Source organism: Corythoichthys intestinalis, chromosome 9 (genome assembly GCF_030265065.1).
Source record: "Corythoichthys intestinalis isolate RoL2023-P3 chromosome 9, ASM3026506v1, whole genome shotgun sequence".
Classification (NCBI taxonomy): Eukaryota; Metazoa; Chordata; class Actinopteri; order Syngnathiformes; family Syngnathidae; genus Corythoichthys; species Corythoichthys intestinalis.
In genome coordinates, this window is record NC_080403.1 from 14,723,146 (window position 1) to 14,848,563 (window position 125,418).

Consider the following 125,418-nt stretch of genomic DNA (forward strand, 5'->3'; position numbering starts at 1 on the left):
GTTCTTGTCATTGTTGATTTTGAATAGTATGCTCGCAGTACTCCCGCATCCAAGGGTGCCCTGCGTGCAGTGTCACAGCCTGGAGCATCACAGCTCCAGGCTGTGACGCTACATGTAAAGTAGCAAAAGCGCACTCTACTGCGGTTGCATTCACAAGCAAAGAAGGGTACGCTTAAAGCGGACCGAGACCCACGATTTTTGAGTGGACCAGAGTTCGTTTGTTTGGTCCGAACTAGAGTTAGGATGCGCATCCACGTTTTCAAAACAAAGCAGACAATCTAAGAAAAAGAACTCTGGTCCATTTAAAATGGACCAAACATTGCTAGTGTGAAAGCTCTCTAAAAGACTGCTTATTCATCGCCACAAAAGCTTCGGGAGAAAAGTCTGACAGAACACATGGCATAACGTTACTAAGTAGATAACGTGATAGCTAGGTAGATATTTGGCCTGCTGGGTTTCTCCTTTTTACAATGTATCACAAAAGTGAGTACACCCCTCGCATTTCTGCAGATATTTAAGTACGATATATCTTTTCACGGGACAACACTGAGAAAATTACTGTTTGACACAGTAAAAAGTAGTCTGTGTGCAGCTTATATAATAGAGTTACTTTATTTTCCCCTCAAAATAACTCAAAATATAGCCATTAATATCTAAACCCCTGGCAACAAAAGTGAGTACACACCTTAGAAAAGTACATCCCTAAATGTCCGAATTGAGTACTGCTTGTCATATTCCCTCCAAAATTTCATGTGACTCATTAGTGATACTAGGTCCAGGTGTGCATAGGGAGCACATGTGTTCAAATTTGTAGTGCAGCGCTCACACTCTCTCATACTGGTCACTGACAGTTCCAACATGGCACCACATGGCAAAGAACTCATCTTAAAAGATGTATTGTTGCGCTACATGAAGACGGACAAGGCTACAAGAAGATTGCAACACCCTGAAACTGAGCTGCAGCACAGTGGCTAAGATCCTCCAGCGTTTTAATAGAGCAGGGTTCACTCAGAACAGGCCTCTGATTGGTCGTCTAAAGAAGCTGAGCGCACGTGCTGAGCGTCACATCCAAATGCTTTATTCGAAAGATCGTCGCAGAAGCGCTGTCAGCATTGCTGCAGAGATTAAAGAGGTGGAGGGTCAGCCAGTTAGTGCTCAGACCATACACCGAACTCTACATCAAATTGGTGTGCATAGCTATCATCCCCGGAGGATGCCTCTTCTGAAGACGGTACACAAGAAAACCCACAAACTGTTTGCTGAAGACATGTCAACAAAGCACATGGATTACTGGAACCATGTCCTATGGTCTGATGAGACGAAGATTAATTTGTTTGGTTCCAATGGTCTCAAGCATGTGTGGCCGCGACCAGGTGAGGACTACAAAGACAAGTGTGTCATGCCTACAGTCAAGCACGGTGGTGGGAATGTCATGGTCTGGGGCTGCATGAGTGCTGCAGGTGTTGGAGAGTTACATTCCATTGAGGGAACTCCAACATGTACTATGAAATACAACAGCAGAGCATGATCCCCTCCCTCCAGAAACTGGGTCGCAGGGCAGTGCTCCAGCATGACAATGACCCCAAACACACCTCCAAGATGAACAATGCTTTACTGAAGATGCTGAGGGTAAAGGTGATGGACTGGCCAAGCATGTCTCCAGACTTGAACCCAATAGAACATCTTTGGGGGATCCTCAAGTGGAAGGTGGAGGTGCGCAAAGTCTCAAATATCCAGTAGCTCCGCAATGTCGTCATGGAGGAGTGGAAGAGCATTCCAGTGGCAACCTGTGAAGCTCTGGTCAACTCCATGCCCAGGAGACTAAAGGCAGTTCTGGATAATAGTGGTGGCCATAAAAAAATACTGACAGTTGTATGTTAATTTTGACAGCTTTCACTAAGGGGTGTACTCACTTTTGTTGCCAGGGGTTTAGATATTAATGACTATATTTTGAGTTATTTTGAGGGGAAAATACATTAACGCTATAATATAAGCTGCACACAGACTACTTTTCATTGTGTCAAAGTGTCATTTTGTCAGTGTTGTCCCATGAAAAGATATACTTAAATATCTGCAGAAATGCGAGGGGTCCTCTCTGTAAAGTTTAACACCATGGACATACCGCTCCATTGCATACTGCAACCCTCTGTCTGATTCCAGATGAAATTATTTTTTTCATCAGTAGACCTGTCTTATACATATACATATATATACATATATATATATATATATATACATATATACACACACACACATATATATATATACATATATATATATATACACATATATACATATATATATATACACACACATCTATATACATCTACATACAGGGGTGCACATAAGTCGTAGACCTGGACGTAGACAAACGCACTGTTCCTCAACGGCTTCCATACGCTTTTGCGTACCGATGGCTGACCACTGTATTTGCGGCGTGTTACATGTTTGGCCTCCGTTATTGCCAACAAAGGGTACATAACAAACAAAAATGAACTTTTGGTATTGACCAAATACTTATTTTCCACCATGATTTGCAAATAAATTCTTTAAAAATCAAACAATGTGATTTTCTGGGTTTTTTTTCCACATTCTGTCTCTCATGGTTGAGGTTTTTCCATGTTGACAATTACAGGCCTCTCTAATATTTTCAAGTGGGAGAACTTGCACAATTAGTGGTTGACTAAATACTTATTTGCCCCACTGCATATACATATAATTTTTTTTTTTTTTTTTAAAGACAGGTCTACTGTATTGCCAGCTCTGGTAGTCTAAACGTGTCATATTTTAGTACCTCTGTGCCTGTATTCTTACATTATAAATGGACTGTATGGGAGACATTGATTATTATCACATTGTGCAGGTGTACTTACCGTTGTGGCTGGTAGGAAGGAGTATGCCAAGTCTATCCTGGAAGCAACTGTGTATTTATTGTAGTGACGGGATCTGCCGTTCACTTGAGGAAACGAATCCATTCCAGTTCGTTCAGTAAAAAGACCCGTTTAAACAAATCATTTAACGAATCGTTCGCCCCCCCTCACCCCCCTCCCCGCCCAAATGAATCGTTCGGTTAGTGAACGGAAAGTGACGTTGCCGAACGAATCACCAAAGACCGCTTCGCAGTATAACTGAACGGGAAGTGACATTGCTTGGTCCCTCCCTCTCTTGCACACAGGATCCTCATTGACCGCTCATCGTAGTTTCAGAAATGAGTGACAGACGATATCATTCTGCTTTCCCAGCCTCGTCTCCCTCCCTATGCTGCAAAAACGAGGGAGAACTTCCGCGTCGTCTGTCGTATTTCTATGGGATCTAAGTCATGGCTCGTGCCTGCATTTCGATTTACGACACAGTTAAACATTTTCCTTTTGTGGGGGGAGTGGGGGTTTGGGGTCGGGGCGTACGGACTTTCTTTAGCATGATCTTGATCATGACCAGCCAACGCGGCATGCTTGCTGTCACGAAAATAAAAATAAATCGAAAGTTTAATTTCTAAATATGGAACGAGCAATACATCATATTTATCTCACGCTCTGTTGTGTTTTTGTTTTTATGCTCATCACTATTATTTTTGGTAACTATTGTTAAAACTAAAGTGTAAATAGCTAGTTGTCAAATGTGTTGCTCTGAAATGAAAACAGTACTACATTTTGATATTATACAGTTTCATTGCAAATCACTGGTATTAATACATAAAATAATCCGGTCATCTCCCCTGTCGTCCCCTCATCTGAGATGGTCAAATGCTGACGAGAAATAATTGTTTGCACTTTACGATGTCGCCTTTCTACTCTCATTAGTCTGTTAAGAAAAATGTAGACATATTGCGACATCTCCCGTGCCTGCGTGCGTTGTTTTTGGGCGCTTGAGTAGCAATGAATGAATGGATGGATGGATGGATGGATGGATGGATGGATGGATGGATGGATGGATGGATGGATGGATGGATGGATGGATGGATGGATGGATGGATGGATGGATGGATGGATGGATGGATGGATGGATGGATGGATGGATGGATGGATGGATGGATGGACATAATTTGTCAAACCAACCAACACCCGACGCGCTATGAAACGAAAAAAATAAAACACTCGGAAAAAATGGACATGTATATACAATTTCATTGCAAATCAGTATTATGGTGATCATACTAAATATTCTTTTTTCTGTGCACATGAGGTAAATATCGCTGCCATGAAGCCTCCATACAATGACAGTTCTCTCCCCCCCTGCACTGCCGTCACGCGACCGCAGCTCAGCTTTTGCTTGTCTCATAGCTACCCGCGAAAGTGTTTTAAACTACTGTAAATTTGATAGTATGTCGTCATATGTAGTCCCGAGTCTGTTGAGAAAAGTAGTTAACTAGTTAACCTAGTTGTGTGGTGTTTTTGTCTGTTTGAGCAGCATATGATAAGCTCCACATTAACAAATATGTGACAAAGTCATTTCCTTTCATTTTTTGACTCGTTCAACGCAAGCCGGAGGACCGAGTAAGTGAACGAGAAGTGACATAACTCAGTCTTGCCCCCTGCGTGCACGCTGGCTGCTTATTGGCCACACGTGGAAGTGAGTGACAGACGCCCTGATTCTGTTTCCGCTCCCTTCCCTGCCCGCGATGAGGCTGTCGTCTGATTGGTCGTGTGCGATGTCAGAAGACGCTGCCGCTTGCTTAACGCCCTCCCACGCAGCTAACAAGCCCCAACTTCATAGAACGAATCAGTGCAGAAGGTGATTAGTTGGGTCTCGTTCACCCATACAATACGTTCAAAAAGAACGAATCGTTCACGACCTATACAACACTAATTTATTGTAACGCTTCATGTATGACAAGTAAATATATTTTCAATTGAGTATATTAAAGCCTACACTGTTGCGCAACAAGGAATTGATTACACATCATGGCGAGAAATAAAAAGGAGAATGGATGTTGAACAGCTGCTGCTAGAAAGTGAATTTGGAGAGACACAAGAGTAAAACGAATATTCTTCTCTCCTCTCTGCCTTCTTTTCTATAAGAGGAACGTGAGGAGATAAGACTAAAAGGACTGTCACTCAGGGGAACAAACCTTCCAGTGTCCCCTCTTGCTCCCGCTCTCTCCAATTTCCTCAGATTCCTGCTGAGATAGAAGCGCTGCTCACAGCAGCCGCTTGCTGACATCATCCGCTACATAGTAAGGGTCCACTGCCCCTCCCATTAAAGCTCACAGCCAATACATTACACACGTCATTTTCAGTGTTTGCAGCCAGACTGATGTATGGCTCCATTACAGAGGACATTTAGCAACAATTTCCTTTTAAATAGCATTTAAATCTATTCATATACCTAAGGACAAATGGGAGTGGTTGATCAACCTATCATGCATGTTTTGGGTATGTGAAAAGAAACAGGAGTACCCAGAGAAAACCCACACATACATAAGGGGAACAGCCTAGATTTGAATCACAACCAGTGTTGCTTTTTTTAATGAGAATTGTTTTTGTGTGTGTGTGTGTGTGTGTGTGTGGTGGTGGTGGGGGGGGCTATTTTTCCATTTAAATTTTTCACATTTCTTATTTTAGTTGGCAGTCATGACATTTAACCCTTTCAGGGTCAGTGGTTATCAACATTTTTTTTTAAACAAAACTGAAATATTATTATTATTGCATATATATATATTAGTTATTATTTTAATACCATTTTGTAATATAAACACATTTGTAAATTAATACAATGTTAATAAAAACGAATGATATAAAAAAAAATAAAAAAAAATAAAATAAAAAAACAGGAATACACACTGGTTACGGCCCGAACTCACACTGTAAAGTTGATTTTTTTTTTTCTCATTCATTCCCTTCCACTGACGGCAATTGACATCCAATTCATTTAAAATAGGAGGACTAGCCGTGAATGCATATTTTTGTCCCACTCACAGCGTTAAACGTCCAAACGTCCTTTTTGACTGGGAGATGGCAGAATGGACGTTCGTCCATTCCTCCCTCCCAGTCAAAACAGATTGGAAATCAAACGCCATCAATGGCAGTGGATGAGTTAAAGAGTGGTAGGGTAAAGGTGAGGTTATTGCTCACTCATTGTTGTCTGATGTTCTTAACTGCACAAAGACTGAAGCTTATGAGTTCTTATGTACTTTTAATGCTGATGCACAAATGGAGCACCAATTAATTTTACTCTCTATTTTTTTTCCCTCTCGCTAATTAATTCACTTTATTTTGGAGATTGCATTTACAACACAAAATGATTACTAAAGCACATCACAAATGATGCAAAAATAATGAATGGCAAACAGTTTCTAATAGGGTTTGTTTTATTTGTGTGACTTTTCCATTTAATCTGATATAATTGAGGGTTTAAGCCCTGCCACTGTTACAAGAAATTTATGCCAAAAAGAAAATTACTGCATGATTAATCATTGACCCCACTGAAACAGAAAGAGAAAAGATAAGAACATGATTGCTTTATAACATGATTTTTTTTTTTCATCTTTAGCTGGTTTAAAATGGCATTACTAGATCTGCACAGAAACAAAATCTATTATTTGCAAATCAGAATTGAAAATCCGTACCATTTTTTTTACCAGGAGTGAGAATTGAGTGCATCTCAGCAAACTAGGAATAAACTTTTTTTCCCCAGCGGTTGCATCTATATCATTTTGCATCATTTACCGGCAATTAAAGAATTTTTCACTCATATAAAATAAAAGTCAGCGTGTCCTGCTCCAAGGACAAAGAGTCTTGTTTAATGTTCAGATGACCATCGGTGCTCACAACTGAACCATCTTCTTGTGGGGGTCAAATATATAGCGTTTGAAATCCAAGTGAATGTAAACATGATGAGCGTCCACTTTGGGCTCCTCTTCATTTGAGGTTCCTTCGTCTTTGCTGCCTCCCTTCCCCTTTTTCTTGGAAGTAGTTGAGGACAGCAACTGCTTGGTTTCTGGCCGAAGACCCTCTGAAGAGAAGATCCGCACACACATTTAAAATAAATAAATAAATAAATAAATAAATAAATAAATAAAACGATTGAGCTTCATGCCATGAGGATCTCTAAAGGACAGAGGCTCCAGCCTACTGTATAACCTACGGTCATTGGACACTATCAGACAAACCTGAAAAATCTAGAGCGATCCATTACCAGCCAATGCATTTGGTATCTAGCCCTGAGTCCTAACATTATTTTCCTCTTATTACCTTTACATTTTTAAAGTTTCATCCTTCTATTTAAAAAAAAACAACCTTATTTCAAAATAGGAGTCCTGAAAAAGCAGTATTTTTTCAAAAGGATTCGGTAAACTTTTTTTTCCCCAGTAGTACCTTGAGATACTTCGTCTTACAAAAAAATTATTCCGCATAAGAAAGATACGCACTGTAATAGATAGTTCCCACGCGCAGAAAATTTGAAAAGTCATGCCTTAAGATCCTGCTGCCCTATTTGTCAGAAGCTTTCCCATCATTCATGCTCAATACCATGATCCTTTTCTCCTATTGGCCTGAAAGTGACCGGAAAATAGGAGAAGGAATAATCTGATGAAAATTAGAAAATGAAAAAAGTAAATGTGTTAAGTAAGTGTTTAGTAAAGTGTTCATGTTTCCTGTCATTTTCTGCCGTTCGCCATCCTCCTCTGCCGCCACTTTTGCTTTCAGACATCGCGTCACTAAAAAGATAAGGTTCTACATTTCTAGGTTCTACGAGGGATTTTTTTTTTTTTTTTGCACAATGTACAGGTGGTCCCGCGGTTACGAACAAGTTCTGTTCCTACGCTGGCGACGTATCCCCGAATTTCCACTTAAATCGGAATTAACCCTTTAAGTACCTTTAGATCTCAAGATAGCTATCCAAAATGTCCAAAAGTATTGTATTTTGTTTAATGATGGAGGATACATTGCCCTCTAGTGGCAGCGCTGTGTCTGGCTGGACTGTTGCCTTGTATGACTGAGAAGCAGACTCAGACGTCTGACATGGATAAAGGATAGCTGCGCTTTGGTTTGGCCCACATAAGGCTGTATGTTTTTTCAGCTAATACAGTATATGTTTGTGTATGCATTTGTAAATAATTTTACAGCTACAGTTTGAGGAGTTACGTGTGAGCGACTTTCTCTGAGAATAGTAAATAGGTTAGCATCCGAAGCATTTAGCTAGCTGACTTTTGTTAGGCTAAATAGGCTAATTTGATCTACGTACTATATTTGCATATTGATTAAACTAGATGGACGTTTGAACGCCAATTGTTTTATGTTAAGTGTTTTATTGTTAAATTGCATGTCATTTTGAACATAAGTGTACGTGTGTGTTACAGCTTTACAAATTTTCCAAAGTGAAGGAAGCAAAAAGTTTCAAAAAAAGCACAATTGCCTTGTTTGCTGTCTGTAAAGCTGAACTACTTTACATTTAGTGAGGACAGAAAACGTCATATTAATAAAGTAAAAAATAAGATACCGTGAGGTACAATAAGGTACTGTTTATGCGACTTAAAAAAACCAACAACAAAAAAAGTACTGGAGACAAAATGGCAGCTGAGATTCGGGCGTCATAAAGGCAAAATTGCGAGTAGGTCTTAACCCGGGGAGTCCCTGTACTTCATTACAGGTATTAACAGTTAGGTTAGTTTTATTGAATGATTCAAATTTATTTATACGAAGAAAAAAAAAATGAAACGAAAGTCACTCCGGAACGAATTAATTTAGGATCTTGAGGTACCACTATCCTTTTATGAAGGACTGAAGAAATCTGATATTCAGTGTTGGGTGGGTTGAAATCAGATAATTTGGAGAAATATAAGTTAAATAGTATCTCTATATAGTGATTGTTTATAAAATATCTGTTGTATAATTTGGTAATCGATTAGCTGCTGTTTAATGAATCAACAGTTTTGCCTCCAATCAAGTCATAATTATACAAACCGAAACCATTTTTTAAAAAAGTTACGATAACATATAAAACAGTTCAAAATTAATCTATCAACAAAAAGAAAGACATTTGAATAAAATATATCAGTCACAAGAGACACTATTATAACATGTATTTATGTGGCCAGATCCCATGTTTTGCATGACTCGCTATGACCAGCCAATCAGAGCAAAGAAAAATGCTGAAATTGTTACAGCCAACAGGCCAACGAGAATTTGAAATGTTACTGGTTAAAGAAACTTCACCATAACAAACAAAATTCAAGATTCATTGGCCAGCAATTTTGACCATATTGACATGGTAGCACCATTTAAAACTGACTGGCAAAGAACTGATTGGGCAAAATATCCAACATCTACATACTCATTAGTTTTAACAAATGCTCGGCCAAAAAGTCACTACTGATTAGCCCAAATTGACAAGCGCTGTATCAAATCGGCTACAACCACAAATCATTATTATTTATTTTTTGAACAACTCGAACTGAACTGGGCAGTTTGCATTTTTTTTTTTTTTTCCTAAGTTTAAGAAATTCCCTGAAACTCATCCTTGCTTTCACATGCCCAAAGCCTTCATTCATCAGATTTAACATCTAAAATAGGATACAAAAACAGGATTCTGTTCCTCAACAAGACGTCTGGACCATCCCAACATTTATGCTAATACTGTGTGGCCATCTGCTATGTGCCTTGACCTTAATTCACTGAGAACTATGAGTGACTCTGTCATGCTTCTCATGCTGAGTCACATTTCTGCTCCTCTGTGTTTCTATTTGTGCCCTTGCTTCAAATTGTCTGCTAATTTCACCCGCGATTGAGGATACGGAAGGTCAGAAATGTTCTGGTTTCAATGCTGAACATGTTGTCTGTCTGGCCTAATGTATAATGGCGCCAGCATTCTTGTTGTTATCGTTATGCCAATGTAAGGGTTGTTATGCCAGTGCCAGCACAGAGGAGATATCTGTGTGAGTTGTGGCTACACCAGCGTGAACAGACTTGAATGAACTCGTGCTCACATGCAGACGCGTACTGTGGAGTTCTTTTCTCTGTCAATTAAAAGCAATCGTTTGTGCTCGATGGCCAGTTATGAATTTGAAAACCAACATTAGGGTCAGGTCATTCCTAGATTTGGTTTAAAAAATTCTAACGTGATTAATAAACAGTGTTGTGCTTTCTACTTCACTGCATTTCTACATAATACATGTTTCCTACCACAAGTTTCATCAAGTAAAATTTAAGACATTTTAAGAGCACCTCGAACATAATTTAATACCAATATGGGAGCACATTTCACAGTAAAATTCCCAAAGAATCAATAACTCTTAAATTGTCCGAAATATTTTTTTGAAGCATCTTCATGCAGTGCAGCACAACCTAAATTTAATAAATATGAGAACTATCAGATTAAATTAAATGCCGTTTGAGAACACTTTATCAAGATAAGTAAATTTACGACCCTGCGGGAACCCAGATAATACAGTATTTCTAAGAATTTCGTTTTCAAAGCTCAGTTTTACTTGACATGTCAATGTCAGAGCCGGCAAATAGTCTGGCTTGCGCGCTTTTTTAAAACACTGGGCTCAATGAGTAGCCTCATGTTTCCCCTTGTTCACTGAGGTAATGAAAGTCCAAGTTGGCATTGGCCTATAAGCAGAGGGCACTGGGTGAGCAGACAGCACCAGCTCCTCTAAACTGTGATTTTTTTGAAAGTTGGACATTGAATTATTGTTACTGGAGATCCTTTTGATGACGTTATTTAAAACACCATAAACATATCTGTTTTCTGTAAATTGTGAAAAAAATAACGGCGCGAATAACGGTGTCTATGAAATGAGATAATTACATTTACTGGTTTAAAAAAAATAGGAAGAGAAAAGTAAGCTGCTTATGTACAATATTTGGGAAAGGAATGGTTTGTTCAAGTGGATGACGCACACAAGAACTAAATGGCGTTTATTAGTGTAATGGTTATTTTTCGAGAAAACAGTAAATGGCACTATCACATCGTGCTTACGCAGTAATATAATAAAGCGGAAACACATTTAACAGAATAAATGCAGGCTGGTCAAACAGCATCCTTGGTCAGCTTCATTCTACGATTAGCGAGCCTTTTTCCAAGATTTATACCATTAAAGTTTTGTGAGAATGCACACATCAGGATGACGTCAAAATATACTCTCTTTCTGTGGTTTCTAAAGTGACCTCAACAAACTTCACTGTGTCTGCACTATACACAAGCTACGTACGAGTTCCATCCGGAACTGATCTACATTTTGTATTAGTCAGTCATATTCAATTTGACATAGAAAATCCCATTTGACATATCGAATCTCATTAGTTCAGGTTGTAATTGATGGATTTTACTGCATTTTGCAGAACAAATAATCCTCCGTTATGGAAGCTGTTTACTTATTCCTTTCACAGGTGGAAAAGGTTTAAGTACTGGCTTAGGCCTGCATTCTCCGATCTCAATCACAATTAGGCTTTAACACGCAAATAACAATGCAGAGCTTACAGCTTACCCAACTATTAATGCCTTTTCTGACATCAATGAGATGCTAACAGAATAATTTAAACTTTCACATGAAATACCTCATTCAGTGCAAGGGCAGTGATGGAGCATACCTGTATATGATTGAAGTTAACAGTAGTTTTCTAACAACCCACTTGAGGAGAAAATGGCAGGGACCTCAGATTCAACTTTTGTCGCGTATGTGTTGAGTATGTGCTTTGGTAATTAGCAAAAGTATGCGTCATAAATCTGACCGACGTAACTGTATAAAAGTTGGACATACAGTACAGATGTAGATCACCTAATAGTTACATGTGAGGAGGAAGTAAAATTAGGTGACTACATCATGTATGGAGTGTATTTTCTTCTAAATTAATTAATATTTTGGTATTTATGCCATTTCCTAATGTAGTTTTTGCTACTTTATTTTTTTAACCTGTCCTGCTCAGTTGCTACGACACTGAGAATAGGAATCTGAGTGTCCTTATGGTCTGAAAAGTTTTAATGTATCACCTGGGGGTTTTATATACTCCTATGGTAGTTGTTAATTTTGTTATACAGTGGTACCTTGACATACGATCGCATCGACATCCGACATAAAATTTGACTTGTCATTTGTCTCGACATATGACGGCGTGGTCCAAACACAACGATTTATACATCGCAATTTCACTGTTTTCCAACAAGACGGACGCACGGCGGATTTTCTTGTGAAATCCACATGGGTCTCAAGGAGGTTAGGCAGGTGGTGAAAAAGGAAAAAGGTGAAACTGAGCTTTTAAATTAAAGACGGAAAAGATAGAAAAATATGAGCGTGGTGTGCGCGTCAGTGAACTGGCTCGACAATACGACCGAAATATGTCTAACGATCTCGACAGTCCTCCACCAACCTCCTTTCACCAGTCTTTATAAGTTAAAGTGCATGTGACACGAAAAAGCATGTTTATTTCGTAATACACGCGGTATTTTATGCTCCTGAATGATATGGACCGCTTGGATGTGTGTGGAAGCGATCGCTATATTTATTTAGTTTTTTGAATCCCGCGCCATGAAAATGAGTGACTTCCGGCTTCGGTCTTGCATTGAGGAGGAGGGCGCTGTGACGTGTACGGTAGAAGGCTTCACTATACAGCATACTGTTGTGTATGAGGACGAAGGATTCAGCTGATTTTGCGCATTAATACATTTATTTTTCGCATCACGCCAGCCAAACGGCTGCAGAAAAATCATTCTGTATCAGGAAGAGGCGTATGCGCCTTTTTGGAGTTTCAAAAGGTTCCCATTCACAGTGGATATTGGCCAAAACAAGCCCGACGACTTCTGTGGGACCACTGGACTTACGAGGAAGTGAGTAAACATCTTGTTTAGTATTATGTCAAATATTAATACAGCTATTACAAAGTAAACACTACAAACTTTCTTTAAATAAAGGACGACTTACGTTTGATCATTGATAGGCATGTAAAAAGCTCTCCTCACGCACATTAGCAGCACGTTAGCTGCACAACAACTGCAGCCACCCTTCTCCTGGATCGAACTGTAAATTGCTCTCCGCCGGGCGGTTTGCCTATCCGCAAAGACAATCGACAACGCAGTAGTCATGTCAAATAATCCAGGCTAGTTATGTGTGATTTTCCGCTTCGAAGACTTTGAAACATCACTCGGTTCGGGTTAGCATGTCAGCTAGCTGTCACGCCTTTTGGTTTGTTACATTCTCCGAAGCCGGGGAAGGGAAATGACATATGTCCGATTTAGGTGTCATAAAATATCGTTCAGGAGGTGCGACAGTAAAGGTGAAGTCGACAGTTTTGACCATTATGGAGTAATTTTGCCATGTCGTCCTGAATAAGTGCATTTTTATTATTTCATATTGTATTTAGCACAAGACTTATTTGTCATGACCATGCCATTTATTTAGCAATTGGGGAAAATACTTGGATAAAAAGAATATTCTGTAAAAATATTGAAGAGACAGAAACAATGACATTTTGCAGCTCTCTTCGTCGCGTTTTCCTTGTTGTGAATAGTTCCCCCTCGACGGGCTGACTGGTTCTTCTCAAGCCATTTATATAGCTATTGGGGAAAAATACTTGGATAAAAAGAATATCCTGTAAAAATATTGGAGTAGAGAGACTGAAACAATGACATTTTGTGGCTCTCTTCGTCGCGTTTTCCTCGTTCTGAATAATTCCCCCTCAATGGGCTGAATAGTAAAACCGATGAGCCCAGTCTACCTCTGACGTCATCCACCTGTTGGGGACGCTAAAGCCCTATAATGGTAGGCGTGGCTAACCAGCAGATTAAAAGACTAATTTCTCATCATCTGCGCTTTGCTGTATTGTTGTATATAGTCGAATTGTCTCAAAATATGATTCTAATTCACATAATAATGCCATTTAAGACTTTTTTTCCCATGTCGTATGCTCTTTAAGGTGAAAATTATTATTGTTGTAATATCAGCAAGGAAGATGCCAGCTTCGTCAGGTTTTTAGTCACTTATTTAAGAACTTGTGCAACATACAAAGGTGGGTAGTAACCCGTTACATGTACTCCGTTACATTTACTTGTGTAACTTTTTGAGAAAACTGTACTTCTAAGAGTAGTTTTAGTAAGCCATACTTTTTACTTTTACTTGAGTAGATTTGTGAAGAAAAAATGCTACTCTTACTCCGCCACTTTGGGCTACACAAGAGTTGTTACATTTTTCCTCTTTATTCTACATATTATATTTTTTTGTTGTTTTTGCTAGCGATGGTATTGCCAAGAGTTGCACTACTAATTTTACCAATGATCACGCAAGCCTGTTCAATCACGCGTATTATCTGACCAAAGCACACGGTCCCAGTTGAAGCCTGGGACCGTGTGTATTTTTGTGTGAGACCAAGATTGAGCTTTTTGGCAACAAACACTCTAAGTGGGTCTGGTGTGCCACGAAAGATGCACATGCTGAAAAGCACCTCATACCCACTGTGAAGTATGGGGGTGGGTCAGTGATGCTGTGGGGCTGTTTCGCTTCCAAAGGCCCTGGGAACCTTGCAAGGGTACATGGTATCATGAATGCTTTGAAATACCAGGACATTTTAAATCAAAATCTGTTGCCCACCTCTGGCAACATAACACTGATAATGTCCGCCGTAGCAGACGCCAACAACAGAACATGAAAAGTGAAAGTAAAACCTCTAATGCACCATTCCCACTCTGTCGTCAGTCACACGGTTCATTCGGGAACAGCATGCAAAACACAACTACCACATTAGAACCAGATGTGTAACGTAACAAATATCTTATATATACATATATATATATATATATATATACATATATATATATATTTTTTTTTTTCTTAAATAAGATCTAAAGGTTTTTGGAGTGAAAGCAGTGAATTAGTCTTTTTTTACTCTAGTTACATCTGAGATGCAATTGTTGGCTGTTTTCAACAATATACATCGAAAATAAAGACATTGATTGACTGAAAATGGTTCAAGATTAGATGAAATGTCTTGTTTTCTCCTGTATATTTATAATTGCTCTTCACCTAAAAATATATTTGTTTTATCCGATTACTCGATTAATCGATAGAATTTTCAGTCGATTACTCGATTACTAAAATATTCGATAGCAGCAGCCCTAATCATTATTCTGAATTTTATGTATAATTTATTTGATTTTTAATTGTACCAGCAGTATTAAGGATATAGCATAGGTGTTTGGGCTGTGGAACGAATTAATTGAACTATAATGTATTCTTATGGGAAAATCCCACTCGACATACGACTATTTCGACTTACAAACCAGGTCCTGGAACGAATTTAATTCATATGTAGAGGTATCACTGTATATACAGTATGTGTTATATTTATTAGGAGAGCATTTCAGCTGCTTTATAGAATGAAATCACTGCTTGTTTGTTGGAGGTGTCACAAAAGCAAAATCAAAAATAAAAAAATCGCAACAAAATCACTGTTCTGCTTTATATGATTTGTTTCACAAAAAACTAATTTTCTCAATTTTGAGGAGTAGGGCCAACCTTTCTACTACTGTTCTACTGCTGATGTCTAAGAATTGAAAAATGTAGACTGATTTTTTTTTTTTTTTTTTTTTAATTTGCTAGATTTGGTGTATTGTATATGCATACGATACAATGTAGTAGTCTAATATAATAATTGAATACAATATTGAAAAGCCGTAAAAATCCTCTTAAGCGGTTGCCGTTTTAAGGGTTACCCATTTTAAAAATGGATGGTACTGACTGAGTTTGCGGCACATTTTCCCCAAGACTGTGTATTCGTGTGTGTTTCAGTAAGAGGATGTAGGTGAGGCTCTCTTTTTGATATGTTTTTGTTTTCTCTCCCCTCCCAGTGTGGAGCAGTGGGTTTGGAGCAACAGAAAGTAAAATAAATACAGAACAGATTTCCCCCGGAACACAGGCCATCCCCAGAGGAATCCTGGGAATGTGACTGGAGATGTCAGCCCTACCACTCTTACCACATCCTGAAAATAATCTGCCGGGCCCCCCCAAAAAGTGTTTGGTGCGTTTACAAAAGAAGAAGACAACTTTTGTCCAACTAAGCAAACTAGCTAAGCCATATTTGGTCCTTACCTTGTACTCGAATTTTGAACTTCCCGCTTTGTCCAAACCCGCCCTCGATGATGCCGGTTTCACCTGTTGACAGAGTGACCTTCAGCCCCACAAAGATCTGCAAGTTGGTTTCCTTCTTGAACAGGTTTCGACCAATCACAGTGTAGTCGTCCGTCACCTGCGTGTGACGCAAGGAGGAAGAACGTGAAGAGCTGAAATGGAGGGTGGGGTGTGTTTGGAAGCGCTTGATGAATGGTGCACAAACTAATCTTATTACAGCGGGGAAAATGGCAGCCATGATGGCAAGCTGAGGACAGCTCACCCTGTGTCATGCGCCCTCATCAAGCCCACTACCGGTGCATTCTTGTAGTTTTGCCGCCTGGCTGTCTCTGATTCCTCGTTCCTGCACATTTTATGCTATTTGTTTGTGTTCCTTGCTTATCATCCATCACTAATCTGATAACAGGAGGGCACCGCTCTGTCTCTGAGCCTTCTCCAGCACAACCACTAGCTCGTCTTTTCTCCTGCCATACCCTCATTCACTCTTGAACGTTTGAACCGCAAGCGTGACTGATGCGCTGATAAAAAGAAACATACAGTGGCTATAGATGTCCGACAGACCGTATGAATAGTCATATCTCAACAATGACAGCAACGTGTCCAGCACAATAAAAATGAACTAAAGTTTGCAGGCTGGCAAAGGGCACATGACCACCAGTCTGACCTCCCGCATGCATCGTTTCACTTGAGAGTTGAGGAGTGAAGCAGTCAACACCTTGAGGTGCAAACACAAGGAGACTCCTTTGCACACTTGACCCATGACCTGAATTTCACCCCAACACGAGGGGTCGACACGCAAATGGAAATCAACTACATGTGCGGCTTCTTTCTAATTATGTGTGAACTATGGAACATATTTGGACTAACTATATAAAAGAGTATTACAGTATAATTTAACAATCTTACTGTTCACTTCAGTTTTGTTTTTCTGCCAATTCCTAAACCATCCATGATAGGTTTATAGAATACTTTTTAACTATTTATAGTAGGCCTGAACGATATTGGAAAAAACTATTGTTGCAATTTTTGGGGGGTTTGCGATATATTGCAATATTATATTGCGATATTAAAAAAAATGTATATATATTTTTTTAAAGAAATTTTCACCAGATGACTTGAATAGCTTGGAAAGACTGGATGACTCACCATCACCACAGTGTACAGTGACCCCTCGTTGTTCGTGGTTAATGGGGACCACAATCCGCCGCGATAAGTGAAAAACCGCGAAGTAGCGCACCCCCCAATTTGTTTTTTTTTTTGTGTGTGTGTGTTTTTTGTGCTCAATGTATTATTCAGCTTTAGCATTGGAAATAGATACATATAAGACATGTGTTTTTTCTCACTTTTCCCCCGAAAGTGATTTAAAAAAGGTATATAAATAAATGGTTTTTTAGCACTTCAAATGTCATAATTATGATCAGTTTTAAACATAACTGTCCAACCAAATCATTTTTTAACAAGAATAAAGTACTGTAGTAGATAAATGCTTGGCTTTATTAAATGCTTCTGTTTATCTACCTTAGCTGTGACGTTGGAGTGACATGTAGAAATTTCAAACTCCTCATGATCACTTCTGGCATTTAGGGGCAGTTTACATAGTGACTCTCTGAGAATACGAAACAATTTCAAATTTGCATTTGCGTCTCCATTTGAACAATGTCGAAATTCAGCATGAAAACGATGTAGTATTCATGCCAAGCCCTAGGGGGCAGTGCAGATTTACCGGGCGACATAGAATGATGCACTTTGACCCCACCAAGCTTCCTCAGCCCGGAAAAAAATATGCCCGCCCATTCGAAGCGATGTCATTTTTCTTTTGTTCAAAAAGGCACAAAAATTGAAACGTTCAACATATTTAATTTAAAAATATTATTAAAACAGTAAATTAAAGCTGACATTCCGCCATATTTGCTGTTTTTAATGTTTAGTAGCAGCTCTGCGCACGCCCAATGTCACGTGTCCAAGTGCTGACGTCAACAGCGCGGTCTCGCGCGGCAGGAGCCTTTGATATGCATGCCGAGGAAGGCCCCCTCAACCCCCCGCAATCGGATTCTTTCACTTTGGAGGCAGGATTCAGAATTTTTCGTTTTCGCCTTCCGTCTTCGCCGGCACCATATGCACGCGAGGCAAGCCCGCATTCAGTCATTGCGTCTTTGTGTCGCAGAATCGCCATGTAAACTGCCCCTTATATGTCTCCAACATCTCCACACACACACGCATTCATTCCAGCGCGGCTTCCTTGCAGAAACTGTTTAACAAGTAAAACGATGATTGACAGATGCCCGTATGAAGTCTTTGGCCAGATCAAAGCCATCGTTAACTTTAATAAGCAAGTGCCGCAGTGACTGAAAGGAACAAAGGGTTGGGAAAGGGAGGGTGTGAGGCTGTGCGCAGAGCAGAAAGCAAGGTGTATGTGGATTAAAAAAAATAAAAACTATCGCACGTGCTTGCGATGGGACTATCGCGGACCCGCACATCGCGATGGCAATGTTTAAACGATATATCGTTCAGGCTTAATTTATAGATGTAACGTGGGGATGAATGGCTGTTTGTCTATACATGCTAGAGATGCCGATCGATCGGGTCCGGTCACGTCATTTTCAAAGTATCGGAATTGGCAAAAAAATATCGGCCATGCCTTTTTTTAATATATATTTATATATTTTAATTCAATCGTTTTCTAATTGTATTTAACGTTACAGACATAATATGTTACACTCATCCGAAGTCTTTAGTTATGGCTTAAGGTAGGGTTATCAAAAATATCCCGATATCAGCGGCAATTAATTTATTAAAAAATGTGTCACGTTAAATTATTTAATGCAGTTAATGTATGCGCTGCACAACCCTCTCACTCATTGTCGCGCTCAATCTGTAATGGCGCTGTTTTACCTCTATAGAGAGATACTAGGCAGCGCAAACTGAGTGGTAGAGTGAAATTTGGCAGCCTTTGGAGCCTTTTTTTAATTGGCTAAAGCCTTACAAACCCTTACCCTATGATTAGACATATAATGGGAAGCAATGTGGGGAAGCAAGGTAGCAATTGATCTTTTTCCTTATCACCTTAAGTTATTTCTCAACGCAGAGAAGACATAGCAATTGGTAGCACGACGCACAGTCATGGTTTCACTTCCCATGGTTCCACTTCCCATCATGCATTTGGGATGGCCACAGTATCATTTACTGACAGCTCAACAAATACACTAGATGGCAATATTTAGTCACAATACACAAAGTCACAAGTCTTTCTATCCATGGATCCCTCTCACAGAAAGAATGTTAATAATGTAAATGCCATCTTGAGGATTTATTGTCATAATAAACAAATACAGTACTTATGTACTGTATGTTGAATGTATATATTCGTCCGAGTTTTATTCATTTTTTTCTTAATGCATTGCCAAAATGTATATGATCGGGAAAAATTATCGGGAATGATTGGAATTGAATCGGGAGCAAAAAAAAAAGCAATCGGATCGGGAAATATCGGGATCGGCAGATACTCAAACTAAAACGATCGGGATCGGATCGGGAGCAAAAAAACATGATCGGAACAATCCTAATACATGCCTATGATTGGCTGACATTAACAACCAGTCCAGGGTGTACCCCACCTCAGCTGGAACAGGGCAAAACTTACTCAAATAAGGAAAAGTCTTACTTTAAAAAGACAACAACAAAAAAACTAATGGACTCAATGGATGTATGTACAGATGGGAGATGATGAATCGCACAAATAATTCAATGACATCAATTGTTTAAAAAAAAAATGAGGATGCTAGTCAAACAAAATATGCACTAAGCAGACAAATTTGAAAAGGTGTACGTAAAATTAAAAAAAAAGACTTCAACACATTACAGTTAAAACGATATGCACTAAAACTGATCATGAGCCATTGTTTTAAAAGCAACAAAAACTTTCTGTTGTAGGGTTCATTGTTTGAAAGTGATCCTATTCTGTACAGTAACCATTCCAGCATAGTTTAATTACTTTAAAGTAGGTTTAAATTTTAAACAAAGTCAGAAAAGCTGTATGCATTTTTAACAGGAATGACACATTTAACTTCAATCATTAATGAATTATGTTAATATTTTTGTAAACCAGTTGATTTTAAAATTAATAATAATACATTCCTATTAAACATTAAAACTATAATAACTATACGAAAGATTCTTCATACTGCTGGTGTATTAACCATTACGAAAAAAAAGTACCAGCTTAACAGCTAGAAGCATTTTCTTGAAGTTTGTTAGATTTGTTGTTTTAACAAAGTCACGATGACAAACTAACGAGAATGTCGAAGTGGTGCAAAGAATAAACTGTTAACAAAAGTGAAATTTAAATTCTCTCTTTGTTAGTCAGTAGACTGCTTCCTGGAGATGGTGCAATTACGTTTGTGACTCAAACTGAAAATGAATTCCAGACCAATGATACATTCTTCACCAAAGTTTATTTTTTTAAACTGCCACCTTTGATGGTTTTACCATGTACAATGATAAAGTTAAAAATATATTGTAGTCTACTTTGAAAAGTAGAGCGGGAACCGATTAACCCACAGTGTCATGTGAACACGGAGGGGTGTGGGTATTCCTGTGCTACTCAGGTGTGTCCAAACAGCGCCAGTGTCTGACAGCTAGACGGCGCGAGTGGCGTCAGGCGGCCACCCTCATGCACGTCTGTGTCAGAAGTATGCGCACCCACACGTCTCAAACACCGCTCAGCAGGACTGCTGATGCGCGCTTGTTTGTGTGTACGTGTCTGTTTATGAACACACAATGCGGGCTTTGTCGGCGAGCCATGCTTCAGTGCCACCAGCAATGAGAAACATTCAAAGCACCGGGAGCAGCAGGAGGACTGCAGGGTGAGCGAGAGGGCACAGAGGCAAAGTACAGTAATTCACCCGAATAGTTACAGTACACTATTCAAAGTCACAATTTTTCAATGGCACCTGCAAACATTTCATTGCTGAAAAATTCATCTAATTCTGCATTGTTTTCTGCTCTTTCTGACATACGATAAGATGCCACCAATGCCTTGTCTATATAAGAAAGTACTACATCATTTTGTGTCATAAAAGCATATTAAAGTGATTCTTTTTACGTTATCAAGAGTACTAAAACCCTTTTAAACATGAGTCTGACAACTAAGTAAGGAGGCTAAATGACTTTAAACTTTAACACATGCTCAGATAGGCCGGTATCAGTATCGGCCAATATCGGTATCGGATCGGAAGTGCAAAACAATATCGGTATCGGATCGGAAGTGCAAAAACCTGGATCGGGACATCCCTAATCCAAACTGTAAAAATACACTCAAGGTACATTTTTTTGACCATCTGATACTGGAAAAATAAAATTTGATAAAATCAATAAATAATAATAAATTCTAATTGATTAGCAAAATTAGCTCATGAGGACAATATGCCAAACAATTTGACCAAAAAAACAAAATGATTCGAACAAAAATGACAGTGTCATTGGACAGAGGGACTGTTTTTATTTTTGCTGCAGGTTATTTTGCATTGACCATGCTAACAGTGCTCGCTGGGTTACTGATGTAACACTGATAAAGCGGGACGATTATCGGCAATATTCAGCACTTTTTTCAACGAAAAACAATCAAGCGGCTTATCAATGTGACTGGGGTCTAATGTCTTTAAGTGACGTCTTAATTGATTTGGCTTCTTGCGGTCCGCTGCAAACATTTTTAGAAAAGTAAACAAACTTTCTTTCCTCATCTCCCACTGAATTAAAAGTCAAAGCCAAAAGTCAAACGCTACATACGCTTCGTCATATTTCCTCGTCTTAGCTCTTCATATCTCCAGAGCTCTTTGCTGTATGCTCTTGTTTGGTTCAAAAATACTGCGCACACTCTGAAAACAAGAGCGCCACTGTCACCCACTGAGTGGATGTGCCATTACATTTAATTCGTGTACGGCAAAAAAAAGTGTGTTCCCATAAGTCATATGCACCATCTCCAGCATCGTTCTGCGCCCCCCTGGGGGGGCACGCCCCACTATTTGAGAAGTACTGGTGTAGTTAGAGGAGGAGGAACCGGGGAGCCGTGTTGTCTAACCAGTTTACAGACGAGCACACCAAGCTCATATTTATTTTATCATTTCCTTCTTAATTTGAGTGGTAAACGTCACCTTTTTCACCACCTGCACTATCCTTCTTGGGACCCATGTTGATTTCTCTCACAAGCCACGCAGCCATCTTGCGGGAAAACAATGAAATTGCGATGCTGTTATAAATCATGGTATTTCGAGCATGTCGTCATATGTCGAAACATATAACGAGTCAAATTTTACATCAGATGTCGAAAGGATCGTATGTCTATACGTTCGTATGTCGAGGTACCACTGTATAGTCGTCCGCTACACTGGCAAACATATATTTGCGTATATGGGGGACAGATGCCACCAAAACTTAGTTTTGCATTATCAACGGTCTAGACCAGGGGTCCCCAAACTATTCCACAAAGAGCCGCGGTGGGTGCAGGATTTAATTCCGACCAAACAAGACGACACCTTTTCAACAGTCTGGTGTCTTACAAGTGTAATCAGTTGTTCGCAATCAAGTGCTGCTTGTTTTAGCAGAAACCTCATTGGTTAAACTGTCTGTGCCGGATCGGTTGGAACAAAAACCAGGTTTGGAGACCCAAAGTTTAGCGTCATCAAGATTTCAATCCTGAAAGTTTTAAGATTTTTGAGGTTTTAGCCCTCCCAAACCCCGTCTCAGTTTAAACGATATGGGCATCTGGCAAAGCATTTTTTGTGTTTCCCCTTGTAAATGTTGTCGTGTAAAGAGTAGTTTCATGTAGATTTTGTTGTAAATAGTTTCCCATTGGTCATACTATCGATTAAATTTAGCGACAATTTTTGACCATTTTTACAGCTACATGCTCACTCTTTCCTCGCCTGTGGAAACAGGGAGCCGTTGTAATTTTCTGCAATTTATTGAACTCCAAGAGAAACGTAAAGCACAACATTATTGAACTCCGGGAGAAACATAAGGTACAACAAGCAGAAGTTGCTATTGTCCACAGCACACTAACACGTCACCCCACCAGGCCTCATTTTTTCCAGTGTTTCCTACACATTTAGTTTTTATTGTGTTCAAATACCTTAGCAATGTGCTTAAGATGTGTGTTAATTTGTGTGGGTGAAGTACAAAAAAGTAATATCTGGTCACTCTAGGTTTTGCCTATTGTAGGAGGATCTAGTAAGTTACCCCTGTAACCCCTGTAATAAACATGGATTCACTGCATACGCAGTTATAAATGACTTTATTACTTTGCTGAAGATTGCAGGGTTCGAATAGCGGGGACTAACATTTTACACCCCCAAAACAAGATTTAAATAGATCACTCACCCTCTCCACTTGCCCCTCCTTGTGTTTGGTCTTGTAGATGAGCAGGCGATGCAGGCCGGTCTCGGCATAGGCTTTATCTTCAAACCCGTGCAGCAGACGCCCATGGAAGGCCAAGCGGCATGCATTAGCGTGAATGTCCGTGTCCAGCTTGGAGCCAATCACCAGGCAGAGTAAAGGGCACGTGACGGGCCGCTCAAACTCCAACAAGGCCCACTGCTCAGGGTCGGTTCCAGAATTGGACTCTCCCTGACCGGTGACGTAGTCTTCCTGGTAGACGTACTCCCTGTTGAAGGCGAAAGTCGTTTCCGGCGAGTGGTGCTGCGGTTGTGACGTGTCTGGCGGCAGCCCAAAAAAGGTGACCCTCGCCATGACGGTCTCGTGTCCCACCGTGATGTGAAGCTTGGCCCGCGTGCTGAGGGGGCCCTTGAAGTAGCCAATCTTCTTGACAGAGATGACGGCGGCGAAGACGGTGCGCAGGGAGCCCGGGGTGCACACGAGTCCCCGCTCCAACAACTTTGGGTCAAACTGTGTCACACACACACCCACGCGGTCTCCCTGCATGGCCCCCGACACTGGCTTCCGAAACATCTGTATTGACTTTACCTTCTTAGTCACCTGACAGGAGACATGAGAGAGAATACAACATCTTAAGTCTAAACACATTGTAATGCAATATAAATAAAATAATTCTTTCAAAGGGACATTTCAGTGTTATATTTTTTACTCGGGTTTTTTTGATAGAACACTTTAGAAAAACAACAGTAGCTGAAACAAAGTGCTTTACACAAACTAAAAAAGCTATTTAAAAAAAAAATACCAACAAGACAATAAGATTAAATAAACAAAATAACAAAATAAACTGTTTAGTTTTAAATAAAATACAAATATGGGGACATTAGGTTAAATATCATTCATAATTAGAAATAACACTTAGAAATACATGTAGCAGGTTTTTTTACTTAAATATGTATTTTCATTATGGGCTAAATATTATTCATTGTAAGAAATACACTTACAAATACATTTAGTATGTTTTTAATTAAATATGTATGATTATAATGTATTATTTGTGGATTTTTGTTATTGTGTTCGTTTAGCAAATCAACTTATATTTTAAAGTAGTTGATTTGTTTCAAATCAGAAAAATTCGGAAAATGAATAATCAAAAACATTTGCAGAAATGAGATTATAACTGCATATTCGTGTTTGACAGCTTTTTATATTCTAAACTTTCTAAACATTGTAATATTGTTTACTTACATATTTATTTGGTTTTGATCCATGTCTACCACATTTAACTTTAAACAAACACCACCATGGATCTATTTGAGCTTAAACGAAGAAGCATTTGTTAAGTTAATGAATTCAAAAAGAAAAGACAAAACATGGAATGGTATTTGGTGATATGGTAAACATCTGTCGCCACTGCGAGGTGGAAATGAGAACTACAGTCAAACGACATGGTTCACATTTGAGATTGCGCTTCAGCCTATTGTACTCTCTATACAGTAAGGCCTTTGTTTAATAATATACCGCAGTCCTGTGTCAGCACTGATTTTTTTTTTTTTTTAAATCTAATAGTTCTATTGAGACGCAGTAATGTAGTATGTAAGTAGTAGTAGTAAGTAGTCATGTAGGAAGAAGGCGGATTTGACTGAACCACTATTTCACTAGGTGAAGCCTATTGAACCTTTAGTGCTGGGATTTCCACGGTGTCATTGACGGTCAGTGACCCCTGCAGTATAGTCCCAGTCATGACAGTTCCCTGGCCCCGGATAGAAAAGCAGTGGTCCACAGCCATCAGCAGGTCGCCTCCTGGATCTCTCGAGGGCAGATAAGTCTGTTTTTTTAATAGCTGGAAAAAGAGAGAGATGATTCCTATACTACTGCACATTTTTTAAATTTGACATTAACCGGGATAGTTACGAGGAACAAGAAACAGACACCTCTCATGATGTTTTAATTTTTAAATGTAGATATGATCCAGGTTTCTTGTTAATGATGTCAATCAACGGATTTTAACAGACCAATTATAGGAAAAAACAGCTACCGTGCCTTGCAAAAGTATTCGGCCCCCTTGAACCTTGCAACCTTTCGCCACATTTCAGGCTTCAAACATAAAGATATGAAATTTAATTTTTTTGTCAAGAATCAACAACGAGTGGGACACAATCGTGAAGTGGAACAACATTTATTGGATAATTTAAACTTTTTTAACAAATAAAAAACTGAAAAGTGGGGCGTGCAATATTATTCGGCCCCTTTACTTTCAGTGCAGCAAACTCACTCCAGAAGTTCAGTGAGGATCTCTGAATGATCCAATGTTGTCCTAAATGACCGATGATGATAAATAGAATCCACCTGTGTGTAATCAAGTCTCCGTATAAATGCACCTGCTCTGTGATAGTCTCAGGGTTCTGTTTAAAGTGCAGAGAGCATTATGAAAACCAAGGAACACACCAGGCAGGTCCGAGATACTGTTGTGGAGAAGTTTAAAGCCGGATTTGGATACAAAAAGATTTCCCAAGCTTTAAACATCTAAAGGAGCACTGTGCAAGCCATCATATTGAAATGGAAGGAGCATCAGACAACTGCAAATCTACCAAGACCCGGCCGTCCTTCCAAACTTTCTTCTCAAACAAGGAGAACACTGATCAGAGATGCAGCCAAGAGGCCCATGATCACTCTGGATGAACTGCAGAGATCTACAGCTGAGGTGGGAGAGTCTGTCCATAGGACAACAATCAGTCGTACACTGCACAAATCTGGCCTTTATGGAAGAGTGGCAAGAAGAAAGCCATTTCTCAAAGATATCCATAAAAAGTCTCGTTTAAAATTTGCCACAAGCCACCTGGGAGACACATCAAACATGTGGAAGAAGGTGCTCTGGTCAGATGAAACCAAAATGGAACTTTTTGGCCACAATGCAAAACGATATGTTTGGCGTAAAAGCAACACAGCTCATCACCCTGAACACACCATCCCCACTGTCAAACATGGTGGTGGCAGCATCATGGTTTGGGCCTGCCTTTCTTCAGCAGGGACAGGGAAGATGGTTAAAATTGACGGGAAGATGGATCCAGCCAAATAACCTTCTGGAAGAAAACCTGTTGGTATCTGCACAAGACCTGAGACTGGGACGGAGATTTATCTTCCAACAGGACAATGATCCAAAACATAAAGCCAAATCTACAATGGAATGGTTAAAAAATAAACGTATCCAGGTGTTAGAATGGCCAAGTCAAAGTCCAGACCTGAATCCAATCAAGAATCTGTGGAAATAGCTGAAGACTGCTGTTCACAAACACTCTCCATCCAACCTCACTGAGCTCGAGCTGTTTTGCAAAGAAGAATGGGCAAGAATGTCAGTCTCTCGATGTGCAAAACTGATAGAAACATACCCCAAGCGACTTGCAGCTGTAATTGGAGCAAAAGGTGGCGCTACAAAGTATTAACGCAAGGGGGCCGAATAATATTGCACGCCCCACTTTTCAGTTTTTTATTTGTTAAAAAAGTTTAAATTATCCAATAAATGTTGTTCCACTTCACGATTGTGTCCCACTTGTTGTTGATTCTTGACAAAAAAATTACATTTCATATCTTTATGTTTGAAGCCTGAAATGTGGCGAAAGGTTGCAAGATTCAAGGGGGCCGAATACTTTTGCAAGGCACTGTATATTTGCGCAAAAACTCTTATAGTTGTAGCAAGGGCGTAGGTTTGGTCTCAATATTGGTAGGGACGATATAACAGCACAAACTGCATATACACTTTTTGCTGGGGACGGGACATTAATAAGACCCAACAGACTGGGTCAACGGCAGTCAGAGCTACATTTTTCTCCAACGAGAACCTAAATAATTGATAGTCTAAATGATTAATGCAAAATAAATTGGTATTGACTTATACTAACTTTGACACTGCAAATTTACATTATAACGTCTTAAGCTGATAATTTTTCTTAAATCTAGTCGAATAATTTTTCTTCATTTTGTTTTGAGTTTTAAAGGCTAGTTAACAGATTAATGTGTCAGATTCTTCCAATTACTTACGTTAATATTACCATTTGTTCTTATTAAGCCCAAAAATCCAAAAGTTGGCCATTTTTCACCAAATCAAGAAAAATGCTTTCAAATTATGTTTTGAACAATATGTATTATGGAATTAAGAACATTTCTGACAAAAAAGTTTTGTTTAAGATTAAATATAAAAGCTTTTTGCTTAAAATAAGTCTGTATTTTTTTTCAGCAAGGTATTTTTCTTATTTCAAGAAATCTGAGCAAAATTGACTTGAAGCAACGGCAAATAATTTCAATTATTTCTAGTAGATTTACACTGAAAACAAGGGAATTTAAGTTTGTCTTTTTTTTTCCAGTTTTAAGGAGATTGGTTTTTGCAGTGCATACGTATAGGTTCAGGTGATACACAGTTCGATTCAAACCTTTGTTTTCAAAAACTACTAAAGAAACATTTTGAAAACTTCCAGAATAAATGTCTGGATTGGCTAATTTAAATTGCAATATTTGAACACAAATGTGTGTATTAATATACAAAAAATACAAAATTGTTCATCATCTCTTCTTTCCAGGAAATGCAAAAAAACTAAACATTTGTCTTTATACCACTCAAAATTGTCTGTCTAAATAAATTAAATATAACAAAAAAAATGTCTTAGTCAAGGAATAACAAAAATAAATAAAAATGGAGCCTTCCTTCAGAAAAAACACTACTTGTCCACAAGCACAGCCAAACTCAACAAAAAAATGAAAGCTCCTTTGGGCTGCTTTAAGATCACATAAGCAAAATAAAAATGAAAACTGGGAACAAGGGAGTAAACCTTGGTTCACTACATTTCGTTTACTATATTTCTCAGTTTAACGTTAACATACAGGAGGACACTTCTTCTGAAGTAGCTTCCTACTCAGGTTTGCAAGTTCACACACTTTAATGTAATGGTAATGCTAAACTGTGATGCAGGTCAGACTTTCAGAAGCAAAATTAGTGGTGCCCACCATTTTCCACCTTCACAACAATGACTGTTCACATTACATACAGTGGTTGCTGGCCGAAAAAAAAAAAAAAAAAACTTCCAATATCCCTCCTCTTCGAAGCGGCATGTGGACATGTAATGTACTTCTGTACTGCAAGAGTATGCGTGGAGGGGTTCAAGTCATCAGTTTGAGGAAAAAAAACATGGACTGGCTCATTCAGCAAGTGGTAAGGGGGTAAATGTGAGTCTGAAAATAATTCACTTAATAATGGCAGGGTCAATTCTATCGTTACAACATATAGGAAGACAATCTAAATGACCCATATAACGGAACACATTATATAATGCAAAGGTTGCTTAAAAGTTGGTGGGGACAATTTGAGCATCCTGAAAAGTTGGTAGTGTTTTGTCCCTACCGTCCCTATGCAAACCTACGCCCTTGATTTATACCAGGGGTGTCCAAACTTTTTGCAAAGGGGGCCAGATTTGGTGTGGTAAAAATGTGGGGGGCCGACCTTGGCTGACGTCCTCCACGTAGAACAATATATTTAAGCAAATTTTAGCAAGTCTTCTGTGTGTCACATTTGCTTTATTAATATTTTTTTAAATTAATAATTTCAACAATCTCGCAACTAGCCTTTGTGGCGTTTGACTCGCGGTATCTTGCTGCTGTGAAATTAAACTAGCTTCAAGTTGCTTCAATTTCCCGCTGCGTATTTTCCCTGTAATCTTGTCGTACAGGTCAGCGTGTCTTGTTTGGTAATATCGCCTCACATTGAACTCTTTAAAAACAGCGACTGTCTCTTTGCAAATGAGGCAGAGACAGCTGTGGGTGTTTTAGGGAAGAAATAGTCCAATTTCCACCTATCCTTGGAGCGTCGGCTGTCGCAGTCAACTTTTTTTGTTGTTGATTGTTGCCATTTTAGAAAATTCGAAGTCAAGTGTCACACGGGGTAAGATTGCTTAGAGTGCTGCTGCCTTTTAGTGGGTAAATGAGGAGCAGCATTTAATGTGTAAGCTACTTCATATGCTGGTAGCAGTACTGCTGACCAATTAAGTCTGTGTGCGGGCCAGACACTATTGATCTTATGACAGAGGCTGGGGGCCGGATGAAATTTGACCACGGGCCGCATTTGGCCCCCGGGCCGCACTTTGGACATGTCTGATTTATACTAACTTTCACACTGCAAATTTATAACATCTTAATCTGTTAATTTTTCTTAAATCTAGTGGAATAATTTTTTCCATCTTGTGTTGGGTGATAAAGGCTGGTTGACAGAGTAATGTGTCAGATTCTTCCACTTACTTTAAGTAAATATTACTATTTGTACTTGCTAAGCCCATATATCTAAAAGTTGGTCATTTTTTACCTAAATCAAGAAAAAAAAATGGTTTCTACAGCGCTGTGTTTCTACAGATTAAATAAAGCCTGTATGTAAGACACGTTAGCTACACATCAACAGTAGTCATAATTAATAGAAATCTAGCCTTCCCTAGGGCTAACGTTACGTTAGCAAGGTACAGTAACGTTAATCTTATTTATTAGCGCTGAGAAGTCTACTGGTTTACGATGGTGGTTGTCTACTAACGCCGGCGAGTCTGTCATTTCGCATCAAGATCTATATACATGTGCTAACGCCGCCGAGTCTGTCATTTCACATCTACTAGTAGTTCTATATACATGTAATATCTGATACGCATCAGACAGATCAAGTCATCAGCCAATTAAACGTGCGTTTGAGGGAAAAAAATGGACTGGCACATTTAGCAAGTGAAAAGGGGTCAATGTAAGTCTGAACATAATTAAAGTACTGTAATTCAGTTCATAATGGTAGGGTCAGTTCTATCCTAACAACATATGGGAAGACAATCTAAATTACCAATATAACTGAAGTCATTATATAATGCAAATATGGTTGCCAAAAAGTTGGTGGGGACAATTTGAGCATCCTGAAAAGTTGGTAGTGTTATGTCCCTACTGTCCCTATGCAAACCTATGCCCTTGGGATGTAGTGAGTTTGATACCACAGTAAACTACAGTAACAATGATAAAGATATTTTTAAGTAATTTAATTAATATTTGTCTAGCCAAGTAAGGCAATTGAGAATAAATTTTATTTACATGCTAACGCAGCCGCAGACAGCTGACTAAAAAATAACAATAAAAAGTGAATGCCGCAAAACAAAAACAAAAAAAAAAACAGCTTTATAACAAAACATGCAAAATGGAAAGTTAAAAAAAAAACAGGGCATCATAGCAGGTTGTGTTTATTTCCTGCCAATTTTACTTCATGAGGGAAAAAGTGTCTAAAAAGAATAGAAGCTATCAGTGTGCAGGTTTTCACCTCGATTAACTCAGACACCCCTTGCGGTTCCTCTGTGTCGGCAGCCTCGGGGCCTCCGGGTTTGGCTGCCACTGCAATCACTGGACAGTTTTTGAATCTACAGGATACAAGTTGAAAATACACGTGTTAACTTTAAAAATGATTTCCTGACTTATTCTTCTCTCAAATGTAATGCCACTGAAGAACTACAGAATAATAGGCTGAATTTCTCATGTGCTTCCAGCAACATTTGCTCTGATGCAGACCTTGTGTTCTCCAACGTTTTGTGCAATCTTTTGGTCATTTTTTCGATCGCACTCTGCCTCTTGTCGGCCGGCAGAAGGTCAGTTTTGTTGAGCACAACCACCATGCGAGGGCAGGTCAGCTCTCCAATGAGAAGACATTCTGCTGTTTGAGTCTGAACCCCTTTTACCACGTCCACCACCAGCATCATCAGGTCGATGATTTGTGCCCCTATGAGACGCGCAAACATACAAAATCTGTGTTATGTTTATCTGCAATTAGCTGTAAGTACAAGATAGGCTTTTGTCTATTTGTTCACATATAAATGTGTGATGGTGACTGGAGAAGTCGACAACAGCAAAACAAACAGTAAAAGACAAGTAGACAAACATCGATGGGAGGGGTACAAAAGGTTGTAAAAGGGTTACAGGGTTGAAACAAGAGCTGCTGCACGCTTGCTTGTCTTTCTTTTCCTGTGCTCAACTCATTTCTATGCTTCCACTTGGCTCCATATATTTCCGGTGATTTCCCCACTTGGGACAAGGGAGTAAGGAAGCTTGATATCTACGACATATTATATATGATATTTACGACATTAAATAATTCAAATGTAAATTTTATTTTCTCACACCAGTGGGGAAATGTAGCGTCTCCAATAAACCTTTGGAAGCATGTTTTTCAAAATGGGATAAGAAATTGGAGTACTTGGATAAAAGGCTCGCAAGCACTAGGACAACAAACTCCAAATTTAAGAATCTAGACCCCAAACACAAAACTGATGCAGACGTGCAAAACAGTAAGTCCACCATGCGACCCCCCCCACCCCCAAATGCACCAGAAGTATTATTTTGTATAGTTGGCGCCTCCTGTTGGAATTTTTAAAAATGAGTTGGATAAATATGGTGATGTATTGCGACACGTATTTTGTATCCCAATGCATTATTTTCCACTGCACAAATGTCTGTTAAGAAAGACACAGTAATGTTGCAATAATATAGTGCTGCTATATTTATCAGTTCAGGAACAGGGGGCACTACAGTAAACGGCTATTCAAAAATTGACACTCAAGACAACCCTTTACACGGCAAGTAAATATTTTTGGTCATTTAAAGAGATGTAAAATATTCGCCTAAATTATTATATTTTATTGAAATAATAATCATTGTATTTTTATTACAGATGTCCCCAATCCAATCACATGATCAGATTTTTTTTTTTTTTTTACTTTTTAGCCCTTAAAAATACAAAAAAAATTAATAATAATACTATTCCAGAAATACAATGGCATAGCCAAAAGAAACTAAAATATATGTTTTATTACGGAGCCCCTAAAGGGGCATCGACAGAAATATAGTATGTGATGTGCACTAGAAACAATCTGGTGCGCACCAGATAGTATTGACTGGGAGGGGACGAATGAACGAACGAATGAAAATGCATTGGAAATCTTGTGCCGTCAATGGCACTCAAACATGAGCATTCACCACACAACCTGTTGTCCCAATTTAAATGATTTGGACATCTATCACCATCAATGGCATGCATTAAGTTAAACGTTATGAGCAAAAAAAACAAACAAATGTTAAGTGCGTTAATTGGGGCTGTAATCAGTGTGTATTTCTGCTTTTATTCATTGTAATTTCATTAGTTTTTATTGACATTGTAGTATTTTAAAAATGTATTCATGATTATAAAAATTAGGGATGTCCTAATTGCATATTTTTGTACCCGAGTCAAGAGTTTGAGAATCTGTCGCGATCCGATATCGAGAAGGAAAAAAAAGTCTTTTTTAAAAAGTTCATTACAGTCAAGGAATTAAATGAAATGCCCTGTAAGTTTTTTTTTTTTTTTTTAAAATAAAAATCATGATTTGTGCATGAAAGGGAAACAGAAATGTTGTGCTGAAATATGCTAAAGTGTAAATGACAAATATGAACATTTTTTAAAATAGATTGCTATTATTGTGAGATAAGACATCGTGAGCCTTATATCTCAAATCGTACAATGAGGAAAGCAACCCAAACAGCAGACTGACGTTAAATAAACGTTGATTTTCCATCAAAATCATCAGTATGGTTGACATTGAAATTTTCGACCATGAACAATGTTCAATCAACGTTGCAAATACCGATGACACCTGACTGTGACGTGTAAACAATGTTGTCCTATGGTATGTCAGGCCATGGTTGGGTTAACATTGTTTTATAGTTGATGAACTAATCTTGACAAGCAGTTGATTTTGGATTGACGGGGAAATATGATTGAATGATGGATGAGCGGGAGTTATTGTCAAAAAATAGCTGTGTTCATGGTTGACCAGGAAGACAGCGAATCACCTCGAACGAACTCCACTGAAAACGCCGTATTTACAGGTAAGCCTTTTGCTCTTCTTCAGAGCCTTTATCAGCAATGATGTCTAGATGTGTACAATGAAGTGCGTTTGTCATCAAAGTTGTATATAAAACAGTTTGACTGCAAATAATCACTGCCAGCCCTGATAACTGAATGCCAGTCCTCCCAACAGTGTACTGCACGAATGCTATTAGTAGACCACAAGGCTGCGTGACGTCACCATCGTAAACCAGAAGGGGATCAACATATAAGCGCGCTTGCATACAACCAATGCTATTACTGGTTGTTTTCTGCCGGTAAGCTTTCAAAAAAGAACATGCCGATTAAACACTGCTGTTATGGAACTTGTAGGAACAACTCTAGACATTACGACTGTCCACATATGAAGGATGTTTCCTTCATATGTTTCCCAAAGCCAAAACACTCGGAGGGAAAAACTGTGAACAACGCAATAACTGGTGCAGACGTCCAAAAGACGAGTTTAACACCAGCAAGGTGAAGCCACTCACCTTCATATGCAGTAAACATTTTGTTGGGGGCCATGGTCCTACAGATCCTGCCCCGAAAGGTAAGCCATTTGGATATTTTTACTTATTTTTTAGCGTGGCATTTTGCCGTGCGGCTTCTGTCTGACAATGAATGACCTGAAAAAAATTAAAATTCTATTTATATATCACAGTCATATAGGCCTATTTTTCTAAAATATGCATGTTTAAATAAATTAGCCATGTTTGCCTTGGTCTTTTTGTATAGTAAGCCTGCAGGTAGGCTCTAGATTTAACAGATTTACCTTTTCTGTTGTACAGAAATAACCTTAGTAAGTTGGAAGTGGAAATAAATTAATAGAATTAAGATTTGTTATTAATGAAAAAATTAAACGCGTTTGTTGGCTGTCACTAAGTGGCATTTCTGATCGCTACACAAAAATAGCAATATAAATGACCCCCAAGAACAGTCAGAGACGTAAGACAAACAGAGGATATAATGTATAAGAACGACAGGGCATATGGTGGTAAAGGATAGCTTGTTGAAACAGGAGAATGCCTTTGTCAGTGGCGTAAGGCAATGCACACAAGAAAAAGGTGTCGATATAAAAAGCTACCTCATGATCAGGTCGGCTCTTTTTCCCCGTCTTTTTCAGCCCTCGACACTCAAGCCATCTCTTTAACTGAACATTTGTATGTTCTTCCACATCTTTACCAGTGAATTTGGCACCAGGGACCTCATTTTCGGACAGAATTGGTAGGTTTAGCTCTGTAAACATCTCGTTCGTACACTATTTACATGCATCTAGCATGAGGGACAAACGTGAGCTTGACCCCCCTAGCAACAGTTGCTAACGTCATGAATATTAATGAGCAAATGTAACGTGTTACGTGCAGTACTGACAATGAGTTAATTAGAGGTGTGCAAAATTTCCGATTCTTAGATTATTCGCGATTCGGCCGTGGAAGATTCGAGAACGATTCACAAACATCCAAATTCCGATTATTGAAATATGCCAAGTAAAGCAGAAGTACGACACACTCAGCGCGCCGCGCGGTCTTCGGTACGCAATTAGGGACGGAGCGAGAGTAGTTAAACATCATGCTTCTCATTACCCGGCCCCTCGGGTAACGCCAATGCTCAACTCACGGCTCTAGCTCAACTCATGCCACGAGATAAAAAAAAAAAACAACAACAACAACGTACCTGACTGCTGCCGAAAAGCTGCTACAAGCCACATTATGTTACGGTAGATATCATTTATATAGGACTAGATGCATTATAGCTTCGGTATCGTTACCAGCACATCTACAAAAAACTAGATGCGGGCGTTAGTAACGGCCGCCATCTTAAAGCAGTACACTTCCCTGCAAGGCTGTTGTTGCGAACCTTCCAAGCGAACCTAATTAACTTTTTATCTAAAATACTCCTAAATCGGTAAAATATTGACTTGAATCTATCTTTAAAATAGTTTTAAAACTTTCACATGTTGAAAGTAGACAAAAGAGAAATTATGGAATAACAGGAGCAATTTTAACAACTTTAACGGTTGATTCACAACATTAAATTAATTGAAAGTAGTTTAAAGCTGCTGATATAGAATGGGGACTGGAGTTTTTTTATTTACTGTTATTTTTGTATATTTGTTTACTGCTATATGTTAACTTGATACTGAAATAGTAGTTTGGTTTAGTCTGAGAGGATTTTTGAACAATTTTGGAACTAATGTACAAAACAAATTTAAAAAAAAACAAAAAAAATAAAATAAAAAAATAAAAGGAGTGGGGTGCATCAATAATCGTTTTATAATCGAATCGGAGCCTCTGAATCGTAATCGTAATCGAATCGTTAGGTGCCCAAAGATTCCCAGCTCTAGAGTTAATGCATGTCGGCGCTTCTGACAGTGCTCTTTAGGACATCAGACATTTCTGTCTCACCTCCAATAATGGTCCGAATGAGAGAAGCATGTCCAGGGCAGTCTACCAGGGTGAACTGTAGATTTTCATACTGCTGTTGGTGGTCTCCACTCTCCCGCAGCTGACCTGGGATTTCCACGCTGAAGGAAGAGAAGCCGAGGTCCAGGGTGATGCCTCTCTCTCTAGACTGAGGGTTCTTGTCGAAAGCAGCCGTGGACGCGGTGCTGCTCAATGCCCGAGCCAGCGAAGTCTTGCCGCTGTCCACATGTCCGAGGACTCCAATGTTGAAATTCAGAGTTGAAGTTCTGTTGTCAGCCATGTTGACGAGCTGTCACGTGAAGTAATCGAGTCTGGCAGTATCTCTTCGGACCATGGAACCAGGTCCTCAGAAGCAGGAAGCGATCTGGCACTGCCAGACACTACTAGAAACAGAAATACACCTAATTTCTTATCATTTCATCATTCCAACACATACGAAGCATCTTTAAGCATTACTTTTACGTGTAGTCAATGTTTAGTTGGATACCTTAGTTGTTTTCAAAAGCTAGCAAAAACGTTTTGTCCCTTCGTTGGTATAAAAGGGAGCCCGAAGATCCGCTAAATTATTTTTACGATATTCCCCGTATACAAACAGTTGTTTGCAAGATGTTAAACTCACATGCATAAGACTCTAGTAGTTTCCACTTCCTCAACTTCAACACAAGCGGAAATGAAAACTATAAGGGTCGGATTTCCTGCTATAGCAACGATTGAACGGAGGTACAGCCAACTACAATTCTACTTGCACTATTTCTATCCAATTGCCTTGCTTAAAAAACAAATCAGGCGGGGCTTCGAGGTAACACTTCCGCTATTTTCCATAGTAACCTCACATGGAAACCATTCCTCCTGTGTTTTGAGTTTCGGCGGCGACTGGGCGCGCTACCGAGTTCATCGAAACACAAGTGACTACTTCTGCACCTTTGGTTGAAGTTACGGTTTCGCGACACACCTACATAAAGAACCATGAAGATCGAAGAGGTGAAGAGCACCACGAAAACTCAGCGGATCGCCTCGCACAGTCACGTTAAAGGACTAGGCTTGGACGAGGCCGGGAACGCCAAACAAGCAGCATGCGGGTTAGTCGGCCAAGAAGCCGCCAGAGAGGTAAATGTTGTCGAGATGATATTCTTTTACTATGTGAATAATCACTTTGACGAAAACATTCACAAAACGACGGACATGTGTGTTTGAATGTCCTTTGTGTACTTTTAAGCTAAACGTGCTAGCCCGTGGAGTCGCTGTTTCACACTTTTTACGTGTAGTCAGCTATAGTATAGTACACAGTAAGATATGATGTGGTAGAATGATATAAATAGATGACCGAAGATACATTATTTGTACATCATAAATATTATTTTAAGCTCAATCAACCTTTTCAGGAACGTTGGTCAGTACAGTGGACAGCTACTGTAAAGTTATCATTAGTGTAACTCATTCACTGCCAGCCAAGCCAAGTGACAGTATGTGTTGTGGTAGTTAGTAAAAGAATGACATTGATATCGAAAACACCAATTGACGACAATAGATGTGCAATCTATTTTAACTGGGAAACGCTGGAAGCGATCGAATGCCCAATCCTTTTCAACTGGGAGGGATTGCTTCCAGCCCTTCCCAGTTAAAATTAGATTGGACGTCTATTGCCGTCAGAGGTGGGTAGTAAAGCGTTACATTTACTCCGTTACATTTACTTGAGTAACTTTGTGTAAAAATGTACTTCTAAGTAGGGGTGTAACAAAATATCGAAATGGTGATATATCGTGATACTTTGTATCCCAAAAGGTTATCGATACGCTCCTGTCAAGAATCGAGATACTGTTTTTAAAAGGTGTCAATTAAAAAGAAAAAGGCTGCCATAGACGGTGCTCGACGCCCAATCCATTTAGACTGGGAACGAGAGCAGAGCATTCACAGTAATTTGGTCCGATTTTCGGGGCATTTACAGGACACTTGCTTTTCATTTTAGGGCATTTACAGGTCATTTCCTGTTGAGTTTGAGTCACTGCTTATTCATTTGGGTGATTCCCAGGTCACTTTCTGTTCTGTAACGCAAACAAAAACAGCAAGTGGCCTATAAAATACCCCAAAATCAACAGGAAGTAACTGAAAATCAACAGGTAGATGACCTTAAATGGCCAAAAATTACTCATTGCCTGGCAATGGCTGCCACTGACGGCCATAGACGTTCAATCCGTCAGCATGAATGAACATTCGTTTATTCACTGCCATCCCTCCCACTTCAAATGGATTGGACGTTTACAAGTGATAAACTCATTCCAATTCATAGCAGAAGCTTCTTTTTCTGTTTATTAGTTTTTTTTGTAGAATATCCTAGAAGGATTTCCTGACCAATGTATCGAAAATCGTTGTATCGCTATATCGTCAGATCATCCTTATCGTGAGCTTTGTATCGCAAATCGTATCGTATAGTGATGTACCAAGAGGTTCCCACTCCTAAGAGTAGTTTTACTAAGCCCCACTTTTTAATTTTACTTGAGTAGATTTGTGAAGAAAAAAAACGCTACTCTTACTCCACTACTTTGGGCCGCACAAGATTCGTTACATTTTTCCTCTTTATTCTACATATTAGATTTAATTATTTTTTTATTGCCAGCGATGCCAAGAGTAGCTCTACCAATTTCATCAATGAGACATCGCAACAATAATTTCATGACTCCATTATACCAATCAGACACAAGCTTGCCGTTCTATGATCACGCCAGCTTGTTCATTCACGTGGCGTCTCTAAAGCACCGTAAAAAATGAAGCATTTAATACAAAGCGCCGCCCTCAACATGACTCGAAAGCGCGGATTTTAACCTCTCTCCATGTTTTTATTCGGTACGGATTCACCACGGAAAACTGGAGATATGATTCTTTTAATTTCATAGGAACTGTATTACAACTGGAAACTATTTTCCGCACTAGAGGGCACTCATGCTCTTTGGACGAATAATGCTTCATTTCTGTCATTTTTTTTTTTTTCTTTCACCGAAATTCAAATTTTTTTTTTTTTTGTATTTCTTTGGCTTAATATTGTTATGAAATGGGTTATTGTACAGTATCATTATAACAACAGTTCATATAGATAACGTTGTAATTGGAAAAAATACCATTGTTTAAAAAAATAATAAAATAAAAAATGTAAGCAGTTACTCACAGTGTTACTCATTACTTGAGTATTCATTTCACCAAGTACTTTTTTGCTTGTAATTGAGTGCATTTTTTGGATGACTAGTTATACTTTGACTTGAGTAATACTATTCTGAAGTAACGCTACTCTTACTTAAGTAAAATTTTTGGCTACTCTACACACCTCTGATTGCCCTCAATGGCAGCCAAAACGTTATGTGAGGCCACAATTGATTCATAAAAAAAAAAAAAAAAAAAGAAAACAAAACTATATTTTATATATATATATATATATATATACATATACACATACATACACTCACCGGCCACTTTATTAGGTACACCATGCTAGTAACGGGTTGGACCCCTTTTTGCCTTCAGAACTGCCTCAATTCTTCGTGGCATAGATTCAACAAGGTGCTGGAAGCATTCCTCAGAGAGTTTGGTCCATATTGACATGATGGCATCACACCGTTGGTGCAGATTTGTCGGCTGCTTATCCATGATGCGAATCTCTCGTTCCACCACATCCCAAAGATGCTCTATTGGATTGAGATCTGGTGACTGTGGAGGCCATTTGAGTACAGTGAACTCATTGTCATGTTCAAGAAACCAGTCTAAGATGATTCCAGCTTTATGACATGGCGCATTATCCTGCTGAAAGTAGCCATCAGAAGTTGGGTACATTGTGGTCATAAAGGGATGGACATGGTCAGCAACAATACTCAGGTAGGCTGTGGAGGTAGGCTGTGGCATTCCAACGATGCTCAATTGGTACCAAGGGGCCCAAAGAGTGCCAAGAAAATATTCCCCTACACCATTACATCACCACCACCAGCCTGAACCGTTGATACAAGGCAGGATGGATCCATGCTTTCATGTTGTTGACGCCAAATACTGACGCTACCATCCGAATGTTGCAGCAGAAATCAAGACTCATCACAGCAGGCAACATTTTTCCAATCTTCTATTGTCCAATTTCGATGAGCTTGTGCAAATTGTAGCCTCAGTTTCCTGTTCTTAGCTGAAAGGAGTGGCACCCGGCGTGGTTTTCTGCTGCTGTAGCCCATCTGCCTCAAAGTTTGACATACTGTGTGTTCAGAGATGCTCTTCTGCCTACCTTGGTTGTAACAGGTGGTTATTTGAGTCACTGTTGCCTTTCTATCAGCTCGAACCAGTCTGGCCATTCTTCTCTGACCTCTGGCATCAACAAAGGCATTTCCGCCCACAGAACTGCCGCTCACTGGATATTTTTTCTTTTTCGGACCATTCTCTGTAAACCCTAGAGATGATTGTGCGTGAAAATCCCAACACATCAGCAGTTTCTGAAATACTCAGAGCAGCCCTTTTGGCACCAACAACCGCGCCACATTCAAAGTCACTCAAATCATATTCTTCCCCATACTGATGCTCGGTTTGAACTGCAGCAGATTGTCTTAAACCATGTCTACATGCCTAAATGGACTGAGTTGCCGCCATGTGATTGGCTGATTAGAAATTAAATGTTAACGACCAGTTGGACAGGTGTACCTAATAAAGTGGCCGGTGAGTGTATAAATATATATATATACATATATATATAAATATATATAAATTTCTCTCAAAATACACACGGGCCACACTTATTTGAATTAATGTCTTCTCCAATTCATTACAATTTGTTTTCATTTATTTTATAATATAATAATAATGTTATCAATTAGTGGTGTTATTAATCATTATTTTTATTTTATTTTTATTTTATTTAGAATTGCTTATATTATTACAAAATGGATCCTTCAGGTAATTTACTCATTTGAAATCATTATATACTGTATATATATTTTTTTATTACCCATCGCAAAATACGTTCAGGTGACACTAATACTGTACTACAATTGGATGTCAAATGGGGGTGTAAAATATTGGGCCGCAGATTTGTGACCCCTTTTCCTATGTGAACGTCAAAATAAAAAAATTATTAAAAAAAAAAAAAAAAAAAAAAAACGTGCAAGAAAGGGTTAAAGGGAAATTGCAACTGTTAGGACACCCAGGCTGTCTAATACCTAATCAGGGAACATCATGATCCAATGTCTCGATTTGAATTCACGTGTTTCTTTTATTTCCTTTCAGGCATGTGGCATCATTGTAGAGCTCATCCGTTCCAAGAAGATGGCAGGAAGGGCAGTTTTGCTCGCCGGGCCACCTGGTACTGGAAAGGTAGCGTCCAGTCTTGTGTCAGTCTCCTGCTTTTTTTTTTTTTTTTTTTTATTCCTCAGTCTCACATGTTGGGGTTTCCACTTGCAGACGGCCCTAGCTTTAGCCATAGCACAGGAGCTGGGCAACAAGGTGCCTTTCTGCCCAATGGTGGGCAGTGAGGTCTACTCGTCAGAGATTAAAAAGACAGAAGTCCTGATGGAGAACTTCAGGAGGGCAATTGGTGAGAGGAGCTCTTTATTTGTTATATCCATCGCTGACATGGCAAACACAAAATCAACAGGAGAAAACACATATGCACATGATAAGATTAGGAAAAAAATGAAGATCAGCAGTGAGGTCTTTCATGTACAATACTATGCAAAAGTGTTTCACTATATTGTTTTTGTTAACATTTTCAGAAGTAATTTTGACATCATAAACTACTAAATTGAATATGTAGTTGGATTATACAAAAACGCAGACATCATTATATAGTTAAATGGACTTACACTTACTTATATAGCGCCTTTCCACCTTCAAACCGCTTTGACACTATCCATATTATTGTCATTTACCTACTGATGACGCAGTATCAGGGGCAACGTGGGGTTCAGAATCTTGCTCAAGGATACTTGGACAAGGTCACTGGGGCGGGGAATGGAACCTACAACTTCTGCTGATGGCACCTGTCATAGGGAAGGAAATAGGCCTTTTGTAGATGGAGAGCACCGCTGCTCCTTCACTCGAACCTGATCTGAGATTCTTTGAAACTTGTCACCACCATGCTAATTAGAGCGCCCCGACGCACAGTCCGTGTCTCATGCTCTCTGATCTGAACCATAGAGCGTCAGACACCTGTGAGTTCCCCGTCATGCTGCATTAATGCAGAACAGGGGTTACTCAGGATTCAGGAATGATTGCCAGGAATGTTCATGTGCATGTGCACGTAGCAATATCTGAGGGGACCCAGCCGAATGGTTTCCTTTAGAAGACAAAGACCCGATTTACTGTATTGTGCTCAACGTGTATGATTTTGGCGTCAACTCACCTTTTAGGGCTGCGCATCAAAGAGACAAAAGAGGTCTACGAGGGCGAGGTGACCGAGCTGACGCCCTGCGAGACAGAAAACCCGATGGGGGGGTACGGAAAGACCATCAGCCACGTCATCATTGGTCTGAGGACGGGCAAGGGTACTAAACAACTCAAGGTCTGACACGAAAGATTTTATTTATGTGGAACAAACCTCATTTTTGTAGTGTGTGGTATTGCGAATAGGGAAAGTCACATTTTTATGTCAATGATTCCGTATCAAAAGTGTGTGTGGTATTGCGAATAGGGAAAGTCACATTTTTATGTCAATGATACCGTATCAAAAGTGTGTGTGGTATTGCGAATAGGGAAAGTCACATTTTTATGTCAATGATACCGTATCAAAAGTCTGGTGGCCTGAAAATTGACAGTAAACACTATAATCCAGTGTGCCTAATGTATAAATTCTGGTTGCGCAATGACCTCAGAAATATTTTGTTTGAGTTTTATGGCTACAGGACTCGGATGATTAATTTTACTGCAGTTTATAGAGTTACTGATGGCAATTGTGAAACTCATGGATGGACTGCAGACATAGACATGAAGTTAACTAACTTATCTAATGGAATAGCTATACTTAAACATTATAGCAAAGAGTAATCCTAGAATCTAATTCGAGAATCTAATCTAATTTAGAATATCCTGAAAATATAATATTCAATAACAGTAACTACAATTTTGATATCCAGTTTTGTGAATGTTCTTGCCTCTACGTGCAAGTTAGGCAAGACAGCTCCCTAGTTAATCTCCATCGTTATCTTAATTCGACTTTAAGAGAACACGTCTGTATGCTTACTTTGGACACATTTAGCTAGGGGTATCCCCCTACGTCCGGATTGTTTATCCATTGGATCCTGTTGTTTTTTTTTGGGGGGGGGGAGAAAGAACTTGTTTCTCACGGATTTACTCCTGGGGTACCTTGTGCCCAATCCGAATTCCATAGGCGCATCGCTTCACCATTTTGGACATCTGGAGGATGTTGATCCCTTTCGTTTTTCGTAAAGTTTTATGGCAGTTCGCGATCTCTGAACCACCAAATCAGTCAATTAGAAAATGAGGCTCCGAGGCTTTGTTGGAGCATGCTCCCTTAACAACAGTCTCTAGGACGTATGATTGGTCGATGGCCATCTAAGAGGCAGAGTTTGAGAAAGGTCACTTACAAAAAAGTACAGTTATACTTAGAGCTTTTAAATACCTCATCTAGAACAAATGAACTAGTCCGGGGGTCGGCAACCCATGTTTTGAGAGCCCCATGTGGCTCTTTAGCGCTGCCCTAGTGGCTCCCTGGAGCATTTTCAAAAATGTTTGAAAATGGAAAAAAATGGTTGAGGGAAATATATTTTTTGTTTTGATATGGTTTCTGTAGAAGTACAACAATGACTCAAACATTCTTTATGTTTTCCAATGCTGTAAAAATGTATAGAATAAATATTAAATGTCAACATTTCTGTCAACGAAGATTTGCATCATAGCCTGCGACACACGCTTCACTGTGCTTGACAGTGACGCAAGTGACGTCCCGTTATTCTCCCTATATGATTGGGCGAAGAGTCGAAATGCTCTCCCATAAAATGCATGTTTAAAAATGAAACGGCGGTCACAACAATGCTTGCACGAACTGCTGGGTTCTATTTTTCTATAACCATGGACGATTTATATGAGGAAATTTTCCACTACTTAAAGGCAGGAGAATGCAGCATCAGGACTTTCTCCTCAAAATGTCCCAAGGGCTGAAAAGCCCACATTCGAGAAAGACAGATGTGTGCACACAGGTTTGCTCTTTTATATAACTTTAACAGTTGTTAACAATACTCTCTGTGTGCGATATCATCAATTGTTTTACATACGCATTTTTAAATAGGCATTCAAGAGCAACCGGACCATTATTAAACAGGCATTTTATTGGAGAGCTTTTCGACTCTTCGGCCAATCATATAGCGAGAATAACAAAACGTCACTGTCAAGCGCAGGCTACCTGAGGGGATAATGAGGGTGAGTGATAGTGTACCTACACCGGGAGATAATAAAGCGTGGAAAACCGTTCAGAGATGGTGAGTACATGAAGGAGACGTTCATCAACATATCAGAACACCTATTTGCAGACTTCAAAAACAAAACCAAGATGATAAAAAAAAAAAAAAAATTAAATCAAAGACATGCCCAGATAAGGGGCATATTATGCACGTTCCATTTTGAAGTTTTTCGAAACCTCAAAATATTTTTCTAAATATTTCTTTATTGCATTTCTATAATTTCATAAAAGCAATGAAGCAAGTCATTAATATTGTAATGAAGTTAAACTTGAGGTGGCATCATACAACAGAGTAGTCACGTGCGTTGGATGCACTGCAGGGAAAAAAACATTACCGGTAAATGATGAAGGCTCATATGTATTTTTAGCCAACTTAGTCATTTTGATAGTAGGCTAACATAGCTAATACAGATACATACAGAATATGTTGCCTTCATTATTAGGCTTACTTAAGGCTTTTAATTTTTTGCGGCTCCAAACATTTTTGTTTTTTGGTCCAATATGGCTTTCAACATTTTGGATTGCCGACCCCTGACCTAGTCCATATTTCCATTTTAAAGATAAAATGTGGCCCAGGAGAACAAAGATTTTGTCAACCCCGGTTGTTCCAATCCACATTATTATTATTTGTGTTCCATAGTTGGACCCCAGCATTTACGAGAGTCTGCAGAAGGAGCGCGTGGAGGTGGGAGACGTCATCTACATTGAAGCCAACAGTGGTGCTGTCAAGGTATCACACGTTGTGTGTCAACCTGTTCAATACAATAGATTCATTCATTTCATTGAAGAGCTTTTGTCTAGCCTTTCATCCTTCTCCACTCAGCATGACAATCTCTGCTTCCCTTCTGAGTGTTCAGAAAAGCTTTTTCTTCCTGCTATCTCGCCATCATCCGAAATGCCTCCGTTCCTGCAGTGACTTTTGCGGCCTCTGTTGAAAGATGGCGATGATGGTTCCTTTAATCGGTGCAGGTGGCCTTGTGGCCAAATAAGGGGAGGGGGGTGCCACACATGTTACTTGTTGACAGGCCTCTCTCAAAGCACTTGCTCTGTCTGCCAATCACCTGGCCCACCTGCTCTACTATTGATTTTTTTTTCATTAATACACAGGACTCATTATGCACCTTGTGTCTTCTTAGAGACAAGGTCGCTGTGACACCTTTGCCACAGAGTTTGACCTGGAGGCTGAGGAGTATGTGCCGCTGCCGAAGGGAGATGTGCACAAAAAGAAGGAGATCGTCCAAGATGTCACGCTGCATGACCTCGACGTGGCAAATGCCAGACCGCAGGTAAAAAAAAAATATACATTTCATAAAGCTGTCCTTGTTGGCTGCTGTTGACGGTGTTAGACGTCCAATCCATTTTTACTAAGAGAAGGTGGCATTGAATGATCACTGCTAAGTGGATTGGACATTTACCGACGTCAATGTCAATGAAATATGAGCATTCATAATAGAGGTGCAACAGGTAATCGATTAATCCTTCATTCATTTTCCATGCCGCTTTCTCCTCACGAGGGTCGCAGAGGTGCTGAGCCTATCCCTGCTAACTACGGGCAGTTAATTGATCGACAACTATTTTTATAACCAATTAATCGTTTAGAAGCTTCTTTACCTTAAAGTTGTCTAAATTTTTGAAATATATTGATTTTATAACTTCTTAGTTGTAAATATGATCAGATTTCTTCATTACATTTTTGTTAAGTCAAAGTAGGACATGAACAGTAATTTGCTTTAACTTTGGAAAATAACAATTCACATTTTTGCCAATTTTCGGACATCTTGCTGTCTTAACTAGCTTCTTAATAAGGCTGCAAAACTAATCAATTAAATTGATTAATAGATTAGTTTCCAACAAATTTGATAGTTGACACATTTGTAGACTACAGTTAAGTCATGAAGCTGTAATAAGATAATTTTTTTGAGGGAAATAGTCATCCATTTTGTCTTCATTGTTACTTACAACATGCCTAAAACAAATTCAAGGTAAATTGTGAAGGTAATAGAAAAAAACTGACCTCATTGTCAGATTAATTGATTATGAAAATAATTGTTAGTTGCAGCCCTAATTCATAACCAGTCGTCCCTGTTTAAATGAATTGGATGTCCAACATTGAAAAATTGCAAGCAATGAGTTTAAAAAAAAAAAGTTTTTTCCTGCCTTTAAATTTTGTTTCAATTACGTTTTTTAAATTGATAATTTTATTTATTCATTAGAAATTTACTAACATATTTTTTTTAATAAATACCGTACATTAAATCATTAACAATTACAAATTAGGGTTGTTCCGATCATGTTTTTTTGCTCCCGATCAGATCCCGATCGTTTTAGTTTGAGTATCTGCCGATCCCGATATTTCCCAATCCGATTGCTTTTTTTTTTGCTCCCGATTCAATTCCAATCATTCCCGATAATTTTTCCCGATCATATGTATTTTGGCAATGCATTAAGAAAAAAATGAATAAAACTCGGGACGATTATATACATTCAACATACAGTACATAAGTACTGTATTTGTTTATTATGACAATAAATCCTCAAGATGGCATTTACATTATTAACATTCTTTCTGTGAGAGGGATCCACGGATAGAAAGACTTGTGACTTTTTATATTGTGACTAAATATTGCCATCTAGTGTATTTGTTGAGCTTTCAGTAAATGATACTGCAGCCATTCAACCCAAATGCATGATGGGAAGTGGAACCATGACTGTGCGTTGTGCTACCAATTGATATATCTTCTCTGCGTTGGGAAATAACATAAGGGGTTAAGAAAAAGATCAATTGCTGCCTTGCTTCCCCACATTGCTTCCCATGATATTTCTAATCGTAGGGAGAGGGATTGTAAGGCTTTAGCCTATTATAAAGGATCCAAAGGCTGTCAAAATTTACTCATTTTACCCTGCCATTTACAGCGCCTTGCAAAAGTATTAGGCCCCCTTGAATCTTGCAACCTTTAGCCACATTTCAGGTTTCAAACATAAAGATATGAAATTTAATTTTTTTTGTCAAGAATCAACAACAAGTGGGACACAATCGTGAAGTGGAACAACATTTATTGGATAATTTAAACTTTTTTAACAAATAAAAAACTGAAAAGTGGGGCGTGCAATATTATTCGGCCCCTTTACTTTCAGTGCAGCAAACTCACTCCAGAAGTTCAGTGAGGATCTCTGAATGATCCAATGTTGTCCTAAATGACCGATGATGATAAATAGAATCCACCTGTGTGTAATCAAGTCTCCGTATAAATGCACCTGCTCTGTGATAGTTTCAGGGTTCTGTTTAAAGTGCAGAGAGCATTATGAAAATCAAGGAACACACCAGGCAGGTCCGAGATACTGTTGTGGAGAAGTTTAAAGCCGGATTTGGATACAAAAAGATTTCCCAAGCTTTAAACATCTCAAGGAGCACATCATATTGAAATGGAAGGAGCATCAGACCACTGCAAATCTACCAAGACCCGGCCGTCCTTCTAAACATTCTTCTCAAACAAGGAGAAAACTGATCAGAGATGCAGCCAAGAGGCCCATGATCACTCTGGATGAACTGCAGAGATCTACAGCTGAGGTGGGAGAGTCTGTCCATAGGACAACAATCAGTCGTACACTGCACAAATCTGGCCTTTATGGAAGAGTGGCAAGAAGAAAGCCATTCCTCAAAGATATCCATAAAAAGTCTCGTTTAAAGTTTGCCACAAGCCACCTGGGAGACACACCAAACATGTGGAAGAAGGTGCTCTGGTCAGATGAAACCAAAATTGAACTTTTTGGCCACAATGCAAAACGATATGTTTGGCGTAAAAGCAGCACAGCTCATCACCCTGAACACACCATCCCCACTGTCAAACATGGTGGTGGCAGCATCATGGTTTGGGCCTGCTTTTCTTCAGCAGGGACAGGGAAGATGGTTAAAATTGACGGGAAGATGGATGCAGCCAAATACAGGAACATTCTGGAAGAAAACCTGTTGGTATCTGCACAAGACCTGAGACTGGGACGGAGATTTATCTTCCAACAGGACAATGATCCAAAACAAAGCCAAATCTACAATGGAATGGTTCAAAAATAAACGTATCCAGGTGTTGGAATGGCCAAGTCAAAGTCCAGACCTGAATCCAATCGAGAATCTGTGGAAAGAGCTGAAGACTGCTGTCACAAACTCTCCATCCAACCTCACTGAGCTCGAGCTGTTTTGCAAGGAAGAATGGGCAAGAATGTCAGTCTCTCGATGCGCAAAACTGATAGAAACATACCCCAAGCGACTTGCAGCTGTAATTGGAGCAAAAGGTGGCACTACAAAGTATTAACGCAAGGGGGCCGAATAATATTGCACGCCCCACTTTTCAGTTTTTTATTTGTTAAAAAAGTTTAAATTATCCAATAAATTTTGTTCCATTTCACGATTGTGTCCCACTTGTTGTTGATTCTTGACAAAAAATTAAAATTTTATATCTTTATGTTTGAAGCCTGAAATGTGGCGAAAGGTTGCAAGGTTCAAGGGGGCCGAATACTTTTGCAAGGCACTGTATCTCTCTAAATGGGTAAAACAGCGGCATTACAGATTGAGCGTGACAATGTGTGAGTGGGTTGTGCAACGCATGCATTAATTGCGTGAAATATTTAACGTGATAGATTTTTTTAAAATTAATCACCGCCATTATTGGTACCATAAGCCTAAACTAAAAATTCTGGCTGAGTGTAACATATTATGTCTGTAACGTTAAATACATTTAGAAAACGATTTAATTAAAAAATATATATATATTAAAAAAGGGCATGGCCGATATTTTTTTGCCGATTCTGATACTTTGAAAATGATGTGATCGGACATCTCTATTACAAATCATTGAGCTTTTACATCCACATATGTGAACATCACATTTTGCATTATGTAGGCCACACTTGTTTACAAAACTTTAATAGTGTGGCCTACGTGACCCATGTTGATGTTCATGTATGTAAACGCCAAGTCTTTATGAATTTTTTCTTTTTTTAAGTCACCAAAAATAGTTATTTGCCTTATAAAGTCTTAAAGAAAGCAACGCTGTTTGCATAGTTTTGTTTCTTACTGTTACAGGGAGGCCAGGACATTCTTTCAATGATGGGACAGCTGATGAAGCCCAAAAAGACAGAAATCACAGGTTGCCACAGCGCTGTCAACTCTTGTGTCTGCATCTACATTTTTAGTTGTGTTGACACACCATCCTTTCATGTCTTTTCTTCCCCTAGATAAACTCAGAGCGGAGATCAACAAGGTGGTGAACCGCTACATTGACCAGGGCGTGGCCGAGCTGGTGCCTGGCGTATTGTTTGTGGATGAGGTCCACATGCTGGACATCGAGTGCTTCACATACCTCCACCGTGCGCTAGAGAGCACCATCGCCCCCATTGTTGTGTTTGCCTCCAACAGGGGAAACTGTCTCATCAGGTTGAACATTTCGTCAAGTTGTAACTAGAAAGCTTTCAGTGAATAGCTTAGAATAGGTTCCAGAGAAAACTAAAAATGAAGGTAAATTTGTTAGCGGTATACCACTGTACTGTGCCGTGAAAGAAAGGGCAAAGTAGAAGCTTTTTGTTTGTTTTTGTTTTTTTTTTCAACATTCTTTGTCTTGCGTTTGGTTTTCAGGGGAACTGAAGACATCAGCTCACCACATGGGATTCCGCTGGACCTACTGGATAGAGTCATGATAATTCGCACCATGTTGTACACGCCACAGGAAATGAAACAGGTCAGAGGCAACGGTGGCCCGTCTATCTGGGTTTTGGCACTAATAAGGATCTTTTTCCTTCGCAGATCATCAAGATCCGCGCTCAGACCGAGGGGCTAGCTATCAGTGAGGAAGCACTTACACACCTAGCAGAAATTGGTTCCAAGACCACCCTCAGGTATGATAATTAGGCTATATAGACAAAAATCTGGGATGCGTTCACTCTTTTGGAACGACTTTCTACAATACTTGTTAAAGTCAGATTGGTCAGTTCTCAAATCCTTCCACACCAGACGCAATTAAGCCATGATTGTTCCCAAAATGTACTGTAGGCAACATAAAATAGTCCAAAATTGCCTGATTAGAATGAAATACATAAGTAACAATCTGGGTAAACCAATAGGCAGACATGAAAATCACCTGGCTTTCGACCAAATTCGCCGTTTTGAAGTAAAAAAGGGTGACCTACGTGAATTGTGTAGATCCGAAGAGAACATTTTTAAGGGGCGAGGGGCCGTAATTTCATCTAACTAACTAACGACATGTTTTATTGAAGTTGCTAAGCCTGTCGCGATATGCAATGAGTCCATTTGTCGCAAGGTAAATAAAAACGAGGGCGATAATCTTCACAGCTGCGTTTTATCACCGTGCGTGCATGCATACATTTGTGCGTGCGTGTAGATGACATATGAGACTCCAGTTCATTTCACAGATGTTTATTGCTAATCAACACACCTTAGAATTACAGTTCAGACATACAAAATAAGGAAACACATGTATATTAAACACTGTAAACGTTAGCATTGCTACATTGAGACTAATGAGGGGAAAAAAGACAACCTACCTTAGCCTGCTATAAAACATTGGCAGTCTTCTCCAAAACGCAAACTTGTGGTTAAAAGGTGACTCTTCAAACATTAAAAATCGCTGGTTAACAGCATTTGCAAACGAAAAAATGGGGGGGGGAATCTATGAGTGACACCACAAGCAATGACGAAAAGTGCTTTTTTGCGGAGTGTGTTAGCAGTTTAGGGAACGTACTTCCGGTGAACATTTCAAAATAAAAGCACGTCACGTTCATATAAATCACGATTTCTGGAGTTAATCCGCCAAACTTCAGAATTAATACTATAAGATGTAAATACTATAATACTACAGAATTTAGATTCTACACTAAGAATAGCTTTTTGAAAAATATGATTGGCAATGAATATTATAATTATTATAATACTATTATATATAGTAGTATACTATAATAATAATGCTTTTTTTTTTTTTTTAAGAATTTTTTTTTTATGTTGAAAAGGCGATTATGTGTGATTAATTAGTGTTATTTACATATTTATTTGTACTTTAGCAAAGAATTTAGGTGTTCCAAAATGTGTTCCAAAAATTTGTGAATTAATAAGCATCAACCAAAATTTCATTGCTAAATTAGTAAAAAAAAAAAATTAAATAATAATATTTTTTTTATTTTTTTTTTTATTATTATCATTAGTCGACAAATCGTAAAAATAGTCGGCTGACTAATCAGGAGAAAATTAGTTGTTTGGGACAGCCCTGCCGAAACATATTTCCTCAACACCCTTCTCCCCTTTTAAACCCCTGACCCATTTTCATGCCTGAATAGGTCTCAACTAACATATTTGATAAATAGATAATAAATAGTGCTGTCAAATGTATCGCGTTAACGGGCGGTAATTTTTTAAATCTCGTTAAAATATTTGACGCATTTAACACATGCGCCCGCTCATGCATTGCCTCAAACAGATTACAATGACGCCTTTTTTTGCACATTGAGAGCTGAGAAAGGCAGTGGACACAGGCGTTTATTGGCATAAGCTTCGGCAACTCCTTCACAACAAACATAAGTATCATTTAGTGAAAGCACAACAAAAATAATATTCCTATCTCTCAAAAAAAATAATGTACACAAATCAAAATAGCTATGCAGAATACACATAAAACTTACTCAGACTTTGGTCAAACTCTATTCAAATATTTCGTTTAGCTCAACAAATACACTGGATGGCAATATTTAGTCACAATATACAAACTGTCAGTGGTCTCATACGTTGTGAAGCCAGCACTCAAATGAACGTGAATCACAATAGACCCAGTCCAAAAAAAAAAAATGGGGGCGCTACGGCGTCAGTCGAGGGACAAAACACACTCATTGGCTTGATTTCTAAGTGACTTAAAACTCGCCATTGACACCTTGTGGTGTATTTCAATCACTACCTTACGTAGTTATAGACACTGTGGAAGAACGGCTGTGATGTCACCGCTCGACGATGTCAACAATGGCGAGCTACTAGTTTCTTTTTGATTGAAAATTTTACAAATTTTATTAAAACAAAAACATTAAGAGGGGTTATAATGTAAAATTACTATAACTTGTACTAACATTTATCTTTTAAGAACTTCAAGTCTTTCTATCCATGGATCGCTTTAACAGAATGGTAATAATGTTAATGCCATCTTGTTGATTTATTGTTATAATAAACAAATACAGTCCCTATGTACCGTATGTTGAATGTATATATCCATCTTGTCTTATCTTTCCATTCCAACAATAATTTACAGAAAAATATGGCATATTTTATAGATGGTTTGAATTGTGATTAATTACGATTAATTGATTTTTAAGCTGTAATTAACTCAAATAAAAATTTCAATCGTTTGACAGCCCTAATATATATATATATATATATATATATATACTATAATTTAAAGAATGCATAATAAATTTTGTCAAGGAAAATTGAACAGTTCTCTAATTGCTGGCTCCATAAACCTAACAGGAGAAAGTCAATATTGAGGCAAAATGACCGAATGCCCCATTTGTCACCAGGTATGCTGTTCAGCTGCTGACGCCAGCCAGCCTGCTTGGTCGCGTTCAAGGCAAAGAAACAGTTGAGAGGGAGCAGGTAGAGGAGATCAACGAGCTCTTTTATGATGCCAAGTCCTCTGCCAAAATCCTTCAAGATCAGCATCACAAATACATGAAATGAAAAGTTCTACTGCTGGCAAGATGACAGACTGTTCCTTTCAATACTGAATATTTTTTAGTTTCATTTCCATCCTGATCTTGATATTTTCTCCAGTAGGAGGTGGAGTACAATGTGCTTTTATTGATTCTTTTTGACCTAGAACTTTTGAATAAAAAAAAAAAATCTGATCTGATACTTCCCAGAAATTTGGCATTTTTTATTTTTACAGTGTTTTGGCATGCACAGTCATTCCTCTTAAGAAATAGTCCTGGAACAAACTGACATTAATAACATATAAAATAAAATTCAAACATGGCATGATGACAACTTTGCTTTTTCAATGTTTGGATTAATATTTGTACTTTTCAGTTCTACAATTTATACGAGGAAAACAACACTTTTCTGAATTGAAAAATTAATCACTTTTATATGAATCCATTTTTTTTGTTTGTTTAATTGGGGAGGATTTAGAGAACTAAAGTACTGTAATTATGCGTACATGTGTATTCCTTTGTCAATGGATGTAGTGGCAAGGCAAAAGTATGAGGTACTGTGTGAATAGATGTACTGTATGTGACAAGGCAAAATGTATGAGGTAAATTATACGATTCAATGCATTAGCTGTAACAGCTGCAAATGCCTTCCTTATAAAGCTTAACTCTATAAGGCAAGTGACTAATTTTATTAAATGATTAACTACTGTTGCATATTTTATTAATTCTTAGAAATTATAAAATTAAAATGAGTAAAAACTAATTTTTTCCAATAATACTAAAGGTTTTTTTTTAATCAGCATTATATAAAGGGTTAAAGGAGCCAAATGTAAAAACACCCAACATTTGACTTTTTGATGCAGGTCTTGTTTTGGTGCATTATTGCATGTATAAAAATGTTAAATCATGCTTCAGGCGTGCTGTGAGGTGGTTTCAGTCTACTTCTTGGCGGGTCGAGTTGAGCGTGTGTTCAAAACCGTCTCACCTCCTGACCTCAGACCACTGAACACGGATGGGGCCGTTTTACCCATTTTCTCTGTGAAGAGCAGAACAAGTGCATCAATAACTATTTAGAAAATATTTATTATGTCTATTGTCTACTAGAGGTGTAACGTACAGAAAAATCTCGGTTCGGTACGTACCTCGGTTTTGAGGTCACGGTTCGGTTCATTTTTGGTACAGTAAGAAAACAAAATGCAATATATAAATGTGATAGTTGTTTATTACACACATTTGTGCTTTCAACAATAGGAACATAAGCCTATACAAAGCTAGAATTCTGCTCAAAAAGTAGCGGGTATTTAAAGATAATCCAACAACAATTTGCCTTTCAAACCCCGCGTATTGGTCAGCTTTCTTTCTGAAAGAAAGAAGAAAAAAGAAGTCCTGTGCTAAAGAAAAAAGCAATCCCAATGACAAAGATTTTAACATGTATTTTACAAATGAAATGCCTCAATGATTTTTTTTTTCTTATGAACGGTTTTCAAAAGCTTTAAGTTAAAGTCAAGTTAAAGCGCCACACGGAAATTAATAAATTTAATTTATTTATTTTATTACCGGTATGTGTTTATATTTTACAAATGTGATGTAGTATTCATTTATATTGTATATTTTATGTTTTATAACTTTAGTTCCTATGTGAATATTAGGTCCTTCTTGTTTTGTCGTGGTAGGAGGGTTTTGTATTGAACACGGGGCCGTGTTGGTTATTGTTATAGCAGAGAAGACAGCAGTAAATCAACAAAGACAAGTCAACTGTGCCCCGATCTACCACTGAAGAGATCTGATAGACTCAAAAAGTGGGTTACGATTGCATATTAGTTTGAAAATCGACCGGATCCACCGTATTTTTACACGAATGACATCTGGTCTGCCCGATCATAGCTACCGCCGGTAGTAGTATTGACGCTGGAGGGTTGCGTCAAATAATAAACTCTGCCATTCTTTTCGCGTGCGTCGTGTTGAGACGCTTCTGGGACGCGCACTGCGACTGGTGTGCATTTGCTGACTGACTTTAACGCCCGCGTTTTATTGTGTTCTCACGGCGGCCACGTTGTCACGCCATTGACGTTTCTGGGTTATACTGTCCTACCGTGTTGTTCCTCATAGTTGAGAAGACGGAGTAAATATAATCTACACAAAGAAACTGTAACCCGATCGACTCACAGCCTCGAAAAGTAAGGGTTACATTACGTCAGAAACTCGTTCGGTACGCCTCTGTTCCGAACCGAGTACCACATACCGAAACGGTTCAATACAATTAACACGTACCGTTACACCCTTAATGTCTACTGTAGAATTCGAGATATGTTAATACCCCCCAAATAATTGTCAAATACCTTACTAGTATGAAAAGACAATAAAACACTGTGACATCTTCTAAATAAAAATGACAATATAATTTTTAGAGAAAAGTACAGCAAAATTATGTTATTTGGCTGTCATTATTACTTTACATCCAATAATATACTTACTTAGACAATTACCTAGTTGGGACTGCAATAACGGCATCCTGGTATATGAATGTGTGTGTGTGAGTGGGTGAATGTGATGAGTATTGAGCAAGGAGCAAAGGATATTTAAGTATTCTTCAAAGCCAACAACAAAAACATTGTTGGAGGGAGGGATACTAAAATTTAAAACAAAATGTGTTTGTATGTGCTGTGTGTTTTACAATAATAATACATGGTTTCATTAGATAAAATCTTCAGGTATTTTAATGGTTTTCCTAAATAAATGGATACATACGCACATTCAAAGGCACACTTAATTCCACGGGGAAAACAGTTGGTCTTCTATCATTACAGCATTCCTTCTCACGCAACCCTACATGGAGTGGAAATTTTTATCCTATGCTAACTGCGAATGTTACCTTAAACCAATGTTAACTGACTTCATTTCAACATACAGCAAAACTGGAAATACTGTATGGACATGAACTCACCACATTCTTCCATAACTTCAAAGGTCTTGCTCTTCACCGGTCCACTGCCACCAAGTCTATTCTTTGTCTCAGAAAGCTCCTCCTGGCTCACAGTAGGACGCTGTACTTCTTCTTGTGGCTGATAAGAAAAACAAATGAGCAACATTCAAACATTTGGACAGCACACATTCAGTACAAAGTTCTCTTACTTGGGACATGTTGACGATATCAGATGTTCTCTCCTCGGTGCAGGCTGTTTATGTATGGCCTGACTCTCAAGGGGGCAATAAATGTGTTTCTCAACATTAACAAATGATGTCATGAGTGTAAAAGCTCCTCCTTAGTTCATGTGTGTGTGTAATTGAATCCCAACTTCCAACAGGAAACACATTTAATATGATTTTTTTTTTTTAAATGTATTGGGGTTAAACTCCTCAATGAACCCACATGAAGAACGGAATGTTGCTTTTGAGACTTCCTGCTCATTTTCCATAATGACATCACTATCAGGCCATGAAAGATGTTCCATTCAGTTGTGGTATACTCAAAGAACAACTACAGTTCAGCAATTTGTTGTACTATGAAATACACACCAAAAAAAACAATAGGGAGGCATATCATTGGTTCGTTATAACGGGGGTAAAACACAAAACAAAAAAAGTAGAAATGGGCACAAACCAAAACAGATTAGATGTGCAGAAATATTTAGGATAAAAGCCACATGGATAAGTCTGCACACCCCTGTTCTAATACACAGTTGGGCCTTCTTATTATGTCAGTTGCCAATAAACAATGTTTCCCATTGTGTTGCACAATTTGTCTTGGGAAAATATATTAGCAGGTTTACTTCAAATCATTTTTCTAATCACAGAACTCTGGCTTTTAAACAAAGGTGTGTAGACTTTTCATAATCACTGTACACTTCTTGTGCTCTCTGCTGATATAGAGAACACATTCTGAATGGTTTGAAAACCTGAAACAAAGGGGTATTTAACATTGTTAACATATTAAGGAGGTCATGGTGTGTCGGGACAGAAGTCACGGGCATTTTGAGTGTGTTGCAGACAGGTGTGAAAATATTACATGGGGGGTTTCAGTTTAGAATAAACGTGGAACATTTCAAGGTTGGAGATGATGGTGCAAAAATTTCACGAGGCCTTTTGGTCCTCATCCTTCAATACTACTATGTATTTATTTTTGTACTATCCAAAAAGAAGCGATTAGTGCCAATATATTTAATTTTGTGCATACAGGTATTATGTTCTTCTGTCATCCAGCTTTTTAGTTCTTTGAAAGGCACTGTTTTAAGAAGTAAACATTTAAAATGACCATATTCTACATACAGTACGGGCGGCACAGTAGATGACTGGTTGCTTAGTGCGACGTCTCACAGTTCTGAGATCAAAGGTTCAAGCCCAGGCTCTAGCCTTCCTGGTGCTATACAAAGTCTGGTGCTACCAATTTACACTCTATCAGAGGATAATGTGACCCATGAAAACGAGTGAGATCTCCTCATCGACAATGAACAAGAGAGATGGGAACGCCAACTCATTCATCCAAAAGTGGTTGGGGCTCACACGTTGCCTCTCTGAAGATGGCCTCTTTGGGAAAAAAAACACGCTGTAGCTACCACTGAGGTCACTCCAGCTGGGCTACATGCAAGAGAAGGCCATGGTGGTCCTTGAGCTTAGCGTGTCCACAGACAAGTCAGTACGGAATGCTAATGCCAAGGTTCTGACTGGCCGCAAGTGGAATGCCCAGGCCGAGGTCGACCAAGCCTTCAGCCGATTACAACACCAGAAGATCATGGGCAGAGTCCAGACAGGGAGAGTAGGCTTAGGATGGGGAGATACACCATGTTTTTTGTCCAAGGCCAACCGCAAGGAAAGGAAGGAGAGAGTGGTAGCGGAGGTGACGAGAATGGAGGAAGACCGCTATAAAATGAAAGCTATGTCGCAGGGTCGGTAGGGAAGCTGGACAACCTGGGAGGGTATCACACACAGGAACATCAGTTGGTCAGACGTGTGGAAGATCCCACCAGCAAGACTCCGCTTCCTCATCCGCTCAACATATAACGCTCTTCCCTGCCCTCGGAACCTCCACCAGTGGATCAAGAGGGAGAATGGTGTGCACTCTGCAATGCTCCCAACGTAAGTCTCCAGCACATCTTGTCAGGCTGTAAGATCGCGCTCTTCCAGGGCCGCTAGGGACAAGTCCTGAGGAAGCTAGCCGAAGTGCTGGAGAACTGTCGACAGGGTAGGAAATTATCACCACATGCAGAGGACTCTACTAACTTTGTCGCAGAAGGAGGGGTCAGGAGAAGCATCGGGCCAAGGACAACTCCAAGGCCCCTTTCCCCTGATCAGGAGTGGAGTATGAGGGCCGACCTTGGCAGGAAGCTGCAGTTCCCCATGGAGATCACCAGCACCTCTCTCCGGCCAGATATAGTCATGTGGTCAGCCAAGGCAAAAGCAGTGTTCCTTATCGAGCTCACAGTACCCATGGAAGAGGGGATTGAGGTCGCCTGTGAAAGCAAGAAGGCCAAGTACTTTGAGCAGGTTGCTGAGTGCCGAAAGGCTGGCTGGAAGACTACCATCTACCCAGTGGAGATCGGATGCCGAGGCGGGTAGAGATCGGATGCCGAGGCTTCATGGGGATGTCAACAACATGCCTCCTGAAGCACGTGGGACTCACAGAAGACTCAAGAAGGCAATAAAAGACCTGGCAGAAGAGGCTGAAAAAGGGAGTTTTTGGCTCTGGCTCAGGAGGAAGGACAAAACTTGGGGGAAGAACACCTAACCCCCATACAACAGCCGCAGGGGAAACACCCATCAGCTGCAGGGGTCCCTGTCACTGCTCCGCCATCAGGAGATGAACCAGAATTAAAGGAGCGAAACTTTGAATAGTGGTTTCTGGCTGATGACCCTGCAGCTGACCAATGAGCACCAGAGGAGGTGCGACAGGCAGTAGTGCCCAGCAGGAACTACCATCTTTCTGTATAATCATGTGGAAATTCTCCCTGTACCTGCATGGGTTTGCTCCCACATCACAGAAATGCATACATGCTAGTTCAGAGGTGGGAAAACTATTCCACAAAGGTCTGCAGTGGGTGAGGGTTTTTCTTTGCAACCCATTAAAAGACACCTTATCACCAATCTGGTGTCTTACGGGTGCAATCAGTTGTTTGCAGTCAGGGGCTTCTTGTTTCCCTGGACCCCTTATTAGTTAAACTGCCTGTGCTGGATCAATTGTAACAAAAAGCCCTGTGCTAGTTTCACTTGAAACTCCCCATATCCCCAAATTCCCCATAGGTGTGATAATGTGCATGAAAGATATTTGTCTCTATATGCCCGGCGATTGGCTGGCAACCAGTTCAGGGTGTTCCCCCACCTCCTACTCATAGTTTGCTAGGATAGGCTCTAGCCTGCCCCAATTCTTGTAACAGAACACTACAAAAGATGTACTACATGTTTTTAAAGTGTTTTTTTTTTGTTTTTGTTTTTTTGTTAGACAACAGTTGTTTTTGTACTTTTACTAAAAGATGACTTGGCAACAATAGGCTCAATAAAGTTGAGAAACAATGACATCAATGACAATCAAATGAAATACATCCCATCAGCTACAAAATTTGAGGTACTCTCTGTATAAGGCAGCATTATTTTTTACTCCACACAACACAGTTGTGTACATTCAAAGGTCCTCTTTCAATGAGCAATATTTGGAAATATATATATACTGTATCTGTATATAAAAATAATAACAGTAAAATAAATGGTTTAATTTTTGCCCATATTCAGTCGTGGAAATTCAGCCAAAGTTACAGTCATATCAGGCTGCTTAAAACCAATACACCAATAGTTGCACATAATTAGCAGTCAGTAATGTCTCAAATCACATTCCAGTGGTCGACTTTGCCAAAAACACTGGATACATCCCACTAAACGATACCCATGCTGACCTAGTCATGTACATAATGATTTTTATGCTTCTTCAAGTAACCTCATCCGTAAAAATAGTTCATTTGTGACACGCACAAATAAATAGTTCCAATGAGTGTGTTTCTTCACATTTAAAAATACAGGAATTACTCAGTAATAATCACACGTTTAATTTAGGGCTGTCAAAATTATCGCGTTAATGGGCGTTAATTTTTTTTTTTTTAATTAATCACGTTAAAATATTTGACGCATTTAATGCACATGCCCCGCTCAAACAGATTAGAATGACAGCAAAGTGTCATTTCCACTTGTTACTTGTGTTTTTTTGGTGTTTTGCCGCCCTCTGCTGGCGCTTGGGTGCTACTGATTTTATGGGGTTCAGCACCATAATTATTATTGACATCAACAATGGCGAGTTACTAGTTTATTTTTTGATTGAAAATTTTACAAACTTTATTAAAACGAAAACATTAAGAGGGGTTTTAATATAACATTTCTTTAACTTGTACTAACATTTATCTTTTAAGAACTACGTCTTTCTATCCATGGATCACTTTAACAGAACGTTAATAATGTTAATGCCATCTTGTTGATTTATTGTTATAATAAACAAATACAGTCCTTATGTACAGTATGTTGAATGTATATACCCGTCTTGTGTCTTATCTTTCCATTCCAACAATAATTTACAGAACAATATGGCATATTTTATAGATGATTTGAATTGCGATTAATTACGATTAATTAATTTTTAAGCTGTGATTAATTCGATTAAAAATTTTGTTTGACAGCCCTAATTTAATTACGACATCTGAATGAATTAAAATATTGTGGAAAGTTGAAAAGTACATTTTATGTATTGGGTTTTAATTCACACAGATATATTCCATGGTTTAATTTCTTACGGTGCTGATTTCAACTTGCAGCTTTACCCAAATTCATCTCAAGGAATTGAAATTTTAATTTAAGAAGGAATCAAAATTATTTTTAATATAGGAATCAGGTAGGAATTGGTCTTCTGACAAGTATATTCCCATGTTTACTTAATTTATTAAATGGAGATTAAAAAAGAATGCAAAATCAGGACTTAGTGGTACCACCACACCCAGCAAATATCGATGACATGAAAGTTTTTACATTTGCATTTTCTGCTGTGAATTGGAATGATTTGATCACAAATCCATTTGAACTGGGAGGGTGGCAGCGAATGAACATTCGTTCATTCGCTGCCATCCCTCCCACTTCAAACGGATTAAACGTCTATGGCCGTTAGTAGCAGCCAATGCCAGGCAATGAGGTAATTTTGGGCCATTTAAGGTCATTTACCTGTTGATTTTCAGTTACTTCTTGTTGATTTTCGGGTATTTTATGGGTCACTTCCTGTTCATTTTGTGTTACAGAACAGGAAGTGACCTTGGAATCACCCAAATGAATAGGCAGTGACTCAAACTCAACAGGAAATGACCTGGAAATGCTCTAAAATGAACAGCAAGTGACCTATAAATGCCCTGAAAATCTGACAGAATGACTGAGAATGCTCTGGTTTCCAATGAACGAATGTTCCCAGTCTAAATTGATTGGGTGTCGAGCACCGTCAAGGCAGCCTTAGAGTTAACTGAGACACTATTATGGTGGAAGATTTTGGTAGCAACTTGTTGGTTCCTTTTTTTTTTTTTTAAAGACCGACACCTTTTTAAAATGATATTTCGATTCTTGCAGGAGCATATAGATAACCTTATGGGATACAAAGTATCACGATATATCACCATTTCAATATTTTGTCACACCCCTAATAGTGAGTGTGCGGATTTTGGTGCATTCTTTTTGAATCACCCAGTATATTAGCTATACAGTGGGGCAAATAAGTATTTAGTCAACCACCAATTGTGCAAGTTCTCCTACTTGAAAAGATTAGAGAGGCCTGTAATTGTCAACATGGGTAAACCTCAAACATGAGTGACAGAATGTGGAGAAAAAAAAACAGAAAATCACATTGTTTGATTTTTAAAGAATTTATTTCCAAATTAGTGTGGAAAATAAGTATTTGGTCACTTACAAACAAGCAAGACTTCTGGTTGTCTTAGAGGTCTGACTTCTTCTAACGAGGTCTAACGAGGCTCCACTCGTTACCTATATTAATGGCACCTGTTTTAACTCATTATCGGTATAAAAGACACCTGTCCACAACCTCAGTCAGTCACACTCCAAACTCCACTATCGCCGAGACCAAAGAGCTGTCGAAGGACATCAAAGACAGAATTGTAGACCTGCACCAGGCTCGGAAGACTGAATCTGCAATAAGTAAAATGCTTGGTGTAAAGAAATCAACTGTGGGAGCAAATATTAGAAAATGGAAGACATACAAGACCACTGATAATCTCTCTCGATCTGGGGCTCCATGCAAGATCTCACCCCGTGGCGTCAAAATGATAACAAGAACGGTGAGCAAAAATCCCAGGACCACACAGGGGGACCTAGTGAATGACCTACAGAGAGCTGGGACCACAGTAACAAAGGCTACTATCAGTAACACAATGCGCCGCCAGGGACTCAAATCCTGCGCTGCCAGACGTGTCCCCCTGCTGAAGAAAGTACATGTCCAAGACGTCTGTGGTTCGCTAGAGAGCATTTGGATGATCCAGAAAAGGACTGGGAGAATGTGTGTCAGATGAAAGCAAAATACAACTATTTACATACAACTAGAAACACAGGTTCTCATGTTTGGAGGAGAAAGAATACAGAATTGCATCCAAAGAACACCATACCCACTGTGAAGCATGGAGGTGGAAACATCATGCTTTGGGGCTGTTTTTCTGCAAAGGGACCAAGACGACTGATCTGTGTAAAGGATAGAATGAATGGGGCCAGCAACAGTGTGTGAAAAGCTTGTGAAGAGTTACAGAAAACGTTTGACCTCCGTTATTGCCAACAACACATACATAACAAAGTATTGAGATGAACTTTTGGTATTGACCAAATACTTATTTTCCACCATGGTTTGCAAATAAATTCTTTAAAAATCAAACAATTTTATTTTCTGGGGGGGTTTCCACATTCTGTCTCTCATGGTTGAGGTTTACCCATGTTGACAATTACAGGCCTCTCTAATATTTTCAAGTGGGAGAATTTGCACAATTAGTGGTTGACTAAATACTTATTTGCCCCACTGTACTTTTCCAAATTAAACTACTGAAATAAAATGCACTCTCCACGATAGTCCTATGATGGCCACTAGCACTGACATTAACCATTCAAGGTTCATTTAAAGGATAAACAAAGAAAAAGTCCACTGCTGTCCTTCAAGTTAAGTACGTTTTTTCCTGTACTGGGGCAAAAGTTGAGTCCTCACAAATACTATAAGTTGAGTTTCTGTGAGCATAACGGCTCCGAGAACAAAAAGTAGACATAGCGCTCCCACGCTGACATGGACCAACCGGAGGAACCAGCCACTGTCACAGCAGAAAACAGCCTGCAATATGTAACACAATCTTTCAATACAAACTGTATAAGGACCCTGACGTCATGTCAGTTTTAGTGAAGCATGTGAAGATACCTCACTGATAGCTGTAATCACAGCACTGACAATGAGTGCCAGGCACAACAGCGGTGAGGGCAGTAGGCCTTGAAGAGGTTTCCACGGACTGGACGAAAAGTAGCGCCGAATGTATAGGACGCTATGCGTGATGCGCAGGGCCATGTTCAGACAGTTGGCCAAGATGAAGCCCACACCGCCTGCCCACCAAGTCAGCATGTAGGACAGGAAAAGGAACGATGCGGACACAGCTAGCATCACCAAGTTGTACCTAGATGAACATGAGTTTGCAAGTCAAAAGTTAAAAAAAAAAATAAAGATGAGAAGAAAAAAAAAAGGACCAAATCACAAAAACCCCAAATCTATGCTTATTGCATAAATTGGTTTTGTGCTTACTTGTCAACCTCCTCTTGGCTCATGGCTGCAAACACAAAACACTCGGTCACGCCATTTATAGCTAGCAGGAGGACGTAGCAGCTGTAGCATTGCAGCAGGGCTGGACCTTGAACAACAAATAAAAAGAGAGCAGTGAATTGAAAATTATTGTACAGTGGTACCTCTACTTACAAATGCCTCGATATACAGAAATTCAGGTTACGACACATCCTAAACAGTAAAATACTGCCTCTTGTTACAAAAGAAATGTCAGGATACGGAGGCCAAAATACAATATGGGCTGCTACTCAGAATTTACTAAATGTAACATACTTATAGGTGCTTTGCTATTAGCTATTGCCTAGCATCTTCCTAGCATCCAGTTGGCTAAGAGGGACCTCTACTGTGTGTGTATGTTTGTATCCCAGCATCCTCTTCATTCGCCCCTCAGGCCATGAGGTGTTCTAACAGCTTTATGTGAGTGTATGAACTTTTATTCTTTATTCTTTGTTTTTACATTATGCGCAACTCTCATGTATGTTTATTGTGCAATAATCTAATTGTAACGTATTTGTTACATGTTTTGATGGATTTTTATGCTTTATAAAAGATTGACAGTGCTGACCAAAAGTATTGGCACCCCTGCAATTTTTTCAGGTAATGCTCAATTTCTCCCAGAAAATGAATGCAACTACAAATGCTTTGGTATTAATACCTTCATTGATTTTGCTTGCAATGAAAAAACACAAAAGAGAATGAACAAAAAAAATTAATCATTATCATTTTACACAAACCTCCAAAAATGGGCCGGACAAAAGTATTGGCAACCTTTCAAAAATCATGTGATGCTTCTCTAATTTGTGTAATTAACAGCACCTGTTACTTACCTGTGGCACATAACAGGTGGTGGCAATAACTAAATCACACTTGCAGCCAGTTAAAATGGATAAAGTTGACTCAACATTTGTCCTGTGTCCTTGTGTGTACCACATTAAGCATGGAGAAAAGAAAGAAGACCAAAGAAGTGTTTGAGGACTTTAGAAGCAAAATTGTGAGGAAGCATGGGCCGCCTCAAGGCTACAAGTCCATCTCAAAAGACATGTATGAGTTCCTTTGTCTACCGTGCAGACTGTCATCAATAAGTGTAAAGCACATGGCACTGTGGCTAAACTCCCTAGATGTGGACGGAAAAGAAAAATTGATGAAAGATTTCAACGAAAGATTGTGCAGATGGTGGATAAAGAACCTCGACTAACATCCAAACAAGTTCAAGCTGTCCTGCAGTCCAAAAGTACAACAGTGTCAACCCGTTCTATCCGTCGGCGTCTGAATGACAACAACTTTGTGGTAGGATACTCAGAAAGACCCAACTTCTGAACCAGAGACATAGAAAAAGCCAGGCTGGAGTTTGGCAAAACTTAACTGAGAAAGCCAATAACGTTTTGGAAGAATGTTCTCTGGTCAGATGAGACAAAAGTACAGCTTTGTACAACACAGAAAAAGCATCAACATAGAGTTTACAGGAAAAAAAACGAGGCCTTCAAAGAAAAGAACACATTCCCCACAGTCAATCATGGCAGAGGTTCCCTGATGTTTTGGGGTTGCTTTGCTACCTTTGGCACTGGACTGCTTGACCGTGTGCATGGCATTATGACCAACAAACCAGACGACCAACAAATTTTGCACTTTAATGTAGGGCCCAGTGTGAGAAAGCTGAGTCTCCCTCAGAGGTCACGAGTCTTCCAGCAGGACAATGACCCAAAACACTCTTCAAACAGCACTAGAAAATGGTTTGAGAGAAAGCACTGGAGACTTCTAAAGTGGCCAGCAAAGAGTCTATACCTGAATCCCATAGAACACCCGTGGAGAGATCTGAAAATGGCAGTTTGGAGAAGGCACCCTTCAAATCTCAGAGACCTGTGGCAGTCGGCCAAAGAAGAATGGTCTAAAATACCAGCAGAGCATTGTAAGAAACTCATTGATGGATACCGGAAGCGGTTGTTTGCATTTATTTTTGTCTACAGGTTGTGCTACCAAGTATTAGGCTGAGGGTGCCAATACTTTTGCCTGGCCCATTTTTGGAGTTTTCTGTAAAATGATGATTTTTTTTTTCCCCATTCTCTTTTGTGTTTTTTCATTGCAAGCAAAATAAAGGAAGATATTACTAACACAGCGTTTGTAATTGCAAACATTTTCTGGGAGAAATTGAGCGTTATCTGACAGAATTGCAGGGGTGCCGATACTTTTGGCCAGCACTGTATGTCTGAATTTTCATGGGCTTTGAAAAGATTTGGGCATTTACATGGAAAACACGTCTCTACTTACAGGATTTTCAGTTGAGGGAAACCACTTCCAGAACCAATTAATTTCATGAATAGAAGTACCACAGTATAAACACCAGTCATCCCAGATACACTCAATGAAGGAATAAAGGAATTTTAGTCCTTACATAAAATATTTGTTTGCCAATCCATCCATTTTGTATGAACCTTGGCCTAATTAACTCCAATTACGGCAATAGATGCACTGTCTGTGAGTGTGTATGAATTACAACTGCACGACCACTACCGGAATATTCTATGCAGCTGCTGTCTGCTGGCAACATAATGTTCCGAGCATACTCAATATTTTAATTGCCCTATGACTCATAGGGCAATTAAAATATGCTACTCAATACCTCATAGGCTATGAGTTATTCTTTAGCATCCTCGAGCCATCAATTTGACAATGCATTTATATAAATCTAAGTAATTATTCTTAGCATTATCTATATTACCTTCCCCACTGCTCAGTAGAGATCCACCATAAATATCCAAAGCTAGTCTCGAGTAGGCATACCCAAAGACTGCAATGATGAGTCCAATAACCAGCACCAGTTTGAGCAGGCATTGTAGCACATCAGCAGCAACACCAACGTCTTCCTGAAAACAACAATCATAGTATGAGCATCAGTAATTAATCAATATAACACCTGTGCACACCTGTTTTTGGCTTTTCACATCGCGGCCTCGCTCCAGCACTTTGGCGAAAAAAATGTAGAAACTCTCCTCAATCGGCAGGAAGATAAAGCGTGCCACCATGGAGCCTAGATTGTTGACGATGTCATAAACACCTTGGTCGCCAAAGCTGAGGACGTTGAGGAATGTCATAACGTAGCGTTCGCCCTCAGTCAAGATTTGCTTGAGGAACGACTGCTTAAAGAAGCTCCAGGTGAGCCGAGCCACAGTCCAATCCAACAGAGGCTAGAAACGGATAAAATAATTTTAAATGTGTTTCCAGTCCATAAAATTTATAACACCGCTGTCTCTTAATAAGTTAAATACTGCATTCTCTAAAACAGCTGATATCATCGAAACTCGAATAACTCAGTGCCATTGACGATGAAAAATTTCCAATCATTTAGCTCTTTTCATCCTTCAGCTGTGAATTTAAATTTTGTCACTAGTAGATGTCCAATCCATTTGAATGGGGATGGCAGGAAGCGAATGAAAAATTGTTTATTCGTTCCCAGCCCATACCCGTTCAAATGGATTGGACATCTATCGCCATCAATGGTTACCAATGAGTTAACCAGCTCTGCTTGCAGTGGAGTGTCATTTTTCACTATAACTTTTTGTAAGAACTACAGTGTTAATAAAAAGTATCTGAACCTTTTGGAATTTCTTACATTTATGCATAAAATCACCATCAAATGTGATCTGATCTTTGTCAAAATCACACAGATGAAAAAACAGTGTTTGCTTTAACTAAACTACCCAAACATATATAGGTTTTCATATTTTATTTTATTTTATTTTATTTTTATTTTTTTTTTAAACCTGTCCTGTTCAGCTGTTTGACACAGAGAATGGAAGTCTAAGTGCCCAGATTCTGAACAGTTTTAATGTTTCACATTGAGAGTCTGACATACTCCCATTGTGATCATTCAAAATACCTTTTTATTATGACAAAGCAGCGAACAGGAAGGGATTATGGGGGGACAGAAGAAAAGAAATACAAGAGAAGAAGGAAAAGAAACACATACACAAACAACAACTAGATATACATTGAACATCTAAACTAGTTACTAATATGCTGGTGCTATCGTCAGCGAGATGTATTTCCGGTTTACACCATGTGGGGGCCTATTGGCCAGTGAAAGAGGAGAATGGGGGTGGGGGTGTCTATAAGCCTATAAGCTAAGTGATTGAAAGGGGTAGAGTGTGCACAAATCAGTTCTGTGATCTAGAACCCAGTAATCGTGTGAATCTCTTACGAGTAAGCCCGTTGGCGACCAACCCTACGCCGCCGCATCGCCAATCCCGGCACCGGGACCCCCGACCCGAGAATGCCCTACCACATCCAGCAGCACGCAGGCCCCACCGGGCGCGCGACAGCCACGCAGACGGGCGGAGAAGCCGCGCGGGCGCCAACCCAGGGCCACAGCCCCCACCCAGCCAGCCCGGGGAGGGAGGGAGGGCGGGCGCGGGGGCGGGGGGCCATGCGCAGCCCATCCCTCCTCCCGCAGCCCAGCAAAGGAGCCATCGCCCCCCCCCCCGGGACCCAGGGTGGTCCCCCGGGCCACCCGCGCACCCATCAACCGGCCTTCAGGGATGGCAGGAGGGGACGCACCACCAACCCCACGCCTACACCCACTCCCGCCCGCCCACCCGGGCCACGAGCCACAGCCCCCCAACCGGCACGGCACGCCACGGGACCCCCAGCGGCCCACCAAGCCCCAGGCAAGGCAGGGTCCCCCGCCGGTGCAGGCGACACCCCGCTGATACACCGGCGCCCAGTCAGCGACCCGCGACGGAGCGCAGGGCGGATGCCCAGCCAGAGAAGAGAGGGGAAGGCGGAGGCAGGAGAACGCCCAGGAACTGCCACGGGGCGATGCAAGATCGGGGACCCGACCCCCCAACCTACTCCCGCGGCCGGCAGCCGAGGCAGAGGGGAGGCCACACCCCAGGAGCCACGCCATATAAAAAAGTGTGGGACCCACCTACCACCCTATTACTGTGGCTGCCAGGTTCCCGACTGGCAGCCATCACCCAGCACCGTGATGGGGGTGTGAGGGGAGGGTAGTGCAATGTATGCATTAAAATAGGAGAGCTTGGCTTGGGGCAGTGGGACCGCAGCATGGAGCTTCTGCCCAGCCGCCCGTCCCACCGCCCTTTGCCAGAGCTCTCCTGTGGAGTATGATGTGTGGTGCATTTAAAAAAGGTGCAGAGATGGCGGGGCCTGTGGTGAGGAGGCAGCCGTGAGGTACCCCCACCCCCAACAGGTCCCAACCATCCCACAACCTTGGTGTGTGGTGCATTAAAAACAGGGGGGAGCCGGGCCGGGACTGTAAAGCCCCGTCCCAACTCTCCCCGGAGAAATGTATGAGCATGTAAGTGCCAAGGTGAAAAATATTTACAGTGCCGAAGAGAGAAGTGAGAAGTGCGTGAGTTAAGAGGCAGGCTCCCGCGGGCGTGGCCCCGTCCACCAGAACCACCGGCCGCAGGGCAGAAGAGGCGTCAGGGCCCCGATCAATCCCCGCCCCAGACCACCCACGGCGCCTCCGCGACCGCCCCCCCCCCCCCACCACCACCGAGCACCCACCCCGCACCCCGAGCAGGCGCCACACCAAGCGCCGGCGACCAGGGGACGTCCACCCCACCGGCAAGGGACAGCAAGCCTCACCCAAGGCCCCGCGGGCCCCAAGAGGCCCCGCCAACGACTCCGCCGGCCGGGGGGCAGCAGCGGCCGCCGCGGCCCAGGGAGGCGGACAGGGCCGGAAGCAGACCAAGGGGACGGAAGCGCGCCCCCCACAACCCACCCCCGGGCCAGGAGGGGCGCGCGGCATGACACCAGAGGGCACCTCCCCGGCACCCGGTACAGGGAGACGCGGCTCCGGCCGGGCGGACCTGGGAGGGAACCATGGCTTCCGCAGTGACCCCCCCTCCCTCACCCCAACTCCACCCCACCCCACCCCGGCCGGCCGGGGAAGGGCCGCGGCCCCGGACCGGCACCCGCGCGGCCCCCCCACCCGCCCACGACACCAGCGCGCGCCCGACGGGACCCCCGCACAGCCAGACGCAACCAGACAAGCCCCGGCCGAAAATCCCGGGGGCCAAGACCGGCGACGGGACGGCCCAGGGCAGGACGCCAACAAACTCCACCTGCAAAGCTGACAGAAGAAGAGGTTTATCAAACACCATTAGATGTATGCCAAGGACCGGTGAAGTGTATTATTTACGCATAGTTCCTTAATTGTTCCAAGTCTGATAATATATAGGGTGTTCCAAAAAAAAGTTGCATATGTTCCCCAGCAGCTGGAAACCAAATTGTCTATGAGTATCCTTGTAAAATAAGCCCATTGACCGACTAAACTGTGAAGGAAGAAAGTGTATTTATTACATGCTGTTGGGAGTGTACAAAACAGTTTGGATTTAAACATGTCCTGTTTCCAGCTGCAGAAGGATGCATACAACTTCCCTGGACACCCCGCATACATCAATTTATGTGTACATTTTTATTATTTTTGTGGCATTCCTTCGCAGGTGAGAGAGAATCCTTATTCTATGTTCATCATTCTTGCGACCGTTTCCCACTGTTGTTCGTATTTGTCCATTTTATTTGTCTGTTTGGCAGATATTTTCTCTAATGTTATATATTCAATGATTAGATTTAGCCATTGGTTAATGTTAATGTTTTGTTTGTTTTTCCAATTCAACAATATTGTTTTTTTGGCTATCGTTAGACTTGCTAGTAGTGGACGGGTTTGATGGATAGAGATATTCACTGTATTCAGATCGCCAAGCAGACAAAGAGTTGGAGACAATGGAATCCTGCAGTTCAATAGGAAAGAGAGTTTCTTCGTTACCTGTGCCCAGAAATCTTGTATTGGTTTACATTGCCAAAGAGCATGAATGTATGTATCTGAAGTATCTTCGTTGCAGTTTGTACATTTATCGGATTGGGAGAACCCCATTTTGTGCATTTTAGATTGAGTAATATGCCATCTGTGCAGTATTTTAAACTGTATAAGCTGAAGGTTCTTATTCTTTGTCATTATAAATGTATTTTTACAGATGTTGGACCAATAGTTATTATCTAATGTTACCGAAAGTTCGTTATTCCATTTTTCGATTGGTAGGCAAGTAGAGTTGTTACATGAGAGGGCTTTATATACTTTTGAAAGTATTTTTTTTTGTTGAGGATGTATATTTATTATTTTATTTACGAAAGGTGGTGGGTCTAACGTACCCGTTAGTGATGGAAATTTGCTTCTGATGGCTGCCCTGATTTTATTGTATTGCAGGAAATTGACCCCTTTGATCTGGAAATCTTGCATTATTTTTTCATATGACATGAATGTATTATCTTTAAACAAATGCTGTAACTGGTTTATTCCCGTATCATCCCATGCGCTGAAATAAATAGGAATTTTATTAATTAATTTACACGGGGCTTGTTGTGATTGCGTAATTTCCATACCTCTCCACCAGGCTTTCAAGGTACATGCTATCATTGGGTTTTTGAAGCAGCTATGGTGCTTAATACTAGAGCTAATAAAGGGGAGGTTTGCCAATTGTATTTGGTTGCAGTCTGTTTGCTCTAATTCTAGCCATGACTGTTGTTCAGTGTTAAGATATAACCACCTAATAAGATATTGTATTTGATTTGCTATATAATAGTGTTGGAAATTAGGGGCCTCTAGACCCCCCTCTGGTTTATTTCTTTGCAATTTGGCAAGGCTAATTCTGTTTTTCTTGTTTTTAAAGTAGAATTTTGTGACGGCTGAGTCTAGGTCTTGAAACCATTTTTGAGTGGGTTTAAAGGGGATCATTGAGAACAAATAGTTTATTTGTGGTAATACTTTCATTTTGACTGTTGCTATCCGGCCCAAAAGTGAGATGGGTAGATTATTCCAGTGTGTCAAATCTTCACATATTTTTGCTAAGAGAGATGTATGGTTTAGTTTAGTTAATTCTGTAAGTTTTGGTGAAATGTTGATTCCAAGATACTTTATATTCCCTATTGGAATATTGTGATTTTGATTTGCAGGATTCCATGAGTTTGTTGATAAGGTTTTCATATTTTAATGAGGTTAGCATGCAAGCAATGACAGAAAGGGGAAAATACGTAAGTGAAACCTCTGCCTAAGGATACTTAAAGAGCAATTGAAACCAATCTTCACCAAAACAATTTAAGTCAGGTGTGTGCCCAATCACTGATGAGTGGTTTAAACCTGCCTTGCCCACTATAAAACAATGTGCATCATGGCTAGGTCAAAAGAGCTGTCTGAAGACCTGCGATCAAGGATTGTTGATTTGGATAAAGCTGAGAAAGTATACAAAACCATCTCTAAAAGTCTGGATGTTCATCAATCGACAGTCAGAGAAGTTGTCTACAAATGGAGAGAGTTTGGCACTGTTGCTTCTCTCCCAAGGAGTGGCCGTCCACCAAAGATGATGCCAAGAGTTCAGCGCAGAATACTCAGAGAGGTAAAAAAAGAACCCTAGAGTGTCTGCTAAAGCCTTACAGAAATCACTGGCACAGTCCAATATCTATGTGCACACATCAACTATATGTAAAACTATGGCCAAGAATGGTGTTCATGGAAGGACTCCATGGAGGAAGCCACTGCTAATGTTGATTAATGTTTGTAAAAAGGCACTTGGACAATCCACAGAAGTTTTGGCAAAATATTTTGTGGACTGATGAAACCAAAGTTGAATTGTTTGGGAGTAACACACGTCATGTGTGGAGGAAAAATGGAACAGCTCACCAACATCAACACCACATCCCCACCGTGAAGCATAATGGAGAGAGCATCATGATTTCGGGCTGTTTTGTTACTTCATGGCCTGGACAACTTGCAATCATTAATGGAACAATGAATTCAAAAATTTCAGGATGTTTTGCAGGAAAACCTGAGGCCGTCTGTCAGGCAGTTGAAGCTAAAAAGAGGATGGATGCTTCAATAAGACAATGATCCAAAACACACAAGTGACTCAACTTCAGAATGGTTTCAGAAGAACAAATGCACGTTTTGGAACGGCCAAGTCAAAGTCCAGACTTGAACCCCATTGAGATGATGTGGCGTGACCTACAGACAGAGATTCATGTCAGAGATCCCAGGAATCTGACTGCTGTTTTGTATAGAAGAATGGGCCAAGATTAGTCCTGATCGATGTGCCAGACTGATCTGCAGCTAGAGCTACAAAATTTGAAAACCTAAAAATGTTTGGCTGATTTTAGTTAGAGCAGACACTATTTTTTCATCTGTGTCATTTTGACAAAGATCAGATCACATTTGATGGTGATTTTAACCATTTAAACCACTGTACAAGAATTGAAACAAAACAATGATTTCCTTTCCTACTACAAAATAACGTAGGTCGGCAATTCTGTGGGTGTTTGTTTTACAAACCGGATTCCAAAAAAACTGAGACGCCATACAAATTGTAAATAAAAACTGAGTGCAATGATGTAGATATGCGTAAAAACCAATATTTTATTCCAAATAGAACATAGATGATTGGTCATAAGTTTAATCTGAGAAAATATTTTTATCCCTTTTAAAGGAAAAGTATGCTGGTGTGAAATTTCAACATCATTGAATTTAAAACCATACATTTTCCCAGTTTAAATGTTTGACCTGTCATTTAAGTACTATTCTGAATAAAATATGGAAATTTAGCTTTTATTCACAATTGGTGTTCCAGCTTTTTGGAATCCAGTTTGTCTAATAATTGTTTCTCTATGTATTTAAGCACATCTGATTTCTCAGTAAAACCTTGGGCTTTTGCGTAAATTAGAAACAGGGAAAACCCTGTGCTCAGCTTGTAAAAAAAAATTATAAAAATCACACTACCTCTCCATTAGCTGTGTGAGGCATCAGATCTCTAATCTTACGCAGGGGGAAATTGCTCTCAGCTGCCTCTTTGGATGGCAAGTAACGAAGAAAGTAAAGTGCATAACACAGTACCAGGACTCCTGTGTAAACCAGCTAAAACCAAGAGATTCAATTCAGTCAGCATTAATTCACTAATAACGGATAGGATTTAGAGCAGATACTTACATGAGCCACAGAAAAGATGTAAAGGCCCCACTCACGGGCAAACACCACCAGCATCACCGTCATACTGCACTTAGCCAACATGGCTAAGCTCTCTGCAACCACTTTTAGCCTCACAAACATGTGAGCCTGGGCCAGCACCCACAGCGGCTCAGCCAAGAGCTCCTGCACCCCGGCGAGAGTAAACATCAACACGGCAGGGCCGTAGAAAGGAACCACTTGAGGATCTGGCACCTCCAGTAGCCACAGCCACACAGTGGCCAACAGGACTCCCCATAGTACACCTAAAGGCAACCTGAAGAGAACAATACTGCTTGAGAGAGACAAGAAAACAAAAACAAAAAAAGTGATCATTGTTGCTGGTAGTGCTTACGTCAGCCATAGCAGGTTGATAAGCCTCCTCCAGTTGTGCTTAGTGCCAGCAGAGCCACTCAAACAGGCTCTTCGAAAGGCCTCTCTGGACAAAAATACTAATGTGGAGTAAAGTAATGTAAGCCTGCAAAGACGAAGACAAGCATTACTACAGTATTGGAAATAAACTGTGTTGAACCACTCTTCAGCTTTCTGACCCTACTGAAAGGTGATGTGTCTCAAGACTTTTGACTGCGCGTGCACTGCAAAAACACACCTCCTTAAAACTAGCTAAATATCTTAGTTTTTAGTGTAAATCTACAAGAAATAAGTGAGCTTATTAGCCAGTGCTTCATGTATATTTTATTCATTTAAGATTTCTTGAAATAAGAAAAATGGCTAGCTGAAAATAGGTTTAACAGACTTATTTTAAGCAATAAATTAGTCTTTTTAATCTTTTAAAAAAAAAAACTTTGGAATGTCAGAAATCTTATTAATTGAAGAATAGATATTGTTCAAGACATCTGAAAGCTTTTTTTTTTTTTTTTTTTTTTTTTTTTAATTAAGTGAAAAATGACCAAATTTTAGATGTATGGGCTTATTAATAAGAACAAATGGTGATATTTACTTAAAGTAAATGGAATAATCTGACGCATTAAACTGTTAACTAGTCTTTAAGACTAAAAACAAGATGGAGAAAACTATTTGACTCGATAGAAGAAAAAACAATATGATTAAGACGTTTTAAATTTGCAGTGTGTAAAGTGACAATGTATGTTTTGGCTCGGTACAAATTGGGGAAACACCTGTCTTCTTACCTGACGTTCACCACTCCAATTAGCTCCTTTGATACAAAGCGTAGCGTGAAAGCGTTCAATAAAAAGGTGAGCACACGGAACATCACCTGGCACGACACATTAATATTGTAAAGACGCATTTCAGATATTAACATACGCAGGTTAGCATTAAAATACCTGTAGCAGCACATTGTACGACGCGAGAGTGGACGCGTTCTTCAGTACGTCCTGCGAAGTCATCGTGGAACTTTTTTCGTCCTGTTTGAACGTCTCTTTTGATCTTATGAATTTTCTATATTAAATACCGACTTTATTTTTTAAACCGCATTAAGAGAAAGAACCAGTTAGATCACACATGACGGGAATTTCGCAGATTTTCTACTTCCGTACACATTGTAGTGACGTAGACAACGTCATGACGGCAATGTTACGCAGGACGTGCCATGGATATCACATACCTATGAGCTAGATGTGGATTGTACTGTGAGCCAACATCGACGGCCGTCATCGCTTGTCGGCCATGTTGTGTCAGTAAATTCGCTAAACATAACATTATTATCAATTGAGTTCTACTTTAAAATATGTAGAAATGACTTGATTTTCGGTTTGGTTTTCCATGAACTTCAGAGAAGCATTAAATTAACTGCACTTAGAAATGACTACACACATATACATCAAAACTTTACATGGATAAATAATTCACACACACAAACAGAAAAAAACATGGTTTGGAGGTTTTGATATTTTAATTAATGTAAAAGATGTAGACTATTACAAAAAATCCACAGCGTACCAATATACATGTTACACCAATGTACATTATCTATATACACAATTTCAACTACTTTCATTCATTTAAGTTTAGAGATAATCAACAATAACTTTAAGCTTATGTAGATACAAAAGAATTGGATTGGAAAAGATTAAACAAATGTTTATCATCATATATTTAGATCATTATGGGCACAACAATTTTTAAATAACAACTCATCTGGATTATTTTTTTATTTTAGGATATCGGTTCACAGTCCAGATCAAACAAGCAAGAAAATGACAATACGCTATAGGTTCCTTACCCGCAAGACATCTAAACACAAGGTCAACGGGATTGATGTCACACATTCACCTTCAACATTTATTAAATTGTATGATTCAAGTCATTACAATGAGGTTGGTTTCAGGAAAAAAAGTACATTTAATCCTGAATCATTTGCTGGTTCTGAACTGATTATTACAAATTTTTATTACACACACACAAACAAGTTGGTAGTGCTGACATTAAATGGAATGTAAGAGTTTTCAGCCTACCACCTATTATCATATTATTATTTATTACAGGCTACTCAATGAGTGGATGCATGCAGAAAAACACAAGGGCTTTAATATTTACAGTACCTACAAACGCTCTACAGTATCTACTTTTAAACAAGAAAAGTAATGTGCCAAAAACAAGGTCAAACAAATACTGCTGGTGGACCAGCGAATTGGCCAGTAACCATGTGACACAGGTGAACTGTACCTAAAATTGGGTTTGTCAATGCAGACTCACTGTTTATTCAAACATTATTTTTCTAAGAGAGGCTCCATCTTGGGGTTCATGAATGAAAATCCCGCAAACGCCGACTGGTCCATGGAGTCAATCAAATTCTTGTCGCTGTGGGATAGGCGGGGTTTCTCGCTCAGGAACTCTCTATCAAAGTTACTGCAATCATTGGGTGCTCTCTGTAAGCAACAGCAAATATCTCCCATGAACCAAATAAATAATTAGAAATAAAAAAATTACACAATTGAGCAGTGTGAAGGTTTTCTCAAACTGTATGTTTGTCCGTGTGTGCCATACCACTTTGGGCTTGAAGGGTGGCTCTACCTCCCTGTTCTCCAAGGCTTGCCAGTCAATGGACTTAAAGAAGGAGTGTAAACGGATATTACCGATGATCCCGAGCCTGCGCGTGGGATCTCTTTCAAATAACTAAAGAGAGAAAAATGAAAAAAAGAAAACATTGAAACTGAGTAGATCACATAAACACCTATTAATTACATTGATATTGATCATCGGCATTCAAATCACACGTCTCAAAAGGTTGAAAGGCTCGTCTGGAATGAACTATAATAGTTTTTTGTACATACCCGCTCTAGCAGCTCCTTAGCGTCCTTGTTGATCCAGCGCGGATAGTGAGGGGTGTCCATTCGGATGGACTCAAAAAGCTCATCCTCATCATCTCCATGGAACGGCGATTGTCCGACTAGCATTTCGTATAGCAACACGCCAAATGACCACCAGTCAACCGAGAAAGAGTATTTCTGGCCCAGTAAGATCTATAAACAAACAAAATGTGTTTAACATCCTCACAGGAAAAATTATCGTCATTTTCGGACAATACATGCCATCCCCCCAAACCCACTTTTGAGCCTTGCGGCTTATAGTTTAGTGAGACCTATGTGTGGATTTTTACATGCTAGTAAACTGCATATTTTTGGGTTAAAATGACCCAGAATAAAATGTGGACACCAGTTGCAGAAAGTCACAGAAAGCCTTTTAGTCCAAAAAATATGGTAGATTAATCAAATGTATTTCATTTATAATGCCCCCAATGATTGGCTAGCGACCAGTCCAGAGTGTACCAAGCCTAATGACCCAAGTCACACGAGCTCACTTGTAATTTTGAAAAATTTGAATGCTCTGCATACTGTACATTTATCATGTTACATGTGCCAATGCTTCTTTATGGCGTAAAGCCATTTGGGAAATTATCTACATCTTTGCAGTTCCTGTATCTGACTTCCTGCCTTGTGCAACTGCTGCAGCAAGAAGGATTTTTTAAAAACTTAAACGCCCAATGGTTACAATGTCAAATGCAGCAAATTTAGTTGCAGTATTGTACGGCATCAAGAGCAAAGTACCTCAGGAGCTATGTAGTCAGGTGTACCACAGAAAGTCGTGGCACGGTTCTCTCCAAAGACATTTTCCTTGCACATACCAAAGTCCGCTATTTTAATGTGTCCCTCTTGAGTCAGCATCACATTATCTAACTTTAGATCTCTGCATGAACAAAAAGAAACAGCATTAAAACCAAAAACAAGTGTTTTGGGAGATTTTTTTCACACAAAACACGATCCAAACATCCTATTAATAGCTCTTATGTTAATTAAGCAAACATTGCTGATAAAGTATGTACTTACTGCAACACAGTTAACATACAGTATGTCAAAATTATTTCAGCGTTGTTAATTTTCACATTCCGCTTACAACATGTTTTTCATAAAATAATTAATGTACTTCCAATTGAAACACTTATCTAGTTTTCTGACCTGTAGATGATTCCTTTGCTATGCAAGAACTGAAGGCCACAAATAATTTCAGAAGAGTAAAACCTGTAATGACAAAGTTGGCAGAGATTGACAGATGTCTGCGACATGCCACCCATGGCAAGCCCGAAGCTGGAATCGATGTGTGGCTTCTTTCAGCGCGGATGTGAATAATTGAGGAGGACATTTGTAAGGCGTACTAGGCAGGCAAATAATGCTACTATCATATGAAAGGCGAGAGTTGCAGTGAGCTGGAAAGAATCAGATGTCTCAAGTGACCCTCGTTTGTCATCTGTGTAAGGGCGAACTAGTGAGTGCAATGAGGGAAAAAATAACAACTACCATAAGAGTAGTCCATAAGAGGGTTTTTTCCCCTAAATTTGGAGTTCAAACCAAATTTCCAAGGAAAAATATGCCAAAGGAATTTCTTTTTTTAATAAATCATGCCACCACAGAGGACTACCACACATGGCAAATATTTTAATGATAATTATAGAAATGGTGGTAGTTTGGATGGCAATTTAGGAAAAGGTTTGGCTGCTTAGAACATACATGAGCAATATGAACAACACATTTGAGAGTAAATTAGTTGCCTTGTCTCAAAGTAAATCAAGTCCTTAAGTTTAAAGTTGAAGTTCACTGATTTTGTAAGTGTTTTATGTGTGCATACTTTACAACAATCTGAAGTGAAGTCCAAATGTTGTTTATGTAAAGCCAGTGTAAATCTGTTTAAATGGACACAGCTGTGTGAGTTGCTTGGCCAACACATTAAATGGGCCCTTTGGTTAGAATGGTGCGTCTGCCGAGAACCACTCGACACTCAGCAAGCAGTTCAGTCATGGCCTCGGGAGAAATATTGCAAAAGGAGCCAATATATTCCAATGTGCTGTGACGGTTGAGCTTGATACATATGTCCGTATTATAACTGCATATGATCGAATGAAATTATGCATGCATACTTCTCAAACTTCAGTTGACTGGCTCAGTTTTGGACTCTTTCTACAGTATCTGGTCACCATTGTGCCATTGCTTTTGATATATTGCTGGACTCATGGGAATGCAGAAGTAAGGATAGATGTGGGTGGTAGTAACTGATAGCTCCTTCTACAAACAATACACAAGCACTCAAGCAAGCTTAGTCCTTACAAGGACATTGTGCTCATGAGCACCAAAGGATAGACGCCCTCCGAGACATCAGGCCCATCAGGATACAGTGAAGTAAGAAGGGGGGGGGGGGGGGGGGGTCCAATAATGTGAGGGAAACAAAAAAAGGTACACATACAGATTCAACAGTAGATCAACTTGACTTGAGTCTGCTTTGCATTTGCTCTTTTATTATGTGCATGTGCTAACTAATGAATAAGGAGTTTGGTTTAGTTTTGGTTTGCCGTGTTATTAATCTTACGTGGCTCTGACGAGATCAAAACGTCCTTTTTCCTGAATATGAAACATGAGGTCTCCTCCATTCAAATACTCCATCACAAAGAACAGATGTTCCTGCATTCATAAGTTTCTTTTAGTAAACTTCATTTGTTAAGGAAAACAAAGTTTAAATATGGACTGAAGGCAGTCCTGAGAGACACCTACTTTTGTCTGGAAGGTTGAATAAAGGTGTGTGAGGAAAGGGTTATCCCAGGCTAAAGCTAAGACTCTTTTCTCCACCATCGTGCACTCCACGTCATCATCCATCAACACAACATCTTTCTTCAGGGCCTTCACAGCAAAGTACTCCTCTCGCCCTTTCAGTTCTGCCAAGAGGACCTAGCACAACGGCAATACTTATCTATTCGAGTCCAATTTTACAAAGTCCAATTTTACAGAGTAAAGTTACAATAAATTGTTGTTGAATTGTTAAAGTATTGAAAAACACTGCTGAAGTTTACCTTCCCAAAGCTGCCTTTCCCTAGGACCTTGTGGAAAACAAAGTTGTCCACATTGATGCGGGTAAGGTGCGTAAGACGAGTCGGAGGCCTCGGGGTCGAGCCATCCCATATTCTGCTATATTGGCTTGCATCTAACAAACAATGGCCACACACTTGTATTATAACATACTGTATTAATAAAGCATCATTGAGAACAGAACATTATACAGGTAGTCCCCGGGTTACAAATTAGTTCCGTTCCTACACTGGCAACGTGACCCGAATTTCCGCGTTGGTTGGAATTAACCCTTTAAGTAGCCCTAAAAAAAACTAAATCTATAAATAACTATCCAAAAACATGAGTTATACGTCATATTAATATAATAAAAAATAAGATATTGTGAGGTACGTTGTGTTAAATGCCATTACAGTGCTGCTGAAAAGTTTGTGAACCCCACAGCGATGGTCAGATTTTTTGTAAAAAAAACTAAAATAACCTTATTAAATGTTAAGTTATACCCAAATCCACAATACTGACATTCCAAATAATGGACTGAAACAAAAGAAATAGTTATATTGTCATTCTTTATTTAACAAAAGTGGTTGATTTAAGAAAAACTCAGATATCATGTGTGCAAAAGTATGTGAACCCCTTCAGTTAATAGGATATTGCGCCTCCTTTAGCAGAGATTACCTCAACCAAACGGTTTCTGTAGTGACTAATCAGCCTCTCACATCTACTTTGGGGGATTTTTGCCCATTCTTCCTTGCAGAACGCAGTCAGTTGAGAGAGGTTTGATGGGCGTCTGGCATGAACTGCTCGCTTCAGGTCCCGCCACAGCATTTCAATGGGATTTAGGTCAGGACTTTGACTGGGCCAGTCCAGAACACAAATCTTCTTCTTTTTCAGCCATTCCTTGGTTGTATTGCTGGAATGCTTTGGATCATTATCATGTTGCATGATCCACCTTCTGCCAAGCTTTAACTTCAAAACAGATGGCGTCAGGTTATGTTCTAGGATTTGACAATATTCCTCAGAATTCATGATTCCCTGGACTATGTGGAGTTGTCCAGGTCCTGAGGATGAAAAGCAAGCCCAGATCTTGACATTCCCACCTCCATGCTTCACTGTTGGGAGAAGGTTCTTTTGGTGGTATGCAGTGTTGACTTTTCGCCAGACATGGCGGTTTTGGTTGTGACCAAACAGTTCAATTTTGCACCTACATCAGTTGATGAAAACTCTTTTTAATTTAGTCTCGACAACACAACTGTTAAAAAAACAAAAAAAAACTACTGAATTGATTGATTAGGAAATCAGGTTGAAATAATAGAAAATTCCAAAATGTTGAGGGGGTTCACAAACTTTTGAGCAGCACTGTATATTCCATGACTATTCGGGCTTTACTCGCGAATGAGTCATCTTACCGAGAGAAGGGGGATAACATGGCTACTCAGTTCGCCAGCGTCGCCTTTCTCAAAGTGAGCCCGCCATTCAAAATCAAAAAGCCAGATAGGGACTCGTAAGAGGAATCGGTGCCGGGGAGAACCAACAGCATGAGAACAAGGAAGCGGCAGACTCGGGGAAGAAAGGATCTGCAGGACGGCGGCAACGCAGCTGGCGAAGGAGGGGATCCTGACATGAAGAGCGACAACGGGAACTCGGTACTGTTTACGCGACTAAAAAAAAACAAAACAAAACAAAAAAAACACTGGAGACAAAATTGCGAGGAGTTTCCGGCATCGTAAAGTCAGACTCACGCAAGTCAGGTACGTCGTAGCCTGGGGACTACCTGTACCATGCATGCAAACAATCACTGACCATTGATATCCAGTTCAGATAGCTTATTAACCTCATCATAGATTCCAATATCAGATAGGTTTGGGTCAAGGTTTGGATCAGAGCGGCGAGTGAAGGATTTCTGATACACAAAAAGAAGTGAGAAGTTCAAATAACTCATTTGCAATACAAACATAAAAAAGCTACACTTAATTGTGCCATTTTTTTGGTCCTTACAAAGCAGCAGGCCACTGAGCATGGCAAAGCTCTGAACAATCCCAAAGTGCACATAACATTTAGATAAATGAAGGACCTATACCTTTAAAATTAAGGCACTGTTAAATGCAAAGTAAACTGAATATTCTGAGTGTGTGATAAATTGCAGAGGCATGAGCTGTCTGGATTCTAATACATTTCAGTGCATGTACAGGACTTAAAGCTAAGTAGTCTGTCACATTTGGGGGGTGAGCGGGGGGGGACTGTGTACTGCATTGGCTGTGGTTGTATTTTTTAGCATGTCAACTTTAGCAGTAGTGTAAAAGATTATATGAAAAAAGTGACTTCAAAGAGTCCTGTGTCATATAACGTGTTATGACATCGAAGATGAACTGAAAATGCAACGATTCAAAGCATTAAGTGTAGCTCCACAGGAACTCACCTGGCTGACTTGTGTAAGTGCTTCAGCTAAAAGTTTCTGGTTAATACCGCAAAGGTTGGCCACTTTATCCTGACACTTGTGATGAACGTTCATGGAACAATCTTCAAACACAACAAAGTTGCTTAGGAAAAACAGCAGATGAAATATTATCGTGTGTGTGTTTACCTTCACATTTTAAGCCCTGTTTGACAAGACCCCATAGCATACTTCCACAGTGGTCACAGAAGGTTGGACTCATGTAGTTGTGGCTCTTGAAACGATGTGCTATGTCGATGTTGAAGCGCTCCTTCTGGAACTGTGGGAAAAAATAAAATTCATGCTCTCCATTAATGAGCCGGGACAAAGGAATCCTTAGGAGTGGTTTGACAGCTTTGTAAATCTGCTTCATCATTTTAGCTCCTTCCTGAACTCCCTTATAGTTCCAAAATTCTTGTTTCTTCCCAAATCTGCTATCCAAGTAGTCTGCCATAGTACCTAACTCCATCCTCCACACTCTACTGTGTGCATATGTGTGTGCTTTACCATTTCAATCTAGCTTCTTATCTCAGTTGGTCTTTGAACATCTTTATCCTTCAGCATTGATTACCTTACAAGTCGTGGACCCTCCTTTATCCTAAACTCCGACCTGACAACCCACATCATTCAATAAAACCAAACTTGTTCATTCTCTCAGATATTTACTCAGCCAACAACAGAATGGGGGAACGAAGATTCAGCGACATTGTAATATTTACCCCAGAGAGGCGTTTTACGTACCACAGTATCTCGACTGTTTGCGGCAGTGCCGGTGCATCTGCCAATGATTTTGTCTATGCATTTCTTGTGGATGGCTGCATTGCATTCTGATAAAAAAGGAATTTAGAGTCAGAGTCATCAGGGTCACAAAACAGAGTGACAAAGTGTACATTTACATATTATATAATCGTCATATATTTTCTTAAACTGTCTGGTATGCCCCCCATCCCCTCAGGGCAAGTGTGTGGGGGGGATTACAGGAATGTAAAAGATTTTTTTCCCCTCCGCTAACACTAGGCATTCACTCGTGGGTGGTGCATTTTGTGCCTGAGCCTTCATTAGAAACTTGATACCAATGTGTAACCCACATGAGCAAAAGTGCACAATAAAAAAAAAAAAAATGTGTTGGTAATTGTATCAAATTTTGCTAAATATATTATTTCACATTTAATTAGAATTTATTTTTTAATCAACGTAATGATAAATAAATAAAACGATTGCAAGCAATAATTCAGCCTATTAGTTGCTCATATGGCAGGAAGTCCCGCCCTCGTATGTTTCAGTTGGTAGCACGATAGGTGGCAGAACACAATTGAGCGGCAACGCAGACAGACAGAACTGCCTAACTGGCGAGTGAACACACAACCTGGAAAGCTTATCTACAGAAAAGAAAAACAGCAAGACCAACGCGTGGAGCGACAAAACGCGGCCCAACTGTGTTCAAAACACGGTGTGAGAGATCGGTCAGGTTTTTTTTTTTCCCCTTAGACCTTGTTTCAACTGGTCTTTGTGTCAGATTGGATATTGGACCAACTGTTCTGGATTTTGATGGCGAGCTAACCACTTGGATCTAGATTGAGATAACCTGGATACCTCTTTGCTGCATTCTCTTGGTGTGGTAGGACAAAAAACAAACAAACTTGGAGCTAATACCTCACCATTCAGCATTACACTGTGCCTTACATCGACAGGACTTTGACATTTTTTTTATGGACTTCTTTTGATTAATATCCCGGGAACTGTGAACTGAATATCTTTTTGTTAGGACAATTTTGACTGAACAATTGCACATGTGTAATTTTGCATAAGGATTTGAAACAATTTCCCATGCTGAAGAAAAAAAAGTATTAGAAGTTTGATTGTGCCACTATTTTTGGGGCAATAGATTGAAAATCAGAAATTCCAGTTAGACTAAAAGGTACTGCCTAAATATTCTAACTTTGGAAGGGTGCACCCAAACCAACCCAAAATTGAAAATATTGAATTATTTATTGGCCAAATATAGGTTATAAATGTGTATATGTGTTAAATGTGGGTTTTTTTGTTGTTTTTGCATATGTATAAAGTTTGTGTTTTTTTTTTCCACTAAAGCTGGCAATATAAAACTCTCTTGTAGTCTGTCTCAACTTAATCACTCCACTAAGCTCGAGTAGACGAACCTAGTTGTCCACAATTATTTTATAATTTGGTACAAAAACAAAAGCCTGTGTTACATTTGGCGAGCTAGCCAGGAGCTCAGTTGAGTGTTTAAGTGAGACTCTTACTGACTTATTTTGTCAGTATTTATAGAGAAAATTCTAAACTTGGTGAATTTTTCATTTAAATCCAATCCCTTCAAAGTAAAATGGAAATTGTAATGCGGGAATCAGTTACGATTCCTTACTCAGTTATTGTCAGTGGATTAACAGAAACGGAACATGATGATGAGGTGGCAACGTACCTTCAAAAATTTGGCGGCATAAATCGCTTTTTGCGCATCGATGAGCCTAATTCAGATTATCACAAACACATGATAATTGAATTTAAACAAAGCACCGCTATGCAGGCTTTAGAAACTCGGTTGCCCATAAAAATTGAAAGTTCGACGCAGGTCGGCGTTACATATGAAATAAAGACCTTGGCAAGTGTTTATACACTTGAAGCTCGTAACAGAGCTACAAGGGTCTATATGGAAAAACTTTCAGAACTCTCAAAAATTTGTGGAAATTCAGTGCAGCAGATGTTGAAAGAAGAATTAGAAGCGCTCAACGTGCCCACATCTGCAGCCACAGTGGTTTCTTCTGAATCCGAATTTCCCCCTGAACATGGCCGGTTCTCATCAACCGAATCCTTCAAGCAGAAAATGGATATCGCTCTTCAGGATCCTTCCCTTCCAAAACCTCCTGAGCATTTTAACCTGAAATCTCCCAACAAAAACCTGACTGATCTCAACTCTTTGCAAACTCATCAGATTGGAACAAATGCTGATACTCAGCCCAAAATTGACATAAATCCACCTCATATCCAACGAGTTGTGGTTGAACACATGGTGCGAAACAGCGAAAACACCCCTCATTTTAATACAGCTACGCGACTCCGAGTATTTTCAGGACGGATTCCACGACCTAATAATGAAACTGATTATGACACATGGCGAACCAGTGTTGAAGTCCTCATGCAAGATCCCTCAATTTCTGATGTACATTGTACTCACCGCATTCTTGACAGTCTTCTTCCACCTGCCGCTGAGATTATTAAGCATGTAGGTCCCCATGCTGAACCCACGGTTTATTTGGAACTTCTAGACTCTGCTTATGGTACTGTGGAAGATGGTGATGAGCTTTATGCAAAATTCATGAACACACTTCAGAATGATGGAGAAAAACCATCCGCTTATCTGCAAAGATTGCATGTTGCACTGAGCACCACAATGAGACGTGGTGGTGTTCCATCCCAAGATTTTGACCAACAACTCTTAAAGCAGTTTTGCCGAGGTTGCTGGGAAAGCTCCATGCTTATTGATCTTCAGCTGGAGCAAAGAAAGGGAAATCCACCACCTTTTGCAGAGCTGTTGCTTCTTTTGAGGACAGAAGAGGAAAAACAGGCTTCAAAGTTCAGTCGTATGAGGCAACATTTGGGCACTACCAAATCTGCTTATAGTGCAAGTAAACAGCGTGTCATGTCCCATGTGCATACGGTAACAACCTCAAATGAAGTAGCACAAAGTACTGATTTTGAGACCCTGAAGAAACAGTTAGCTGACATCAGTGCCCAGCTAAACAGCATCACATCAACTGGTAATCAGAAACCAACAACCTCCAAACTACAAAAAGTGAAGTCTCCTGTTTCTAATGCTAGAGATGAAGCACATCTGGTGAAGAAAGTGATGACACGCAATAAAAGCCCTCTGGAAAAATCTAGCAGTAAACCACGCCCTTGGTATTGTTTTCAGTGTGGTGAAGATGGCCACATTGTGTCTGCTTGTGATAATGAGCCAAATCCATCCCTTGTGGCGGCTAAGAAAAAACAACTGAGAGAACGGCAAGCGGCCTGGGAAACTGCTAACGCTCAATCCGATAAAGCACATTTAAACTAATTTCTTCTCCTATAGAGGGGCATATGGGAGAATCATCGAAAACCTACAGTCCCAAATCTCGGAAATGCACTGTAAATAGCTCTAACATTAACAAACGATTTACGCTTCCTAAGGGTCTTGTAGGAACCAAAACTACGGGTCAAGTAACTATTGCTGGAAAAGACACTAGTTGCCTTTTAGATTCTGGTTCACAGGTCACTACTATACCGCAGTCCTTTTATGAACAGCATCTTGCTAATTTAACAATCCATCCATTAGGTGATTTACTCGATGTTGAAGGTGCCAATGGTCAGCCAGTACCATATTTAGGATACATTGGGCTTCCTGTTACTTTCCCCAAAGACTTTGTTGGGACAGATATAGAAGTTCATACATTGGCTCTTGTTATACCTCATCTTCACACTGCAACCCATGAACAGGTACTCATCGGTACAAACACTCTAGATGTTCTTTATGCAGAATTTCAAGCTGACCCAAAGTCCTCCACCTTTAAACCATCATCACATGGTTATGGAACTCTTCTCAAAATTCTTGAAGTTCGTCAAAGGTGCTTCGACAAAGGAAATCTTGATTGTGTGAAGATGATCGGAAAACGGCCTGAAGTTGTTCCTGCTGGGAAGACAGTCGTCCTTGAAGGCTTGGCCAACATATCCCATGCTCAAATTGAAAAGGATGTCCTCATCGAACAACCATCCAATTCTTTATTGCCTCGTGGTCTGCTTGTCTCAGCATGTTTGGTCAGTCTGCCAGGAAAACAGCCTTGTCGCTTACCTGTCGTGCTGAAGAATGAGACGGATCATGATATTGTCATACCAACAAAGACTGTATTGGCTGATGTTAATATTGTGGCATTAGTGCTAAAGAAAGAGAAGGTTACAAAAGAACAACACCATTCTGATAAACAAGAAACGTCCCCTAAGTCTTCAAAACTAAGTTTCAATTTTGGAAATTCACCTTTACCTACTGAATGGAGAGAACGCGTGACAAACATGTTGAACTCCATGTCAGATGTCTTTTCCCATCATGATCTGGATTTCGGACACACAGACAAGATCACACATCACATAAAGCTCTGTGACGAGACACCATTTAAGCATCGAGCCCGTCCCATACATCCTCAAGATGTGGATGCTGTGAGAAAACATCTCCAAGAATTACTCGATGCTGATGTCATAAGAGAATCTGAATCACCGTTTGCTTCCCCAATAGTAGTTGTGAGAAAGAAGAATGGCTCTGTTCGTCTTTGCATTGATTACCGGAAGTTAAATCTGCAAACTGTGAAGGATGCCTATGCACTCCCAAAACTTGAAGAGTCATTTTCTGCTTTAGCTGGATCAAAGTGGTTCTCCGTTCTCGACCTCAAATCAGGCTACTATCAAGTAGAAATGGAAGAATCTGACAAGCAAAAGACAGCATTTGTTTGCCCACTGGGATTCTGGGAATTTAATAGGATGCCCCAAGGAATTACAAATGCCCCGTCGACTTTCCAACGGCTAATGGAGAAATGTGTTGGTGATATGAATCTAAAAGAAGTCTTAGTGTTCATTGACGATTTGATCATCTTTTCGCCCTCATTGGAAGAACATGAGCGACGGTTGGAACGTGTTTTAAAAAGACTTCGAGAATACGGATTGAAGTTGGCACCGGAAAAATGCAAGTTTTTCCAAACTTCAGTAAAATACCTCGGCCATGTTGTATCAGAAAAGGGTGTGGAAACAGACCCAGAGAAAATAAAAGCATTAACAACTTGGCCTGTCCCCACAAAGCTAAAAGAACTTCGGTCCTTTTTGGGTTTTGCTGGGTATTACAGAAGATTCATTAAGGATTATTCTCTCATCGTCAAACCCCTTACCGAATTGACCTCTGGTTACCCACCAGTCCGCAGAGGAAACAGAAGATCCCTAAAATCCAAAATTAAAGAATATTTCAACCCTGCAGATGCTTTTAATGAAAGATGGACACCTCAGTGTCAAGAAGCATTTCAACAAATAATCACAAAGTTGACAACAGCACCAGTATTGGGCTTTGCAGATCCTCAGCTACCTTATATTCTCCATACAGACGCTAGTACTAGCGGTGTGGGATCTGCGTTGTACCAGATTCAGGATGAACAACCAAAAGTAATTGCCTTTGCAAGTCGTGGTCTCTCAAGAAGTGAACAGAAGTACCCAGCTCATAAGCTTGAATTCTTGGCGCTTAAATGGGCAGTCACGGAAAAATTCTCTGACTATTTATATGGCACAGAATTCACAGTAGTAACTGATAGTAATCCTCTTACTTACCTCTTAACTTCAGCAAAACTTGATGCCACTGGTTATCGATGGTTATCCAGTCTTTCCACCTACTCCTTCCAACTCCAGTACAGGGCTGGTAAACAAAATCTGGATGCAGACGCACTATCACGTCGCTGCCATGATCCGCCAGAAGACGATCATTTGTCAAAAAAGGAAAGTGAGAGAATTAAGCAATTTGCCCTTTATCACCTGAGTGATACAAAAACTCCACAAACTATTTCCCAGGAAGTGATTAAAGCTATTTGTGATCGTCATGCGGTCTTTCTTGATAGTAGTGATGCAACCGAAGTCCCTTGTACTGGCTTCGCTTTAGTAGAATCCCTTGCTCAGACTGTGGCAGCTGTCCCTGACTGCTTCCAGGAAAATCAAAGTGGGTCACCTCTTATTCCTGTATTTTCCAAGGAAGAACTCAAGCAACAACAGAAGTCCGATCCTACAATCAGTGCAGTGATCGCCCAACTTGAAACTGGTCACAGTCCTCCTCCTACCCTAAAAGCAGAATTACCTGAGCTTCCTCTACTTTTACGTGAGCTCAATCGACTAGAGTTAAGGGATGGAATACTGTACCGGCGCAGACAAGTAGGACCTAATGTCACATATCAGTTAGTGCTGCCTGAAGATTTGAGAGCAATAGCACTTCAAAGCCTTCACCATGACATGGGTCATATGGGAATAGAGAGAACAGTAGATTTAGTGAGAGCAAGATTTTACTGGCCAAAAATGTATATGACCATCGAGAATATGATCAAGACCTGTGAGCGATGTGTTCGTCGGAAGACACTTCCTGAAAAAGCTGCTCCAATGAACAGCATAAAGACTTACAGACCCCTGGAACTTTTGTGTATGGATTTCCTGTCTCTGGAGCCAGATCAGTCAAACACTAACAACATCTTGGTAATGACAGACCATTTCACGAAATATGCAATTGCAATTCCAACCCCCAACCAAAAGGCCAAAACCGTTGCCAAATGCTTGTGGGAGAGTTTCATCGTCCATTATGGCTTCCCAGAGAGACTGCATAGTGACCAAGGTCCTGACTTTGAGTCAAAGCTCATAAAAGAACTCTGTGAGATTGCTGGTATTAGGAAAGTGCATACTACGCCGTACCACCCAAGAGGAAATCCAGTCGAAAGGTTTAACCGAACCATTCTTCAAATGCTCGGAACATTGAGTCCATCAAATAAACTGCACTGGAAGGACTTTGTAAAGCCCCTTGTTCATGCGTACAATTGCACTAAAAATGAAGTGACTGGATTTTCTCCATATGAATTGATGTTTGGAAGGCAACCAAGACTTCCAATTGATCTGGCCTTTGGATTGTCAACCAATACCCATCAACAAAATCATTCCCAATACGTCACCGAGTTAAAATCCCGCCTCCGAGAGAGCTACGAGATGGCTACCGCCTCTGCAGAAAAGAATGCTGCCCGCAACAAGACCCGGTTTGACAGAAGAGTTGTGGACTCAACTCTGGAAGCTGGAGATCGAGTACTCGTTCGAAATGTCAAACTGCGAGGTAAACATAAATTGGCAGACAAGTGGGAGAGTGATATTTATGTGGTCTTGAAACAAGTTGGCGAGATACCAGTTTACACAGTCAAGCCCGAAACTAAAGATGGACCGGTGCGAACCTTGCATCGTGACCTGCTACTTCCGTGTGGGTTTCTCCCTGTAACAACAGAGTCATCTGAAAAGGTTTCCTTCAAGAGACCCAGGACAAGACAGTTTCCTGTTGTTCAGGATGAAGAGGAAGATGACTCTGAGTCTGAAGTGATTCCTACTTGGACAGTAATCCCAACTCACACCCCAGAACCTAATGTGTTCATAACATTACAAGAGAATCCAAATTTGGAACATCCTCCAGTAGGACTTAGACAATCTAATGACTCTGAGAATTCCTCTCTCCCAGTTCAGTTGCATCCCTCTACAATTGATCTTCCAGTAAACACTGATGCTACTACACAAGGTGTTACAGACCCAGAAGTACTACGTATGTGTGACTCACCTGAAGGTGCCCCTTCTGGCAACAATATTCACGTGCCTGAGGACCCTTCAACCAGGGATGATGAAGTTTGTCCAGTGTTGGCAGATGTATCTGATCAGGAAAGAGCACCTTGTGAAGACACAACTGTCACTGTTCAGCCTAAATCAAGGTGGAAACAGAACGATGACCAAGGAAATGCTGAATCCAGCCTTCGACGGTCTTCCAGGCAAAGTAGTCAACCTGATCGCTTACAGTATTCAAAGTTAGGAAATCCTTTGATGATGATGATAAACACTTTCTTCCATGGCCTTAGCGAAGCCTTCGCAAAGTCCTTGCATAGCATTGAAAGTTTAGACCAGGCTAGTCTCTACCAACCAGATGCCCCGGGACGGGCATACTGTCAGGAGGGGAAAGTGTAACCCACATGAGCAAAAGTGCACAATAAAAAAAAAAAAAATGTGTTGGTAATTGTATCAAATTTTGCTAAATATATTATTTCACATTTAATTAGAATTTATTTTTTAATCAACGTAATGATAAATAAATAAAACGATTGCAAGCAATAATTCAGCCTATTAGTTGCTCATATGGCAGGAAGTCCCGCCCTCGTATGTTTCAGTTGGTAGCACGATAGGTGGCAGAACACAATTGAGCGGCAACGCAGACAGACAGAACTGCCTAACTGGCGAGTGAACACACAACCTGGAAAGCTTATCTACAGAAAAGAAAAACAGCAAGACCAACGCGTGGAGCGACAAAACGCGGCCCAACTGTGTTCAAAACACGGTGTGAGAGATCGGTCAGGTTTTTTTTTTTCCCCTTAGACCTTGTTTCAACTGGTCTTTGTGTCAGATTGGATATTGGACCAACTGTTCTGGATTTTGATGGCGAGCTAACCACTTGGATCTAGATTGAGATAACCTGGATACCTCTTTGCTGCATTCTCTTGGTGTGGTAGGACAAAAAACAAACAAACTTGGAGCTAATACCTCACCATTCAGCATTACACTGTGCCTTACATCGACAGGACTTTGACATTTTTTTTATGGACTTCTTTTGATTAATATCCCGGGAACTGTGAACTGAATATCTTTTTGTTAGGACAATTTTGACTGAACAATTGCACATGTGTAATTTTGCATAAGGATTTGAAACAATTTCCCATGCTGAAGAAAAAAAAGTATTAGAAGTTTGATTGTGCCACTATTTTTGGGGCAATAGATTGAAAATCAGAAATTCCAGTTAGACTAAAAGGTACTGCCTAAATATTCTAACTTTGGAAGGGTGCACCCAAACCAACCCAAAATTGAAAATATTGAATTATTTATTGGCCAAATATAGGTTATAAATGTGTATATGTGTTAAATGTGGGTTTTTTTGTTGTTTTTGCATATGTATAAAGTTTGTGTTTTTTTTTTCCACTAAAGCTGGCAATATAAAACTCTCTTGTAGTCTGTCTCAACTTAATCACTCCACTAAGCTCGAGTAGACGAACCTAGTTGTCCACAATTATTTTATAATTTGGTACAAAAACAAAAGCCTGTGTTACATTTGGCGAGCTAGCCAGGAGCTCAGTTGAGTGTTTAAGTGAGACTCTTACTGACTTATTTTGTCAGTATTTATAGAGAAAATTCTAAACTTGGTGAATTTTTCATTTAAATCCAATCCCTTCAAAGTAAAATGGAAATTGTAATGCGGGAATCAGTTACGATTCCTTACTCAGTTATTGTCAGTGGATTAACAGAAACGGAACATGATGATGAGGTGGCAACGTACCTTCAAAAATTTGGCGGCATAAATCGCTTTTTGCGCATCGATGAGCCTAATTCAGATTATCACAAACACATGATAATTGAATTTAAACAAAGCACCGCTATGCAGGCTTTAGAAACTCGGTTGCCCATAAAAATTGAAAGTTCGACGCAGGTCGGCGTTACATATGAAATAAAGACCTTGGCAAGTGTTTATACACTTGAAGCTCGTAACAGAGCTACAAGGGTCTATATGGAAAAACTTTCAGAACTCTCAAAAATTTGTGGAAATTCAGTGCAGCAGATGTTGAAAGAAGAATTAGAAGCGCTCAACGTGCCCACATCTGCAGCCACAGTGGTTTCTTCTGAATCCGAATTTCCCCCTGAACATGGCCGGTTCTCATCAACCGAATCCTTCAAGCAGAAAATGGATATCGCTCTTCAGGATCCTTCCCTTCCAAAACCTCCTGAGCATTTTAACCTGAACTCCACTAAGCTCGAGTAGACGAACCTAGTTGTCCACAATTATTTTATAATTTGGTACAAAAACAAAAGCCTGTGTTACAAATGCTAGAGTAGTGCAATATAACGGTAAATACCAATGATTCATTGCTTAAAGAGAGTTCAGTTATACAATATTTAACTTTGAAGTGAAAAAAAATCTTTATTGATCATTTGAAAAGAGTTTGTATTTGAACATGTAACAAGGCACATTTTTTAATCTTTTTTTTGTGAGTAATACATTTTAATTGAATTATTTGTGTGTATGTACTGTATATGTACACCTATATAATTATTGGGAAATAAAATTTACTTGTTCATATTCAAACAAACCAGAGGAGCACTCTATGAGCATAGCATTCAGCCAAAGCAGCCTTATATTAAACACCAGATTTATATAATCACCATATTTCTCCCCTCTGTGACCCTTTACCTTCTCAGTCTATCATGTACATTTAGTTATATCGGCTAGTACAATATCTAATTAAAGTACAAATTATTTTCTGACCTCTGTGACCTTTGACCTTATTACCCCAAAATTGATCTAGCTCTTCCGTTTTACATTACAAGTATATCGTGCAGCTTTAATAGTAATACCTACAGTATATCTTTTCTTGAGTAATCTTGAACACAAACCTTCAAACAAACATATGGAACTGAATACATAACCTCCACCTTCAGTGGTTTTCACCCCTGAGTGCAGGTAATAAATAGGTAAGTAATTAACATCCTCACACAGTGCCGGAAACAGATGAGTCATAAATTAAAAATGAATAAAATTTCATTTTCCAAATTTCAGATTGTAAATGTAGTTCAGCAGCGCTTTTAATGATATTTAGGCCATCAGAGAAGGATTCACTGGCTTCAATTGACCCACTACTGTACCGGACACCTGAAATCTAGTGTTTGTCTTAATTAAATCCCTTCCCCACCTGTTAATAATGCTATCTGTCACAATTCATAATAAAAATACTGTAAACAGAATAACTTTTAACCCTTTAAGGTCTGGGCCTATTTTGTCTGATTTTGCATGCCTTTGAAGTTGCTTTTATATTTCAAAGAATTGTTTACGATGGCCTGGTTTGGTCCCTTTTTTTGTGACACCTTGAACTTCATGTCCAAACTGTTGTTTCCTTCACTGACCAATTATAAATCATCATTTTGGGCCCAAAAAGACCAAAAATTCCAAAATCGTTTTGTGAAAATTTTTAATATTGATGTCCAATTGACAACCAAACATGCGTAACGAACCGTTTTGAAACTTTATAATATTTATTCAACATGTTAGGATGAACATTCAACCAAAAAAAATTAGAATAAATAGTCTTATATTTGACAATTCAACATAAACAACAGGTATAGCCATAGGCGTTTTTTGCTTTTATACATGCTCTAGTCAAAACAGGTTATGTACAGCAGACCAAACAGTGAAGAACAGTGAAAAAATATATACCATCTAACACAAAAAGTGTTTAGAGGCCATCTCTTTATGAGTTTAGGTATTGCGGCCCATCACCTGATGAAAACTATGTACACACAATCAAGCTTCTTGAACACACATTTATATACACAAATTGAGAAGACTGATTGTGGGGAAAAATATATATATATATAACATTGGGAAAAAAAGTATTTTCAAAAATATTTACAATAAACAAGTTAAATTTTTTTCAGGCATGCCACTCCGAAAAGCAGTTTCGTCCTGGAATTCCTTGCCTTCCAATAATCTTGCACAGTTGGAAGTGAAACCAAAGACATGTACAAGAGGAGTCCAATAATTTTTTCAAGCTCCTCCACTGTAGTGTCTGTCCACACAAACTTTTTCCCAATCTCTTTTCGGACTCTGCCATACTGGTTTGTGTGTTTGCACATATTCATCATTGTCGATGAGGTGAAGAACAGGTCAAAAAGTTCTTTTGGGGTGTATGCATGGTCACGATTCACCTGAGGTCCTGGTGGTCTCCGGGGTGTGAACCGGCTGCACTGTGGGGCAGTGTCTGTGTCTTGTTCTGTGCTCCATGGCACAGGTGCAGGCTGAGCCAGTGGTGATTGGCTTCTGCCGCGCTGACTTCTCCAGCCTCTCCTCCGTTCACATCACATCGCTCTTCCGTGATGACCCCTTCTCCCTCGTCCTCTTTCCATTCGGGCAGTGAATGTAGATTTTTCATTGTCACTATAAATGTACATGAAAAAAAAGTCAGTATTTATGAAAATAATAAAGTATAAAATAAAAATATATACAGCAATAAATAATAATGGAAATCTATATGTATGACAATAGAAAGAATACCATAGCTGATGAATATGTGCTACATCCCTAATCTTCATATAGAAAGAAGAACACCACAAATGATAAATTCCTGCCTGGGATACACACAGTGCACGTACGACTTTGATCTGATATGCACATTTTATTATTATATACACAAACACACACTTATATTGCATCAAAATTAACTTTGTCTTGCAATATCAAAAAAAAAACTTTCAAAAGAAACTTTTTCCAGCATGAAAAAAAAAAAAGTGAGTTGGCTTACCTCTGCTCGTCAATGGCGTCACCCACGTTTTCAAATCCGTCACTATCTTCACTCGAGGACTCTTCCAATGAAGACGATGATGACGAATTTAGACCATCCTCTTCCTCAAGTTGATCAAAAAGCACAATTGCTTGCGCTAAATTTAGTTTTCCGTTCATTCTCAAAGTCACACAAAGTCGCTGCTTGATCCAAACGGCCGTCGCTCGCCACCTCGCTGCTTCAGAACACTCCTCCCTCTCGTTCGGTGGAACCTCGCACGGCAGTGTTATTTATAAAAATAAATAAAAAAACGCATTTTGTGCTTCCACTGTGACTTCGAAAGGGTTCATTTGATTTGTGGTTTTTTTCATGGAGCTTCCGTTTTGAAAAAGGACAAGAAATGATCGAAATATAGACATAAACAAATGATCCATGCAGCGTTTTAATGTTTTTTTGAGAGGACAATAAAACTATAAAACTTAAATGACAATATCTCACGTTTTAGTTGGTCGATTGACTTCAAATAATAACGAGAGTAAGCCGCAACTTCCGCACTTTAAAACGAGACCAACCAACCGCATGTGGGTGACGTAATTAAAACGTGAGGGCGCTTCAAAGACGACGTGCGCTGAGGACGCCCCGGCGCGTCCTTCGACTCTCAAGGGTTAAAAAGTCACAGTCTAAGCACATGATAGGTTCGCACACCCGGATGTACATGCATACTTTCAATGTAGACATGGGCGTGTCTTAATTAATATGATCGCTCCTCACACCTTGATGACTGTCACCTTGTACAATAGAAGTATAAAATAAATGCGACAAAATGACACACATTTCACCGAGCTGCAGCAAAATATTGCAAATTGAAGTTGTGTAAAATGGGTCAAAGCGCAAAATGTTGAAGAGCTGAGAGTGCAGCCCACCAGAGAACAAGAGGGAAAGGAAAACGAGGCCACGTATGGCAAGGTTAAAGTGGCCTAGAGTGACACTCACTTAGAAAAACATTTGTTCATAGAACAAATGAGTGCCAAAAATGATTTAGAAAGATGATACACAGATCCCTCACTAATTCGCGCTTTGAAATTTGCGGTTTCAGTTATTCACAGATTTTTGAGGTGCTATATTAGGCTCCCTTGACACCGGTGCATTGTGTCATCATCTTCATCGAAGTGCACTGGTAAATGGTAATGGTAAATGGTGTTACACTTATATAGCGCTTTTCCACCTTTCAAGGCACTCAAAGCGCTTGTGTTTCTTCATCATCATTCATCACCATCACTGTCAGTCGAGAAAGTAGCTGCTGTGTGGAGTCTAATGTGTTACCGGTATTTTATTTTAAAATGTAAAAAATATACAGTGGGGCAAATAAGTATTTAGTCAACCACTAATTGTGCAAGTTCTCCCCCCCACTTGAAAATATTAGAGTGGCCTGTAATTGTCAACATGGGTAAACCTCAACCATGAGAGACAGAATGTGGGGGAAAAAACCCAAAATCACATTGTTTGATTTTTAAAGAATTTATTTGCAACTCATGGTGGTAAATAAGTATTTGGTCTATACCAAAAGTTCATCTCAATACTTTGTTATGTACCCTTTGTTGGGAATAACTGAGGCCAAACATTTTCTGTAACTCTTCACAAGCTTTTCACACACTGTTGCTGGTGTTTTGGCCCATTCCTCCATGCAGATCTCCTCTAGAGCAGTGATGTTTTGGGGCAGTCGTTGGGCAACACGGACTTTCAACTCCCCCCTCACCCTGTGGCGTCAAAATGATAACAAGAACGGGGAGCAAAAATCCCTGAACCACACGGGGACACCTATTGAATGACCTACAGAGAGCTGGGACCACAGTAACAAAGGCTACTATCAGTAACATAATGCGCCGCCAGGGACTCAAATGCTGCACTGCCAGACGTGTCCCCTGCTGAAGAAAGTACACGTCCAGGCTCGTCTGCGGTTTGCTAGAGAGCATTTGGATGATCCAGAAGAGGACTGGGAGAATGTGTTATGGTCAGATGAAACCAAAATAGAACTTTTTGGTAGAAACACTGGTTCTCTTGTTTGGAAGAAAAAGAATACTGAATTGCACCATACCCACTGTGAAGCATGGGGGTGGAAACATCATGCTTTGGGGCTGTTTTTCTGCAAAGGGACCAGGACGACTGATCTGTGTAAAGGAAAGAATGAATGGGGCCATGTATCGAGAGATTTTCAGTGAAAATCTCTTTCCATCAGCAAGGGCATTAAAGATGAGACGGGGCTGGGTCTTTCAGCATGACAATGATCCCAAACACACAGCCAGGGCAACAAAGGAGTGGCTTAGTAAGAAGCATTTCAAGGTCCTGGAGTCGCCTAGTCAGTCTCCAGGTCTCAACCCCATAGAAAATCTGTGGAGGGTGTTGAAAGTCCGTGTTGCCCAACGACAGCCCCAAAACATCACTGCTTTAGAGGAGATCTGCATGGAGGAATGGGCCAAAATACCAGCAACACTGTGTGAAAAGCTTGTAAAGAGTTACAGAAAACGTTTGGCCTCCGTTATTGCCAGCAAAGGGTACATAACAAAGTATTGAGATGAACTTTTGGTATTGACCTAATACTTATTTTCCACCGTGATTTGCAAATAAATTATTTAAAAATCAAATAATGTGATTTTCTGTTTTTTTTGCCACATTCTGTCTCTCATGGTTGAGGTTTAACCATGTTGACAATCACAGGCCTCTCTAATATTTTCAAGCGGGAGAACAATTATTGGTTGACTAAATACTTATTTGCCCCACTGTATGCATGTACAAATCATTGTTTTGGTTAGGGTTAGGGTTAGGGTTTTGTTGCTATGCTTTACCCGCTTTTTTTCCAACACTTTTTGCTTGTTTGGGAAATTGGGATGCAGGGGCACTTTCTCCAAAAGTGGTCATGTCACAAAAAAAAACACTTCTTTTCAGGTCACTGCAAATATCAACAAACTACAGTATAAAAAGACTGTTCACTTACGTCTGCATTTGTAGCCTTGCTTGTTGAGTCCCCTGTGAGAGGGGAGAAAAACAACTGGATTAATCAGTATTTTATTCATAATCACACCAATTTAATAATTTGGTGACTGGACCACCATTTGTTATAAGCAACTTTAGTAACTCCATGATCATTTGTGCAGTTGTGTTTCCATTTCGCCACAACCTTTTTCAAAGTCAGATCAAAAAGAGTTTGAAAATAGCTTAGTGGCTCGTTTCTATCAACGGGCTGAGAGGCCCAATCAAATTGGTAATTTTGAAGTTTCCATTAATTCCCCAGAAGGTTTGTTTAATAGCACCAGAAAGTAGGCTACACTAACCAGACAAAATCTCGGCACACTGAGCAGAATGTAGGCTGCCTGAAAAAGGTGGCGATGAACTCGTGGTTCTTAATGAAGTGGATCTTTGCCTGCTTGATGGCACCTCGTCTACGGTTGAGGGTGGGTGCCTCTTCTTCTTTTGCAGCCTGCTTGCTCTCTGTCATGCACAGAGGAAGAAACAAAGGTTTTTTTTCCACAAACTAGATGAGTTGATCATAATCCACTCAACTATATTTATTTGAAGTCTTTTTATCATCATGTTGATATCATTTTCCAATGAGCTGCACTACAGATAAAAGCTATACAAACATGGCATTTGATGAATGCTTAAGATAGAAGGAGGTAAGGAAACCCATTTTTCTCTCTTGCTCTGAAAACCTATTTTCTCAATCAGTCACTTACAAAGTCCAGTGGGGTCTCTCGCGAACACACACTCACCATATTATTTGAGAGATTTTTTATCTTCTGTTCGTAACACGCTGTATTCCTCATAGAGGAATAACTACATTTTTGACACAATTTGAGAAAGGAAAATAAAAGCAACATTACACCTTGAAAGAGAAAAAGCTTGATTTAAAAAACAAAGTGCTGTATCCATGTAACCAAAATGCAGTAAATTCTAAATATACAAGCGTGTCATAGCACTTCAACACTTTTTTCAGAGGGTGATGGCCTGGTGGTGTAGTTTGGCCAGAGTGTAGTTTGCCATTTGCCTGAAGTTAGCTGTAAAAGCCTTCAGCTACCCATAACCCAAAACAGGATAAGCACTATAGAAAATAAAGTGCTAGGTGCAAAAACAATGCTTATAGGAAAATTAACTTCAGGAAGGTCCATTTTAAGTAGGCCTCAGTAACAATTTTTGTAACATTTCATTATCCATTTACCGGTACAAACTGAAAGCAAAGCAAACAAAAGGAAACAAAATGAGTAAAACAATAGGTTCCTTTTCAGGCCAACTTACAGCCATTTAATGTGTAAATCTAGTATGTAAACAAACAAATGAAACAATCAAGGAACCCAACCATTATCTGTACAGCTGATTCTGGAGCCTAACCCAGCTGATTATCAGCAGGAGGCACAGTGAACCCTGAAACAGTTCCCAGCCCATTCACATTCTCACCACTAGAAAATCTGGAGTGTTCAATTAACCCATCATGCAGGTTTTTGTGATGTGTTTTTGGAAACCATGGACTCCAGGCATGGCTCCACTCCATGGCAGACATGCTAAGTCCAAACTTAAACTGTTCTTTTGGGAATGAATGCACTGTAAAGTAAGTGTTAGGGCATCTGATGCAGTGCTGTAGATAATCAATGAATATGAAAGCTGTATTTTTTCCCCCCACCTGAATCCACTCCCTCCAGAAAGTACTGCACTGCCATCATCACTTTCCCCGAAGGATGGAGATCCACCTAAATACACAAACATACACATAAGAACAAAGCTGTTCTGCAGCAGAATCAACTCTAGTGCCCTACCCAGAATTCAGCACGCCCGTTGGCTTTCTTGCAGCGTTCAGCAAGCACTGACACGCCTACTGTGACCTCAGCCAGCGGCTCTTCTGCCGTCTTCATCAGCAGAACCTCGAGCACCCGGCCCTCGTAGATGTGTGCATCAAAACTGGCCTTCCAGGCAGGGTACATGGTGGGTTTCCGTTGAACAAGAGTCTTACCTCTTTCTGGGAAAACGGCGGAAAGGCACTAAAAATAGCTTTGATGGTGGTGGTGGTGGTGGTGGCAGGTGACTGGAGTGGTGCTCAACAGTTTATGTAAAGCACAGTAACTTCAAGTTACTGATTCTCTCACCTGTTGTCAAGGCCTCCTTCATTTTGATTGCACAAAAAGGGGCGTCGGCCGGAGGGGGCAGAGTACCCAGGTCGAAAGAGTTGAAAGCAATCCTCAAGAAAGGAGGCATGTTGATGAGTCCCGGGAGTCAGCTGCAGCCAAAAAAAGACAAAGAAGGAAGTGTTTCCCAGGGGGACAATCTCAGATGACACCTTAGCTATGTGTGAATCAATCAGTAATTTGGAGACTATGATTTCCAACCACGGGGAAACGTGGCACCCAACTGTGTCATGAAGGATAACCAGCAGTGTCGCGGAAAATAGCCATTTTCTATTGGTCATTAACATCACTGTCGTCATTTGCAATCAATGGGTCACCATCATTGGTAGTGTAAGTGTTACTTTATGTAACTCTAGATATTGATTATTAGCAACAAGCAGACACAAGAATGCATTCAATTTTGGGAATTAATCTTTCTAATTCATCCTGATATGATGTTGTTTTTTTTAGATTTGAATTCAAATAAATTGATAGACTATTTATTTTGCAACAGTGAAAATAATTAGGCCCAATGCATTTCATATTGCCCCTCAAGGCTTACAGCTATAGAAGTAAAATACCTATTTTAATTGGTAGGGCTGGCAGTGGTTAAGGAATAAAACCTCAGCCTTGTTTTTTTTTTTTTCTAATGAATACCTAGGCCTACTACATTACTGTATAATGTTCAGATACCCATACAGCTTTAGTCTCAAACTCTCATGAAATTTCATGCATCCTATAGATTGACTTTGAGAAATAATTTGCTTCGACGTTACACCACTTTTAGAGTATTTGTCTTTGGAGGGTGAATTGTCAATGTTAAGGCTGGTGCTAGACATAACAGTCAATTGTGATTAATAAGTAAAAATAAATATTAAATAATAATGAAAACCAAATGCAGGGATAAGCCGACAGTGAAAAAGACTAGCCAACACGCATTCAGTCAGTGTATACATGCATGGTTCATCATCACAGACCTAAGTTTGTAAAGCATGAGTCATTGCCGTTGTTCTAAGCAATGCATCATAGGTTTTGTCTACCACTCTAATGTCAAATGCATCATCATTCTTGACCACTGCTACTTTAGTTAACATTCTGGTGTTTTGTTCAGCGTGAAAGGGAGCAGCAGCAAATATAGAGGACATGCCTGCCGCAACATAGCAAGCCTCAACATGTCCTGATTCCAAAACAAGCACACGGCACGCCACAGGAAGCTTGGCAATTCTTAAACCTGTACCCACCCACACTGGGACCAGCAAAATACAGCAAAGAACAGTGGGGTGGGAAGAAAAATCAACAGTAAGAAAGAAAAGCAGGAGACGGGAATCCGCAAAATCACAGTGACTAGTGTTTTGGAGTATAATCAATACACTGTGTTGTGTGAATGAGGACAGTCCACATTGATTTGTCCAGCATGTACAGTTTTGATTTGTCCCCTGTGCTAAATTTAAAATTTGTGTGCCTTTCTCCGAATTCCGCAACTTCCCCTCAGTCAGCGGCTCCTTCCAATAATGTCTTAATTGAATGACACAAATGTGCGGTTGCCGGCAAGGACGGTTTCTTCATCATTGCACTAGCAATGTTAGCTAACAGGTTTTACTATTACAGCAAAAGAACAGTTCTACAAATCAAAAGAACTGTACAAATATGTGTATTAGTCGGCCATTGTTCAAGGGAGTGATTGTTAAACTTTTAACAGCAATAGCCTCCGAAAAAAATAGTAGCTCAAATAGCTCTAAATTTTACCGTCATGACCAATTACGATTAAGTATTGCAGATTAAATATTAATTTAAAAGGAGACCGAAATGTAATTCTTAAAAGTACATTTGCTATTATATAATTGTAAGCCACTGTAACATGTGTGGATGCAAGTTTATCTCTTGATGTTTAAATGTAAAATCTGATTAAGATTCAAGTTAAATATAAACTGAAGTGTACGTACTACTCTGTCCGTGATTCTTTCGTGTACTACAATTGGCAACAGGAGCACACCTTGAGAATGAATTTAATGTGCTAATATAAAAGTAGTACGCAAACACTTGAGCTCAAGGACCATGGTCAATTTGTGAAACAGACACATGGGCCCAGTAATTTGCAGAAAGAGTAAAAAAAAAAAAAAAATTATCCATGTTTTATATGAATTTAATACATTTGCTATTTATACTTTCAATTAAAAAAAACAACCAATTATATTGCAATATGAACTTTAAACAATATAACCTATAAAACTGTTTATTTGAACTTTAAACAATATAACCTATAAAACTGTTTATTTGATCATTTTCATTTGGCTATTTTCAGTGAGTACATTATTAATAGGGGTGTAACGGTACACAAAAATCTCGGTTCGGTACGTACCTCGGTTTTTAGGTCACGGTTCGGTTCATTTTCGGTACAGTAAGAAAAAAAAAAGCAAACTATAAATGTGCTAGTTGTTTATTACACACCTTTGTGCTTTCAACAATAGGAACATTAGCCTATACAAAGCTAGAATTCTGCTCAAAAAGTAGCGGGTATTTAAAGATAATCCAACAACAATTTGCCTTTCAGACACCGCATATTGGTCAGCTTTCTTTCTGAATGAAAGAAGAAAAAAGAAGTCCTGTGCTAAAGAGAAAAGCAATCCCAATTACAAAGATTTTAACATGTATTTTACAAATGAAATGACTCTGTGAATCTTTTTTTTTTTTTTTTTTTTTTTTTTTAAAAGAACGGTTTTCAAAAGCTTTATTGGTGGATTTTTTCAAGGTAAAGTGCCACACAGAAATTAATAAATGTAATTGTGTAAGCAGGATGTGTGTATTATTCTTATTATTTAAATACATGTGTTTTAGCTCATTTCAATTTATTTTATTTAAATGGGCTATTATTTATTTTATTTTGTGTTTATATTTTACAAATGTGATGTAGTATTCATTTATATTGTATATTTTATGTTTTATAACTTTAGTTCCTATGTGAATATTAGTTCCCACTTGTTTTGTTGTGGTAGGAGGGTTTTGTATTGAACACGGGGCCGTGTTGGTTATTATTATAGCAGAGAAGACAGCAGTAAATCAACAAAGACAAGTCAACTGTGCCCCGATCTACCACTCAAGAGATCTGATGGACTCAAAAAGTGGGTTACAATTGCTATTAGTTTGAAAATCGACCGGATCCACCGTATTTTTACACGAGTGACTTCCGGTCTGCCCGATCCTAGCTACCGGTAGTAGTATTGACGCGTCAAATAATAAACTCTGCCGTTCTTTTTGCGTGCGTCGTGTTGAGCCGCTTCTGGGACGCGTCTACCACGCGGCCGCACTGCGACTGGTGTGCATTGGCTGATTGACTTTAACGCCCGCCTTTCACTGAAATCTCGCGGCGGCCACGTTGTCGTGCCGTTGACGTTTCTGGGTTATATACTGTCCTACCGTGTTGGTTCTCATAGTAGAGAAGACGGAGTAAATATAATCTACACAAAGAAACTGTAACCCGATCAACTCACAGCCTCGAAAAGTAAGGGTTACATTACGTCAGAAATTCGTTCGGTACGCCTCCGTTCCGAACCGAGCACCACGTACTGAAACGGTTCAATACAAATACATGTACCGTTACACCCTTAATTATTAATGAATTGAATGATATGAGTTTTATTTAAAAGCACCTAATTAAATTAAAGTTTAATTAACCAATTTTAGAATTAAAAAAAATATTACAAATACTACAGGCCTCTTGATAAAGTAAATTTTAAGTAAAAAAAAAATCAAAAGTAGAGGAAGGCATATATGTTGGCTTGTCCAAACACAACATTGAACTGCTTTGTCTGCATTAAGCAGTGTGTGGACATTCAGAAAGTAAGGCTGTCGTTAAATTATGTGTCTATTTTAACAACGAAAAACACACAATAACATGAACCCTAATTTCTTGAACTCAGACAACAACAGAAGAGAGGACTCGAGATATAAGGACAAAACAGAGTGGGCGGACTGTTTGCGTGCTTGGATGGGAGACAGGTTGGTCTTGAGTTCCAGTATATGGCAAAAAAAGAAGTTCTTTAATTTGAATTACAACAGATTTGCACAAATATGTACAAGGATCTTACACCGCACAACAAATATTCACTCATTCAATTTGGTTAGTTTTTGTACTGGGTGGTGCAAAAGTAGTTTTACAGTAGAAGTGTAACTTGTTTTCAAATTTTTATCTTTTTTTTTTTGCAATGATTATCGTGCAGGTTTTTTTTAAATTTTATTTAGTTATTATAACCAGTTACTTTGCACACCGTGTATAATGTGCTAACAAACTAACTGAATGTGTGCTGAGAAGACTCTTAAAGTAAAATTTAAAAATGTGGGTCAAAAGCTAAAATTTCAACACTTGAGAACTACATCTGGCATACAGAGCATCTTTGAAAACACCTGCATTGTGTTAACATTTTACACTGGTGGGTCGTCGCAGCGTGGGGGACATTTTCATGCACAGTTTGAGAGCAGACTCAAGTGATCGGCATGATTATCAACAAACTTTGGTACAACTGCAAAATTTTCCAGAACAGTCTATCTATGTACTGTATCTTTTAAAGATGATTTGTAGTCTCAGGTAACACACCTATTAGAGCACCCTAAAACAAAGGTTTGTGAAGTGGAAGAAGGTTAATAAATGGGAGGCAGGCAAAATCTGCTGCAACTGCAACATACAAGTCAAAACCCCCAAAGATGTACAATTTGGCGTATAAGCGAGTCAAGTGTTTGCGCAACCAATTTCCGCATTGGGCAAAACAGGTGAAAACACTTCCTCCCAGTGCAGGCAAGTGGTGGTACCCTACAGTAAAAGACCAAGACAAATCACCTATAGGAACTTTAAACATCTTGATTGCACTAACTCCATCCCCGGATGCATTCATACGATCACATTTTTAATCTCGCTCATCCAATCACATTAAGATACATTCATGGCCTCACAGCCGGTCTGACCTTTCAGTTACTCAGATGGTGCATTCATACCTGACATTTTTCACAAAGAAATTTGCCAGTGACTACTGCTCTATAATCTGTCTACATGTGTTGCCCCACTCTTTCTGTTGCTTAAAGGGATATACTATCTCACCCTTAGATGCAGATTGCTAGCCCATCCATTATTTTGGTCATTCCCACAGCAAAGTTGTTTAGTTGCTTTACATACACAATTTATAAAACATCATGTTCTCAGTTTAGTTCTCACGTCCAACAAAACAGCTGCCAAAATATGGCTTGTATCTTGAAAAACTTTACAGCGCATTTTATTTTTTTTAATGACAGGAGGAGGGAATGCTTTGCAAAAATGTATTGTCCCAAACCTGCAGTTGCGTTACGTGGAATTATGTCAACTCTGTCTGTGAGACCATGAAGGTGTCTGACTGTGACTTGTGATTGGATAGGTGAGTCATGAGTTGGTGTTTCTGAAAGGAGGAAGAAGATCTTGCTATATGCCTGTGGAATGAACATGAGATATTATTGATATTAACCGTTCATTCGCTGCCTGCCCTCCCAGTCAAGTGGATTAGACGTCTTTCGTCAATGGCAGCCAATGAGTTAACAACTGTGTGTACCTATAGGCTGAGTTTGACTTTCGGGCAGGGGGAGCACAACATGTTGATGACCCTGAAAGGAAGTGTCAGAAATGAACTTACATGAAATTTTTAATAATAAGTTGAAAATGAGCATTTTTTTCCCCATCATTCTTGAGGGGAATTCTAAATCAGGCTTCTTAGGACAGCTATACTTTTCGCCAAGATCGTCATCAGTTGAATATGGTACGCCATATGCCTGCTAGTTTCATGCCAATGTAGTTAGTAACTACAATTTGTATACAAAAATTGTATCCCCTGGATGGAGCCATTACGCTGCACTGATTTGCTTGATTTCCGTGTTTTGGTGATGTTGTTATCTTTGAGGTTTTAAAACATGGCCTATCCGTCCAAAAATTAATTTATTTTTTTCCTGTTGTATAATGTAACATACGTACTGAACGTTAAAAAAAGGCATTGTCTTACTGTTTTACTCGTAGGATTACCTATAAACTGTTATTACTGTAATTCAAGTCCTATATGCAGTTTCTCCAGTTTAATAAACATCAACGTCCAAAATACATAACTGTGATTCTTTTCTAGCTTCAATTAATTGTTAAGTCGACATAACTCATAACTAATGTGTGTGTATGTGTGTGTGTGTGTGTGAGTGTGCGGCCAGGGAATACAATTTTTGACGGGGGTAACAACATTGACACCGGTGGTGGCTCTGTTGTACAATTAGCGTCTTTAGTGGGGCAAATTGAAACTCATCTCAGCATTATGGCAGTGCTCTCTGGCGTTTTATGGTCCACATTTTCAATCCTTGGATCTTGCTCAGTAGTTGTTGTTGCTTTTGAAAGCTCAGGTTTGGAAAAAAAAATACGTATGTATATCTATCTTGCCTCTTCGGTTCTCAGGTGGTTTTGGCCAAGCAAACCATATGGCCGTCTAAGGTGCTAGTCACATGATCTGTTCGAAAAATAATTTTGACCCATTGTAAAAAAAATCCTTTTTTTGTTCATTTCATTCAGTTTCATAGTTTGCTTTATTGCGTTACAACTTTTATAGACAATATTTTACCGGAAAACTCTTAATTTTAAAATCATATATAGGACATGTGTGTACCGTATTCAATCTATCATCTGAGCAGACCCTACAGTGTATTTTTTGTCTTTACACAGTTAAAGGAGGGAATTTGGCAAATTTTCCATCTGATATACATACAGTGGGGAGAACAAGTATTTGATACACTGCCAATGGGTTCTCCCCACTGTATATGGAGTTTATAATGTATAAGTACAGTACGATTTTATGTCATTTTCCTGCACTAACTGAGTCATGAACATTTTTTGGAAACACTGTTTTGTTGATTTTTGTGAAAATGAACAATCTGGATTCACTTTTGTTAAAGCCCACGCACATCCCTCCCTTTTACATAGACGCGTAAAGGGCGTTGGTTTGGTCTCAATAATGGTAGGGACGACATAACAGCATAACCTGCATGTACACTTTTTGCTGGGGACGGGACATTAATAAGACCAAATATATTTGGTGAACGGGGGTCAGGGCTAAACTTCTCACCAATATGAACCTAATTAATTGATAAGCAAAATTATTAATGCAAAATAAATCTGTATTGACCTATACCAACTTTCACGCTGCAAATTTATTACGTCTTAATCTGATACTTTTTTGATAAAACAAGTCAAATAATTTTCTCTCATCTTGTTTTGAATGTTAAATGCTAGTTAACAGATTAAAGCGTCAGATTCTTCCACTTACTTTAAGTAAATATTACTATTTATTTGTATTGAGCCCATACATCTAAAAGTTGGTCATTTTTTTACCTAAATCAAGAAAAAATTGCTTTCAAATAATGTTTTGAACAATATTCTTGCATTAAGAACATTTCTCACAAACAAGTTTTTCTTTTAAGATTAAATATGCAAACTTTTTGTTTAAAATAAGTCTGTTAATCTTATTTTCAGCAAACGGTTTTTATTATGTCAAGAAATCTAAGTGCGTAAAATTGACTTGAAGCACTTCAGCAGATGCAAAATTAGTGGCGTGTTCCCCATCTCCACAACACTGACGTCTTTTTACATTACTTAAAGTGGCTGCTGCTGGCGGGGAAAAAAACTTTGAATATCCCTCGTCTTCGAACGGGGCAGGGGAGGCGGCATGCTGTATTTCTGTCGGGCTGTGAATGTGTGTGTTGGTGAACTCATGAGCCAATCAAACGTGCGTGTGAGGGGGGGAAAAATGGACTGGCACATTCAGCGAGTGAAAAGGGGCCAATGTAAGTCTGAACATAATGAAAGTACTGTAATTCACTTAATAATGGTAGGATCAATTCTTTCCTCACAACATATTGGAAGACAATCTAAATGACCAATATAACTGAAGTTATAATGCAAATAAGGTTGCTTAAAAGTTGGTGGGGATAATTTCAGCATCCTGAAAAGATGGTAGTGTTTTGTCCCCACTGTCCCTATACAAACTTACGCCCTTGTGTACTATAACCATGTTATTCCTACTACTTCATAATAAATTGCCACGAGCGGGACGCAAAGCAACACAATTGCATATAGCTCATAAAATCAGTACAGTGCACCATAATTAGAACGATAACACGGTTATGCTTGAAGGCACCAATAGCAAAAGTTGGCAGAGCTCATTTTTTTCCGTAGTCGACACGGTTGAGGGAATGACGGTGTGACAGCTCACTTATTCCATCGTATCCACGCAGCTTTATTTACTTTGCAAATACTTTTATTTATAGAAGCAGCCCAAGCATCGATGCATCGTCGTCGCCCTCGTTCGTTTGCGAAGCTAGCTACCATCGCAACAGACGCTGAAATAAGTGACAAATGAAGAGGTGCCTTAAAAAGTCTACATGGGGGACGATTTCCACAAACACGAACACGCCCGAACTCGTTGGAAAGCTCGGCCAACAGACTCAGGCAGTCAAAGACATGCTCACCTCGTCCAGAGAAGAATCCGTTGTTCGTCACCGCCGCGAGGACCGAACTTATTCTTTCTTTCTTGTCGCCTTTTTTTCACTCAATGAGTCTCTCGATTGAGGAAGTGTGGCGCGGCGCGGGCGCGCTCCCGACGCCCTCCCGGCACATTGCGACTGTGAATGTGACGTCTACCTGACACACACATTAGCGAGGACGCGCGCTCCACTGTTTGCGCATGCAGTTTTTCTTCTTTCTTTTTAAGTTTTAGGTACTTATTTAATTAAAAAAATAAATGTTGTTATAACATTGAACATATTATACTGCAGATGTTTTGTTTGTAGTCATGTTATGTTTCTTGGTTTGCATTTCGTATTGTCTTGCTGGATTTAATCCAGGGGTGTACAATTTATCACAAAAGTGAGTACACCCCTCGCGTTTCTGCAGATATTTAAGTATATATTTTCATTAGGGTTGGGAATCTCTGGCATGAAGCCGATTCGATATGTATCTAGATACAGACCCGTCGGCTAGGGCGGGCATTAGGGGGCCGGGCCCACCCTGAGAGACTGCCCGTCCCAGCTCGATTAGACTGTACTGTGTATTTATTTATTTATTTATTCATTTATTTTTAATCTTCCACAAAAACACACACACGGAGATGACGAACCCTCTATTCATACTATCTTGATCTGTCATCATTCAATTCAACCAATTTGAGCAGCGAATGAAGGCAATTTCTAGCCAATCACAGATAAGGGGGGTGGGCCGAGTAGCTGGCCATTGGGTGCTCATGTTTATCGGTGCATATATTATGTTTACGCTGAAGCACTTTAGTGAAATAAATGCACACAAAACTGCACCATTGTTTTTCGTATACGCCTCAAGTTGTACGGTTTCGGCGTAATGTGTACAAGTGAGCACTGATTTTTAAATGTGTACGTCATACGTTCAAAATCTGTATGTTTTTCTTTCTCCGTTCGGATTTTGTCACCGTTACGGCAACGAAACAATGTGCGTTACGATGCATTACTACGTTGGTTGAATGACACGAGAAAAGTCAGAGACACTGAAGACAGTAAACGCGATGTTTCATATCAAATGCTTATAGAACTACATGCGAAATGACAGGCAGCCGCCATTTTGAAGCAGTAGACTTCTCAGAAAGGCTCTGTTGTATTGAAACTTCCTAGCGAACTTAACTAACTTTTTATCTAAAATACTCCTAAATCGGAAAAATCTTGACTTGAATCTATCTTTAAATGATGAAACAGTTTTGAAACTTTAACATGTTGAAGTAGAGAGAAGGGAACGGATGCAAAAACAGTGGCAATTTTAACAACTTTAACAGTTGATTAACAACATTAAACGATTTCCAAACATAGCAAAGGTTACTATGCTTTATTTATTTATTTTTTTTAATGAAAAAAAAAAAACATGAAAGGTAACACCAGTTACTTTGCCAAGTAACTAATTACTCTTACCTTCAGGAAACGGAGTTACTAACTCAATTACTTTTTGGGAGAAGTAATTTGTTAACTAATTAATTACTTTTTAAATTTAAGATTAACAACACTGGTCATAAAGATGAGGTCTGCAGAATGAAAAGTGACGAAAGCCGAGATTTCATTCTGCCAATTAATTTGTTTCCGAACACAATTTGCCTGCAACTATTGCTGATCACTTCTCAGAATTAACCCAAGAAATGTTCCCTGACTCAAAGATTGCATCGGTAAGTCTAACTACCTTCAAGTCAAACTGAATTGCGAGCTGAAGTGCCATGAAGTGCAGCCATCAGGACATGATAGAAATTGCCAAAAGTGCTACATACAATTATAACAAACCTGCTAGTGTTATCATAAATAAATAATAAATTATGCTTTACCACTGGTATAACTGGGGGAATAAAAACATGGCATTTTAGACAGACAGGTCTATAATCATTACTTTAACCTTATACACAGCAAAGTCATTCACTTATACTTGTGCTTCCACATTTTTTTATTCCTCATCACTGTCTATATCTTTTTTGAAGGGCAGATTTTTCTTGAGGAAGATCAACTGATCGACATGTTCATGTTTAAGTAGACTGTGTTTCGTGGAAACAATATGCCGCCCTTTCCACCATTGTAGTGGGTTAATTTTCAGGGTTAAAAACTCAAGAAACTCATCTCTGAACCGCTTCACACTTCACACTAGCTCGTCACTTCAAAGTCCAACTTTTGTTTTCCTGGGTGCATTGAAAATCAATAGCTGCATGTCGCTGGCGTGGTGCGCAAACTGTCCATTGTTTTAGCATGTTACTTCGTTTCCACTACTAGTTTCGTTTTGGGCTGTGAAGAAAACGCTACGGAGCATGCGTTACAGTGGTTTTGTTAGCTCCCGCGTTGTTATGACACGCCCGTGACGATCGGGTAATGACGGCGACTACTAGCGGTTCTGCCTAAATGAATGGGAAGTTGAGGCAACCACGACGGCGGTCACAATCTAAGTGCGCTGTGTGGTGAATGAAATAAGCGCAGTATGTAAGGTAAAAGCTAAATTATCATATTAAGCAATGCATTGAACTAAGCATTAGAAGCCGATTCTTGTGCTCGCGATAGCCGGATTCTATCTCTACTATCGGTTCATTGAATATTGAATGGCTAATTACTGTCAAATGGTAACTTTACTATCGATACAGCTGTATTTCTCACCTGTAAAACCGGATATCCGGTCGTATCGGTTTATCATTCTCAAGCTTACTTTTCATGGGACAACACTGACAAAATGACACTTTAACACAATGAAAAGTAGTCTGTGTGAAGCTTATATAATAGAGTTAATTTATTTTCCCCTCAAAATAACTCAAAATATAGTCATTAATATCTAAACCACCGGCAACAAACGTGAGTACACCGCATAGAAACTACGGACATCCCTAAATGTCCAAATTGAGTACTGCTTGTCATTTTCCCTCCGAAATGTCATGTGACTTATTACATAAGTGCTGTCAGTGTTGCTGCAGAGATTGAAGAGGTGGGGGGTCAGCCTTTTAGTGCTCAGACCATACGCCGCACTCCACATCAAATTGTTGTGCCTGGCTGTCACCCCAGGAGGAACCCTCTTCTGAAGACGGTACCCAAGAAAGCCACGGGGTGAGGAGGGAGTTGAAATTCCATGTTGCCCAATGACAATCCCAAAACATCACTGCTCTAGAGGAGATCTGCATGGAGGAATGGGCTAAAATACCAGTAACAGTGTGTGAAAAGCTTGTGAAGAGTTACAGAAAACGTTTGGCCTCCGTTACTGCTGACAAAGGGTACATAACAAAGTATTGAGATGAACTTTTGATATTGACCAAATACCTATTTTCCACCATGATTTGCAAATAAATTATTTAAAAATCAAACAATGTGATTTTCTGGGAGGGGGGGGGTTCACATTCTGTCTCTCATGGGTGAGGTTTAACCATGTTGATAACTACAGGCCTCTCTAATATTTCCAAGTGGGAGAACTTGCACAATTAGTGGTTGACTAAATACTTATTTGCCCCACTGTATAAATATATATATATATATATATATATATATATATATATATATATATATATATATATATATATATATATATATATATATATATATATATATATATATATATATATATAAAATACAAAAATTATATTAAAAATGCAATATTGATTAATACTGCAATTTTAATATACATATAATTACAATTGCTAATATCTAAGTTTTTAAATGATCAAAAAAGTCCATTGCCCTCTAAAGGGCTAAATGATTTAAGTGTCCAAAAAAGTTATTTAATTTATTTGAATGTCCAAAAATAGTCATTTTCCCTCTAAAGGGTTAAAGGTCATAAGTGTCAACTTTTTGAATAGCTCTCCGCTGCAGTGACCACTGTCCCTGAAAAGGTTAAACCAAACTAGAATTAGTTTAAGCGTTAAATAAGTGCAAGCATTACTGTGAGTGAGAGGAGAATGGGGTTCTTTGCCCCACGGTTTTGCACTCACACTTGCCATAACTCCACCACCAGAGGGCATTGTTGCACAAAATCAGTATTGAAATTGTCAAAATTGTACCTAGAATAAAAATCTATTCTTTTTGCACTATAGTCACACACAATTTTGAGGTTAAAGGCAATTCATTTTTTTAGGTTCATTTTAAAAGTTTTTAGGTCTTCATTACTCTTTTTATGGGGTTTTATGCAATAGATTTACCATTGCCATTTACCATTAAACAGTATGAGGACAAAGCTACAGTTGTGAATCATGTTCCTTAGTAAGCAATTTGCTTGCTGGCTGGTAGTTTAATTTTATCTAAAAAGTTGGATGTGGTTGTCACATTTGATGGGGATGGGATGGGGAAGGCTGTTACCTCATCAACAGTTCAAGAGATTCAAATGATTTTTGTTGTCATTTACATTGGCACAGTGAAATGGTTCTCAAGCAGCTCTCAGTTGTGTACATTATATGAATAGAATAAAAAAGACCTAGGAAACTGCTATTTTACCATAAAGTCCCCCATCACATTTTTTTAACACTAATTAAATGATTGAATCTTGTCAAAGAGTATTCGAAAATCAATTATCAAGTCTCACTCAGATCCCTAACTATTAAAAAATGTGCAGTTAAAATAATTTTTGTTACTCTTTGCCTCTGCATAGTAGAAACAAATGACTTGGTCAAAGGTAAGGATTCCGGCAGAGTGCATATGAACCAATGGAAAACAGCAGTTGAGACTCGCTGACTTTATTGTGTGACGGGTTGGAATATGAAATTGAAAGTGAGTCAGAGGAGGAAGTCCTGTAGAACATGATTCCAGGGAGATTTTACGATACAAGTTTAAACTGGAGGCAGAAATTCCCCATAACACTCCGTGAGTGTGCGAGCGAGCGGACGAGTGGGATGGAGAGAGAGAGAGAGAGAGAGAGAGAGCACCTGTCAAGTCAGCAAATTTAACTGCCATTAACATTGGATCTTGGGCGCTTGAATGGTAAATATTCTAGATTTGGGCCTTTCGACTCTACACAACAGCATGGATAGCGATTGGAAATCAAATAATTTATCTGAAAATATTCAAACTGACATTTTTTTACTGGTACACTTTTAGCGACGCCAAGGCTACATGTACCTTCAACATTGTTGTCATTATCATAAAAACAGTTGTTGTCATTATCATAAAAACGGTTGCAAACCAGGAATAGCTTTTGTCCGTTCCAGGCATCCCACCTCCTGCCCATAGTAATCTTGGAAACGCTCCAACACCCTGGTAACTCAAGTTTTGTATAGATGATGATGATGATAACGATAGTGAAGAAAATAAGTATTTCAACACCCTACTATTTTGCAAGTTCTCCCACTTAGAAATCATGAAGGAGTCTGAAATTTTCATCGTAGGTGCATGACCACTGTGAGAGATTATCTGAAAAGAAAAATCCAGAAATCACAATGCATGATTTTTTTAACAATTTATTTGTGTGATACAGCTGCAAATAAGTATTTGAACACCTGTCTATCAGCTAGAATTCTGACCCTGAAAGACCTGTTAGTCCGCCGATTAAAAGTCCATGTCCACTCCATTATCCTGAATCAGATGCACTTGTTTGAGGTCGATAGCTGCATAAAGACACCTGTCCACCCCATGCAATCAGTAAGACTCAAACTTGTAACATGGTCAAGACCAAAGAGCTGTCCAAAGACATTAGAGACAAAATTGTTCACCTCCACAAGGCTGCAAAGGGCTATGGAGCAATTGCCAAGCAGATTGGTGAGAAAAGGTCCACTGTTGGAGCAATCATTAGAAAATGGAAGAAGCTAAACATGACGGTCAATCTTAACCGGAGTGGAGCCCCATGTAAGATATCATCTAGTGGGGTCTCAATGATCCTAAGAAAGGTGAGGAATCCTCTCAGCACTACACGGCAGGAGTTGGTCAATGACCTTAAAAGAGCTGGGACCAGTTTCCAAGGTTACTGTTGGTAATACACAAAGATGTCATGGTTTGAAATCATGCAGGGCACGAAAGGTTCCCCTGCTTAAACCAGCACATGTCAAGGCCCGTCTTAAGTCTGCCTTTGACCATTTGGATGATGCAGAGGAGTCATGGGAGCAAGATTTGTGGTTAGATGAGAGAAAAATGGAGCTTTTTGGTCGTAATTCTACTAACCGTGTTTGGATGAAGAAGAGTAATGAGTACTATCCCAAGAACACCATCCCTACTGTGTAGCATGGGGTTAGTAGCATCATGCTTTGGGGGTGTTTTTCTGCGCGTGGACAGGACGAGTGCACTGGATTAAAGAGAGGATGACTGGGTCCTGTATTGTAAGATTTTGGGGAGCAACCTCCTTCCCTCAGTCAGAGCATTGAAGCTGGGTCGTGGCTTGGTCTTCCAACATGACAATAGCCCAAAGCACACAGCCAGGAAAACTAAGGAGTGGCTTCTTAAGACATATATCAAGGTTCTAGCATGGCCTAGCCAGTCTCCAGACCTAGACCCAAAAGAAATCCTTTGTAGGGAGCTGTCTCAGCGACAGCCCAGAAACCTGACTGATCTAGAGACGATCTGTGTGGAGGAGTGGGCCAAGATCCCTCCTGCAGTGTGTGCAAACCTGGTGAAAAACTAAAGGAAACGTTTGACCTCTGTATTTGCAAACAAAGGCTACTGTACCAAATATTAACATTCGTTTTCTCAGGTGTTTGAATACTTATTTGCAGTTGTATCACACATATAAATTCTAAAAAAAAAAATCATACATTGTGATTTCTGAATTTTTCTTTGTAGATAATCTCTCACAGTTGACATGCACCTACGATGAAATTTTCAAACCACTCCATGATTTCTAAGTGAGACAACTTGCAAAATAGGGTGTTCAAATACTTACTTTCTTCTCTGTATATGAAAAGAATTTTACTGTACTGTTTTGTGCCATCTCACATATCATCTCTAAATTTCTTAAATACTGATCTAATATCATTTTATAGTCATCTTTGTTTCTGATTCTTGCGATGCCTTTTAGCCTATTTTACTATATTTGTGATATTATGCACATTTATTGTTACAAATTTGATTGATATATAATCCAAAAGATTATTTAAAAAATGTACACAGCTATTTCATTTTGGTTTTGGTAGTAACCGTTGCCACACCACAAAACACAAACGGATAAACACATAACACAGTTGCTTTGCCCTAATGAGGAAGCGACAGACTTGGCTCCTGTTTTTAGAGGATCTTTTCTTGTCTATAAATAAAATGTCCTCGCACTATCATGTATTTTATGCCTTCACAGCACATACACCAATGAAGCATGCCAGCTATTACTTCTATAGCACAAACACGTAAACAATAATTTTATAGATCCGAACATTTTTGGAAGACCAACAGATCAATACGAAAGATGCTAAGTTAGGGCAATTGCACTGGTTTCTGTGTGGAGGAGTGGGGGCACATCTTCATTAAAAGACCGTATAGTGGAAAATATCCAAAAACAGTACTAACAGGCGTATAGTCTTTATCCTCTGAGAAAAATGACTTATAATCACATAGTATTCAGAAGTCAGCAGAGTAGCGAATTTTCCAGGACAGTAAATCCATACATATTTTGCACATACACAATGAGTATTGTTTGACAAGTTTGACAAAAATATTTTAATTTAAAAAAAAAAACTGTATTTATTATATACCCATAGGTAAAAAATTTGGGTCACTGGCAGGATGGACAGATTAATATTAGCATTTCATCCCCACAAAAATAAATAAGTAAAATGTATGTTTCATTAAAACTACTCTCACAATTACAATTTAGTCCACAAATGTATACCTTTCATGCACGAATTATGACTTTTTTTTTTTTTTAATTGATACACAGTACTCATTGATGGCGCAAAATATCCAATCTATTTTAACTGGATAGGAGTGGATGTTGGACATCTAACTTTGTCAATGGCACTGAAACATTAGCATTCACGGACAGTCTTCCCACTTTAAATTAATTGGATGTCTATTAATGGCATGAAAATAGTCAAATGCCATTAAATAAAATCAACTTTAGAGTGTTGGTTGGGGCCATAAGTAGTGTGTTTTTCTAAGTGTTTTTAAATGAATTTTAACTCCATTATTAAGCTTTTATTACCCATTGTATTAATTGATACATTGGTAACACTTTATAATAACTATCCGTTTTACTAGTTAATAGATCATTAGTAAACTGTTGATAAATGATTTATTGTCGATTTGTGAAGTATTTGTTAACAGTTTGTTAAGTATTCACAGGGTGTTCTTAACCTGAAACACAGTTTGTGTAGAAACGTTTCAAGTTTTCGTGTGTAACGTTTGCAATTTCTATCTTTTCAGGTTAAGAAATGCCGCTCACTTCAAAAGAAAAGGCATTTTGCAGGCAGCGCTCATGTTGCACATTTACGAAAATCTGCCATATAACCAACAAATATTTGTACTTTTCTTTGTATATTTAACCAATAAAACCTATGACCTTCAACATAAAGTGTATATAGTTTTATTAAGATCCATCAACTAGCATGGGCATTTAGAATGGGGTCAACCATATTGGAACACACTGTAAATGCTTAACAAACTGTTAACAAATACTTCACAAATCAACACTAAATCATTTATCAACAGTTTACTAATGATCTATTAACTAGTAAAACGGGTAGTTGTTATAAAGTGTTACCGATACATTTATTTATATAATTATGAAAAAACATAAGTATACAAACATGATTAAAACATCAATAGACAATAATAATAATAATAATAAAATAATTACCAAAAACAGTATTTTTAATGACTAAAAATAGTCATTTGCTGTATAGATGGTTAAAGGTGTTAAGGGCCAGCTTTTGAATTGCTGTGCACGCCAGTGACCACTGACCCTGGTTAAGTAATGGAATGAATGTACTGTGGCTTGATAATCACCTCTGGTGTGGTGTTAGTTTTTTTTCACATAGGGATAAATAGTGGGCCCGGCTTGCATAGTTTATTTTGCGTCAAACACCCCCTCATATGTGCTATTATAAGGCTTTCCTTAAAATATGTTGATTTGAGCTTGATTGCCTGTCTGCTAGTGTTGTTCTAGTGGGAGATTACAGAACGGTGACACCAAAAAAATGTAGTGCTTGGAGAATGAGCAGACGGCAGCGTGGGTTTTCCTCTCCGTGTCTTATGGATGGAAGGACAGAGCTTTATTTAAAGATTCCAGGGTGGTGGAAGAGGTGTAGCGCCTTGGCAGTGTGGGCTACAATCCATTTGGAAAGTGGGACGCATTTGTGCAACACTTTACTTTTGACTTCACTGTCTCTTGTTTACACCATCTGGAAGGTGATGAGAAGCACAAGATTAAGTGCAAACCCAGAAATAAAGGAAAGACATCAAGTTGACACAGTTGTTTCTTATTCCTCCGCAAATATTATGTAATGTAATCTTGTTAGTCTCCCTTGAGGATGTGCTACCCACACACCCCATCAATGTAAGATGAAAAGCAATGTGGTTAATGCAAGGGCGTAGGTTTGGTTTCAACATTGGTAGGGACGATATACAGTCACAGCATAACCTGCTCGTACACTTTTTGCTGGGGCATTAATAAGACCAAACACATTGGGTAAATGGGGGTCAGGGCTACATTTCTCACAAATATGAACCTAATTAATTGATAGGCTAAGTGATCAATGCAAATTAAATCTGTATTGATTTACACTAACTTTCATGTATACTGATTCAAGTGAGAAACCCTTCGTTTCCGACCTTTGTTTTGAAAAACTACTCAAGAAACATTTTTAAAACTTCCAGGATAAATGTCTGGATTTTATTAACAAATTTAAATTGCAATATTTGAACGTAATTTAAATTATAATAATAATCTTAACTATCCAGGAATGAAAAAAAAATAATTTGTATTAAAAATCACTCAGCATTGTCTGTCTAAATGAATATATTAAATATAACTGAAAAAACATCTTCGTCAGGGATTAGCAAAAAAAATAAAAATGGAGCCTTCATTCAGGTAAAACACTACTGCTTTTGTCCACAAGCATCTCTAAAGTGCATCAGCGGGATGAATTCAACTTTTTACCTCAATTATGATCGATGTATGATTATCTGAAAAAATGTTTGCATAGGCTGCAAATAAAAATAATTTTAAATAAATAATTTACAAAATAAATACATACATTTTAATTAATAAATGAAATGCACTAATATGTATTTGGTTTCAAAAGTGTCAAGTCCCAACATGCTCTAGCCTTCTTTCCTTCTAAACCAGGCCGTTTACAAGAAGAAAAGCATCAGCATGTTTTTTTTTTGTTTTTTGGTTTTTTTTTTTTTGCTTTTTTCTTTGACTGTCAACAATTTCCTGTGAAACACAGACTGCGTCCTGGAACTTCTCTCTCTAAGCAGCTTCGTGCTCTCGTTTTTCTGGTTCGAAAATTTCTGGCAGAGTTCACATTTCTCACAGTTTAATTAACGATAACAGTAGAAAACACATACAGAAGGACACTTCTCGCTAAGCAGCTTCATACTCGAGTTTTGCAGTTTAGCAGGTTCACACAGTTTAATGTAATGCTAACTCTGATGCAGGTCGGACTTTCAGTAGCTAAATCAGTGGTGTGCTTCCCACCTCCACAACATTGACGTCTTTTACAGTACTTACAGTGGCTAGAGCTGGCCGAAACAAAACTTCTATTATCCTTCTCTTTGAAAGGGGCGGAAGAGATGACATGTTGTTTTCTAAGTTGGGGCTGGCTGCATGTGCATGTGGTTGTGGGGGGTCAAGTCATCAGCCAATCAAACGTGCGCTTGAGAGGAAAAAAATTCAGCAAGTGAAAGGGGGTAAAAATAAATCATTTCATAATGGTAGGATGAATTCTATTTTTACAATATATGGGAAGACAATCTAAATGACCTATATACAGTAACTCAACTCATTACATAATGCAAATAAAGTTGTTTAAAAGTTGGTGGGGACAATTTAAGCATCCTGAAAAGTCGTTAGTGTTATGTCCCTCCTGTCCCTATGCAAACCTACGCCCTGGGGTTTAAGCCTTTTCTTAGTCTGGAACAGAGAAAATCTAGACAAATATTCAGTGGCAAAAACTAAAAAAAAAAAAACACACACAATGAATTAATTATATTTTTGGACGATTTACATTTTATTTTAGCATCTTAACTTTACTTGAGGGTTTATTTTTCTATTTTTTAAAATTGAGCTCCTGCATGTAACTTTAATTATTTACATTGTCAACATGCTCATTACTTTTCTCAACGTATAAGAATGTCGGAAATACCCAAAAAAGATCCAAATAGAGATTATAAAACTCAAGTGAAGAGGAGTTTCATAAAAAGCAGGGGAAACTGACTACACTGAACAACACCCATTCTGTCTTGGATTACTTGTTTTTTTTCACATGCTAGGTGGTTTCTTGAACATAAAGGGGCTGAATATAAGATCATATCATCATATACTATTGTCAAGATATAATGTCCGTTATAGCAAAGTGGGTGAGTTTTTTTCTTCTTCTACAAACTCCCTCTTTTAGTAAAAAAGTTCAATACTTCTGCATTTAGCTCATTAATTATCTTAAGACATATAAACAATGTTGCCTATGATGTTCTGCAGGTAATAACTAAAGAACAAAATAAGACCAGAAACAAACTTTTTTATTATGATGATGAAAGATGGGAATCTTCTTGTTTTTGTAAGTTCTGTGTAGCCATGGAACACAATATTCTGTGGAGCTTGAAAGGGGGTGTCTTGTGACATGATGTTTCGTAGTGTATGGGTTAACAGCCTTTTTTTTTTATATATACAAATATTTGTATTTCTGCTTAAGTAGACCTTATGTACCATACATTAGCCACCTCTGCAACTTTCACCTTCTACCACTCACAAAAACCACACATAATTTAACTTTTTTTTGTTTGTTTTTGTTTTTTTTTTCTTCAGTCATTAATGATTTTAGAGCTGAGCAAGTTACACATTAGGAATGTGTGTGTGTCCAGTGATATTGAGTAGACAATGCAAGCGCGTGTCGAGTGGTAATTGATTGTTTCTCTCTACATTGTGTCTCCCTGCGGCAACATAGAAGTGAGTTTGGACGATCACACATGCTGATGCAGCATTGGGAAAGAAAATGCTTCTGTGTCCACATAGTTACTAACCCAATGCAGGCCAATTAAATGTCAGGCTAGCCATTTCACAAAGGATTTCAGCAGCTAGTTTTGTGCAAACCTTTCTCCTATGCTCTTGGTTAAAGCTGGTTAGATATTTATATACCACACAGTATTCATTTTGACACCTTAACACCATCCCTGCTTTTACTTCGACAGAAGTAAGCCAACGTAACAAGTTTTGAGCATGATAAGTCTTTATGGACACATAACCAAATAGGCCAACAATTAATGTTCAGTTTTGATAACAAAGAGAATGAATACTAGTATATTTGGTTACACTTTATTTGAACTCGGTGTCATAATACTGTCATAATGATGACTTGAGACCTGTCATGAATATGAATGAGGGATTATGACCGATGTCATTGAGTGTCACGTAGTAAATTATGTCACTTTTATTCCAATATTGAGATTTTTTTCGAACGTCTTTAGGTTAGGATTAGAGTTTAGGGACTGTGTTAGGGTTAGGACACTTACTGACATATGTCATATGTAGAGATGACCCGATCGATCAGGATGCCAATCAATCGGGTCTGATCACGTCATTTTCAAAGTATCGGAATCGGCAAAAAAATATCGGACATGCCTTTTTTTAATATATATATATATTTTAATTAAATCGTTTCCTAATTGTATTTAAAGTGCATGTGACACGAAAAAGCATGTTTATTTCATAATACACGCGGTGAATGATATGGACCGCTTGGATGTGTGTGGAAGCGATCGCTATTTTCATTGTTTTTTTAATCCCGCGCCATGAAAATGAGTGACTTCCGGCTTCGGTCTTGCATTGAGGAGGAGGGCGCTGTGACGTGTACGGTAGAAGACGTCCTCTTCGCGCTACAGTGTACTGTTGTGTATGAGGACGAAGGATTCAGCTGATTTTGCGGATTAATACGTTTATTTATCACATCACGCCAGCCAAACGGCTGCAGAAAAATCATTCTGTATGAGGGAGAGGCGTATGCGCCTTTTTGGAGTTTCAAAAGGTTCCCATTCACCGTGGATATTTACTGTGGGACCATTGGACTTACGAGGAAGTGAGTAAACATCTTGTTTTGTATTATGTCAAATGCGAATACAGCGATTACAAAGTAAACACTACAAACTTCCTTTAAATAAAGGACTACTTACGTTTGATCATTGATAGGCATGTAAAAAGCTCTCCTCATGCTCATTAGCAGAACGTTAGCTGCACAACAACTCCAGCCACCCTCCTCTGGGGAACGAACTGTAAATTGCTCTCCGCCAGGCGGTTTGCCGATCCACGAAGACAATCGACAACCGGGTCGTCATGTCAAATAATCCAGGCTAGTTATGTGTGATTTTCCACTTCGAAGGCTTTGAAACATCACTCGGTTCGGGTTAGCATGTCGGCTAGCTGTCACGCCTTCTGGTTTGTTTACATTCTCCGAAGCCGGGAAGGGAAATGAGTGACATATGTCCGATTTAGGTGTCATAAAATATCGTTCGGGAGGTGCGACAGTAAAGGTGAAGTCGACAGTTTTGACCATTATGGAGTAATTTTGCCATGTCGTCCTGAATAAATGCATTTTTATTATTTCATATTCCATTCAGAACAAGACTGATATTTGTCATGACCATGCCATTTATTTAGCATTTGGGGAAAATACTTGGATAAAAAGAATATCCTGTAAAAATATTGAAGTAAAGAGACGGAAACAATGACATTTTGCCGCTCTCTTCGTCGCGTTTTCCTCGTTGTGAATAGTTCCCCCTCGGCGGGCTGACTGGTCCTTTTCAAGCCATTTATGTAGCTATTGGGGAAAAATACTTGGATAAAAAGAATATCCTGTAAAAATATTGGAGTAGAGAGACTGAAACAATGACATTTTGCGGCACTCTTCGTCGCGTTTTCCTCGTTCTGAATAATTCCCCCTGAATGGGCTGAATAGTAAAACCGATGAGCCTAGTCTACCGCTGACGTCATCCACCTGTTGGGGACGCTAAAGCCCTATAATGGTAGGCGTGGCTAACCGGCAGATTAAAAGACTAATTTCTCGTCATCTGCGCTTTGCTAAATTGTTGTATATAGTCGAATCGTCTCAAAATATGATTCTAATTCATATAATAATGCCATTTAAGACTTTTTTTTTCTCGTGTCGTATGCTCTTTAACGTTACAGACATATGTTACACTCATCCAGAGTCTTTAGTTTAGGCTTAAAGTAGGGTTATCGAATTTATTGCGTTAACGGCGGTAATTATATATTTCTTTTAATTTATCACGTTAAAATATTTAACGCAATTAACGCATGCGCTGCACGACCCACTCACGCATTGTATCGCACAATCTGTAATGGCGCCGTTTTACCTATATATAGAGCTAAAAGGAAGTGTTAAATGAGTAGAGTGAATTATGGCAGCCTTAGGAGCATTTTTTTAATTGGCTAAAGCTTTACAATCCCTCTCCCACTGATTAGAAATATCGTGGGACGCAATGTGGGGAAGAAAGGTAGTAGTTGATTTTTTTTTAACACCCTATGTTATTTCCAAACGCAGAGAAGATATATCAATTGGTACCACTACGCACAGTCATGGTTGCACTTCCCATCATGCATTTGGGCAGAACAGTTAAATGGCTACAGTATCATTTACTGAAAGCTCAACAAATACACTAAATTGCAATATTTAGTCACAATATACAAAGTCACATTTATCCTTTATGAATTACAAGTCTTTCTATCCGTGGATCCCTCTCACAGAAAGAATGTTAATAATGTAAATGCCATCTTGAGGATTTATTGTCATAATAAACAAATGCAGTACTTATGTACTGTATGTTGAATGTATATATTCGTCCGAGTTTTATTCATTTTTTTCTTAATGCATTGCCAAAATGTATATGATCGCGAAAAATTATCGGGAATGATTGGAATTGAATAGGGAGGGGGAAAAAAAGCAATCGGATCGGGAAATATCGGGATCGGCAGATACCCAAACTAAAACGATCGGGATCGGATCGGGAACAAAAAAAACATGATCGGAACAACCCTAGTAATAAGCATTCAATAATGTTCATGACAGTGTCATGTCATAATTTTGACAGTCTAATGACAGTCTTATGATTCCGAGTTAAAATAAAGTTACCGCATGTTTATTATTGTGGTTGTAATTTCCAACAATATAAACTGCACAGCATCATATTGTTTTGCTTGGTGCCTAACACAAAATAATGGGCAAACATTTCTTTGTGGAGCATTAAACTACATTACATCCTGAAACTGAAAACTAATTACCAATGAGGTTGTCATTACTATTTTTGTAAGTCTGCTGCGCAAAATTAAAGAATAGAGCAACTCGATGTGTGACAAGACTTTACTGCGGCACAAAGGTCAAAGAAATCCCCTGTAAAGATATCCAAAAAATAGCAACAGAATGGGGTCTAGAAATGGAGGGCAGAGTGATGAATGAGCTGCCCTCAATGTAGAGCGAGCCTGTCTGCAATTTCTTAACTTTCACAGAAAGCTGGCCTTCCTCTTGACAATATTCTGGGTCAGCGGGCCTCAGGGAGAGTGGAGAAACGGAGCAGACACGGCCTTTCGGCTGGCCGTGCAGCACTCTGTTGACATCAGTGTGAGCTTCTGAAAGAGCATTGGACGGATGTTTCCATAACATTACATACTGTCCTGTATAGCGTGCTTAAAGTCAATAACAGCCGGCGGAACGTCAATATTAAGACCAACATTCATCAACGGGGCACATATGGTTTCCATTGTTATGCCCTTCTTTGCTTCAATGTGATGTTTTGGAACTAGGCTCAATAAATCAACAAATATACGTAGTACAAAGTCCAGTGCAGCCGATCAGTAACATTTGGCTGTCAAACGGGTGCATTATTGACTAGACGAGAACAGTGATGTCAAAACAAGTGCAGCGTGAAAATCTCCAGTTGCACTTAATTGGTTAAAAAATAAGGATTTATTTACTACAAGTCACGTACTGTATCTATGTTAATCTATCTA

The 125,418-nt window shown here is 39.4% G+C and overlaps 4 protein-coding genes across 10 annotated transcripts; 1 reads left to right on the forward strand and 3 right to left on the reverse strand.

Moving 5' to 3' along the window:
• Positions 1–5,882: 5,882 nt before the first annotated feature.
• On the reverse strand, positions 5,883–36,516 carry eefsec (eukaryotic elongation factor, selenocysteine-tRNA-specific). Of its 4 annotated transcripts, none has more exons than XM_057845053.1 (8): positions 36,399–36,473; positions 35,762–36,159; positions 31,010–31,217; positions 30,765–30,861; positions 25,122–25,286; positions 23,432–24,046; positions 16,019–16,175; positions 5,904–6,951 (listed from the first exon to the last, which is right to left on the reverse strand). In XM_057845053.1, exons 2-8 carry the CDS (start codon positions 36,057–36,059, stop codon positions 6,764–6,766), a joined length of 1,728 nt encoding a protein of 575 aa, XP_057701036.1. In that variant the 5' UTR covers positions 36,060–36,159; positions 36,399–36,473; the 3' UTR covers positions 5,904–6,763. The 4 variants fall into 4 exon arrangements, with proteins under 4 accessions (XP_057701037.1, XP_057701036.1, XP_057701033.1 ...); XM_057845050.1 differs by having other exon boundaries at positions 6,072–6,951; positions 35,762–36,162; positions 36,399–36,516; XM_057845049.1 differs by having other exon boundaries at positions 6,072–6,951; positions 35,762–36,162; positions 36,267–36,415.
• Positions 36,517–36,582: 66 nt separating this feature from the next.
• Positions 36,583–53,244, forward strand: ruvbl1 (RuvB-like AAA ATPase 1). The gene is made up of 11 exons (XM_057845056.1): positions 36,583–36,886; positions 41,024–41,110; positions 41,198–41,330; positions 42,145–42,296; positions 44,851–44,940; positions 45,347–45,496; positions 49,288–49,351; positions 49,440–49,638; positions 49,837–49,939; positions 50,005–50,096; positions 52,773–53,244. The coding sequence occupies exons 1-11, from the start codon at positions 36,746–36,748 to the stop codon at positions 52,930–52,932; spliced, it is 1,371 nt and encodes a 456-aa protein (XP_057701039.1). The 5' UTR covers positions 36,583–36,745; the 3' UTR covers positions 52,933–53,244.
• A 2,798-nt stretch (positions 53,245–56,042) lies between these two features.
• On the reverse strand, positions 56,043–75,261 carry rft1 (RFT1 homolog). Its single transcript, XM_057845055.1, has 10 exons — positions 75,046–75,261; positions 74,890–74,975; positions 74,094–74,216; positions 73,724–74,015; positions 73,517–73,651; positions 66,654–66,914; positions 66,449–66,593; positions 63,694–63,799; positions 63,319–63,568; positions 56,043–63,234 (listed from the first exon to the last, which is right to left on the reverse strand). Exons 1-10 carry the CDS (start codon positions 75,106–75,108, stop codon positions 63,070–63,072), a joined length of 1,626 nt encoding a protein of 541 aa, XP_057701038.1. The 5' UTR covers positions 75,109–75,261; the 3' UTR covers positions 56,043–63,069.
• Positions 75,262–75,604: 343 nt separating this feature from the next.
• prkcda (protein kinase C, delta a) lies at positions 75,605–109,415 on the reverse strand. 4 transcript variants are annotated; one of them, XM_057845047.1, is made up of 20 exons: positions 109,272–109,380; positions 106,244–106,379; positions 106,076–106,177; positions 100,740–100,870; positions 100,413–100,612; positions 100,280–100,346; positions 98,937–99,093; positions 98,600–98,631; positions 83,228–83,313; positions 82,637–82,766; positions 82,472–82,572; positions 81,856–81,955; positions 80,058–80,188; positions 79,762–79,935; positions 79,580–79,671; positions 78,178–78,240; positions 77,770–77,908; positions 76,996–77,184; positions 76,709–76,837; positions 75,605–76,590 (listed from the first exon to the last, which is right to left on the reverse strand). In XM_057845047.1, exons 4-20 carry the CDS (start codon positions 100,846–100,848, stop codon positions 76,432–76,434), a joined length of 2,058 nt encoding a protein of 685 aa, XP_057701030.1. In that variant the 5' UTR covers positions 100,849–100,870; positions 106,076–106,177; positions 106,244–106,379; positions 109,272–109,380; the 3' UTR covers positions 75,605–76,431. The 4 variants fall into 4 exon arrangements, with proteins under 4 accessions (XP_057701030.1, XP_057701031.1, XP_057701029.1 ...); XM_057845048.1 differs by having other exon boundaries at positions 106,076–106,208; positions 106,328–106,379; positions 109,272–109,373; XM_057845046.1 differs by having other exon boundaries at positions 106,076–106,379.
• Positions 109,416–125,418: the final 16,003 nt, after the last annotated feature.

Excerpts from the sequence above, each read along its gene's own strand:
- rft1 (XM_057845055.1), bottom strand. The coding sequence starts at position 75,108 with ATGACTTCGCAGGACGTACTGAAGAACGCGTCCACTCTCGCGTCGTAC. Across the intron at positions 73,652-73,723 it reads ACATCTTTTCTGTGGCTCAT|CTGGTTTACACAGGAGTCCT; the intron begins GTAAGTATCTGC and ends TCTTGGTTTTAG. Across the intron at positions 66,594-66,653 it reads ATGTGAAAAGCCAAAAACAG|GAAGACGTTGGTGTTGCTGC; the intron begins GTGTGCACAGGT and ends TGTTGTTTTCAG.
- prkcda (XM_057845045.1), bottom strand. The coding sequence starts at position 100,848 with ATGCCTCCTTTCTTGAGGATTGCTTTCAACTCTTTCGACCTGGGTACT. Across the intron at positions 100,347-100,412 it reads ACGGGCGTGCTGAATTCTGG|GTGGATCTCCATCCTTCGGG; the intron begins GTAGGGCACTAG and ends TTGTGTATTTAG. Across the intron at positions 82,767-83,227 it reads CAAACAGTCGAGATACTGTG|TTCCAGAAGGAGCGCTTCAA; the intron begins GTACGTAAAACG and ends TTTTTCCCACAG.
- eefsec (XM_057845053.1), bottom strand. The coding sequence starts at position 36,059 with ATGGCTGACAACAGAACTTCAACTCTGAATTTCAACATTGGAGTCCTC. Across the intron at positions 30,862-31,009 it reads AAAACGTTGGAGAACACAAG|ATTCAAAAACTGTCCAGTGA; the intron begins GTCTGCATCAGA and ends TGTATCCTGTAG. Across the intron at positions 16,176-23,431 it reads AGGAGGGGCAAGTGGAGAGG|GTGACGGACGACTACACTGT; the intron begins GTGAGTGATCTA and ends CGTCACACGCAG.
- ruvbl1 (XM_057845056.1), top strand. The coding sequence starts at position 36,746 with ATGAAGATCGAAGAGGTGAAGAGCACCACGAAAACTCAGCGGATCGCC. Across the intron at positions 45,497-49,287 it reads TGGCAAATGCCAGACCGCAG|GGAGGCCAGGACATTCTTTC; the intron begins GTAAAAAAAAAA and ends TTACTGTTACAG. Across the intron at positions 49,639-49,836 it reads AGGGGAAACTGTCTCATCAG|GGGAACTGAAGACATCAGCT; the intron begins GTTGAACATTTC and ends TTTGGTTTTCAG.